Below are 144,179 nucleotides of genomic sequence, written 5' to 3'. Positions count from 1 at the left end.
GAGAGTAACAGCGCTAGGCTGCGACTCTGAAGAAGTCTGAACTTACATGCGTACTTATACACACAGAGGTGAAGTGTTACTCAAAGGTGGGCAATGTGCATGAGATAAATACAATTATTACATGCTGGCTTAGCCACCTCAGTTGCCGTTGCTATCAGGAAACTTCACTTATAGAAATCATGTGTAAATCATGTGAAAAATGTGATGAGGCACCCATTGTTTGTAAGACAGAGAAAAACAACACACAGCACATTCTTAAAGGAGAGGCAATACATTTTCCATCATATTGGTGTAGTGTCTTTGCTGACAGTCATACGGTTCTACCCAACCAAACCCCTCAAGTACACTACAGTGACTTTTATGCTTGTTTACACCAACATGACTGATGTGGCTGTTTCACAAAATATAGTAAAACTAATTATTTTCTGTTGTTATCTCAGTGTGCATAAACATAAAGGAAAAAGAAAGCAGCAACAATCAATAGATTATCTTTTGTGGCAATTTCAGGAGCTGCCACGACACTTTGCTGCACTTTGTTAGATAATCTGACACCCTCTTGGCCCAACTGTATGTCAGATTGTTAGCACACTCTGTAACTGAAATTATTAACTATCAAAAAGGAAAAACCCTCACTCTCCAACTTTTTAAGTCTTACATAATATGTCCATGTTAAACAAAATTATGCCAACTTGTACCAACTTATGTTACCCTTTTTTAACCAATGACTTTCTTGTGAGCTTTGAAATCCACTTCACCTCACAGCTGTTATGCTGTGTCTGTGTCTACTGTCTAAAGTTCAGTGGGTTTTATGACATTTAGTGTCCTGTTAAGTCATTTGCTTCCCAGACAGTTTAAGTCCTTTACATTATTCAATCTGCCTAATTTGTGCACCGCACGCTCATGAATATGCCACAGTGTATGTCTTGTTACTTATTTAAAGCCTGCTAAACAGATCAGCTGGCAGGTTTGTTCATGTAACTTTTGCAGTGGATCCTTCCAGGCAAATGCAGAAAAAGAGTTTGGATAACAGAAGACTTTAGGACATACAAACCAGTAAATTCTCTAACTGTAGCTCAATTTAACTTAAAATGCAAATAATCATGCTGATTGTCAGCAATAAAATCCAGTGAAGTTAATCTTTAAAAGTTCTCAGTTTGGCTTTATAGGTCTAGAAAGTTAGAAGAAAATATTTTCAGTTTATAATTCTTTCTCAGGTATTTGATTTTTACTTTTCATTCCGTTTTCAAATTTGAACAACAAATTTAGGTACCCCCCCACCCCCCAAAAAAATACTACATGGCAAATTTAAGTACTCCTCTTTTATTTCCAGCTAAACAATGCCTCATAAAACAAAAAAGGTACCATGGGGGGGACTCTATAAAAAGGCTCTAAAATTAATGAAAAATGACAGAATCGTTAACGAGATTCATAAAAAAAGTCAATAAATAATGCAGCAGGTAACCCATTCTTCGGGTCCACTCCTTCCTGGGACATGTGCATGTCATGGGTGAAAATCACCCAACGTTAGAGTTCGAGGGTTAAACATTCACATTTTGCCCATATTTCACAGGGACTGGCAGAATAACAAAAACATTAGACTATTTCATGAAAAATACGAACTCATCATTAAATTGATAGTCAACATGTCTCAAGAAAAGATGGTATGGGGACAACAAAAAGACTGGAAAAGTAAGTGCTACTAAAAAGAAACAAGTTGCAACTAATTTGGTTACTTGGCGACAGGTCAGTGCCATGGTTGGGTATAAAAAGAGCACCCAAGAGAGGCAAAGTCTCCCAGAGGTAAAGATGAGCAGAGGTTCAACAAACTGCAAAAATCTGCATCTGAAAATTGTAGAGCTATTTCAGCATATTGTTCCTCTGCGTAAAATAAGACTCTGAAAATTCCATCATTTGAGGTATACAAAATCATCAAAGATTTCTTACAATCTGCAGACATTCCCATGTGCAAGTGAAGTTTTGGATGTCCGTGATCTCAGAGCCCTCAAGTGGCACCGCACTGAAAACAAACATAATTCTGCCATGGAAATCACTGCATAGGCTCAGGAACATTCAGCTTCATACAATGCAACATGAAATGTCTGAGGGTGGTTGTTGCTGCTGCTGAAGGAGGTTCTAAAAGCCTGACACTTATATTTTCCAGCCAGAACTATGAGTCATCACTTAATAAAGGCATGAAAAGTAGTAACAGATTGTATTTGACAATCACTGTATCTTGTATCATATCAAGAAGACCTTATTTTTATGGAGATTTAGTCCAGAAATCCTGGTCGCTTCAGAGGGTTTACAAACTTTCTCTTGCAACATCGGATATAAACAGGAACAGTCTTGCTGCGGCACAACTGTATTTTTGGAACCCTTATGAAGACAAACTGAGCCCTTTAATAAGTTTGTTCGATGCTCTCTGTCAAGTTAATGTAAAGTTTAATTTCAATTCAATTCAGTTTGAGATCTCAAGGCACTTAAATAATATAATCCAATTCAAGCCAATTGGAATTCAATTTATTGTAATCATAATCCAATGAAATCCAATTAATTAATTTCAAAATAATCCAATTCATTCATATAGAGCCAATTCAAAAAACAATATCCTAGCTAAGGAGACCAAACGATTGCACCAAAGGTCTTCGGTTAAGGTCAGCATGCTATTCTGTTCAAGACATCAGTCAAATTATCCTGTTTGCCACTAGAGATAAGTTTGCTGATGGATGATCTCAAGAAGAGAATAAAAAAGAACAAAAGGGAACATGTAACACAAGATACCTTATCTCCATGTTTTCTTAAAGGATAGTATACCGACTGACAGTTTTTACTGAATATATTTCTTAAGCCTCAGACTTTTTACTTAGCATCTATACTTATCAACATACGAAACCATAATTACTTTTAATCAAGTTAAACCTGCAATGATGGCCTTAAAAATGGCCTTGTGGTTTACTTCTTTTTTTAAAATTCTATATTCTAGATAAACGGTGCATTTTTTCTGTTGCTCTTATTCACTTTCATTGAAGTAATTACCATCAACCCATTTGGGAAGTTTGACCATGGAAGGTTTTAATATTTCTTCTGTACATGGGTACTGGGCAGTAAGAGTTCCATACTGCCTGCTTCAGGCTAAATGTGTGGTGGAAATAATGGGTTATTAGCAGCACAGCTGGGGAGTGTAATCATGACAAACTTCTACACAAACAACGGGCTACAAATGATTAACAGGCCATCCAAATTTATTGTCATTCTTTTATTTATCCAACCTGAAAGTAATGTATAATGTTTATATAGTATGACTCAAAAGGTTTAGATTCGTACTCATTACGTATACATTTTCTGACCTCTTTTACACATCCCCAACGACCGTAGACACAGCGCTGATGAGAATTAATTATTTTCAGTGACACCAAAAAGAAGATCTGGAGCAGATGAGATGGTTCCCATGGATCTGAACTCATGGAGTCAACGGGGACTAATGTTCTTCAGCCACTTGTGATCTGTAATATATAGGCAACTGTAAAACAGAAAAGAAAATATACAAATCTCTCTTTAAGGAATAACGGCTCCCCTGTCCAGCTAGAATATTAAAAAGTGCTGCAAGAGCACATCGTTTCAGAACATCTGGACAAAAATATGCTGTGCAGCAATAAAATTTAAGGAATATATATTTTAGATGGCAAGACATACATTAGGTTAAAACATGAGCGCTTCACACTCACACCTGAAACTATTATTGATTATGCTTCACTGTCACATATGAGCAGTTTGCCATTATTCTTGCTGGATTTCTGTGTCAATTACTGGCCAAGATTTGGTTTTAATTGTTTAATATATTCAGGAGTTAGGCGTCATTTGTCAAACAGGGAATCCAGTCTTTTTCAGACGATTCCCTATTTGTTTAAATGTCGTAAGGGCTGAGCGCCAGGATTAAGACTGGAGAAGACATATTTCCTTTATTCCGGAAATTGAGATAAATTGAGCTGTCAAGAGTCAACACTGAAGAAGAAACAACAACCCATAAATGATTGTGGAGTGGTGCCATTGTAAAAAAAAAAAAATGAAAAAAAGGAGAAAAAAAATCTCCCATTTTTCTTTGGCCTGTGACGGATTCTTTTCCACAAAAGCTAGAGACATGAAGTGAGCTCCTATAAACGGGTCCCATGTGAGTTCTCTCAGTTATTTATTTTTTTGCTCAGAGTGCACTGCTCCTTCTTTAGGTCGGAGGGATGGAGCTGAAAATATACCTCCGTGAACGCAAAGCCACTAAGAGTCAACGCTTTAAAAAACGGTCGTTTTTCCTTCTTCTTTTAGGGTTGATATTATTATCTGAAGAGAGCAGAGACACGCAGCCAATACCAAAGAGCAGCTTAAATCATCGAGAAATATAGTCAGTCTGTATTTTCCATAGAACATTAAATAGTGTATTATAAATTAATTGCAATTGTCAGCAAAAAAAAAAAAAAACCTTAAAGAGTTACCACAAAACATTTAAAACTCCAGAAAAAAACTTGCATATATCATTTAGAAACAAGCCTATTAGCATGTTAAGCTAACGTCGGTTTGGCTAGCTTAGCTCGCAGCGCTACATGGAGACGGTGCCGTTGCAGGGTTTTCCCAAATTGAGGTATTTTGTCCAGGGAAGTTCCCTTAGCTGACATTCCCTGAGCAGGGAGCACATGGGGTGTGGGGGACAGTTGGAATTGAACATATCTCTAAAATAAGGGAAAGCAAGGAAACAGGAAGCAGGGAGATGTGATCAATAGTTCACACTGTGTTTAATTGTGTGTGAATTAAATATCTCTTTCTGATAAACATCTTTGCTATAGCATGTGTAATAGTGTACAGTAAATATTTCAGACCCGACTATTCAGTGACTTATCCCTTTAAAATCTGAAGCAATTATAAGTGACACCAAAAGTTACGTCATATATGGGTTTTTTTTATGGTGCAGCTATAAGTGTATATCTGGTCTAAGACTCCATTCGTAATATTACAAAAAACATGTCATCTTCACTCTATTCCAAGCAACAACATATACATAGGAGTGTTAATTAAAACATTATTTCCATCTGAGGGACATTGTGGATATGTTTCATGTCCAACACAAATATATAAAGCTATTCAAACACATCAAAAGAAAAGCTAAGAAAAAAAAAACCCTCAAGGCACTTAATTATGCAAGAGACTAATTTACAGTTAAGCACAGAACATGATCAAAAGTCAAATAATAACATATTAGATCCAGTTAGGAATCAAAACACACTCATGGATCAAAAAAAGTAGTAAAAACGACATCCTAGCAAGCATTACGTGTTGCCATTCATCCATAAAGTGCTTTACATGACCTGTTCTGGCTCAAGTATGAGATAATTCAACATCAGCGGTGGTTATTATACCCCTCATCAACTGATCATCAAAGAGGGAAAACAACAGCTGGTCAGCACATAGTTCCACCATGTGAAACATCTGTCTCTCAAGTGTTTAGGTACAAAATATGGCTTATGTGGCTGATTTGTTAACTGTGAACAGTCTTGATAAAGATACAGCGCCAGTGGTGCCCACTTCTTCTCGGAAATGCCAGTTGGATGGTTTAACATCTGATCTTTTGTGGCCTCGACTTTAATCAGACCAAAGATGTGCTAATAAAAGGAACTCATGAGTCTCTCAGGTTTGGAGTTTTTCAAGTAAATTAGCACCACTGTGATATAATGAGAGGCTTCTTGCTGTATTGCTCAACTGAAGTTCATAAATGATTCCACATTTCACCCAAATTGCAAAGCTTCCCGTTAATGCTCTCACTTTGTGTGCACTTGAAGTTGTACCTGTTAGAATTCCGGAACCAGACTGTGAAACTTCTTCATGCGGGGGAATCAAGGTGATCAAACATTTTTGCTCTCGACTTACTTTGAAGACAATATCCAAATAAGACCCATCAACAAGAAGGTGTGTGAATCACAATATGTTGAAATTTTTTTTTGTTTCTGTTTGATTCTCAAAAGTTATTTAAAACACACCTGTTAATCTAAATCGAATTAATGTGGTATCCAAAATAGTAGAAGTGCACATCTTATTGTTAATATTTTGGCAGATAAAAACTAAACCTGCATGTTTACTGATGTGGAAAGATTTTTTTTTTTTTGCAAACTGGGTGAAATGGTCCTTTAAAGATGCCTTTGTCATCAAACCACAGTAGACCTTGAGTTGAGGAAATGACACCGGTCCAGAATCAATCTCCTCCTTATTAACAGGAACCGCACCGAAGGTTGTTGTACTTCTGTTTGCACGCATCTATAGGTGTTGGAGTATGATGGCAAAGTGACATGACCTGTGCAGAAATCGGCCACTGGATAACTTTTTCCTTTTCTTTTTAAAAATCACACTTGGCACTCAAAACATCGGGGAATTTGGGCTTTTAGATGCAAACTGTTTGTGAGGTGAAAACAAGTTTCTTGAGAAAAGTTCGTCAATACCAATAACAGTCAAATGCCAGCACAAAGTCACCGCAAACAGGATGCTACGATCCTCTGATTTAGCCACCCGATGACCAGCGCTGATCCTGAGTGAAACTTATTCCAATAGCCACACGGAGGCGCTGTTCCTCTAGTGGGAGGCAACAAAACTGCAGAAACTCATGAGATGTGGATTCATTTTCTGTAGATTTGTCACAATCGTGAAAGTCCTCAAGCCGACGGACGAAGTCTTCAAGTTATCTCTTATTTATTTATTTATTTATTTATCTATCTTTTGGTCAAGAAGCCAAATTTTTGCTTTGTGACAGCACGATCAAACTGATCCAACCTGGCAACCGCAGTAGTAGGTTAAAAATATGGGAGGACTATCAACCTGCTCTGAGGTTCTCAAGTTTTTTTTTTAAGTCTTCTGTAGGTAACGGATGACCCTTTGCATGGTGAAATGGCCTGTTTTTAGTCCAAAAAAAGACAGTTTCCTCTTAACTTTATGCAAAAAAAAAAAAATCCTGACAGGAAATGCCGCATCAGATCAAACTCCAAGACTTTAAAGATGAGAATGCAGTTATAATCCAAACGCTGAAGACGGAGGAGATGTGAGGAAAAAAAACAAAACAACATGGAATGTAGTTGAGGGGGTAGGAGAGAAGATTGAGGAGGAGCAGAGTTCATTGTTACTGTTCTGGTTTCTTCTGATACAGCTGAGTGACCTGGATAACCGGCGGAGAGACGCTGAGCGACGGCCTGCACCAGCAGGCAGAGGAGCGCACCGGCTGGACTTCACATTTGCCACTGGAGAGAGGGAAGTCACAGCAGAGGACACACATTCAGTATTTATTCCAAACTATATAGAATCTGAAAACTTTCAAACTCGGGCGACACGAATCAAAGACGAAATGTAGAGAGAAGAGTAGCTGAAATCCAAGCATGAGTGTTTATTAGGAGAAGATGGCAGTAAAATAAATGAGATGGGGGGGGGGGGGGGGGGGGGCTGAAATCCAGCAGCTTTCTCTCTGGCCACATAGTGAGCGCACATCGTCGTGTGCGGCAGAGCCACTGGCAGCGTGTGTTAGTCATGTATAATGCAGGAATGCAGGGTGTTATGGCCAAAAGGTTCTCAATGAATAGACGGCACAGCTGGGGTCGAGTCATTTCCAGGTCGCTGCCCTGAAAGAGCACAAAGCGCAACGGAAACTCAATAGCTCACTTTACCTGAGCGTCTTTGACTTAGCCAGGCATTGGGACGCCTAGCTATCGGATTTATTTTTGTGACCTGCGGCAATGTTGTTACTCTAAATAAAAGCCGGCGAGCCTCTGGAGGCGTAACGCCCTTCTTTTTAAAGCCGCCACCAGGCCACCGCACATCAGAGACAGAGCCATGTGAGAAAGGAGATAACATCTCCTTCTTGTCCTGAACGCGGCGTACTGAAAGTGAAACCACCCCAGCTTTAACAAACATCCGAGTGCAAGCACTTAAAAGACAGCTTGGACTTTTTCTCCCCGAGTAAATCTCAACACAGCACCGACATGAACGACGCGCAGCCAGAACACACAGAGGAGACGCGACAATTAACTGCACATTGAAGCATGCGAGTGACGTATCAAGGCAGACGTGGACGGAGTCCGAGCCCATCCTTCAACAGTCTGACGGCACAAAACGGGACATCTTGACAGCACAGTTACAGGGAAGGAGAATATAAGAAGACAGTTTGCAAATTTTAGCCCACCGAGCTGGCAACCGAGGTACCTTACATGTTATGAGGCTCTGTATTTTCAGATTGGGGCAGCACTGCTGTAATATATGCAGGTAAAGAAAGAAAGAAAAAAAAAAAGAAAGGAGGGGAACACATTTTTAGAGGGTGAACCAAAGATGATGACAATAACTATAATAATTACTAGTCGGAACATTTTCAGAGCCTCACTCACCTTGATACAGATTCAGTTCAGTCTCTAAACTCCCCAAAGCTAAGATGTGTTTCGAAGTTTCCTTTTTAAGTTTTCACCCCGGATCACTTTACATTTTCTCTTTATCAATCGTTCCCTCAGTCTTGGCTAGTTTCCCAGCCCCTGTGACAGAAATTCACAGCTCAAGAACAATGTTACCACCCCCATGGCCATGTTTTTCCCACTGATGTACAACATCAACTGACAGATGCTAACGTAAAGTGTGTGCCTGCCTTAGTGATGTCCACTGGTAGACTACAAATATCAAATGTGTGCAAAGCTGTGTTTTTCTTGCTGGAAACTATACAACTATATGGGAACAGGACTTGAGCTTCGCGGGACATTAACATATGCTGAGATTTTAACGTTCTCCCACCAGCAAACCATCCTGTTTAATGGATTCAAACCAGCTGTGAGGAGATGTAAAACAATCCCGCATTTTCCATCGCTGCTTTCGCAGATTCCGTGGGAAGCACCGAAATGTATCATATATTGTTGTCGTACTAATGCCTTCGCTGTAGAATTTCAATGATGCTCCTAAATGCATTTAAACCCTGCTGGAAATCAATAGTTACTCCTTTGTAATTTAATTAGCAGGAAGAGACCAGAGTAAGGGAAGCCTGGACTGATTGAGACTCATCAGTCACCACTTCATGAACTCATTACTGTAGACTGTCAGAAGCCATGTTTTTGCTCCCCTTCAAATCTTAACTGTAGACATGCCTTTATTTCCATTTGATCGTCATCTTACTTAATTATTTCTTGTTAAAAACATGTTTGTTTATGCTGTAGCCAAACCTTGGAGTACCCACTATATTCTATAAACTCATACATTTTTGCTAATGTTTGGAGTGTGTGTTTTACCCAGTTTCTTCAGGCATGTCCTGATCGGCCTCTGCAGCAGAGGACTCCACATCAGCATCTGCGCTGCTCTCACTGCCCTGAGCTGACAGACCACACGGAGACTCCGGGCTCACGCACTCCCCACTGCGACAGAGACACACACACGTTGCAACTGAAACAACAAGAACTCATCACAAACATTGCTGCAATGCGTGTGTCTTTGCGTCTTTATGCGTGCACGTTTGCGCCCGCGTACGAACTTTATATGTTTCTCCAACAGCATGACGGCCCGTTCTCGCTCCTCCAGCCTCCTCTTCAGGGAGGCGATCTCCTTCTGCTTCTCCAGAAGCTCCCTCTGCAGGCGATAGTTACTTTCCTCAAGAGTCTCACAGAATGCCTGAAAGGAGGGAAAAGCCAAGAAAACGACACCGTTCAGAGCAACATCTCCACCCTGCTGACATCTTTTAGCAGTCAAAAGTAGAGAAAGCAGAAATAAAATCCTCGGATGTAAAAACCTTCAAAAGCAAAATCTGAAATACAGACACTACATTTACATTTAGCTGTCTGTTAAATTGATGGCAGCCTCGTTTATCTCTACATATGTAAGGCATATGGTGTTTTAAGAGGACAACACAAGCTGTGACACATTTACTGCCTGGAGCAGCAGTGCACTGGGAATGAAACCCGCCCTGGAAACTTGTTTACATAGGTACTGTTTGTAAAGCACACCCTGAATGAATGGGAACACAGAAAGGGTCAGTAAGGAGAAAGCCAGAGTTCCTGTTGTAGAAAATGGTCAATAGGCTGCTGTCCTGGTGAGATGAGATGAGTCAATAACATCAATAAAGACTTCTCCAATCTGGAAAATGTAGGATTAGCCATTTAAAAATTCTAAACAGTGTCAATATGATGCCTGAATCTGACTTAGAATACCTAATGTCATAGTTTTAATATGACCTTAACATATATACTGTATATATAAACTCCATTTGTGCTTAATGTCTTGGCACCACATGCGGATCAGCTGAGTGCTATGACAACTCCTATACCACCATCTATTTCATCATATATGTGTCCACTTTAATGCCGAAGCCCCGTTTACATTAGATGTTGCCATGAGTCTTTACTGATTCCAGGAGTGAAATGCTCCCAGAACACAGTGAGATCCAACCCTTCAGAGGTGGTCTGGAACCCATATGGCCACATTATGTAAACAGCGTGAATGCAAATGCATCCGAAGCCAGGTTCCCGGGTCACATTCTGAACTTAGCATCCTTTGCATAAGCGGCAGGGTTTCTGCTGGGACTTCTGTCCAGAACGAGCAGATGTATATCTTTAATCGGTAGGGAGGCTCTCTCACAGAGTTCCCATTTCATGTGTTGCGCCTCGTTTAATTTCCTCACGTCGCTTCTTAGAATTTCTCTCAAATTACATAACGCTATTAACCCATTCTGACCCGATGCAACATATGTATGATTTTAGCTTGGAGAGACGTACAAGTGCATCAATATTTTCAGGACAGATCGCCTAAGACACATGTAAATATATAAGACACACAAATATATGCTTGGCAAAAGAGTACCCAAAGTTTGCTATACGTGTTTGTGCATACATACCCGGCTTTCCTCGAGACTATCAAAAGGCCCAGGTGGGTCATCGAGGCACAGAAACTCTCTCACTGCCAGGCTGAAACACAAGTGTGTGTGTGCATGATTGTCGTTTCCAACAGATTAGTGAACTCAGTAACAATAAAGAATACTCGACTGTTTAAAAGAGCCTGATTCTGGAGGCATTCTATGTATTTTACATAGAACTGGCACGACCAACACAGTGAAAAATGCAACTTTTATCAGTAAAAAAAAAAAAAAAGAAAAAAAAATATCACTTTTTACGTACCAGTTCGCTATGTCCTTGTGTGCCACCAAATTCTGCAAAAACGCCTGAAGTCCCAGCTGTCTGTCTTCCAGGAAGTCGGTGTCATAGTTGTCTTTAAACCACCTCTTAGGAGGCAATGAGAGGCGGAAGCCGGGAAACATTTCCTTTAGCTGGGGAGAACAGACACACCCCGTATCACATGATCGCTCCTGCATGAAGCTACAGCAGCTGCAGCAAAAATAAAAAACAAACTGAATGTGTTCAGTGTTTTAGACAATGAAATGTTAAGAACTTCTGTGGAAATAATGAAGAGACAAAGGTAGTTAAGTTTAGTGCACAGAGCCTGCGGCTACCTCTCCAATCCTTTGAAAAAAACTTTTCAAACCAGACAGACGTATCTGGATATGTATCAAAGAAAAGATTCAACTTAAAAAGGTATATTCCGCTGCACCAAAACCCTGATTAAAAATAACAGGTGTGCAAAAAGCATTAATGGCACAACACTCCCTGTCTCTCACAGCAGCGCGAGTTGGGAACAAAACTTACAGGCTGAACCAGGTAACATCTGAAATTTCACCCAAGGTCCCCATAGATGCTCAGCAAGGGCTTTAGAGCTTAGTCTCACGGTGTTTGTATCAAAACATAATCCTGAGGGTGTGAATGCAAGGTGCCTGCAGAGACAGTCTCAGAGCATGGGAGGTTCCATAAACTTACACTTAGCTACATTTAAATACGGCAGGACATCAAATTACAAAGAATAATCTAAATATTGGTGTTGAACCACAGAGCAGGTTCTTTTTCCACATATATTATGCCTGTAGTGCTTTGACTTTTTTCCCCCCAAAACCCACAAGAGAACTGTTCACCTAGTTGGCTCGGGCCTTCCGGCGGTTTGGGAACAGTGGGCTCCTTTGTGTGGCTCTAATCGTTTCCACCGTGTGCACAAGAACAAAAGACATCACGCTGGGAGCAAATGGCAGACAACAAAGTGTCTGCAGATATCCGAGGATGATTACAAAATAAATAAATGGAGCTTCTTACAGCCTTGGGATCTGTCTCTGCCTGAACAGTCACATCTGCACACAAGACACCCCCACGCACCTTGTCGTTGAGTCTGGAGAAGTCTGTGTACCTTCTAAAAACCACCCAGCTCTCATCCGGGGTCTTCTTCACCAAGATCTTATAAACCTTTTGGAAGAAAAACAGAGTTACAGGTTCAAAAGTTTAGAAGTGTTACATCTCAGCAAGTTTTTTGTTCCTCCAATGACTTGATGAGCCAAATGTCACAGAAAAACTACTTTGCTCGGACCAAACCGAAGGAGAGCGTCTCACTGCCTTCATACTGATATCGGCTCTCGCAGATGCTGTGATGCAGGTTGAACGTAAAGAAATCCGGTCTTTCAAGATCAGTGGCACAGCCCACATTTATAACCACAATTCAAACTGGTGTCAACAAAAGCTCAACATGTCTTTTCATGTTTTTCAGTGCAACTGTTGTGCTGTCTCTCTTAAACTGCTTAATCAACAGACTAAATATTGCCTTATTTTATTTTTATTTTTTAATCAGCATGTTGATTGGGTGAGGTTGCCATGGTAAAATGAGAAATCTTTTCCCTTGGTTCATACCGTGAACTTGGCCCTTTCCTCCATGACCTCGTAACCCAGCAACGTTGGGGTGATCGGCCTCTCCTCTTCCTGCTGGCTCCCTTCTGGGTCCGATGCTGTATGAGGGCAGCTCGAGTACTCCACAGAGGGCTCCAGCGTCCCGTTCACCCGGGCCCGAGTCACAGGGGTCTGGAGGGGTGGCGGGGTCCGGCTGCGGTTGGTTCCGTCCATGCAGCGGGACTGGCGCCGAGAACCTGATCCTCCACATCCTCTTTCGTGTTCCTCGCCAGTCGCCCTGGCGACAGGGGACGAGGACTCCGAGCTACTGGACACGCTTCCAAGAGACGCAGCTCGCTGTGGCCGTCGCAGCTTGTTGCTACCACCTGACAAAGTCCTGTCCATGGGGACTGGGACAGGCACAAAGGGTGACGCCATCTTCCTGAGACGCGTGGTCCTGCCCCTCCACAGCAGCTGTTGATAAGGCTTTTCACACCAAACACTGACCTTGCAGTGTTGTGTGGTGATAAGGTCTAGCAGTAACGTGTGACTTGAATGGCTGACATTGACTCTGAAGGCCCTGTAAAAAAAAAATTCCAAATATGAAATTGGATGTGTTGAAAATGTGGCATCATCTTATCACAAACATTAAAGCCTGGCATAAAGGTCTGATAAATTATTCACTACTTTCAGCCAGACATCATTCATGTTTTATGGGTTTGTATATCATGTCGAATCGAATGTGAAATAAGCCTTTAAGGAAGTGAAGATAACTACTATGTTATCTGATTAGCTTAAAGGCCCGACCTGTCCTAATGAAAGCTCCAAAGGGAATGAGCCACGATGTTTCAGATTAAGATAAACGAGGAAGCTGCAAGTTAGTTTGCACGTGAACAACGGGGTCCCCAAATCGATTTCAGCTCTCAGTCTGAGAAATCGGTCAACCGTCTTCACTAATTCATCAGCTGTGCCCCCTGTGAAGCTGCATTTGACAACCATTATAGGTTGACACATATTTAGAAAAATGAATGCGTAGAAAAACAAAACAGAAGTACACAGAGGTAAACAAACACGTCCCTTTTGGCTCGAGCTGCTAAATCCCACTTGACCGACTCGTGCACTTATTTTAGTCAGTCATGGCGAGTAAAATGGGACAGGAGCCAACGTGTCAACATAAAAACACCCTGCTCGTTATTGTCCCACTTTAACGTCGCATTTTCATTTGAACAAGTTACGTTGGCAAGCAAATCAATGAAGCGGCAATATAGGACTTTTTAAAAAATGAGCTTTAAGAACGTTGCCTTGACATTTCACTCAGATAACTGCTTGTTACAACAACACGCCAACAGAAATTATGTTGCTTTTTCCTGGTGGCTATACATGTAGAAATGTACAGCTGTCACAGCAACAGCTACTACTAACGATAGTTAGTTATAGTCGGTTAACATTTACAACATCCCAAACAAAGTAAGCTAACTAATTGAAATAAGAGCCGCTTAAAATATTAGCTTCGTGCCGAATCGGGTAGAATTTCCAAGTATTTTGTTTAAAAAAATGTTTTTATTCTCCTGACGCATTTTTGCACAACAACTAACAAGACAATCGTAAGCTACCCCTTTTTGAACGTTGTTCGGCGTGTCCATCATCCCGCAAACAACGCTAAAATATAATGCTGTCACATTACGCTCACGTTAGCTAGCAAGCTAGAGCGAACAGCGTGTGTGGAAAAAGCAGAGATGAGTCGAGGTGAAAGGGAACGTTTTGCTTACCGTTAGAGTTCCCGTATCTTTGCCTTTTCTGAGTTTTGTTTTAGCGTGCACATAAAGCCGGATGCCTGATTGTCCTCTTGCTGTTTACCCAACGCATTCCTTCCTTGCCCTTCTCTGTTAGCTTGTTTGAACTCCGACATCAGCTACTTCAATGCTTAACAACATACACCAGAGGGCGCTGTTTGACACATGGGAAACAGAAACCAATTCTACCTGTAGTGGTTACCGGTGCATCCAACCTCTGGTTACAAGCATCACAAAAGAAAAGTTTTGCAAACCATATGTGAAGCCTAAGTTTACAGCATGTCTGACATTGACCCTTAAATGATGTCTGTTGCTTAGAATTTCTGCATCTTCGCTGCTATTGCCATATATTTTTATTTTTATATTAAAGAGATAGGCGTACAGCCTGGATATTTTGTGCATTCTACACCAGCTTCATGTGTGCACGTTCAACTTTAGAGAAATGCAAAAACCAAAACCAGTGGTTTTCTGGGTAAACGCGCGAACCATTCCACAATCTTTAAGCAATGATGGTGATCATAATCACTATTATGTTGACTCCAACAGAGTTTTAGTGAACTAAAAACAGTCCTAATCACTTGACTTTAAGAAGAGTGACTGTCGGTAAGAATAGAGTTTGCCCTGTTGTCACTGTAAATGATGCCATATACAGATAACAGTTATATTTATGGAAAATATGACTTCCAAATATTAAAGTGAATTGTTGTAATTATCAGGAAACTGGAATGATAAACGGAAAGAGGAAAACAGAGTTAAATTCTTTATTTCTGCTATATATGACGGATTGGTTTTCTTTTTTTTTAGGCATATGAACTGAACTTCTCAGGTTGTCATGGCCAATTTTCGTCGTTTTCTTTTATTATTTTCCAGTCAGATTCAGATCAGGACTGTTTCCTGACCATGCCATTAATAAGAAATAACATTTTCCTCCACCTATTCTTCAAAAAAAGAACCAGAAAGCAAATCATCACTAGTTACAACAATTTAAATTGACATTCTTATTTAATTAAATAATTAAATACTTTGTACTTATGTTCTTTTTTTATTTCCTTCCACAAAACATAACATTACATTGAGTTAAATTATGTTAAATGTGTCAGTTGTGACTGATTTAAGAATAGTTAGTTCATCTATTTTATTGCTCTTTGGCTGGAGGAGGCTACAGTTGTGGGATGTAACATCACTGTCATAAGAAAAATCTCTGCGTAAGCCCTGCATGAACAGGCACAGCCCTACACATGAATTTGTTGCTACGTTGAAGAGGAAACAAAGACATCATCAAAAGCCCACAGAAATGTCAAGCAGCTGTAAAGCAAAACAGTGCAATGCAGGACCCAAAGCTTTGGACTGTGGTATTTCAGCCTCCAGGCACTCAAGGGCAGTTTCAGGCCAGGGGATGTGCAAGTAAAGTAAAGTAAATCAAATAAATATTGATGTACGCTGGTGCTTGTCCATGCAGAGCTCTAAAAGTCAAAGCCAATATCTTAAAGTGGAGAAATTTGATGGGGAGTCAGAGCAGCTTAATTTGCAACGTCATGACATGTGAGCACTTTGAGGTCTTGATTAAAAGAAAAATATGTTTCAAAAGGAGTCAGACACATAGTTAAAAGGTTCACAAACTTCCAAGAGTAGCTTTAAAACTAAACCAGATAAATGCCAGACAGGATATTTGAACTATTTGGATTTGCAATTTAGTACTATACCTAATAGGTACTCACTACTTTTGAAATAAATTTGTAATTTCCCTCTCCTGTCCACTACATCTCAAAGCTCTTTGGTCTTTGGTTATTGAACAGCCTTAAATTTGATCTAAAAACAGAATGTGGGTAACCCTTTTCTTATGGTTAGTCTTTTAAGTATTTTACCTTCACATCTGTTGTTTGCTGACTAAAACTGTTGTTCAACAAATTTTTAAAAATGGGTGCAAGCTATATGTTTCTGATGTTATTCTCGATCAAATAAATCATTGGACACTGGCACCTTCCTGGCTCCTCAGCCTTCTCATTAAACCGAACTACACGTTAAACTCAAACCTGGATTCAAGTGATGTTTTTTCCGACTTTATGGATGAACCTGAACGCACTGATCTCGAAAAAGATGGAATGGGGAGCCTCACCCTTCGTGAGCAAGTTAGTAGGAGAAATGACTCACTCAGCTTACCCTGGAAGGCTTGAATACTGCAAGACTGTCAGTAAGTAGAGTTTATAGAGTGATTCAGATTGTAAAAATATGATTTGTTTATAGCAGGGCTCTCAAGGCATTTTAACAAGTTTCCACGCTCCACACATGGCATTTCTCACGCTGAAAAAAAAAAGATAATATAATGTATAATACCTCTTTTTGTATCAGACACGATGGCATCGTCCACACTTCTTTCCAAGGCCAACGCCTCCTTCTCTCTGGCGATGCTCAGAAAGCTGACTGAGGAGGACAACGCCGCAAATATCATCTTCTCTCCTTACAGCATCTCTTCAGCCCTGGCTATGGTGATGCTGGGAGCCAGAGGCAACACAGCCGCTCAAATAGCAGAAGTTCAGTTCACACGCACACTTGTTGTGTCTCAATCTATCAGAAAGTCCGAATAATTTCTGGAAAATCTGGTGTACAGAACATGTTTCTAAAGTCAGTTATATTTCCATCAGTGTGTTATTCTGCAGCACCACTCATCTATTCTTTGTTCACAGTGCTTACAGACCCAGGACTGCCAAGATGATGTTCATTCTCTGTTTGCCCAGCAGCTGCGTAAACTCAGCAAGCCCCGTGCTCCATTTGTTCTCAGTGTTGCCAACAAACTGTACAGCGAGCAGACCAACCAGTTTCTTCAGGTGAGTTTGTTTCTGCATGAGTTTCTTTTTTACCCACATGAGTGTATTGGTTTGTTTTTATTTTGCATTAGGCTGGAATAAATGTGAAACGCAAACAGGGACATTTAAACCGGCTGTGGGGCTCAGTGAAGAAGCAGAAAAAAACTACTGGCTTACCTGTGCCTTACTTGCTTAGGACTTCCTAACACACACCAGGAAACTGTACAAAGCAGAGCCGGAGTCTGTAGACTTCAGAACCAGCTCTGAGGAAGCCCGGGTCAAGATCAACAGCTGGGTGGAGAAGCAGACGCAAGGTCTGTGACACACACTAACACACACACACCATGTTTTTATCACAGGACTTTGATGAAGTAATAAATTTCTGAATAAGCAGGATTTCCAAGAACTTCGGTGATAAACAGTCACATCTGTGCTGTGCTGAACGGTCTTAGTCAAAGTGTCATTACATTTTTAAATCTTGTGGGCTTCGATCGAACAGAGTGACTTTGATTTAGAAACATTTTGTGATGATAAATCATGTCTTCAGCATTTACTTTTAGAAAATAGATGGACTCTTTTCTTTTTAAACCTGCTTAAATGTCTGTTAAGTTTCAACAGCCTCTTTATGTTGGAACTGTGAGTGTCTAAGTTTGTTACTTTTTTCTCATTTAAACTCTCCTCTGCACCTGTGTAATAAAATATGTGTTGAAAAGTTCTTGAAATGCACTTTTTATTTTTATTTTAGTTTGGTCTGAAATTACTGAAAGTGTTGGGAACATTCAAAACAATTGGTCCATATGTCAGTTGATCTCAATGTTAGTTTACATCCTGGAACTGCAGAGGGCTACTATTACTTCTTCACCTGGTGCTTGTATTATGGCAGGTGATTTTAATTGCACCCTAGATCCACGGAAGGACACAAATTCAGGAGTGGACAAGTCCCATTCAAGAAGCAGGGGATTAATTCATTATTTTCTAAAAAGAAATGAGCCTAATTGATGTTTGGAGGGACGATAACCCTGAGGGGAAAAAGTATACATGTTACTCCGGTACACACCGATCTTGGGCCATTAGGGGGCTGAGAAAAATAGGGGGCAACTCTGCAACTTTGCAACTCTTAAAAGGTGCTGATGACATTTGAAGAAATGGTTGATAAATTGAATATATTCCGTACTTGTTTTTTTTTAAATACTTAAAAGATGATAAATTTTATCAGAACATACCAAAATCAAACACTATGTATCCCAAAAATGTCTACCATAGAAAAATGAATGAACATGAATTGTTTTGGGAGAGGTTTAATGTCCAAAATAAACGTGTAGCAGAGGGAAGTAGAGAAACCTCTGCAGGACGGCTGGGGGTATGGAGAGAGGACCTGCAGCAGGCCATCCCAATAGAAAAGTGGGAGGAGGCATGCTCTAAAGCCCAGTCTGGCACTAGTAATACTCGCCTGAAATTACTACAATACAACTGGCTGATGCGAACGTATATATCACTCCAGACAAACTTAACAGATATAACAGCGCTATACCTTATATTCATATTAAATGTGAGAAGGAAAAAGGTCCTTTTTTTACACTGTTTAGCAATGTACAGAAATAAAACAGCGCATTCAAAATATTCTACAAATGCAAATACCCTTAGTCCCACAGTGGTTTATATTAGGTCTACATCCCGATAACTTGAAGATTAAAAAATATCAACGAGCATTTGTAGATTTGAGTATGTTAATGGAAAAGAGAGTAATAGCCCTCTCAAGGGAAAAACACCAGAAGCCCAAATATAAGCAGGAGGCTGTCTGAGTTATCTACAACTCTCCCCTTCGAGAAAATGACATGCACAATAAAACATCAACAACATCATTTCCACCAGATCTGGGACCCCTTCATTTGCTATGTATTGAGAACAGATTTGTCATATGTGGTGGAAGAGCCTGGGGACGTGTAAACTGTGGCACTATGCGGTGCCAGAGATTGTAGAAATATGTCAGCTTTGTTTTTCTCTTTCTTTTTTTTTTTTACAATGAACTAAAATGGACAAATTCATTGACCTGTTCCCCAAACAAGATATGGAGTAAATTGAAAGGGTGGAGGGTGGGGGGATAACATATGTGTTTGAGTCATGGAATTGTGATGTTTTTACTTTTCTTTTCTGTTTGTCTTTTTCTTGCGATGTTGAAATAATAAAAAGAATGTTTGGGTAAAAAAGAAATGCACGACCTTTTATTCTTTTTTCTTTCTGATGTTTTATGGGATTACACTTTGTGTTTGGAAAGCTAAGTGAGACTTTATTTTTCACATCCCTTTTTGGATGGACACATTGCTGCAGTCCTTGTGTTGTTGCTTCTCATTGGTTCCATGTTGGGTGAACACCGTCTCCAGGTAAAATCAGAGATGTGGTGGCTGAAGGCGTGTTGGACGGGATGACCAGGCTGGTGCTGGTCAATGCCATCTACTTCAAAGACGTTTCACACTTATCTGTCTAAATTCAAACTGAACAAGGTAAAACTGCTCATTAAAACACTGAGGCTGTGACATAGTCTCTAATGCTTTACCTGCATAAACCAAGATGCAATAACCTGTAAGTGACAGCCTCTGGTGCAATGCAGGATATGTGGCTTATTACCTCATAATGGACATTTTCAGTGATGTACTGTGTCTCATTGCAGCCACTTGGAGTCGTTCAGTCAGGAGGGATGTGCTAAACATTGTCTAGCTCGGCTAAAACATGCAGCAGACCGTATGTATTTTATCTGTTACAAAGGAGTTCTGTTGTCTTCAGAATGACACAAGGCCAGTGCAGATGATGAAACAGACAACCTACCTCCCCCTCGCCTTCATTCCTGAAGTCAACTGCCAGGTAATCATGCACACAATCAATAATCTGACATATCAATCAATGCATCAATCGGATCATACTCAGAGACTAACTGTGTCTACAGCATATTATACCGTATTACTGCCAGTGTATTTCTTTGCTGAAATGTTTTGAAATCTTCCCCGGACAGATCCTGGAGATGCCTTACAAAGGGAAGAAGGTGAGCATGCTCATCCTTTTACCCGAAGAGATAGAAGATGACACAACAGGCCTGGAGAAGGTAGAATTCTTACACACACACACACATATATGCAGACTTATTAAAAGCATTGCTGTCAAAGTTAACCCACGAGCAAAGCATTTTTCACACAATCTTACTTTGTGAGCTTTTAGAGTAGTTGAGAGAGACGAGAAATCAGGTAATTTATTTCAAACTGCATTCCCTGCACTCGGCACATTATTCAGTCACAGGACAGCTTCAGTTTCATTCGAACACTGGCAAGAAGAAAAAAAAAAAGCTGCTTTAAGGGTCAACTACTGGTCAGCTGGATTTATTTAACAGAATTTATCGACAGCCACAGTGCAAAATGAGAGGAGTTGAGTTTTCACCCAAATATATCCAGTCGATGATAGTCAGTCAGGTCTCCGGGAAAATATGTCGCCTTTTTGCGTTTCCAGAAACCACATCAAATCATATGTACTACCCCAGTTCCAAAAAAAGTGGGGATGCTGTGCAAAATGTTAATAAAAACAGAAAGCAATGATTTAAAAGAGTGTCAAAAACCAATATTTCCTTTGAATCTGACTTGAATCTGATGACAGAAAAATGTCTCAAAAAAGTTGGGAAGGGATCACCAAAAGGCTGGAAAAGTAAATAATACGAGGCACGTGAGGGGATAAAATGCATTTCAAGTGCCTGACAGTCTTATTAAAAATATACCGTATGTGCACACTGACACATCTTAAAGGTTGTTATGTTATGTGTCCAGCTTGAGAAACATCTGACCTATGAGAAATGTATGGAGTGGACTCATTCAGAGAAGATGACTCTGGTTAACGTTGAGGTGCACCTGCCTCAATTCAAGATGGAGGAGACGTTTGAGTTGAACGAAGTCCTGACCAGCATGGGCATGGGGGATGCTTTCGATGTGACAAAGTGCAACTTCTCCGGTGAGACATGCAGAAGCTCCTCGCCAGATAAGTAAATGGTTTAGACCTGACAGCAGAAATACATTTTCGAAACAACTCGTGGCTTCGTTGTATCAGATTGTTATCTCTTCTGCTGATGATACTTCTGTGATTTTTCTTTTCCTGTGTTTCCTGTTTCCTGAGACAGCTCAATGTCTTACGTTAAGTCTATGAGAGACCAAAGGATGGTTTAGATTTCAGGAGCAGGCCTCGGGGTTGTTGATGTTCTTCTAGCATTTTTGTAAAAGCGCCATCCACATGAAACGCTATTTGTGTGGTATCTCACTGTTGGAGTGACTGTAACTCTCTGTTTTTCACAAACGTTTTGTGATATCATATCTTAACACGTGTAATGCTGAATCCTCTTTTTTCTCCTCTGTGACAGGCATGTCTGGGAACAAAGAGCTGGTGCTGACAAAAGTCTCCCAGAAGGCTTTTTTGGAAGTGAATGAGAAGGGAACTGAGGCTGCTGCTGCCTCGGCTGATTTAGTCACTGAACTTAGCTATGTCAAATTAGCCTGCTTCTCTGCAGACCACCCTTTCCTCTTCTTCATCCGACACAACGCCACCATGAGCATTCTCTTTGCTGGTCGCTTCTGCTCCCCTGTGTGATTCGATTTTAATGCAGGTACAGCAAAAGTTTTCAGGCTCAGATGAACTTGAGAATCACTTCTCTAAATAGCAAAGTAGAGTCCCAGATTCTTCTAAATGTACTATCATTTCTATCTAAATCGTTGTTCATGCAAACAGTATGAGGTGCTTCCAACCCCTGCACCCTCAAAGCAGCTAAAGAAAATTGTTTGGATGGACATCTTTCATTTGTTTTTAGTACCTGAAACTTTTTTAAGTCACCAAATATGTTTGCAAAATGGATCAAAATAGTAAAGTCTTTGCTATTCTACCTTCTGTTGATGCTATTTTTTGCTGTCCTTTTTCAACAGGGGTAACTAAATACTAACTTTGTAAGTATTTGCTCATGACACACTTTATATTTCACGAATGTACAAAGAACCTGAACACTCTTGTTTTAAGGTCTGGTTCTGTAAGTGTATTCACTTCCATTTATGTTGAAAACCTTTTTATTTCACCTTTTCCAAACTTGTCAGGTATTTGCAGACTGGCTTACATGACTGATGCCTGCTGTCGGGTCTGCTGTCCCGTGGAAAACACCTGATCCAGTGAAAGGCCTCGAGACAGCACAGTATAGCAATCTTAACGTGGTTTTAGTATTTGTGATGATTCATATGTTATACTGAATATGATGACCTGCTTAACAGTAAAACTGAATAAAACATGCCAGCTTCATCTTTCCTGTGCAAAAACCTTTGACTGATTTTCAATTTCTGTGCCATTTTAGTCAAATTCCATCAAAAGATTTTTAGTCGTTCTCACATGCAGCAATCCATGAAAGATCCTTGAAACCAGCTTCAGTTGCATGCTGACGGTTCACTTAGTAATACTGCCGGTTCACTGCAGTACAACGCATATATATCAATTGTTTGTGTGTCTACTTATAAGAAATTTGATTTTTAACACTTTATGGTCTTCATTGGGACAAAAGCAATGACAAAAGCAATGGAAAAAAAATAGTTTCTTTATGTTTTCATCATCTTAGAATCAATGTTTTTCCACAGATGATTTGGGTGATACTTTGTTGTAAAAGTATCAGAGTTTACATTCACTTTTAGCTTCAACCGAGAGGTAGAGATGGCTCAGGCAGGTTTACTTTTTGACTGACGCATTTTTTGTAAGATGCAGCATAGAGACTCAAAATGTCATCGTCCAAATGTATGAGTAGGACATGAAAGGGTTTAATGTTGTCTGCTCACCTGTGTTACCCACCGACGCTGTGTGTAACATCACCATCAGCTAAGTTACTGCTAAGCCACAAAACCAACATCCACACCCACTGATGGCTATCTCAGAAGATTTCCACCACACCTCTGTCTACTGCACTTCAACTTTTTTTACTGTTTGTCAGCTGATTTTATTTGTCTCCCACTGTTCAGAAACATGCATGTTAGGTTAACTGGTGACTCTAAATAGACCCTAGGATTGAGCATGTTTCTGTCTGGCCCTGAGATGCACTGGCACCCTGTCTTGCACCATGACAGCTGGAGTATAATTCACAGCTGTTGGAGCTATCTAATTGTTGTAGATAGATAACAAAATAAGAAAAAATAATCAGCTGACAAACACTTCAAAAAGTAAACTGTATCAGAGAAAGGTGTGGTAGGAATCTTCAGGATTGGGGTGTTGTTTTTGTAACTTTGCAAAAACTTAGTTGATGATGTCAGACACACAGTCTGCAGATAACACATGATTACACGGTCTGTTGTGAAGAAGCACTCTAATCCCTTCTCCCTCATTGTCACCTCTCTGTCTATGTCTGCCCACATGATCTTAAAGCTGAGTACAAAAGTTTTAGAGTTGTTCCTGCAGCCAGGTCTCGGTGAAACAAATAGCACTGCCCTCCTGAGGTCATTGTTTTATTGTCATTTCCCATGATGATTAAGGGAAAGAATGGTTTAAACTTCCTCCTCCTTTCTTTCGATTTTGTTGTTTAACTTTTCGATTAACATTTAGTCACAGGTGGTGGTACTGAGAGGAAAAGGATCCAAAGTGCGAACTCAGAAGGAAGAGGTTGAGGGAAAACTAAACTTTTAAAGAGGTTTATTAAAACATTAACAAAAAGCACAGAGTAATCTGTTAAAAAGAAACAGAGAAACAAACCGAAGGACCACAAGAAAACTGAGAACAGAGAAATTCGACTGAGAATAAAACCTGAACACGAATGACAGAGAGTTGCATGAGGACATATGGTCAGCATCTGGCAACAACTGAAAGAAACCAAAGGGAATATGTGCTGAGGCAGGCCACCAGTAAGTGACTGCAGCTGTGAGTAGTTAACAGGGAGACAGGTGTGGAAATGGAGCTGAGAACCAGACCAGAACTGAGGAATCTAAGAATAATGACCAGAATAAACACAGGACAGAAAAACATGGAACAAAAGCAAACTGAGAACACAGAATTAAATGATCAAACCAAGACAACACTAGAAAAACCCAAAAAACACAGAGCAGAACACAAAACTTCAGACCATCTCCCATTTTCAGAGATGTGTGTGTCTGAAACACCCCTACTCTACTTTGTCCACAGTGAATTGTCAGGATGATGTTCACCCTCTGTTTGCCCATCTGCTCAGCGAGCTCAACAAGCTCTCAGTGTTGCCAATAGACTGTACAGAGAGCAGACCTACCTGTTTCTTTGTGTGTGTGTTTCAATGTTTGTGGTAATGTGCATCCTCACATGCATATGTATGTGTGTATTTACACTACTTTAGGCTTAGATGAATGAGAAACCCAAAACGGAATCATTTCATTTTTATAGGGGTGCTCAGACATGCCTAAAATGACTCTAAGCATCCCTAAAATAAGTAGATCTGTTACTATTGTTTATTGTAACATAATAAACATATGCCGATTTGTTTTAAACCCTCTGCTGGACAGATCTATCAAACATGAAAAAAAAACTATGAAAAGTCACGCAATTCAAGTACTTTTCATCACATATTTTACAGTGATGTCTTAGGTGCACAGGAGAGTTTAAATGAGGAAAAGTAACAGGCTCCCACACCATAAGAAGGCCATTGAGACCTAACAGACATTTTAGCAAGTGTTGTGCTAAAACATGAGACTGATACAACACTGATTACACAACAGTACAGTAACACTCATCACCACCTCTGCATTTTCCCAATACTGTGTAGGATGGAGGAGATCATGTGATAAACAGATGGCGTGCGTTGGTGTGTGTGACCCATCATGTGTCTGTTACTCCACCCAGCTGTTGATCTTGACCTGGGCTTTCTTATGGCTGGTTTGTAATGTGTAATTGTGTTTGTCGGACATCTGGAAATATTGAATTAACTCCATCTGGGTGAATCAGAGGACAAGTTTTTCTGCAGGCTGCAGGGTGTTGTGGTGGTTTGCACTGTGGAATCTCGACTGGGGCGTTTCTATGTCTTCCTTGTAAATGTGAGCGTTCTCCTGGTACTGCAGTATTACCCTTGGAGAGAGAGTGTCCATGCGAATTGCATTTAACTGAACATCTTGCTGTCTTTAAATAGCATAAGCTGAAGTTGTTACATTTATTGTTGACCATTAATTTTGTCCAACATGTAACATATCTTACCCACAAGCTCATCTTGTTTGTGGACCAGTGTTTAAGATCACAAGTTGATCATTTAACTACTATTAGTGCCACAAAACTGCATAAATCTGTAAAACAATAAGAAAAGTTCAATGAATTAATGAAATAATCAATATTCCAATAAGAGATTGTGGAAATAAGAAAAAAATGAATAAATGTGGAAATAATATTCCTGTTAATTTTCTTCTAATGGAGCTCATTTATTTAAATCATTATGTTTTTTTTCCACATTGCCCTTGTTTTTAATTGTTTTGCATTTGCTTTTGCTAATCATCAGTTCCAGTTGCACAGTTGTTTTTTTCCTCCATTGCTTTTGCCATTGCTTTCCTTCTCAGTAGCTTTGGCTATTACTATCTCTGTATTGCTCATGCTTTTACTGCATTGCATTTTCCATGTCAAATTTGTTTAGCTATTTCTGTGTGTCAGTCACTTTTGCTATTACTTTAGCCATTGATATTTGCAAGATGTACATTTTTCCTTTTCTGAATTGCTTCTGCTTTTTCCATGCTTGCTGTGCTACTCTGGGCAGTGGATAACAACAATGGAATGTTGTTATCAGGTTGTAGCATTGAACTTGTGACTTCAAGTCTACAAGCCGATTAAGCTAACTGTTAGACTATTCCCACCACAAGAACATATTTGCCGAGTATTAAAACCACGTCCAAATAAGTCCTTACATCATCTGACAGAAATTTTGTGCCCAGCATAAGAAATAAGATTCAACATAGTCTTATACAGTACACTCAGTTTAAGTAAATGGTGGCTGTCCTTAAGGAGCAGAATTAACTCTCCTAATTTGTAAGCGTGTAGCAGGGCTTTTGCAGGAACTTCTAGCTTCTAGCTTGAAATTGCCGGTTAAAGACCGGGTCTTAGAAACTACATTTTAATATTTCAGTGTCGAACACTATTTGGGGAAATAGAAAATCAATTTGGAGAAGGGAAAAACTAAAATTAGCGATGAACAAAATAAACAGAGATTTAACAGAAGCATCACCAACACAAAATTTAAAATGCTCCTTTTTTCCCTCATTTGTGACACTTTTATCATTCCATCATGAACTGCAATTCCCAGAAACTGGGATATATTGAAAACAGAAACTGGGAAAGAATGATAAATTAAAGAATGATGTATTATATAGAAATAAGGGGATTGGTGACGAGATATCAGAGGGGGTTTAGAAGAGGTCGGACCACTATGGATCCAGTAGTATGCATTGAAGATGATATAAGAAAAGCACAAGTGAATAAAGAAACGGTGGCAGCAGTGTTTTTTGATGTGGAAAAGGCATATGACATGTTGTGGAGAGAGGGATTGTTAATTAAAACGCTTCGAATAGGAATTGAGGGAAACATGTTTAACTGGACTATGGATTTTTAAGGGAAAGGGTTATACAAGTTAAAATAGGGTCGGAGGTGTCATAGAGCTATATGGTAGAGAATGGTATGCCGCAGGGGAGTGTGATAAGTCCAACATTATTTACAATAATGATAAATGGTATATTCGACAGTATACCAGCAGGAATGGGAAGCTCTTTGTATGCAGATGATGGGGCATTATGGCAGAGGGGGGGGCAACATAGGTCACATAGTTAAGAAACTACAGGAAGGGATAGATGAAGTGGAGAAATGGGGAGAAGAGTGGGGTTTTAAATTTTCAGTGGAGAAAAGTAAATTAATGTTCTTCTCAAAAAAGAAAATTAGTGAAAATAAAAAGTTAAACGTGTATAGGAAGAACTTAGAGAGAGTAAACAGCTTTCGATTTTTAGGAATGATAATGGATTCTAGATTAACATGGAAGGAGCATGTGAAGGGAATGGTGGAGAGAAGTAAGAGAGTATTGAATATTATGAGGTGTTTGGCTGGGTTAGAGTGGGGTGCTGATTTTACATAATTATAATATATATACATAGCATTAATAAGGTCTAGAATAGATTACGGCAGTGTGGGATATGGATCGGCAGCAAAATCCGTACTCTCGCAAAAGCGTCTGCTAAATACATAAACATAAACATGTGTTGATGGCATGTCCCAGATATGGAAGGGAGAGGGAAATAATGAAGATAGGGCTGCAGAGGGCAGGAATAACAGAAAGTAATTTGAAAAATATAGTAGAATCTGCTAAGTCTAAAGGAGGGAGGAGAATAACAATAGGATTCCTGGTAACTACTGGAATAACAAAGAATATAGAAAAGAAGAAACAGAAAAAAGAAATCTAGTCCAGTAGATGGCGGCAGTAGATCTAAAGCTCTGGCCACCCTCAGAGAACAGCAAGAGAGAGCTGATGAGCTGGGCAGGGGGAGGAGCTAATATTGAGCTCCCTCACGACACTGACATCTGACAGCTTTATCTCGTGGTAATCATCGAGATAAAGCTTTTTCAACCACTTTGGCTTCCGTAGACAACTAAAAAAAATCCTGTAAATTTTTTGGGGTGTGTCATCTTGTCAAAAACATATAAAATGAGCCTTCTGCGTTTATTTTTCATGTGATGCGCAAAACGACTCCAGAAGACCGCAAAAAAACAAACCATCTGTCAGTAAGTAAAACTCAACTCAGTCTGCGAATAAAGTTTTATTTTATGGATAGTTGGTATTAGTGCTGGAATTAAGCGGCGCTTAGCAATCATTTCCACAGAAGTCGTACGGAACAGGTGTGACGGGACAGGTTTAGTGTTAAAGGTGAAAAGTCCTGTTGAACCTGTAACAGTGTTGCACATGTAAATCTGCATGGAACCCAAAGCGTGGTGCAATGTTACATTATGGGCTGCTTAATTGTGCTGTCAAAGAGCAATTTGAACGCAGTTTGACTGTAATCCAGTATATAACATTCGGTTGTGTACACACCAACAAAGACGTGATTTTTGTATTGAAATCCATACTAATCCTTTTAAAGATGACGTGAGCTTCAGTTAAACAGTTAAACTGAGGTGTACCTGCTTGGTGTATGCAAAGTTTACTACAGTTCTACATCAGTCTAAAATCTGTTACAGCTTTGTTGTATGTGAGCTACTCCTGGCTGATGGGTGGAATGGTCATTTCAGCATCTTTTCAGTGGAGTTTGATCCATCAAGTGATCGGTGATTAATGTTCTGTCCTAACTCGTTTCCACAGCAGGCACAATGGCATCACCTACCCCCCTGTCCAAGGCCAACACCAGCTTCTCTCTGGCTTTGCTCAAAACGCTGGGCGATAATGACAAGTCTGCAAACATCTTCTACTCCCCTTTCAGCATCTCCTCAGCCCTGGCTATGGTGATGCTGGGGGCCAGAGGCAACACGGCCACACAGATGTCAGAGGTACAGTTTAACGTCATTTAAACGCCAACTGTCCATCTTTGCGATCCCGCATTAAACGCAGTGTACGTTCTGTTTGATTTGATTTAAATCGATCACACTTATAGTAACATGGAGCCACTTATGTCCCATTTGACTGAGGTCACTGAGGTGACTATATTTCCCCAAGACGCGATCACGCACCGCTGAACAGGAAAGCTCCATGAAGAAGACCGCGTTGAATTTGATAGGAGAGAAAGTTCACGAATCACTCTGACCAGCCCTGCGTTCTGTTGCTATGGGAACGTGGTAAGTAATATGGACGTGTAAGGACAATAAAGATCTGTTTAAATTGGCCTAAGCTGTGCATACTGGCAGAATAACTGTCTGGCTATCAAGGTTCTTTAGTCAATGAATGGAGACCTTCATGATGAACATTTGCTGTACCTTTTTTGATTAAACTCACAGTAATTGCATTTAGAAAATAATTTGTAATTACCTCAACCACAGTTTTCATGCTTACAATGTACACATTACATGTATATTGCTGATGGATTCAGTGGTTATAGATCTGCTTCCTACATTAAGTTGCAAAGATGTAGGAGTCAGCTTTGGGAAAAGCATTACTCAAAGCTCCTTTTCTATTTAGTGTCTCTGAGGCTTAACAGAACAATAAAGAGGCATTTTTTAAATCTTAGTGGAAGTTGACACGATAAGACAAGCATATCTAAGATTTTGATAAAGTGATGCTACACCCAGTTGAGTCAAGTCAGTGGGTGTGAGTACCTGGGAAGGGAAAGGCCTCACCCATAATCTCCCCTGACCCTGGATTTAAAGTAATAACTCCAGTCATTAGAAATGACAAAGTCTCACACAAATGGCACATTTATTATACCATAATTACAAGATGCCACTTCAGTATTCATCTGCTAACATGTTGAACGTTCTAAAAATAGCAGATATGACTCTCTTTTCTGTCGTCTCTGTGCCTTTGTGTTATCTGACTCTGGGACAGCAGGGTTATTACCTGCCTGTTCAGCTGGGTCAGGGACAAAAAATAAGAGTTAATTGTTCAGAGTAAGGAGGCAGCCTGTATAAAACTGATTGTGTCTTGAGGACGAAGGTTCAGCTTGTTTGAGCAAATTAACCAAGGAATCTCTCATTGAGGCATTATGTTAGCTGAACTTATGTTAGCTGAACTTATGTTAGCTAACAGCATCTGTTAAAATTGCTCTTTTGGATACCATGTTGTCTCAGCCTGTTTGACAAGCTGTTGCACAAAAACTAGGTGGGCATTTATGACCGTGAATAAGTTGGAAAGGTTTATAGGATTGTGTATGCATGGCAGAGAGCACCAATAAAAGTAATTTCATTATGTCCTGGCTTCTTCTAACTTATTCATTGACTCTTGAAGGGAGGAAGTGTCAATAAAAGGATTTAGTTCAGTTTAGAAATCGGCTGACACATGCAAAAACTCATCAGTCTCCGTCAGTGTGCAACTGTCATACAGATTGCCTACTAGTAGTCACGTAGGCCAATATATAGTTAAACAATCTGCAACCAAATGAGACACTTTTTTGATTAAATTATGGATACAAGTTTATAATTAAAACGTCTTGTTGAAATAGGCCACTCACTTATGTCCAGCATTTTTTTCAGCTGTTCATCACTGATGATATATCTTATTACAACTGTAAATTGAAACCATTTCAACTAATTATCCATTAATTTTACCAAATCTGAGACTGTCTTCAACTTTTACAGCTGACTTGATATATAGATGTTCATAATTTCACAATCAGGCTGTATTTTCTATAATGCGATCTTTGTAGAGCTACTCTTTATAACACCCTGCACCATTAAACACACACACACGCACACACACACACGCCCTGATGCACAAGTTTGCATTCATTGCAGGTCACTTTTAAATGGTCCTTAAAAAGTCTTCTCATAATACATTCTGTTATTTATTTATTTATTTATTTTTTTTTTCACGAGCAAATCCGTAAATAATTGCATTTGTCATTGTCATGCAGTAATGCAGATTTAAACCAGTATTAGCTGATATATAGTTTTATTAATAAATTTTTTTGTGGGGTTCTTGTCGCTTTTATTTTGCAAAGAAGTGGGATCACATGCAATAAAGGCTATGAGCTCTGGAGCCAAACCCCTTACCTGCTGTTACAGAACTCCCAGGCTCTGTAAAAGGGCCACAGCTTAACCAGTTGAGCTGTGTGGTGCCCTGCCAGGACCTTTTTGGAGATTTTCTATCCACGATTCAACCTGTGCTGGCTGCTGACAGTTTTTTTTCAAATACTTATGTGGTGGAAAGTCGCCCTCTGTCACTGACCTTAACAGCCTGGAGTTCAAACGATCCTCCTTAAACACAGTCTGCCTGTAAAAAGTTAATCCTGACGACATGATAGGGGATGGCTACTCTTTGAGCCTTCTCTCACCATCACAGAGCTGTGGCTCAGCATGTGCCACAAAAATAATTCTGCAAATATAGGTTAACCTTTCAGCTTTCAGTGTCCAAATGAATTTGAGGGGTGATGAAGTGTGCAGTGGCAGCAGAATGCAACTCGGTCCACACACCACTGACTAAGATGACATAACTCACTGTACACAAATGGATGAATGATGTCTAACTTAACTGCAATTGCTACTAATTGCACCCGTAGGTTCTCTGCTTCACAAAGGCAGAGCAGCAGCACGCAGGAGTGCAGCAGGAGCGCAGCAGATGAAAATGCAGATGCAACAGCAGGTTCAGTCCTGTCTGCCAAACGTGCTGAAGGTGGTAACAAAGCCAGTAGTACAGGGGCTGTACGCTATTGGGGGAACATATTACTAACAGATGGTCTGGGTGGTGGCATATGGTGACGGGAGTTGACTTCATGGTTGTTTCTTCTACTCTCTTTTTTGTTGTTGTTGTTGTCTTGAACCATCAGCAAAGAAAAACTGCAGCACAACGGAGCATCCTGTGTTATATGCTGTGAACTGAAGCTTTAAGTGTGTGTCCAACAACCTCCAGCCTCCCATATGTAACACCGGAATGTAGGATTGTCCTTTCATGGCTGCTTTTTGGAGTGCTTTTTATCTCTTAGTAGCAGCCAATAAGAGTGACGCTTAGCTCTCAAAACACTTGGTTAGTTTTTATTGCTCTACCAAATTTGGCAAACATTGTTATGACAGGCTGGAGGATGTTTTATAGTGTGGTGTTGATTTGGATGCACACCATTTCTAAAAGAAAATGCTGAATTCTGAGGAGGTTTTTGTATAACATGGTGGAAGGATTCATATTTTGTTAATGTTTATGGGAACTCTGATCAGCCTTTGGGATGTGAGTTCTTTTATTTAAGGTGTAAAGATGTCAGAATATTTTCCGTTTTTCTCTGTGTCCTGCTTTTTAGTCAATGTGTTCCTATTTAATCCCACTGTTATGCAGCACATGATGTGTTAAGTGATTAGGAAAAACAGATTTATTCAGATTTATTTCTAAAAAGGTTGGGATGCTGTTTACAATGTAAATGGAAAAAGAATTCAGGGATTTGCAGATCTCATAAATCAATTTTATTAACAGTAAAGCACTGGAAACATATCAAAATGTAGAAAGTGAGTGTCAAGTAGCGTGGTGCAAAGGGAGGACCCAGATGCAGAACTTCATAGCAAGACAATGTTTATTCCAAAAAAAGGGCAAGAACAAAAGACGACAAGACTATGGAACTATGAGGCAAAAAACATGACAAGACTGTGAACAATGTGGCATGAGAGGTAAGGTGAGGATTCTGCTATGAGTTGAGGGAACCTGGAAACCTGGAAAGACCAGTATTGTGGGGAGGAGCAGCTATGGAACAGAAACAGGTGACTTGAGTGAAACTTAACGTGACAGGGGAAAAAACATGACAAGAAATTAACCTAGAACCTGAAAACAAGACAAAACAAAACGTGAACATGACAGTGAGACTTTACTATGTGATTGAAAAGTCTCAAAAAGACTGAGGGGGAAAAAGAAATGAAGCAGCTGGAGGAACATGTTGCGACGAATTAAGTCAGTTAGTTCAGTACCATGATTGGGGGAAAAAAGAGAACCTAAGAGAGGTAGAGTCTACAAGAAGTAAAGATTAGAGGTTCAGCAATCTGCTAAAATCTTCTCCCACAAATTATGCAGCAATTTCAGAATAATGTTTCTCAGTGTGAAACTGCAAACAATATGAATTGCAAACTATTTCCTACAGAAGCTGGAGACATCTCTGTATGCAAAGGACATGGCTAAAAATGGCTAAAATCTTCAGACCTTCAAGCAGCATTGCAATAAAAAGGGACCCGATTCCATTATGGAAATCACTTCATGCAGTCAGTTCAAAAGCCTTCATCTCTGACGGTATGGGGGTGCATTAGTGCCTGTGGACCTGGCAACTTGCACATATGGGAAGGTTCCATCATCCTGAAAGGGACCTACTGGTTTTACATCAATACTTCCATCTAGCTTATGCATTTTTCAGGGAAGGCCTTGTATATTTCAGCAAGACAATGCTAAACCACATACTGCATCTGTTACCAAAGGACGTCCAGGTGATGCATTTACAGTTTACACAGCATCCCAACTCTTTTTTTATGTGGGTTTGTAGATCTTTGTTGACAATCCAAACATTATGCTATGTTGTTCTATGCAGTATGGCAGTTTTCATTTGAATACCCACATTTTAGATGCCTTACAATTCAGAATTTTCACATCATGACAAACTAATACAAATGGAGTAACGTACAAGTAAATAAATCGGTGTTTAAATGTAAACATATTTCAGCTCATCGAGCATTACTGATGTACTATTTGTAGTTCCTTATGGCTCTTTATTTTGTCCACAGTGCCTGAAGACACAGGATCGTCAGGATGAGATCCACACCAGCTTTGCCCTGCTGCTGAGTGAGCTCAACAAGTCAGACGCTCCGTATGCTTTGAGTGTCGCCAACAGATTGTACGGAGAGCAGTCTTACCAGTTTGTTGAGGTGTGTGTGTGTGTGTTCTTTTTCACTATGTGTTCATGGAGTTTCTCGGGTGTGGTTGTTTGTGAATGAGAGGGGCTGAGAGGGATGATAAAGCTCTGTAAGATTTAATGCTAATGAGGGACAAGTAGTGAATGACAAACTACAGTTATGGCTGTAAAGAGGTTTTGCTTGAACAACCAATTTCTGTAAATGTTTGGTTTACTGGTTTCAGGATTTCCTAGGAAAGACCAAAAAGTACTACGATGCTGAGCTGGAGTCTGTGGACTTCGCCAAGAGCTCTGAAGCAGTTAGGGTTCACATCAATAGCTGGGTGGAGACACAGACACAAGGTGGATGCCACACACAAGCCCAAAGACTAACTCAGTTTCTCGCTGAGGCTGAAAAAAGTCGCCGTAACATAGAAAGCATGCGTTCAATGGTGTAGGAAATGCATGACTGCCTTAGTTTTGCATGTGAATTTGCTTCATGTTTTTATCAATGTTGCTCATTAGGTAAAATTAAGGATTTGTTACCCAGTGGTGCGGTGGATAACATGACCAGGCTGGTGCTAGTCAACGCCATCTACTTCAAAGGCAACTGGAACAAGCAGTTTCAGAAGAGAGCCACACGTGACGCTCAGTTCAGGCTCAGCAAGGTAATTTTCTTTGAGAAGCAGAAAAAAAGCTTTTATGACGAACTCGTCAGCAAACCTATGACAATAGGCACGCCAGAGGAAGTGGGATACTGTTGCCAAATTCATGTTAGTCAAAATTTCTCTTTCCTTACAGAATAACACTAAGCCGGTGAAAATGATGCACCAGAAGAGCAAGTTCCCTCTGACCTACATCCCTAAAGTCAGCTGCCAGGTAATTTGGTTCATATGAGGTTAAACCTGCAGTACAAGGTCTGTAGATATCAAACTTTTATTAAAAGTACTTAAACTGTAATATTTCTACCATCTGTTTGACAGATTCTAGAACTGCCTTACAAAGGAAAGGAGCTGAGCATGATCATCTTTCTGCCCAATGACATAGAGGACAGTACGACAGGTCTGGAGAAGGTAGGACATGAGCATGTTTGAACACATAAAGAAACCTGCGAGGTGCACACAAAGTAGGGACTGATTTTATATGCATCCTCAGCTGGAGAAAGAGCTGACGTATGAGAACTTTGTGGAGTGGACTCGTCCAGACATGATGAATGATGTCGAGGTCAAGGTGGGCCTGCCCCGGTTCAAGATGGAGGAGAAATACAACATGAAGGAGGTCCTGGTCAGCATGGGCATGCAGGATGCCTTTGACAAGGGAAAGAGTGATTTCTCTGGTAGGAAATGTTCCTGGATGATACCAGATATATTTATAACCCTGTAAGGAACAGGTACCCCAGAAGCTGAGCTGGCTGCTGAGGTTTTCATCAGTGTGCTCCTCAGTAAATACTTGTCATGGGTTGTAAGATCTTCCGTCCTTCTCCTTTGTGACAGGCATGTCTCCCGGCAATGACCTGGTGCTGTCAGAAGTCTTCCACAAGGCTTTCGTGGAAGTCAACGAGGAGGGAACCGAGGCTGCAGCCGCCACTGGTGGTGTTATCATGGCTAACAGCATACCACCCAGTTTCGTTGCAGATCACCCTTTTCTCTTCTTCATCAGACACAACCCTTCCATGAGCGTCCTCTTTGCTGGCCGTTACTGCTCCCCCGAGTGAGCGCTGCATCACTTAGATCAGCGTGTCTCAGCTGGAGGGAGGTTACAATACAACTAAACAGCTTTAGTGTCACATTTTATTTTGGATCAGTTGGAAAGTGTTGTGAAACTGGAGCTTTGTGTTTACATCACGTCTCGCACGAGTGGTTCAGAGTTTATCTTCTGCCTCGCTGGAGGTTCAATTCTTAACTTAATCTCCTCCTTAGTTTTTATTCAAGACCTTATGGCCCTGTTTGCTGCAGCCTAATTTCTTCCGTGCCTTTGTCAGCTGGCAGCACAGATATCAGCTTTGCACTTTATGATACGCAACATTCAATTTAATCTTTTTACACTTTTGCTGAACCAAAGAGAAGATTGTAACTAAGTGACAGTGACAGACACATATGTCTTTGGTAATTATGTAATGTGCAGTTATATGTAAGCATTAATATAGACTGAAAAGAACAAGAACTTACATGAAGGTTTGTTGGCATTGGGTCTGTGTCATTTACATGCATCCCTACGCTTATACACTTGGAATTAAAGTGTGTGGTTTGAAAACATTTTGTCTGTTTATTTTCCTTAAGTGTGAGAAGATGGACGTCAGTGAGAAACATGTCATTCAGTCATTAGGTTGTTCCATTGTTATTTACATGTAGAGCTAAATCTAATACTTTAATCCGTCTGGTATTTGAGAGAATTACAGTAACTACTTTATAGATTCCTATTTCCACAGGATGTGGAAATAAATAGCTCCTGTATATAATATTCCAAATGGAAATAGATGTCCTCCCAGATAGCTCAAGAGGAAATGGGGGGGAAAAAAGAAAAATTATCATAATAATGCAGGCTTCCTAAAGGGTTCGGTGCCTTTTTGTTGTATTCTCTGTTGAGATGATCTAACTCTGCTTCAATAAGGTGGAAATCTCAGAAGGATTCAGCACTCCATCACATTTTCAGTCCAGTTCTTCTTTCTTAGCCATACCTCAGCATTTTCATTCCTGTTTTCCACTATTCAGGTGAGACCATTTCTGACGAGGCTTTATTAGAAAACAGCAGATGGATCAGCCAGAGGACCCACTGCATCTCTCAGTGTCAGATCTTTGTTAACATCACCTTAAATTAATGTTCCTTTGTTGTAGACAGTTTTTATTTTTGGCTTGCCACTTCTCTTATCCTCCACTTGTCCAATTTCCTCAAATTTCTTCAGGGAATTCCCTTGTTTGTCCAAAAAATACAATTTTATGCCTGTTAAACTGTTATCTTCTGCATTTCAACAAATGATGGGTCTTTGCAACAGGCTGCTGGTAGCAAGGTGTGAATACCCAGACTTTCTTTGCTAAGTTGTCTTGTTTGACACAAAACTGGTTCACCGTATTGAGTCAGGTGACTTAGTATAAAAAAAAGTATTTTATGTCTTTAGTTTGGAGATATGATGACTGCACTCTGCAAAACTATGAAAGACCTTCAGAGCATTCTTCATTGTGGTTGTAATGAATCGTAGGTGATATTTGATCAGCCTCTACAAGCCGTGAGAACAGCACAGAGGAAAACATTGTGGACGCTGTGGTAGGTAACTAACATCAGAGGATGGCGACGGTGACACACTTAGAATGCAGGCTGTCTTTCAACTTGTGATGACAAAATGAAGCGTCACGAAGCACTGAAGCTTTCCATCCGAGCAGTTCCAAAATGGGCCGAAGCTTCATGGCGCTTAATTTGCTCGACTTCGCCATTAAGTGGACAATAAATTGGTGATTGAAATGACAATGCGGCTTCACCATGTCGTCCACCATAATAATAATCATGAAAACAATAATATTTATTATTTTATTTATTATATCTAATATATATGCTATTCATTCTGTGTTTTTGTAGCTATGCTACAATAATTTCCCTGTGGGGTTAATTAAGCATTTCTATTCTGTTTCACACAATTATTATTGTGTGCCTGCCTTATTAGGAGAGATCAACATGTATATATCTATGGATGGATGGATGGACCCATCACTACTTTCAACCCCAGTCACGAAGAAGAAGAAGAAAACTGAAGAAAAATTACTTCCATGTTGATGTTTTCGAACATAGTAATTCATCAACGGTTATGAACAACTTATACTGGTCATTTTGCTTTATAATTTCACACGTTCAAGGAAAGCAGAATGACCCCAGAGAAACGAGCAGCCCGAAAAATTTGCACCAACGCGAGACACTAGAGAAAAGCTAACCTTCTTTTGGTCTTACCTGCTTTCCTGATTCATCTTGCATGGTTGGAGATGGAGAGGCTTCTTTCCAACCTCACAGAAAAGCACATCCTTTAAGAAGTATAAGCTTTTGTTATGTAAATCTACCCCATTACATATGCCCTGCCCATTGCTCTGGTCCTGCACACAGCAGAGAGGAGAACAGATGAAACCAAAAATACCTCCATGTGGAGGAGGCCTGTTGTATTTATTGGAAGTTTCCTCAGTCTTGTCCAGACCAGTACACTAACTGTACATGGAAATGAAAAAATGACGCGACCCTTCTGCTGTAAATCCAGGTATGGTTGGCAGTTTCTTCATGAGACATACCTGTACCATCTGACCCGAAGGGACATCAGACACAACTTCTCTCCGTACTTCTACATGCTCTACCTTACTGCAGGTATTTTTTTCCTCTCATTCAATGAGACTCGAACAAAGACCAGCACAGAACACTAGACCGCGTGCAGATGTTACTTTGCTGATCATCCACTTGCAGTGAAGTTCATGTTAAATCCGTTACATAGCAGGAAGTATGTTTTCTTTTCCCTCAAACAGACAGTAAAGACACGGGATTTGATTCAGTTCTCTGAGCTTGACGCACCTCTTTTGTTCTTTCAGACAGCAGGTGGAACCAGGGCCTCGGCCTGGCAGCATTCCTGCCTCAGCTCATCCTGCTGTTGGTGGCATCGTGGGCTTTTCACCGGGACCTGACCTTCGCCTGCTTCCTACATACAGCTATATTTGTCTCCTTCAACAAAGTCTGCACCTCACAGGTACACAAACCACCACCAAGGGGCAGTCTTGTACAAACTACTTGAAAGCGATACTTGAGTAAAAGTACAAGTATCTTACCAGAAAATGACTTTGGTAGAAGTTAAAGTCACCTTTTAAAATATTACTTGAGTAAAAGTCTTAAGTAAATGACATTTAGTGTACTTAAGTATCAAAAGTAATTGTCTGATATAAAATGTACTTAAGTATTAACAGTAAATGTATTTAAAAGAAGTCAGTGGTTAGAATTTTTATTATGAAATTTATTGTGGCTTCCTTACAGTATATAATATATACACAATATACATAAAATATATACATAATATTCAGGCACAGGAGAAAGTCCATTCAGCAAGTCCATGGGATCTGCGGAACAGGCCAAGTATCCATCCAGATGTCCGGCACCATCTTGTGCTTGAGACGACTGCAGGGCAAGAAAAAGTCATCGTCATCAGACGAACTGGACCGGTTGGCATCTGCATTCTTCGATCTGCTGTCTGATGTAGTCAATTCCTGAAATAGCGACAATGAAAATATAGATTATAGATCTAATTCAACACTCTAACATGTTATGACCCCAAATTTAAGTTTTGATTCTAGGTTTGTTATTTTAATTGTGTGTACTATCCATGCTTCAAGATATACTTATTTTTTCACTGTCCCCATGATGTCTTATCTGTTTTGATTGTGGATTCGTCCTTTGTCCACGTTGTACGGCTGCAGCTGCGATCAACTCAGGGTCTCCTGACATGTGGCCAAAACGCTTCCTGATTCCCACCTGCAAGGCAAGTTTATTTGTATAGCACATTTCAGCAACAATTACTGTCACAAAGTGCCAAAGTAACACATTTTGAAAAAACATTTGAATATAATTTAAATTAATTCATTAAAGTTAGAGTCAAGACAATATAGAATAAATACAAGAATAACGATGACCTGGAAAGTATCCACCAGAGGCTTGCAGTACTTAAGTGACAACTTGACTCTGTCAAGTTTGATGGTCAGCAGGTTGATGGTTGGAAGCAGCCATCCCATCATGGCATTTGCTTCTGCTTGCAAGATGTTGGTCGCCTGGGCAACCATGCTCATGGCAGCAGCATGTTCAGTGAGGAAGGCCAGTTCAGCTGGATTGAACCTGTGATTGAAAAAAAAAGACACAACACCATTGTTTAAAATAACACTAAAACTATTGAATTGGATACAACAAGATAATTGCTGAGAAATTGAGTAACTAAGTAAAACTGATCAATAATAAGTGGAAGTTGGGATACAACGTCAAACTAATGTAGTTTCCATACAGGGCCCAGTTTAGGCAGAATACAAAAAAATGCAGTAAAATGGCCCTATTCTGCATTTTGACAAATCAGAAAAAAGTTTCAAAAATCCCAAACAAGGTATTAATGAATCTACAGCCTCTTTAGAATAATTCCATCCAGATTTGAGCAGTCTAACTAATGTAGTTTCCATACAGGCCCTAGTTTAGGCTGATCAGAATGCAAAGAAATGCAGTAAAATGGTCCTTCATACCCATCCCAGACTTCAGGGTCGTGCACATTGGCTAATCATAAAAGTTAACTAGCAAACGTTAGCTAGATATCTGAAAGGCTTATGATAACTAATTCATGTTTAATAACGTTGACATTATGGCTTAATTGAATGAAAATAAATTTAACCTACCTCGATGTGCTTCTTCAGGTTGGACGGGCAGTTTTTGAATGCGAATATTTCAGTTACTCTCAGTAGGCATGACAGGCACTTAATCCGGTAGGAAGAATCTTTCAGTCCAACGTACGAAAATATTTCTTGCAAATACGGCCACGGGTGTGCAACGTTATCTTCATCACCACCACGGAGTTCACCAAGTTCTCCATTGTTGTCGAGATGCTGCTGGAGCGGTGACATTAGCCACAGAGCCTGCAGCAAGTACTTCCATGACGGCATCAAAAATGTGACATGCCCGGACAAGCGGGACTTCTTCTTCGCCCTTGGCGGTTGACATGACAACAAACTTTTACCGCATTACGTCCCCAACTCAAATTTCTTCTGATTTTCATTTGTATTAACAAGGAACGAAGATGGTTAGGAGAAATGTATCGGAGTAAAATTACACATTTTATTTTGGAAATGTAGTGGAGCAAAAGCGAAAGTTGCCATAAATGTAAATAACAAAGTAAAGTACAGATATGTGAAAAATCTACTCAAGTACAGTAACAAAGTATTTGTACTTCGTTACATTACAACACTGGATAAAATTAGAATATATGTCATAATGATGAATTAAAATGTATTGATTATCAGAACATGATTATTGTCAGAAAAAGTCATTAGTTAATCAATTGTTCCAAATCTTGGGCATCGAGGGCAAGTACAACGCTACAATATTTCTACTATTATTTTCCTTTTAGCATAAACATTGGTAAATATTAGGCTAATTAATGTGGATGGCATTGCTATTAGTAGTCTATGTCAACACTGTGGAGACATCTCATCTATGAGATTGTTGAAGCAGAAGTCCCAGCCTGACCTGCTGGCAATTGTTCTGCATTTTAAAGTGCATCAGTTGGCATAAACTTGTTTTTATACCACATTTCTTTACAACTGCAAAGTGCTTGACTACAAGGAGTAAGATCAAATGAGAATTGGCAAAGAGAAAATGGGGACAACTGATCTGTTTCACATGTACGGGAGTTCTGTTGTAGCAGTATTCTCACACTGTTCCCCTTAAAAAGCTAATGATTAACCACCCCGGCCTTTCCCTGTGTCCTAATGTTAGCTGTCAGTAACGTCAAAGTTACAGAAAACAACCACCAAGAAACGTTTTTGCTGTTGATTCTTTTATCAGTAAAGGAAGAAGGGGGTGATAGGGAAATTATTCTGAGTCTTGAAAAATGTGCTGTTGAAGATAGCAACCACAGCAGGACAAGTTATTTTAAAAGTAAATGTGGATAATTAGAAAAAAACAAAAACAAAGAGGAGGTACAGGGATGGAGAGTAATTTTATGTATATTCTACGATGGGTGTTGTCCGAGAGCTAATATGTATGGCATCTGACGTGATCCCACAAGATGGCTCTTGGTTTGATTTTGTTTGTGACTGAGGAACATTTAAAAAAATACAGACATCATGCCTGACACCTCCTTTGATGTCAGAGAGATTTAGGACGACATGGAAGGAGACTTAAAGTATAACAGACATTAAAATGTTAGAATTAATATTATTATAGTTCATTGGGATTCTTTATCTCCCAATGTTCACACTGAACTCTAAACCTTTCGAGTTCTGTTTCCTGCACACACTGTTGTATGCATCCTAATTTCATGGTTTACTATGAGACCAGCTTGTCATTTAGATTACTCATCTTAAGAGCGCCTTGGATCTTCACCACACCACTTAATTATTTGTCAAGAAATCAAGAGTCACATTAAATGCTTTCTCCACCATGAGAAATTATGGCCCAAATATGCACAATATTAACTTAACAACAACAATTCAGACGGGTCAGGGACAAAATATCAAAGACTTCATTTTTCAGAGTAAGGAGACAGCCTGTATAAAACTGATTGTGTCCTGAGCACGAAGGTTGAGCTTGTTCGAGCAAATGAACCAAGGAATCTCTCAGTGGAGGCGTTATGTTAGCTGAACTTATGTTAGCTAACAAGCATCTGTTAAAATTGCTCTTTTGGATACCATGTTGTTTCAGCCTGTTTCACAAGCTGTTGCACAAAAACTAGGTGGACATTTATGTATAAGTGGCAAAGGTTTGTGGGATTGTGTATCCATGACAAAGAGCACCAGTAAAAGTAATTTCATTATGTCCTGGCTTCTTCTGACTTACTCATTGACTCTTGAAGGGAGGAAGTGTCAATAAAAGGTTGCAGTTTAGAAATAGGCTGACACATGCAAAAACTCATCAGTCTCCGTCAGTGTGCAACTGTATTACAGATTGCCTACTAGTATTCATGTAGGCCAACATGTAGTCAGAACATTTGGAACCAATTTGGACTTTTTGCACATTTTTTGATTAAATTTGTCAGGATTATGGATTATAATTCAGGTTTATAATTATGACCTCCCTTTGAATTAACCCAGTCACTTATGTCCAGCATTTTGTCCAACTATTCACCACTGATTATAGATCTCATTACAACTGTAAATTTAATCATTAGTTGGCATTCATTGCAGGCCACTTTTAAATGGTCATTGAAAAGTCAGCTCATAATACATTCTGTGATTTATTTGTTTTAATGAGCAAATCTGTAAATGATTGTATTTGTCATTGTCAATTCAACTGGGTAGTTACAACCCAATAATTAATTGGGATTCTTTATCTCCCAATTTTCACACTAAACTCTAAACCTTCCGAGTTCTCTCTCCTGCAGTCACAATCGTACAAAAAACAGAATCAGATTATCGGCCATGTTTATTTGTACTAACATGGAATTTGACTCCAGCATTTCATTTTCTTATTTTTGCTTTCATTGCACAATAAAGTCATACATGCAGACACATGAAATGTGTGCAAACATAAATGGAAATACAGTATATACAGCAAAAAAACACAAACAGATTTTGTACAATTGTAACAAGATTGCGATTAAATTTTTGTCATTGGCAAACTTTATTCTTTAACATAACCTGAACCGTCTTCAACAAGATTTCATTTGATTTCTTTAATTTGTCCTCAGGAATAGTTTTCCAGACATCTTGAAGCACATTCCATTTGGCATTTTTCATATTTTTAGTGAATGCAGTATGTGCAATGTGAATACAAAGTGACTGTACATATCTGTACATTTCCATTATGTATAGACACAACGCTGACTCATCCCTTGAGATAGATGCCTCGAATGATTCATAGATCAGTTTCATGTAGCTTAAAGAAAAAACAACACAAAACAAAAAATATATACTCCTCTGAAAATGGTCCACAAAAGACCACATTTACAGGATTCATGCTGCTTGGAACAAAAAAAAGAAGAAAAGAGGGATGACCCAAGACTTTTGCACACCTGTATGTGCAAGTAGATCGATCAGTATGTGCAACCTTAATTAAAAGAAGTGATTATTCATGTAATCTATAGCTATATTATTACTTATGCAAATTCCATATTAAAAGTGTCAAAGAATGGAATAGATTGAAGACAAGGAGAAAAAAAGATATCAGAATATTCAAGTTAAATTCATTATAATTACGTTTAAAACGAGGTATAGCCCTTGGTGTCTTGTTTTTTTACATTTTAAATTTGAAAGTAACATGCTGATACATATTTGTTTGACAGCAAGATATGTGCGTATTTCTAGTGACAGTGACGTTCTGGGGTTTTTCCACGTTACTTACCTCACATGCGTAGCGGTTGCTGCGTTAATAGTCGAGATAAAGCTTTTTCAACCACTTCGGCTTCCGTAGATTGACAACTGAAAATGCGGAAGCCTTCTTTTTTTTGCCTGTCAATTTTTGGGGCGTGTCGGCTTGTCTAAAACATATATAAACCGAGGCTTCTGCGTTTCTTTTTCACGTGATGCTAAAAACGACTCCAGAGGACCACAAGAAAACAAACCATCTGTCAGTAAGTAAAACTCAACTCAGTCTGCGAGTAAAGTTTTATGGATAGTTGGTATTAGTGCTGGAATTAAGCGGCGCTTAGCAATCATTTCCACAGAAGTCGTACGGAACAGGTGTGACGGGACAGGTTTAGTGTTAAAGGGGAAAAGTCCTGTTGAACCTGTAACAGTGTTGCACATGTAAATCTGCATGAAACCAAAAGCGTGGTGCAATGTTACATTATGGGCTGCTTAATTGTGCTGTCAAAGAGCAATTTGAACGCAGTTTGACTGTAATCCAGTGTATAACATTCGGTTGTGTACACACCAACAAAGGCATGATTTTTGTATAGAACTCCATACTAAGCTATATCTCAGTTAAACTGAGGTGTACCTGCTTGGTGTATGCAAAGTTTACTACAGTTCTACATCAGTCTAAAATCTGTTATAGCTTTGTTGTCTGTGAGCTCCAGATACTCCTGGCTGATCTGTGGAATGGTAATTTCAGCATCTTTTCAGTGGAGTTTGATCCATCAAGTGATCGGTGATTAATGTTCTGTCCTAACTCGTTTCCACAGCAGGCACAATGGCATCACCTACCCCCCTGTCCAAGGCCAACACCAGCTTCTCTCTGGCTTTGCTCAAAACGCTGGGCGATAATGACAAGTCTGCAAACATCTTCTACTCCCCTTTCAGCATCTCCTCAGCCCTGGCTATGGTGATGCTGGGGGCCAGAGGCAACACGGCCACACAGATGTCAGAGGTACAGTTTAATGTCATTTAAATGCCAACTGTCCATCTTTGCGATCCCGCATTAAACGCGGTGTACGTTCTGTTTGATTTGATTTAAATCGATCACACTTATAGTAACATGGAGCCACTTATGTCCCATTTGACTGAGGTCACTGAGGTGACTATATTTCCCCAAGACGCGATCACGCACCGCTGAACAGGAAAGCTCCATGAAGAAGACTGCGTTGAATTTGATAGGAGAGAAAGTTCACGAATCACTTGTCTCGTCTTCTGCCGTCAGCAGAAATTGTGTGTCATGCTCAGACTCTGACCAGCCCTGTGCTGTGTTGCTATGGGAACGTGATCAGTAATATGGACGTGTAAGGGCAATAAAGATCTGTTTGAATTGGCCTAAGCTGTGCATACTGGCAGAATAACTGTGGCTCTGGCTCTGCCTCTTTTAACTCTGGCTATCAAGGTTCTTTAGTCAATGAATGGAGACCTTCATGATGAACATTTTCTGTACCTTTTTTGATTAAACTCACAGTAATTGCATTTAGAAAATAATTTGTAATTACCTCAACCACAGTTTTCATGCTTACAATGTACACATTACATGTACATTTCTGATGGTTTCAATGGTTATAGATCTGCTTCCTACATTAAGTTGCAAAGATGTAGGAGTCAGCTTTGGGAAAAGCATTACTCAAAGCTCCTTTTCTATTTAGTTTCTCTGAGGCTTAACAGAACAATACAGAGGCATTTTTTAAATATTTGTGGAAGTTGACACTATAAGACAAGCATGTCTAAGCTTTTGATAAAGTCATGCCACACCCAGTTGAGTCAAGTCAGTGGGTGTGAGTACATGGGAAGGGAAAGGCCTCACCCATAATCTGCCCTGACCCTGGATTTAAAGTAACAACTCCAGTCATTAGAAATGACAAAGTCTCACACAAATGGCACATTTATTATACCATAATTACAAGATGCCACTTCAGTATTCATCTGCTAACATGTTGAACGTTCTAAAAATAGCAGATATGACTCTCTTTTCTGTCGTCTCTGTGCCTTTGTGTTATCTGACTCTGGGACAGCAGGGTTATTACCTGCCTGTTCAGCTGGGTCAGGGACAAAATATCAAAGAGTTCATTGTTCAGAGTAAGGAGGCAGCCTGTATAAAACTGATTGTGTCTTGAGGACGAAGGTTCAGCTTGTTTGAGCAAATGAACCAAGGAATCTCTCATTGAGGCGTTATGTTAGCTGAACTTATGTTAGCTAAGAGCATCTGTTAAAATTGCTGTTTTGGATACCATGTTACGGTGCCTGTATGTCTTTCAGCAAAATGGGTGATTCAGACTGTTGCACAAGCTGTTGCGCAAAAAACTAAGTGGACATTTGGTACAGTTTAGAAATGGGCTGACACATGTAAAAACTCATCAGTCTCTGTCAGTGTGCAACTGTAATACAGATTGTCTGCTTGTCGTCATGTAGGCCGACAGATAGTTGGAAAATTTGCTGCCAAATTAAACTTTTTGCGCACTTTTTAAAATTAAATTCAGGATCATGGATACAAGTTTATAATTAAGACATCTTGTTGAATTAGGCCAGTCACTTATTTCCAGCATTTTTCCAACTGTTCATCACTGATTATAGATATTATTACAACTGTAAATTTAACCATTTCAACTAATTATTAGTTGAAGTTATTCTCATTAGTTATTGCGTTAATTGCGATAAGATTAATTAAAAAAAAAAATAACGCATTAATTTCTTTTGATCATGGTTAATTGCAGCCTTAGCAAATTGGCCATGTGTCTAATGACTGCAGTTCTTCATTCATTTAACTGTCATTAGGCCTGTTCTGTTTGTCGTTTGTTGTCTACGACCTCTTCAGTTTTAAGACCTCATTGTTGTGGCATTTTATGTGCTGTGTTTTTGAAATGGACATGTCAAGTGGGTCTACAGTGCACTTTTTTATTTGAAAGAAGAAATAAAAGATGCATTGCATTTTTTCTTTGTGTTTATTTGATTCTAACTCTATATTTTTAATATAGAGATTAATCGTGAGTTAACTGTGGAAAAAATGTGATTAATCGTTTGACAGCCCTACTAGTTATCCATTATTTTTCCCAAATCTGAGACTGTCTTCAGCTGAGGCCTGCTGATGAACTATACTTGGATGTGCCTAAATGCAGGCTAAAAACTAAAGGCGATCGAGCTTTTGCAGTGGCTGCCTGTCCCGAAGCTGTGGACAGCTAGTAGAACTGTGGACAGTTAGCGCTGCATATCAGAAACTCTGGACATTTTTAAATCCTCTCTTAAAACTCACCTTTTCTCCCAGGCTTTCAGACCTGGGGGAAACAAATGTTGTCTTTGTTTCGATTGCATGTCTTTGTTAAATTCATTTTTTGGATTTTATTGTTATTTATTTTATTTGTTATAAGGTGCTCTATAAATAAACATGACCTTTTACAGCTGACTTGATACATAGATGTTCATAATTTGACAATCAGGCTGTATTTCAAATTGTTTGATCTTAGTAGAGCTACAGTCTTTTTAACACCACTGCACCATTTAACGCACACACACACACACACACACACTCCCCGATGCACAGGTTTGCATTCATGGCAGGTCACTTTTAAATGGTCATTAAAAAGTCAGCTCATGATACATTCTGTGATTTAAACGATGTATCTGTCATTGTCATGCAGTAATGCTACTCAGATTTAAACCAGTATTAACTGATATATAGTTTTATTAATTCATTTATTTTTGTGGGGTTCTTGTCACTTTTATTTTGCAAAGAAGTGGGATCACATGCAATAAAGGCTATGAGCTCTGGAGCCAAACCCCTTACCTGCTGTTACAGAACTCCCAGGCTCTGTAAAAGGGCCACAGCTTAACCAGTTGAGCTGTGTGGTGCCCTGCCAGGACCTTTTTGGAGATTTTCTCTCCACGATTCAACCTGTGCTGGCTGCTGAAAGTTTTTTTTTCAAATACTTATGTGGTGGAAAGTCGCCCTCTGTCACTGACCTTAACAGCCTGGAGTTCAAACGATCCTCCTTAAACACAGTCTGCCTGTAAAAAGTTAATCCTGACGACATGATAGGGGATGGCTACTCTTTGAGCCTTCTCTCACCATCACAGAGCTGTGGCTCAGCATGTGCCACAAAAATAATTCTGCAAATATAGGTTAACCTTTCAGCTAAAGTTAGAGAAAGAACCCTGTGTCCAAATGAATTTGAGTGTGCAGAGGCAGCAGAATGCAACTCAGTCCACACACCACTGACTAAGATGACATAACTCACTGTACACAAATGGATGAATGATGTCTAACTTAACTGCGATTGCTACTAATTGCACCCGTAGGTTCTCTGCTTCACAAAGGCAGAGCAGCAGCACGCAGGAGCGCAGCAGATGAAAATGCAGATGCAACAGCAGGTTCAGTCCTGTCTGCCAAACGTGCTGAAGGTGGTAACAAAGCCAGTAGTACAGGGGCTGTACGCTATTGGGGGAACATATTACTAACAGATGGTCTGGGTGGTGGCATATGGTGACTGGAGTTGACTTCATGGTTGTTTCTTCTACTCTCTTTTTGTTGTTGTTGTTAAATTATTTTGCCTTGAACCATCAGCAAAGAAAAATTGAATTCTGAGGAGGTTTTTGTATAACATGGTGGAAGGATTCATATTTTGTTAATGTTTATGGGAACTCTGATCAGCCTTTGGGATGTGGGTCCTTTTATTTAAGGTGTAAAGATGTCAGAATATTTTCCGTTTCTCTCTGTGTCCTGCTTTTTAGTCAATGTGTTCCTGTTTAATCCCACTGTTATGCAGCACATGATGTGTTTAGTGATGAGGAAAACCTCAAGTTTCAGATTGATTCAGATTCATTTCTAAAAAGGTTGGGATGCTGTTTACAATGTAAATGGAAAAAGAATTCAGGGATTTGCAGATCTCATAAATCATTATTTTATTAACAGTAAAGCATAGGAAACAAAAAAAAATCAAAATGTTGTTGAAAAATCTCAAAAAGACTGGGGGGGTGAAAAGTAAAGTATACTGAAATGAAGTAGCTGGAGGAACATGTTGCCATTAATTAAGTTTGTTTGTTCAGTAGCATGATTGGGGAAAAAAAAAGAGAACCTAAGAGAGGTAGAGTCTACAGGAAGTAAAGAAAAGACCTTCTACCACAAAATATGCAACAATTTCAGAATAATGTTCCTCAGTGTGAAATTGCAAAAATGAATATTTTATCCTCTATAGTAGATAATGTCATCAAAAGATTCTGAGAAGCTGGAGACATCTCTGTATGCAAAGGACATGGCTAAAAATGGCTAAAATCTTCAGACCTTCAAGCAGCATTGCAATAAAAAGGGACCCGATTCCATTATGGAAATCACTTCATGGGTTCAGGAACTGTCCCAGAAATCATTGTCTGTAAACACAGTTCACCGTGCCATCCAGAAATGCAGCTTAAAGCTATCATCCAAAGAAAAGCCATATACAGTATGTCCATAATCCAGGAATACGGCCATCTTCTCTGGAACAAATCTATTTTAAAATGGACAGAGGCAAAGTGGAAGTCCTCTTTTAACTATGTTCTATTGTAAATAGGTTAATGAGATTTTGTCATTTACAATTTACACAGCATCCCAACTCTTTTTTGACAATCCAAACATTATGCTGTGTTGTTCTATGCAGTATGGCAGTTCTATTTGAATACCCACATTTTAGATGTCTTACAAATGGAGTAACGTAGAAGTAAATAAATCGGCGTTTAAATGTAAACCTATTTCAGCTCATCGAGCATTACTGATGTACTATTTGTAGTTCTTTATGGCTCTTTATTTTGTCCACAGTGCCTGAAGACACAGGATTGTCAGGATGAGATCCACACCAGCTTCGCCCAGCTGCTGAGTGAGCTCAACAAGTCAGACGCTCCGTATGCTTTGAGTGTCGCCAACAGATTGTACGGAGAGCAGTCTTACCAGTTTGTTGAGGTGTGTTCTTTTTCACTATGTGTTCATGGAGTTTCTCAGGTGTGGTTGTTTGTGAATGAGAGGGGCTGAGAGGGATGATAAAGCTCTGTAAGATTTAATGCTAATGAGGGACAAGTAGTGAATGACAAACTACAGTTATGGCTGTGAAAAGGTTTTGCTTGAACAACCAATTTCTGTAAATGTTTGGTTTACTGGTTTCAGGATTTCCTAGGAAAGACCAAAAAGCACTACGATGCCGAGCTGGAGTCTGTGGATTTCGTCAAGAGCTCCGAAGCAGTTAGGGTTCACATCAACAGCTGGGTGGAGACACAGACACAAGGTGGATGCCACACACAAGCCCAAAGACTAACTCAGTTTCTCACTGAGGCTGAAAAAAGTCGCCGTAACATAGAAAGCATGCGTTCAATGGTGTAGGAAATGCATGACTGCCTTAGTTTTGCATGTGAATTTGCTTCATGTTTGTATCAATGTTGCTAATTAGGTAAAATTAAGGATGTGCTGCCCAGCGGTGTGGTGAATAACATGACCAGGCTGGTGCTGGTCAACGCCATCTACTTCAAAGGCAACTGGAACAAGCAGTTTCAGGAGAGTGCCACACGTGACGCTCAGTTCAGGCTCAGCAAGGTAATTTTCTTTGAGAAGCAGAAAAAAAGCTTTTATGACGAACTTGTCAGCAAACATATGACAATAGGCACGCTAGAGGAAGTGGGATACTGTTGCCAAATTCATGTTAGTCAAAATTTGAGAATTCTTTTTCACTTCTTTGTCGATTGTTGGACAATCTCTGAAGATTGAGGAGAAAAAAAAGATTTATCATGTTGCATTTCTCTTTCCTTACAGAATAACACTAAGCCGGTGAAAATGATGCACCAGAAGAGCAAGTTCCCTTTGACCTACATCCCTGAAGCCAACTGCCAGGTAATTTGGTTCATATGAGGTTAAACCTGCAGTACAAGGTCTGTAGATATCAAACTTTCATTAAAAGTACTTAAACTGTAATATTTCTACCACCTGTTTGACAGATTCTAGAACTGCCTTACAAAGGAAAGGAGCTGAGCATGATCATCTTTCTGCCCAATGACATAGAGGACAGTACGACAGGTCTGGAGAAGGTAGGACATGAGCATGTTTGAACACATAAAGAAACCTGCGAGGTGCACACAAAGTAGGGACTGATTTTATATGCATCCTCAGCTGGAGAAAGAGCTGACGTATGAGAACTTTGTGGAGTGGACTCGTCCAGACATGATGAATGATGTCGAGGTCCAGGTGGGCCTGCCCCGGTTCAAGATGGAGGAGAAATACGACATGAAGGAGGTCCTGGTCAGCATGGGCATGCAGGATGCCTTCGACATGGGAAAGAGTGATTTCTCTGGTAGGAAATGTTCCTGGATGATACCAGATATATTCATAACCCTGTAAGGAACAGGTACCCCAAAAGCTGAGCTGGCAGCTGAGGTTTTCATCAGTGTGCTCCTCAATAAATACTTGTCATGGGTTGTAAGATCTTCCGTCCTTCTCCTTTGTGACAGGCATGTCTCCCGGCAATGACCTGGTGCTGTCAGAAGTCTTCCACAAGGCTTTCGTGGAAGTCAACGAGGAGGGAACCGAGGCTGCAGCCGCCACTGCTGCTATCATGATGCTGCGCTGTGGCTTACGTCCAGCCAGTTTCGTTGCAGATCACCCTTTCCTCTTCTTCATCAGACACAACCCTTCCATGAGCGTCCTCTTTGCTGGCCGTTACTGCTCCCCCGAGTGAGCGCTGCATCACTTAGATCAGCGTGTCTCAGCTGGAGGGAGGTTACAATACAACTAAACAGCTTTAGTGTCACATTTTATTTTGGATCAGTTGGAAAGTGTTTAGAATAATCGCTATAGAACACGTCGAGTTCCCATCCTTTGTTTTCAGCACCAACTGGAGCTTCGTGTTTACATCACGTCTCACACGAGTGGTTCAGAGTTTATCTTCTGCCTCGCTGAAGGTTCAATTCTTGCACTGTTTTAACTTAATCTCCTCCTTAGTTTTTATTCATGACCTTATGGCCCTGTTTGCTGCAGCCTAATTTCTTCCGTGCCTTTGTCAGCTGGCAGCACAGACATCAGCTTTGCACTTTATGATACGCAACATTCAATTTAATCTTTTTACACTTTTGCTGAACCAAAGAGAAGATTGTAACTAAGTGACAGACACATATGTCTTTGGTAATTATGTAAAGTGCAGTTATGTAAGTCTGCATTAATATAGACCGAAAAGAACAAGAACTTACATGAAGGTTTGTTGGCATTGGGTCTGTGTCATTTACATGCATCCCTACACTTATACACGTGGAATTAAAGTGTGTGGTTTGAAAACATTTTGTCTGTTTATTTTCCTTAAGTGTGAGAAGATGGACGTCAGTGAGAAACATGTCATTCAGTCATTAGGTTGTTCCATTGTTATTTACATGTAGAGCTAAATCTAATACTTTAATCCGTCTGGTATTTGAGAGAATTACAGTAACTACTTTATAGATTCCTATTTCCACAGGAAATAAAATGAAAGGGGGGGGGGGGGGGGGGAAATGATCATAATAATGCAGGCTTCCTACAAGGTTCGGTGCCCTTTCTCTGTTGAGATGATCTAACTGCTTCAATAAGGTGGAAGTCTCAGAAGGATTCAGCACTCCATCACATTTTCAGTCCAGTTCTTCTTACTTAGCCATACCTCAGAAACGTGGCATTAGAGACACCAGCGACCATAGTCAAATGCATTCCAGGGGCCAGAGCGGGCGACATAGAATCCTATTTAAAACTGCTGGCTAAGGATAAGCGTAAATACGGTAAAATAGTTATTCACGTCGGCGGTAATGACACCCGGTTACGCCAATCGGAGGTCACTAAAATTAATGTTGCATCGGTGTGTAATTTTGCCAAAACAATGTCGGACTCCGTAGTTTTCTCTGGACCCCTGCCAAATCTGACCAGTGATGACATGTTTAGCCGCATGTCCTCATTCAATCGCTGGTTGTCTAGATGGTGTCCAGCAAACAACGTGGGCTACATAGATAATTGGCAATCTTTCTGGAGAAAACCTGGTCTGATGAGGAGAGACGGCATCCATCCCACTTTGGAAGGAGCTCTTCTAGTTTCTAGAAATATGGACGAATTTATTAGTCATCCAAAAACATGACAACCCAGGGTTGAGACCAGGATGCAGAGTTGTAGTCTTACACACTTCTCTGCGGCTGCCCCCCCCCTCAATCAAAAAACACAAAAGGAGCAAATCCTCTTGTGCAAAAAAAATGTAAAACAAAAACTTTAACTGAACAAAAACATCAAACTATTAAATGTGGTTTGCTGAATATTAGATCTCTCCCTTCGAAGTCTCTGTTAGTGAATGATTTGATTCGTGATCATCATATTGATATATTTTGTTTTACAGAAACCTGGCTGCAGCAGGAGGATCATGTTATTATTAATTAATCAACTCCCTCTGACTATTTAAATGTTCATGTTCCTCGAACCACAGGTAGAGGAGGAGGAGTGGCAGCTATCTTCAGATCAGGGTTACTAATCAGTCCTAGACCCAAGATTAGTTTTAGCTCTCTTGAATCTCTGATTCTCAGTTTTTCCCACCCAAAGTGGAAATCACAAAAACCTCTTGTGTTTGTTGTTGTGTATCGTCCACCTGGCCCTTATTCTGAGTTTCTCTCTGAATTCTCAGAGTTTTTATCCCAGTTAGTGCTGAGTACAGATAAAGTCATTGTAGTGGGTGACTTTAATATTCATGTAGATGTTGAAAATGACAGCCTAAATATTAACTTTAATTCTATATTAGACTCTATTGGATTTTCTCAAAGTGTTCACAGACCTACTCACTGCCTTAATCATACCCTTGACCTTGTGCTGACTTATGGCATTGAGAGTGAACAGTTAACAGTGTTCCCTCATAACCCTGTCTTGTCTGACCATTTTTTAATAACTTTTGAATTTACATTACTTGACTACACGGTTTCTGAGAAGAATTCTACATATAGAAGGTGTCTGTCAGAGAATGCTGTAACCAGATTTAAAGAGTTGATTTCATCATCCTTTTCTTCACTGCCATGTGCTGATATGACAGAGGACGGCTACCTAAATTTTACTCCAGTAGAACTTGACTCTCTTGTTGACAGCACTACAGCTTCAATGCGTACAACACTGGACAATGTTGCCCCTCTGAAAAGGAAGGTAATCAGTCAGAAGAGGTTGGCTCCTTGGTATAATTCACAGCTGCGTGCGTTAAAGCAGACTGCAAGAAAGCTGGAGAGACAGTGGCGTTCCTCTAATTTAGAAGAGTCTCAATTAGTCTGGAAAGATAGTTTAATAACGTATAAGAAAGCACTTCGTAAAGCTAGAACTGCTTATTATTCATTATTGATAGAAGAGAATAAGAATAATCCCAGGTTTCTTTTCAGCACTGTTGCCAGGCTGACAAAGAGTCCGAGCTCTGTTGAGCCATGTATTCCTTTAACTCTCAGCAGTGATGATTTCAAGAGATTCTTCATCAATAAAATTGTTTCTATCAGAGAGAAGATTAATGGAATCCTTCCCATTATTATCACTGATGTATCATCAAGTAGAGCAGCTTTAGAAGTATCTTTCGAACCTGAATTGTATTTAGACAGCTTCTGTCCAGTTGATCTTTCTGAGCTAACAACAGCAATAGTCTCTTCTAAACCATCAACTTGTATGTTAGACCCAATCCCAACCAGACTGTTCAAGGAGGTTTTCCCCTTAATTGACACTTCCATATTGGATTTGATCAATCGGTCTTTGTTGATAGGAAATGTACCTCAGACTTTTAAGGTTGCTGTAATTAAACCTTTACTTAAAAAACCTACTCTTGATTCAGAAGTGTTGGCTAATTATCGACCTATATCCAATCTCCCTTTTTTGTCCAAAGTTCTTGAAAAAATAGTTGCAGTTCAACTTTGTGATCATTTACATAGAAATAATCTGTTTGAAGAGTTTCAGTCAGGATTCAGAGTGCATCATAGCACAGAAACAGCACTGGTAAAAGTTACCAATGATCTCCTGTTAGCTTCTGATAGCGGACTTGTTTCTGTGCTTGTCCTGTTGGATCTCAGTGCTGCATTTGATACGATCGATCACAGCATTCTGTTACAGAGACTTGAACATGTTATTGGGATTAAAGGAACTGCATTAGGCTGGTTTAAGTCATATTTATCTGATAGATTCCAGTTTGTTCTTGTAAATGAAGAATCTTCCTCACACGTTGGAGTAAGTCATGGAGTTCCTCAGGGTTCTGTGCTTGGACCGATTCTTTTTACTTTATACATGCTTCCATTAGGTAACATTATCAGACAGCATGGCATAAATTTCCATTGTTATGCTGATGATACTCAGCTGTACTTATCTATGAAACCAGATGAAACCTACAGGTTGGTCAGACTACAAGCCTGTCTTAAAGACATAAAGACCTGGATGACTCAGAACTGTCTGCTTTTAAATTCAGACAAAACTGAAGTTGTTCTCTTTGGACCTGAGCGCTTCAGGGAGAAATTGTCTAGTTATATAGTTACTCTAGATGGTATTTCCTTGGCTTCTAGTTCTACAGTGAGGAACCTTGGAGTTATTTTTGACCAGAATTTATCATTTGACGCACATATAAAACTGGTTTCTAGGACTGCCTTCTTTCACCTTCGTAATATTGCTAAAATCAGGAACATCCTGTCTCAGGGTGATGCAGAGAAACTAGTTCATGCATTTGTTACTTCAAGATTGGACTACTGTAATTCCTTATTATTGGGCTGTCCCACATATTCTCTGAAAAGCCTCCAGCTGATCCAAAATGCTGCAGCCAGAGTTCTGATGAGAACTAACAGGAGAGATCATGTTTCTCCAGTTTTAGCTTCTCTTCATTGGCTCCCTGTTAAATTCAGAATAGAATTTAAGATTCTTCTTCTCACATATAAAGTTCTTAATGACCGAGCTCCATCATATCTTAAAGATTTAATTGTAAGATATTTTCCTAACAGAGCACTTCGCTCCCAAACTGCAGGTTTACTTGTTGTTCCCAGAGTTTCTAAAAGTAGAATGGGAGGTAGAGCCTTCAGTTATCAGGCCTCTCTCTTGTGGAATAAGCTGCCAGTAAATGTCCAGGAAGCAGACACCCTTTCCACTTTTAAGATTAGGCTTAAAACTTTCCTTTTTGATAAAGCTTATAGTTAGGGATGGCTCAGGTAATCCTGAAACATCCCATAGTTAAGCTGCTATAGGCTTAGACTGCTGGGGGACCTCATCTGTCACGCCTTTCCTCACTTTGCTCTCTTTTTCCCCCTGTTTAATTTCAAAATTGATTTTATGTACATGTGACATTATTGTGATTATTAACCTATGTTTCCCTGTTCCAACAGATATCCTTTGAATGGCGTTATGGTGTTTTTCCCCCCTCTTTTCCCTCTTTTCTGTCTTCTCAAACCCCAGCTGGTCGAGGCGGATGGCCACCCTTCCTGAGTCTGGTTCTGCCAGAGGTTTCTTCCTGTTAAAAGGGAGTCGTTCCTTTCCACAGTTGCCACAGGCACGCTCAGGACGGGAGATTGGACTGAAGACACATTTCGGTGCAATCTGTTGGTTTCCTTAGCTAGGATATTAATTTTTTGAATTGGCTCTATATGAATTAATTGGATTATGATTACAATGAATTGAATTCCAATTGGCTTGAATTGGACTATATTACTTAAGTGCCTTGAGATGACAATTGTTGTAATCTGGCGCTATATAAATAAAATTGAATTGAATTGAATTGAATCAGCATTTTCATCCTGTTTTCCACTATTCAGTTGAGACCATTTCTGATAAGGCTTTATTAGAAAACAGCAGATGAATCAGCCACTTCTTTTGTCGTCCACTTGTCCTATTTTCTCAAGGGAAACATTTCTTCAGGGAATCCCCTTGTTGGTCCAACAAATGCCGTTTTATGCCTGTCAAACTGTTATCTTCTGCATCGGCAACCTATCAAAGTGGGAACAAATTATGGGTCTTTGCAACAGGCTGCTGGTAGCAAGGTGCAATTACTTAGAATTGGTTCTTTGCTAAGTTGTCTTGGTTGACATAAAACTGGTCACCTTATTGAGTCAGGTGACTTAGTATAAAATAAATGTCTTAAATTGTGAGATACGATGACTGCATAGCACAAAACAAGTGGGAAAAAAAACTGTAAAGAGAAAAACTTTCAAACACTTTCAGAAAACATTGAGAACTAACAAGTTTTAGACTCTCAAAAATGAGAAGAGAAGGAGTTGTAAGTTAAGAATTAATGAATGAGCAGCAGTATTTGGGTCCAAAAGACATCTCCATTCAAAACAGTGGTTGTATGTGGATGTAAGCAAGGAAGGAGGAAGGAGGAGGCACTGTCAGCATAAGAAACAGTCCTTAAAGTTGGAACATTGTAGGTCAGGACAAACAGCAACAGGAGTGTTGAAGAACATTCTTGATTGGGGTTGTAATGAATGAGGAAGGCGATATTTGATCAGTTTCTACAAGCCGTGAGAAAAGCACAGAGGAAAACATTCTGGACGCTGTGGTAGGTAACTAACACCAGAAGATGGCGACGGTGACACACTTAAGGATGCAGGCCGTCTTTCAACCCCAGTCACGAAGAAGAAGTTCACTTCCGGACGACTTCCGTGTTGATATTTTCGAAGTCTGCTAATTCATTAACGGTTATAAACAACACATACTGGTCATTTTGCTTGATAACTTCACACGTTTAAGGAAAGCGGAGTTACCCCAGATAAACGAGCAGCCCGACAAATGTGTACCAACGCGACAAATTAGAGAAAACCTAACTTTCAGTTGGTCTTACCTGCTTTTCTGGTTAATCTCGCATTGTTTGGAGATGGAGAGGCTTATTTCCAAGCTCACAGAAAAGCACGTCCTTTTTACGGCTTCTTTTGCTATACGACTGGCTTTGGTCGGTTATGGGGACTATCAGGACAGGACCATGTCAGTGAAGTACACTGACATTGACTACCATGTGTTCACAGATGCAGCGAGGTTTATAACGGAGGTAACACGAGAGCTAACTGTCCCTGCTAATATATAGAGAAATGTATTAAAACGTTAAGAGGGAGGAAGTATAAGCCTTTTGTTAAGAACATATTTGAGTTATTTATGTGGTAAGCTATTAGTAGTGAGTGGTATGAGTATCATTGCAAGTCTTAGAACTTTTGTTTCTGCTTCGCCTTGTTAACATAATGGCGTTTCCAAACTATCCAACTAAAACAGCATCGATTACGGTTGGATATAGAAGAGATACTAGATGGATACTAGAAGAGTAAGGTTTATGAACAGACCTGCTCTAAACAGTAGTACAGACCATGTGGGTGAGCAGTACCTTGCAATATTTTTGTTGGATGTCTTATGTAGGCTTCTTCACCCTGATATCACCTTGATTTCTTGAATGTTGGACATTTCTGAATAGGGTGAGTCTCCATACAACAGGTCAACCTACCGCTACACTCCTCTTCTGGCCTGGCTTCTCACCCCAAACATCTATCTCGGCCTGGTGTTTGGCAAGATCCTGTTCATCATCTGCGATGTGCTGTCAGGGCTGCTCATCTACAGAATCCTCTGCCTCCGAGGCCTAAGCTGCGAGGTTTGTCCATCCGATCGAGATCTGTTTATTTATTATTCTTATGACAAGAGTCATAGTCTGGAACTCGGAAGCTTTATGCTCATGCATGTGTGAACAGATTTTGGCTTTTGTTTTCATTTATGTTCAGACAGCACGCCGTGTTTGTTCTCTGTGGCTTCTCAACCCGCTGCCCATGGGAGTGTCAAGCCGAGGGAATGCTGAGTCGATCCTGGCAGCTTTGGTACTGGGGACATTACTCTGTATGGAAGGTCAGAGTGGCTTGTGTCTGTGGAACTATGAGTTCAATACATGCCAATTCTATCATGACATGTAGATGTATAGCTTCTGTGCAATTCCATTTTTTAATTGTATTGATTTCTCTTCTAGCCGGGCATCTGATGTGGGCAGCTGTGCTCTATGGCTTGTCTGTTCATATGAAAATCTACCCCATTACATATGCCCTGCCCATTGCTCTGGTCCTGCGCACAGCAGAGATGAGAACAGATGAAACCAAAAATACCTCCATGTGGAGGAAGCCTGTTGTATTTCTTGGAAGTTTCCTCAGCCGGAAGCTGATTCTCTTTGCAAGTGTGTCTGGAGGAGTTTTTATTACTCTCACAGCAATTTTCTATTACACGTAAGATGAATTCACAAACCACATTATGTAATATGTCTTGTCCAGACCAGTACACTAACTGTACATGGAAATTAAAAAATGACGCGACCCCTCTGCTGTAAATCCAGGTATGGTTGGCAGTTTCTTCATGAGACATACCTGTACCATCTGACCCGAAGGGACATCAGACACAACTTCTCTCCGTACTTCTACATGCTCTACCTTACTGCAGGTATTTCTTTCCTCTCATTCAATGAGACTCGAACAAAGACCAGCACAGAACACTAGACCGCGTGCAGATGTTACTTTGCTGATGATCCACTTGCAGTGAAGTTCATGTTAAATCCGTTACATAGCAGGAAGTATGTTTTCTTTTCCCTCAAACAGACAGTAAAGACACGGGATTTGATTCAGTTCTCTGAGCTTGACGCACCTCTTTTGTTCTTTCAGACAGCAGGTGGAACCAGGGCCTCGGCCTGGCAGCATTCCTGCCTCAGCTCATCCTGCTGTTGGTGGCATCGTGGGCTTTTCACCGGGACCTGACCTTCGCCTGCTTCCTACATACAGCTATATTTGTCTCCTTCAACAAAGTCTGCACCTCACAGGTACACAAACCACCACCAAGGAGGAGTCTCAAGCCCTTTTCACACACGTCTGTTAAAGTGAAGACACAAAGAGCCACAGTGAACATGCAATATCTGCACATGGTTGGACAGTGCATGAACTGCGTAGGCTGTGGCTATACCAAAACATTTGTTTGACAATTGTTAACATTACATACTGAGAGGTTGTGTGAAACAAAGCGATGATGAATGAAAACAGCTGCAAATATGACTCTCCCATTAGTTTAAGCCTGTCGAGCAGTCAGTATCACGCTTGTTAGGGTTACATAGCACTACAGTAACCATGTAGCTGTTATCAGCTCGAGGAAAACGGAATGTTTTCAACTGAGGACCCCTCGTCCATGGTGTTACAGCAGGTTGTCAGAAGGAAGGCTGCATCGTCACATACATCTCTGTAAGTCCTTCTGTAGTTACAGTGTTACTTTCGCCTTAAGAATTCATACAAAGCCTCATATTAAACAAGAGAGTGTTGGGTGGAAGTTGAAATATCGATAGAGGGTCAGATAGAAGGATTTAGATTTGTCTTAGATGATGAGAAAAACAACTTTGCTGCAGCTTCTCACTGTGTATAAAACCACAGTGGGGGAAGGAGTGAATAGTGCTGAAATTTATTTAATATCACAACCTATTGGCTCCCTCTGAACAGCTGATCGTGTGTAAAATAACCCACCGCTGTTTGTGTGCCTCTCCGTTAATGTGACTTAGCAGTTCACGCTCGTGCCATGTTGTGATATGCATATGTTACTATGTCCGACCCAGTGAGACTCCCATCTCAAAATGTGATGGAAAAGCACCAAGAGTGTTATTAACACATGACACGACACATCTTTTTGCCACCAGATAAAAAGGAAAGTAGTGCCTGCGTGAAAGAGGCTTAAGTAGAGATCATATGGCGCCTTGTCTCGTTAGATAAAGTTCTAACGAGCATTAATTGCCCATATTTCATTCTTTTGTGTTTCACTCTTGCTTTTGAGTCATCCAAAATTGATCTTAGAACTGAGACGAGCTGTGAAAGGAGAGGAGACTTTTTTTTTTTTCTTAATATGCTGCAAGAGAAAGATGCAGATGAAAGGAAGAGACAGAAACTAATGACCTGCTGTGTTGAGTCCTGACATGACCAACTGAAAGAAGAAGTGGAAAAAAGAAAGAAGTGGTAGTTAGATTTAACAATGTTGCTTGTTTTCTTTTTGTAGTACTTCCTGTGGTACCTGTGCTTACTTCCTCTGGTCATCCCACACCTCAGTCTTTCAGTAAAACAGGGCCTGGGCCTGCTGCTCCTCTGGTTTGCTGGGCAGGTGAGTCACTTTCACACAACATCAGTTGCTCCTGGGTATTCCTTCTTAACTCAGTGAGGGGTACCTCACGCTGAAAATGTTGTTTGAAAATATTAGAGGAAAAAAACTACATTTTATCAGAGTCTGTAACAGGGCAGGCATGGTGCTGGTCACCTCACAGCAAAAGGGTTCCTTTGAATCCCAGCTGGGGCCTTTCTGTGTAGAGTTTGTTTGTTCTCTGAGTGCATGCATGGTTCTCTCCTACCAATCGGAAGGTCGGTGGTTCGACACCTGCTTCCTCGGGCCATATGCGTCCATGGAAAAGACACTGAACCCCACGCTGCCTACCGATGCATCTGTGTGTGAATGGATAGGAAGCACGTAGTTATGCACAGACTAAGATGTGCTGTATGAGTGTGTGAATGCCAACTGTCCCTTGAAAAATGGATTCTGTTTTTCAAGGGATGGTTGGCAACCCTAATGTAGCATGTAGTGTTAGAAGCGCTTTGAGAAGTCAGTTGCAAGTACAGTGTTTTTACTATTACTCCAGCTTCCTCCCACTGTCCAAAAAAAAAAGCATTTTAGCTGAATTGATGATTCTAAATTGACCCTAGAAGTGTGAGCGTGCATGGTTGTTTGTTTATAGCCCTGCAATGGATTGGTGGCCCACCCGGGGGCCCCGCCTCTCGCCCAATGGCAGCTGGGATAGGCTCCAGCCCTCTGCCACAACCCTGAATTGGATTAAGCGGGTCTAGAAATTGGATGGCTGTGCCTGTATTATCTAGGATATCTCTGTCATACACTGTAAATTGATTTTGGACTAGAAAAAAAATAAACAAAATGAAATAAAGAAGGTTTTCAACAATTGGTTGAATAAACCCAGAATAGTTCTGTTAGCGTTGGCTTCTGATGGGCACCCTGTTGTGCACAGTTATTGGGGCTCTCTGACGGTTACTGGGGCTCTTCATGGACTTTTTGGTACACTGAAGTGATGTAAAAACAAGCCAGTGTTGGTAAACTAATCAAAATGACAGTAAATGGATGATAGATAGACTGCATTTATTTAATGTTTCTCAGTAAATCCTGAGCTTTGTTGTCGGTCCATTTCCTCATGTTCAGTTTCCATTTTTCAAGGCTAATAATGGGATTAATTGGATAATTTGTTGGCAGCGTTTTAGTGTGTGTGCGTTCGCTGAGAAGTAGTTTTTGAGGTGTGTTGGGCACATGGTTCTGCTTAGCAAGACAGCTGCTAGAGTTCAGTAGACATGTTTGGGGTTGAAAGCATATGAATCTAAAGCGAGATTTAACTACTTTTCTTGTTAGTGGTTTTAAAATTGTGGCTCACCAGTGTGCATATCATTACATAATCTCTTTAGTTACCCAACTGGGAAATTAAACATCTCAAGCAGATTTTGAATTTTTTTTAGACCATTTTATGCAGCCTGTTTTCTTCATTCACAGGGCATCTGGTTGGCTCCAGCCTACTTCCTGGAGTTTGAAGGCCACAACACCTTCTTGCTGATTTGGCTTGCTGGATTGCTCTTCTTGGTCATCAACTGTTTAATCTTGATTCAGATCATAACCCATTACAAACCAACGCAAACTCCTCTGAGACGGAAGGCAGCGTGACTCTCCAGTAACTTCAGCGTTATTCGATGGAAGGATGTTCCTCTAAATCAGTCACTGTGGTTGCATCGACAGAAAGAAAAAGTTCACGTTTATCTCAATTTCAGTTTTTAAAAAACTTTCTCTAATCTAAATCACTTTACCACAGATGAGTCATATTTGTGAGCAACAAAGCCTCCGTTGGATTATCAGAAATCCCGGGTTAAACCCATGGATTTAATGTTTGCCGTTGCGGGTCGAAGCACTTAAATCCACAGAGGCCCACGTGGTGAACAAAACTACTATCACAAGGCTCTCTCCAGATTGAAACTTGGTGCACCTGTGGAGGAGCCGCTCAACAAAGCAGATGTTCCCAATTAGCCATCCAGAAAATACCTGCTGCCCCACAGTCTGAGCTAAAGTATGACATCCTTTAGTTTTTTTTTTTCAATGACGTTTTCATCTCGAAGGGAATCACTTTTCTTGCTCCGTGGTGGAAGGAATCATGGAGCTCAAGAGCAGGCTTTAAGATCCACAAAGCAGAGAAATCTACTCTAAGTCACGTCATGCTTGTGACTTGAACTTCATGCTAGAAGTGGCGTGTGGCTTGCACATTAGTCTAATGAGATTGAGATGTTTTCTTGGCTTGTGGGAAGGAACTGATGCCACCATCTGTGCTACAAAAGCAAATTTTCGAACCGTGGTGATAAATCTAGTGTTGTCTGACATGGGGTGGTGGTGGTGGGGGGGGCATCAGCATCGCTGTTTCATCACTGTAATAAAAAAATATCTTTCATAGATGTAATGAAAGAATAAAGAGATTTCTGAAATTCTTTCAATCGCAATCTTAGTCAAGTTAGAATAATTTTTTTGAAGCTGCTCACTGCAATGAAATAATTTTGTTTGCCAAGTCTGATCTGGGTGTCTGGTCTTCAGCTGCAGTTCGCTGTTGTCACCAGCAGACTGAAGCATTTACCAACCGAAGAGTCAGCTCAAGCATCTGTCTTCGGGTTACCCTGCAGATTAATCAGTCAACTGGAGCGTGAATGCAGCCCAAAACAAACAGAGCTGCCAGTGGTTCCCATATTTCACTGTGCTTTTATTATAGGAATTATTAGAGCGTACACTTCAGTCCTGTAGATTCTGAGCATGTTTTCTGGTCCTGCAGCATGGGACACACACTGGGAGTGCTCATTATCTTGAATATGCTGTATTTTCATATTCAAATCCCTTAATGTTTGGGGCTGAATCAGTGGCTAAACATAAGACATTCATCCAAATCACTTGTTTTTTCTAAGTGAAACCCCTTGCTTGTGTGTTCCATATGTTAGTGCACATGAGCATGACTCACGGTCAGCTGTGGCCTAAATATCCGGTTCATGAGTCACCAGGTTGCACTCGGTAACCTTAGAGCTGGCTTGTTGCTCTCGGGCACATAGAACAACCATTTCATTTCAGTCCTGCATCCCAGCGAATGAAAGCACATTCAGAAGTATAATTTGAAAATGTCTTTACTGAGAAATGGCAAGAAATCTGGTGCTGCTTTTTTTTTTTTTTTTTAGAGCAGCCACTCCAACCCAGGAGTATTTGGCTGTACCCTAAAGCTTACTTTAGCAAGAAGCATTGTGAAACAATTTGAATTTGACAAACTGCTACACTAAAAAGGACAAAAAAAACACAAAAACATTCATGCAAGATGTGATTACCTACATGTTACATGTTTCTACTCTGATTTTTTTTTTTGACAAATGATGTGAAGGTGAGCGGAGAAGTGCAAATGAGATGCATAAATATTTCTAGTAGTAAGGAAAATGTGTTAATTGGACAAAACTGATCGAAAACATAAGTAAGTGTCAGAGATGGATGGTGAGCTAAAGCAACTGATGAACAATTTCATTTTCTGGTTTAAAGCTGAAATAGCTGAAAGTGTTGGGAAAATAATAGATCAATCTATAAGTATTTGATAGAAAAGTAAAAATGCCCACACTTGGTCGTTGTTCATCATTTAATTGTTACGCATGTTGGTTTAATTTTTATATATTTATTACGTTTGTCAAACTTGATTTTATCTGTATCGACAGTTTTGTTTTGTATTTGTCTTTTGACTCAGGGAGTGTCCTGCACTGCTGTGTAATGACAATAAAGCTTGTAATCTCATCCTATTATGTGACTTTTTTTTTCCATATGCATGGTAGGACATTTGTATATCAGCATAATGTGTCTGGGACTTACCCTCAAGGTTTCCTTCCCTTGTCACTGAGGAGAGAACATGCTAGCATTGTTTGTGTGTTGCATCACTGGCGGATCAGCCTATTTGAGTGTGAGCGAAGGGGTGTTAATTAGGGGCAAAGAATGGGGGTATAAATGGCCAAGCAACCTCGCATTGTTTATTACAGACACACACACACACACACACCCTCACACTGTCCTGTCACTGTGTTGACAGCCACACTGTCAACACAAATCAAACGCATTGCTTCTACTACAGAAGCCCAAAGCAGACACTTAGGAGTTTCTTTTCCCTACTTTTAGATTTTGTCTCGCTTCACCTGTCTCCCTGTCTTTGTCACCCTCTCCCCTTCCTGTACCGAACAAGTGTCACGCAGTTGGCAAGATGGCAGGTTGTAATGTACACTGACAAATATGAAACACTAGGAGTCGGCCTTGGTGGCATCTATTCTCCCACATTACAAGGAACTGCCGCACAAACAGTTAGAAATGGTTCATTCTCAGGTAATAAAAATATAATGGTCATTTTAGCATCTAAATCGATACATGCTAATAGACATAGTTTTTCCACAATACAAATGTGTTTTTGTTGCAGCTTGTAACTTTAACAGACAGCTTGCTGTAAAGAGAGGGTTTTTAAGCCCTTTGCACTTACTTGAATTCTCATTTGTTGCCCTACAAATCCGAGTGGATTACAAGACCTGCTTCATGGCAACTGTAAATTGAATGAATCTAATTGATTTTATGGCAGTTTTAATCTGACCTGGCACTAACAGCCCTGCAGAAATGTGAGAGGCTGGAATGAAGGAGTAGAACGACTCTGTTTGTCTGAAAACATTAGTACCTGACACAATTATAGTTCCTTGATAAACTAGCAAAGTACCATCCCCTAGAGAGGGGTTGGTGGGAGGTGGAGTTTAAAACTGAGACCAACTTTAAATGTACCAACAATTATGGTATATTTTGATATTTGACATTGACGTGGGTTGAGACTAAATTCAACACACTGACACATACCTTAGAGCAACAAAGGCCTCCATTTAAGATAATGTGCAGACTGTAAATCTAAAGTGCTAAATCCATTATTGGAGGACATTGTTTTAATCGTAGACAGTTCATCATCACCAAAAGTCCCATATATGAGTTCAGGTCACTTTTTATCCCATTTTGTTAGTTCTGTTACCACCTACAAACAAACTCATGCAATTTATTTTGGTGTCTCCACAAACGAGATCTATCTGGCGTTTACTTGACACACGAGCACACAAGCACGAATCCACATAAACACTCACAATCATCCTAATTAGTAAAATCCCCGCACTAACTGATCCTTACACAGCCCGTAATTCCCTGTAAGCTATACGGTAAGCGCAGAGAAACAAACACAGGCTTCTGGAAGGGATTAGAGGAAGGAGTGATGAGTGTAGCTGGTGGTCAGTGACGGACTCGGGGAAAGACTTATTCTTCTCAGGCTGTTTAAAGTATAGAACGATTCCTCTGTTTAAGTTACGAACTCTGTCAGCAACAACCTGAGTGTCCAAGTCAGACTTTTACCCACAGAGTTCTGGCTGAGGTCAGAGATCAGCTGTAACTGGTCGAATGAGTGATGGAAATAACATCGTCGAAGATAGATAAGACCAGGGGTGTTGCTAGACATAAAGTTCTCCAGGGGCGCAGCCATCAACTCATATATAATACTGTATGCAAAATTGTTTTTAATACGCCACTTCGCTATCTGAAATGATGGGATGATGGAGTGTGGGCAAAATGGAAGCTGCCTTAGTATTTGAGTTACTTTAACAAAAACCTCATACTTTTTGTCCGTATTATTTCCAAATAGTTGAGGGTGAGATCCAGTGCTTCACCTCACTTATTGTTAATGAAATAAGCTAAAACAATAAATCCCAATTCAGTCAGAAGAAGAAACATTGCGATAACTGTACTTAAACTATAGCGTGCATCAGTTACCTTATCTGGCAAGTGTGCATGTAACTGAGGCCAGAAAGTTAGATTGTCTTTAGAGTTAGACACTCAGTGTGTGGTTCCTGCTGAGCAGTGCATCAGGTTCACTGGACTGCTGCATGCACAGCAGGGTACAAGGAGGCTGTACATTCCCTAACAGCTTGCTTTTAGCGTTCACTTCAACTTGCATTTTGGAATAAACTGCAAAAACTCATACTGAGGAAAAGTTTTGGTCTCTGTTACTTTTATTTCATATAATTCCACACTATCTGCTTTTTCAAACTCGTGTGAGACATTTTCCAGAGGCACAGATGATTAATACTGGGATATGTGCATCAGTTAAAAGGGTCTGGTGACGACTATGGTTAAATCCTTCAAAAGTGCAAAGACAGGTGAAATGGGATTTTTTTTTTTTTTTTTTAACTAATAGTTTTAGAAGTGCATGCGGTAAAAAGTCTGATGCCAAATAACATGCCGTTTTGACTTTGGTCAGTATTCCAAATGATCAAAAGCTGTATTCATGGTGCCAGTGCCTTTCAATTCTTTTCTTTCTCTCAAGTAATAGTTTCCATCGTTATTGTTTGTCTTTCACTGTCATTTCATCTGCAGCCAACTGGACTATGAACTGAAGTTGGCATCCAAGCTGCTGATCATTTACTATCATCAAAGATGATTTTTTTTTGTTTTGGATGATCTTGACAACTGTTGCACCCTGTGCATCCAGAGTTCAGAGGATGAGACACTGAATACAGACCTATCATTACTAGAGTGTATGATGTGAGAGTTTAGGGATAGCCTCAGTTTAAAACGTGTAAAGTAAATGGAGTTGAGTGCCAGGCAGGAGTTAGGTCCAGTTCTCCTGAGAATCCTGGGACCAGGATGTAACCACAGCTTTTAAGTTACATGTCTGTCCGCTGCCTCCTCTCTGTCCTCCGACATTCCCTGGGCTCTATGCCTCGGCCCAGACGGTGGCGAGGGATGTGTGTCAAGTTGCCCAGATCGTGTGAAGGAGCTGTCATGCCAGCTTTGCAGCACATTAATCATACAGGGGATGTGGCTAGAGATACTCTGTATCCTGTTATTCTGCATTTCTATTATTAATAGGTGAAAGGATGAAACCACATTCGGTAAATGTGAAAAATTTAAAAGCTACCAAAGAGACGAAGACGTAAACCGAGCAATAGCATATGGCTGTTGTTTACTCAGGAGAGCAGGAGACCGTTGGATCAGAGTTGTGCATGACTCAACCCTTTACCATCCTGCCCGACCATTTGGTAGAGCACACTTCTCATTGACTATACTGTCAACCTACCGAAACCATCTCTAAAACTTGGTTTAGGTATGTAGTGCTAAAAGAACGTGTTGTGTATGTGCTGTGGCCTTACTTTTTCAAAATGTCATACTTTTACCATAAAGGGGAGGGGTGGGGGGGTGGGGGGTGTGGTGACACTCATTCTCATTATTATTGCTCTCAAGGAAATGAAAAAATGCAAAGAAACATTTTTAGTTAAACACAAGGTTAAAAGGTTGATTGGTTAAATTAACAGAGGATTAAGTGGGGTTTTGTGACGATGGTCTAGAAACCACAGAGCTGCTTGTTTGTTAGTCTTTATTTTTTCAAAGATCCAGACTGTACCAAGATTTTCAATATAAAGAAAGACCTTTAATAGTTAAGTCCCATTTGCAAAAACATGTAGAAACATTGCAACACGCTGCATATATGTATAATATATGTATATATATATATATATATATACATATATTATACATATATATATATACTGTGTTTGCTACTTGCGGCTACCTCCTCCATGAGATAAACACAACGATCCTTAGCAATTATGAAAGAGAGAGCAAGAAAAAAAAAAGCCGGATTTATTTACGTTAGTAAAACAGAGAGGCATTCAAAACTGTACGTTTCTTAAATGGTAGACTTTTGCTTCTTACAATAAATACAAATCATCAAACATTTACTGACATGAGCACACACAAAGAGAAAAAGACAAATCCGTAACAGTGACACTGTGTACAGTTGTGCGTGTCGAGTGGAAAACCTGTCTGGGTAGGCTGAAGCTTCAACTGAACTAATCCCAGTAGTGCAATTTAGAAACCACAAGAGTAGCTTCACAGAACTGAGACTTACATTGAATCGATTTGGTGCTTTTTAATTAATTTGTGCAAAAAAATAAAATAAAAAAAATACTGATGTGAAGAAAAAGTCTGATGTTTTTGGACAGAAAAAAAATAACATGAAAAGTGAATATCCATTTCAAAGGAAATGAGTCATGTCTGCACTGAGACTGAAATGATAATCTTGTCGAAAGCACTAATTATAAAGTGTACAATATTAGCTCCGACATAAATAAAAACGATCTCTATGTTCAAAAGGAGTTTCATCTTCGAAATCAGGAATCTACTGTATTCTTCCTCAAAGGAAAAAAGACGCAGAGTTGAACTTCTTAACAATAAAATCTTCAAAGGTAGAGTTTTATCTTGCTCTGAGCAAACCTTCAACTGATGAACATCTGCCTAAGTGCCGAGTTCATATTAGGTCCTGCAGCTTTATACGGCGAATCTATCGCATTTAGAATTGCTCGCACTTTTCATGCCAGCTGACAAATGTTTGTCCCGATAAGACCTGATGCAACATATGGGCAGACGTGGCCCCATTTATAGAGGGTGCTCTGGGTCTTAATGGGTTAAGTTAGCAATGTCCTCAAACTTTTATACCGCACAGACTGAAATTCACAACCTTCATTGCTTCCACAAGGAGATGAAAGCCAAGGAGCATGTGGAGGGCAGCTTGTGCACAAATGATCAACTAGTGCCTTGCTCATTGGTACTTCAATAGGACACACACCACAGATCTATAGTTGTTCCTTTGAGTCCGAATAAAGGCAGCTAGACTTTGTTCTGGGCATAATGAATCTTTTTCTAATAAAGTAAACAATATGTATGTTAGCCTTGACAATTGTTCGCATGTTTTGGCGATTAACTGCAGATTTTCTGTGCCATATTTTGCTGCCAGGCATCACACAGGATAATGCTGAGAGCAGAAATTATTTTAAAATCTGTCTGTAGAGCTGTAATAAAAGACGCCCAGACAAAAGCATTGGGATGAAAGCTGTGTTGCTGGAAAATCAAATTCAAAACACAATCACTAAGAAACTGACAGGCTGTGAAAGAGAAGGAAATGTGAATTAACTTGTGTTATGCATGAAAAGTGTGCTTGAATGCACAAAGAATTGCAGTTTACGTGTTGCAAATGTTATTACAAATGTCAACTTTCTACTGAAATAACGAGTATGTTTCAAGTCTTTGCAAGTTCATTTGATTAAATTCTAAAATGCATAGAGACCAGCAGTTTCCGTTCATACATCACTGGAGGCAGTGTTTTTCATATGACCCTATTTAAAAAACAGTGACACCATGTAAAATGTAACTGTGAACAGAATGCAATTATTTCCCAAATTATTTCAACGCTGTACGTGTTTGAAAACAGGATAAGGACAACAGATGAAATGTCAAAACTGAATTAGGTATTTACTTATCTACTTGAAAAACAAATGCAAACTTTGATGCCAGCAGTACACGCAGTTTGCCACAGTGTTTTATCGCCCCTGCTTTTAAGCATTTGGGAACTAAAGAGACCAACTGTTGCCGTTCTGTAAGCAGCTATTGAACAGTTCGGTTCCTCCTATTCCTCTGTTGTAGTTTCCACTTATTTGAAGTGGGTGACAGGTTTGGATTAGGGGCAGGCGAACTGCGCAGCCGGACTTTTACTATGGAGCCATGCTGTTGTAACACGTGCAGAATGTCATTTGGCATCGGCACTCCGTGATGAACCTTTACTTCTTCTTCCTTCTCACTGAGATTCTCTTCTTAAACCTAATCATGTTATTAGCCAGATTTCAAGTGCCATTCGAGACGATGAGAATAAGAAAAGATGAATGGAAATTGTAAAAATTTTAAAAACTTCCAATGGGGGGGAGGTCAACTTTATGAATTTTCCTTTTGATGAGGTCTGATAACAACTTCTTTTATTGAATTACCACCTCTTAACACATAGCCTATACTGTCACCCTATGGCGACACTACACAGTGTAGTTCATGTAAAAATATAATTTATGTTTCTCGTTTCCTTTTTACAACTTTTAAAACGATCACGTCAGATTTGCTTCACGAGTGAACGGAAGACTGACTGACTGATCTGTTACCAGTGACCCCGTTAAGTGTTACATGTTCCATTCGCTGTTCTTTTGAGCATTGTAGAACTTTTTGGTCTTCTGTTGCCCCTAATACATTCTCTTTGTACAGTTTTAAGTCAAATTTTGGGTTCAAATTGCTTGTGAATCATTACATTCTGTTATTTACATTTTACACAGCATTCAAAGTTTTTTAAAGTGCGCAACAACTATTCCTTAAGTTGTCATCTCTGAATTTTGTGCATATTCTTGTAATTATTCATCCCACTTGCTGTGCGTCATCTCCCATGTACATACTAAAAAAAACAAAAAAACCAGAAAAAAAAAACTCATCTTTTTACAACAAAATTCTTTGTTTCTCCCAAAAAAAAAAAATTGTGTGGACAACATACAAAACTAAATAAATTTGTGTTTCTAGTAATAGATTGTCTCTTTGTTACTAAATCCAAAAGTGCTTGGAACCAACCACAAAATATGTACCTTAAAAACAAAATCTTCTATCCACGAGCTGGACTGAAAGTATTATTTTTGATTGTCACAGCGCTGATGCTTGAACCTGAGCCTTGGTTGAGACCTTTTCAGTAAAACAGAAGACATCCTGGAAATCCTCATCATCAGAAACTCTTAATGCTGGTGCATGTATATGAAAATGATAGAACAAAGCATTTTAATGCACACAGATTGTGTTTGTGTGAATATGTGCATGTGGAGTGATGCTGGGTGGGATGTGGGGGGGTTGTGAGTATCTGCTGCTGTGTGTATGTGTGGGTAATGCATCGATCACTCTTACGGCATATAAATGTAGGGATTGGACTTGTGGTGCCCTGTGCTCATCACACAGGGCATAACGTTTCTATGGCCAACCACCATGGGTTGGTTCATGTCATGGCCACCCTCAGACCAGGGGGGAGAGTCCATGGGCTCCCGCTTGATCGAATGGATGAGGCCATGGCCTTTGAACTCGTAAGTGCCATGCTTGTTGAAGTCCTGGTGCATGTAGGCCTTGTGCGGGTTCTGTGGATAGACCTGTGAGTCCATGAGGTTGACGGATTGATTGCTGCATAGAGAATCTGTATGGGAGAGTCTTTGAGGACTGAACTGGCTGGAGTCACTGTTATTGCTTAAGTCTTTGTCACATTTTAACAGTCGTGCATTGGTGCCCCCGTTGTTGTTGACTGGATAGTTTGGATAGGTGCCGTTGTTGTACGGTGGGCTGATTCCTGCTTTTCCTCGCTGACAGGGCGAGTATTGTGGATCATAATAATCTGTCTCCGATTTGAGTTGCAAGCCAGTGTTCGGGTCATATACCCCATTACCGTAGCGACGGTCAATGGCCACTGATTCTCGACAAGCCCAAGTTCCTCCGTATGCGTCGCATCCATTCTCCGAGTCGGAGTCATGCTCTATCTTGATGGGTGGCATCTCAGGCATCAGATGGCCATCGTAGCATTCTCCGTATCCATTCTCGCTCTTCACCAAGTCCACACAGTAAGCATCTGGGTCTGTAGAAATCTGAGCATTCCCATAGAGCTTGGAAATAAACACTTCACCGCCTCGGCCATTCTGATAGCTCGGGGAGAGGCGGTAAGGCTTCCCATACTGGCCGGTCCTGTTCAGGCGGTTTGAGGGGATGTAACCGACTCCCTGGCCCGATCTGAGTGGACCTGAGTTCTGACGCGGAGGCCAGCCACCACCCAGGCCAGCGCTGAGACCTTTGTGGGGAGCCATGGAAGACTTGCAGTAGTTGAGAGGCTCCTCCTGGTTATAGTAGCCATCAGCGTGGTACTTGAGGTTGTCTTTGCAGAGTGGGGTCCAGGGAGTGTGGTGACCTCGCTGGGTAGCGCCTGGCGTAGAACAGGACAGGAGGAGAGGGTCTGCAACGTCACTCATTCCTCCACTGAAGGAGTGCCTTCGTAGGTGTTCTCCATGCTCACTGCAAGGGACATAGATAGAGAGAGACAGAGAAAAAGAAAATCAAGCTTTATCCCAAATACAAGGAGAAAAATGGAATAAAGTGTCTGTGTTCCTTGATAACATTAATATGAGGTACAATTTGGCTAATATCAGGCAATGAAAGAATGATTTCCACCTTTTGTCTGACATTACCTTCCCTCTAACTGATTTATGTGAGGAAGGAGATTCAATTTTCCCTAATCAGTTACAGGAGGCCAACATATCATACACACAGCTTGATAAAACTTCGACAAATTGTAAGCCCTCGCATAGCGTTCACTGGGGCTTTGCTTACGAAACTGATAAACCTCTGCAGCTATGCTTTGTGTCACAATGGCTGATGGGTCAGTCAAGTCAACGGAACAGATGTAAGAAATCTCTTGGACTAAGGCTGGCATTCTTCTAAAATATCACTGGTCCCCCAATATATTCATATAGGATGTCCACAAAAAGTGTTTGGTTTTTTTTCCCACTGAATGATGGATGACTCAGAGCCTAAATATCTAGGTTTTATTTGCTTTAGTTCACAAGAGAATTACTCCAAAAGTGACTCATCTTTTCCGGGATGTGTCCCATCTGAAAATTGAGAACAGAATTTATATCCAGAACTCAAAGATCAATGACAGCCCGCACAACAAGTTTGTAAGCAGTACAGTGCAGTGGTTACTTTTCAGCCCCATAGTCTTTAACCCTCTGAGGTCTAAGATCACGCAGACGTGATCAGATCGCATGACGTCACTACGGCTCAGACCCCAGAGGGTTAAAGTGTATTTTCTGATCTTCTCAAATGTTTAATTTAACACCAAAAATGGACTTTGACTGTCATGATTTATCACCAGGGATCCCTCGGTTATAAAGACAACTCAGAATTGATAAATAAAACTTTCAGCTCCAGGAAAAGCTCACATTTCCTAATTATGATGTAGACCATACTTTGGTGGCGCAAAGAGACATGTTTCCATGGTAACAATGAGGGGCATTTGCTGACTGGTCAAGAAAAAGTAGCGAGGGGAGTGTTGCTTCCATAGTTATACTAAGAGTTCCTCTGTCATTTGTGCTTTTCATTTGACATTTTTTCTGACATTTTAGCATATTAGACTAAATTTTGGCACATCAATAACCAGAGAACTTTGTTCAGACAGTGAATTTAGCTGGCGATCTAAAGTCTAACTATTACTGTGATCTAAGAGGAAGTCAAAGTTTGTCGATTTGGACTCTGATGAAGATGCCCGGTACAAGTTTACATAGCACTTTTCAATCACTTGAAGCAATGCTTATGTAGTGGCAAAAACGTAGACTGCAACCACTTGAGCATCAACATTACCTCACCTTTTCCTTCCAAGTGTGTAGAAGACTAAAAATTCTAATAAATAAATCTCTAGAGCCAAAGTTTGGATTAGCATTTTTGAGGTTGTCCTAAGGTATCGTAAACATAATCATTATTTTCAGTTAATTCTGCACTAATGAAAACAAAGTAATGAATAGTGGATGTCTGCCAATAGATTCCTGTAAATGTTTTACACCGTAATTTAATGCTGAGCCTCAACACAAAGACGGGCTTTCCAATCCAACCTGCTGTCTACTTATAAGTGATGGGCAGTTTGTAATGTTATCGTCTGTGCTGCCCTGGATGATGTAGGGAAAGAGTGAAGAGCAGAGATGGTGGTAGGGCTCTGCCTCCTGACCACAGCCCAGATCCTGGCCTCTCAGTCTTCCAAAAGTGTTAATAAAGCATGAAGGGCCTTTTTGTAGGCTGAGGCACGTATGAGCTGCTAATTGGTGTGCTGCCCCAGCCTGATGGGTAAGGAAAGGGCATATGTTTTTAAAAGTAACTGGGCGTTAGGGTAAATGCTTCTGTGAGGCTGTTGTTAATTTGTTGGGCACACCCATACTGGTTACACATATTTTAGACTTAGACAGACTTTATTGTCATTCAAAAACACATTTGCAATGCACATTTGAACGAGATTCTGTTGCAAGGTATATTGCCCTTGCCTTTGTATCATCACTCTTAGTCAAGGCAGGCTGTAGGTAAATGATAAAGTAAAGGAAAAACATATCAACTGTAGAATAACAAAGTAAACATGTCATTGCTTATATATCATGAGCTCCTTAAACACAAGTTGTATTTACTGTGGCCTTTCAAACGCTGACATTCAGACCTTTACTTCTAGATCCCCCTTCAGGCAAAAGTGTAGGTTTCAAGAAATGTATTCTACTACAGCTTCAGCTTGACCTTTATGTACTTTATAGCTCCCCCGTTACAAGAGTGTACACCATCTCACTGTATCAAATTTCAGTCTTTCTTACCCATGCTCCATTGCAGAGATTATCCCTCCTCCCTTGTTCTTCCCCCGCATTAAAATGTTCTTCACTTTCATCTCTGTGATGGAGGGCAGTAAGAGAGGTACAGCTACGCAGAACAGAGCCAACTGGGGGGGCATTAGTGCCCCAGAGGATAACTTCTTTTTCTGCCCATGGAGAAACTTTAACTGACCCTGGAACTGCATAGTCTGGAACAGAAGAGAAGAATGATTTACTGGGTTTGGACAAATTCAAATATTTATTTTTTGTGTTTTTCATTTTTATTTTCAATCTGATCTTAACCTTTAGGTACTGAAAACATGGTGTAGATGGGTCCATACAATCATCGTTGACCCAACTGAATACATAACTGTATGAGGAAGATTAAAGCCCCCTTCTGATCAAAAACAGGAAAACTTCTGCTATCATTTGACTTTTGAATGCAATGGAAAAGGCAGCTCACTTCAGCTGAAGTTGCTGAAACTTATGAAGTCACTTATGATTTGCATTGATGGAAAAACAACACTAGTGTTTTAGCTCTCATGGCCACAAAGGCAGAACCACCTTACGTTTTTCTTTTATTAACACGTTTGACAACCTCAATGTCCGCTCTAAAACTGAAAGTAATAACACAGGGACAAAATGATTGATTCTGCAGGACAACTGAGAGCTCACTCTAAGTCCTGCTGTGAGGGCTGACTTTTGCTCTTCAGTGAAAAAAAGTTTAACTAGTCTAATTATTTCAAAGAGTCACTCAGAAATGCCGGTTCAACACAGCCTTCATCCATAAAGGGCAATGCCGACCCTTCCTGTTGTAGCTTACATGCTTGTCGTCGGCCTGGTGGCCCGTAAAGCTCTTTAAGGCTGATTCATTTCATAGCATTGCTTTGAGCTAAATGCTAAATAATGCACAAAGTTGCAATGCTAACATATAATTTAACTGTAAACTGTAAGTGGCAGTTTGTCAGGTTTAGCATCTTGGTTCAACCTGTTAGCATGCTAACATTTGCTGTTATTTAGCACTACAGTTGAGATTAGTGGGAATCTTTAAAGCTCAATGATGACTTTTGATCAATATGGTGATCTGACTGACATTATCATCCATAAACATACTGCTACTGCATGAGAAGATGCTAACTCTACTGACCAATTTCAACTACGAGCAGAATGAGGACTGTGCATGACACTACAAATGTTTGGGTTCGAACTTTTTTATGCTGATTGAATAGCATCTTACCAATATTAACTAACTAAATAGCAATCAGTACTTTCAGCATATCACAGAAAATTTCCAGCTAGAATTTCTGCAGTGTAGCTAACATCAGTGCAACCACTTTATTAACATGGACGTGGCTGACCCTGATGGAACTGTCCAAACCCATATTCTTGTTCCTCCATGATGAGTGCCTCTAGTATTTCCACTGGTCTCAGCACCATACCATTCACAGCCATAATGAATTATCTAAGCTCCCATACTACTGATGTGTCCTTGTACCCAATTACATTACAATTCCTTGCAGTACAACTAAAAATATATGTACACACTACAATCTTTTTGCTGTACCAAAATGGTCATAATACTTGTGATTTGCTTGGGTCCTTTCCCAGAGAATTGGCAAACATTTTGTCTGTGTTCTGTTTGGACATTCTGCATAGACTTTTATATGTAAAAGAATTCAAGTTAGCGTTTTGATCTAGCTGGTCCGGGCCACTCACCAAAAATCCAGAGGTGCTATCCAGAAGACATCTAACTCTGGTTATGAAACATCTGTTGAGAAAGCAGGAAAGCTCGGCAGGAATTTCCCCAGCCTCCGGAGAATTAAAAAGGCTGCTCACTACAAACTCCTCACCTGCAATATAGCAGAAAGAGATGGTGGAAGATTGGCGTTATTATATTTGAACATGAATATGTTATCTACAAATAACCTCACAGTGAGGAAAAGGGAAAAAAACTAATTAAAACAAAAGCAAAAGTGATATGACAATTAAAACTAAACAAGATGCATCATGTCTGTTAAAAAAAGGGAATTCATTGTGCTGTTTTTTTAACAGCCATCTCACAGTATTTTACTAATAAAAAGGATTTGTGTCTCTTTAATATGAAAAGATTAACATTTGTCACAGGGTTCACTACACACCGGTTCCTACAGCTATCTGGTTATCCTGTTGTGCAGACGATCCCTGCCGCTGTGGAGGACACATGGCCCAGTGGAGCTGGCGTCGGAACTCCTGACGATCATCTATGTGGATGTAGTCAAACACATTTTGGTGCATCACATCAGTCTGTGGGAAGAAGATTTTGGAAAGTTACAGATGATTCATATAGATTTCTGATTAAAACACATGTTTAGATTTAGACCTGCTTTTTGTCAAGTTGTGACTAAGATAGACTTAATCCGTGTCTCTGGATTCCCATGGAAGATGCTCACTTCCCCCAGCACGTGCAACATATAAAAGGGACACACTGTGCACAAAATGAAAGCGGGTCATTTACATGCATACTGTATAGTCCTGTAAAAACACATGGGGAGGGAGATTTACTCAGCACAATAAGAGTTTAAGGCCAGCTGCAGGGCCAGTGAGGGCAGCTGTGTTTGTCAAACATCGCGTGACACCAGCTCCCGAACAGCAGTCCAGCTCACACTCCCATCCACGTGCACGCACGCACGCACACACACACACACACACACACACACACACACGGGTTGGGTTCAAGTCCGCTCTCATAATATTTCCCTCTCTTTTCCAGCAATAGCTTTGCTTTCTGTCATTCCCTGACAGATTCCTCACTGCAACGTTCAACCTTCTCCTCTTCCCTCTCTCCCTCCTCCCCACCCTTTCTCCATAATTTCCACACTGGTGGCACGCGAGGGTTTTTGATCGCCTGCCTCTGAAAACACAATCTGTTCCCACCGTCTTCGCAAACTCTTAGTCCTGCGGTTTGGTTCCCTACCGGCATTGAGGCAGACAGACGGATCGAGTGACTATCGTTTATATTTCTTGTAAAAAAAATTTAAAAAAGGAACAGAAGAAAAAAATTCCACTTGGAAAAATGGAGAACAAGTGATATTTTAACTGACCTTCAAAGGCTAACTGCCGCAGTGACAAATTGGATCAAAGACCAGTGGATGTTTTCTGCTCTTCTCCAGGGCTTTGTTGTGGTGTTGCTTAGTGAAACCGTCTCTTTTCTTTCTTTTTTCCCCCCTCTGGTATATTAAGGATAAGTGTCTTTCTGACTACAGTTGTGGGCTCAGGATTGTTCTACATTTTGCCAAGGCCTTTGTCAAAGCAAAGTATGTGACATAGAAATAAACCAGTGACTAATTAAGAAGAACTGACGTGAGAGAGGCTAAGAGAATGTTTTGATCACTTGAAATTATAATGACAATCTGCGGGTATGCTTTGCATGCCAGGAAGTTTTGGCTCATGTAAGAGTCTTAAATGTTTTAAAATTCTGCCCCATTTATGTAATGTTGCGTGTTTATTATTTGAAAAGGAAACATAACAGGATCTGTGGATCTGGGATCAGCTGTTTTTCTGTTTATGACAATCTGAATATGTACAACATGGATCTTCAAAGACAGACATTCACATTCCCCAGAGGATTGAATCTGATCTAAACTACTTAAACTCCAACCAGATTCAGCTGTGTGTTGCATTTAGTGGTTATTATCAAATGTTAGCAGCTCAACCCGAAATATGAGACAACATTGTAAATATTAACACCATAGTAAACCCATAGTTGTATTTACGCAAAGTTTTATTTGAAAAGTACTTGTTTACACCCAAAATTAAAGCAAATAGTATGAAATACAGACATGTGAAAGAAAGCACACCCTCTTTCCCTTTTACATATTCTAGTCCTCATTGGGTCCTAAAATTAGGTAAAGAAAATCTCTTTATTTATTGAACAAAAACTAGGCCAAAATGTAGAAGCAGGGTATGGAAATCTAAGTGCACCCTTACTACTTCCATAAGAACTAAAAAGATAATAGGAAATTGGTGTTTTTGCACGTCCACTTGGCCGCAAGGCCCAGATGATATAAATTTTGTAAACCTCAGCAAGTTTTCGTCCCAAATATTTCTGATGGTGGACTGAGCATACCAACTGCGTAGATTATGTGTCTGGATCTCCCTTCATTCAGAAAAACAATATGCCAGACTAAAAAGACAAGGATTGGAAGAACAAGATGTAAATTTTTTTTTAGGTATGACATCCTCACCTCCACAGTGTACTGTACTGATTACTAATGAGCAGATCACATGCCCTTGTATAAGAAGCGTTGGCACAGCTGACCCAAAAGGTATTATGTATAGGACCAGGTGCATGTCCGCAGAGCGCCAGCCGGCCTGCACACGTGGTCACAGAAGCCATGAATTCCCTCTTAAGCTTCAGCCAAGTGCTGCTAATCAAATGCAACTGATTTATTGATCATCAGCATGTGCGAGCACTTTAATAAGTGTTTTATTTGCTGTTTGCTGCCACATTTATATCAGTAAAATTAGAAAAAAAGCCAAACTGGTATGGCTTGTTTGGAAGGGTTGCCAGGAGAAAGCCTCTTCTTTTTAAAAAGAACATGGCAGCACAGCTTAGATTTGCAAAGTTGCATATGCACAAATCAGAAGACCTTTGGAACAATGTCCTTTAGACAGACGAGCTCAAAGTGGAGATGTGTGGTCATAATATACTGCACCACGTTTGGTGAAAATCAAACACAGCATATCTGCACAAACACCTCATGTGAACTGTCAAACGCGGTGGTGGAGGCCTGAGGATTTGGGCTCCACAGTCATTGAGTCGACAGAGAACTACTCTGTTTACCAAAGTATTCTAGAGTTAAATGTGAGACCACATGCCTGAAGTTAAATCAAAGAATCAAGGTGTTGCAATGGTGTACTTAGTTTTTCACGTATTGCTTCAGCATTTTGTCTTTATTTGTTATGAATTAATTATTTGTTGTTGTTCATCTGAGCTTGGATTTATTTCTATTTATTTATAGTTTTAAGACCTGGTAAGGACAAGATGATTTATTTGAATCATACTTTGAGACACAAAAACAGCAATGAAAGAAGGAATAGTTTCTTTTTCACATGATTATATATGAGACACGAGCTAACACAATTTCTTTTATATGTCCATACTTGAAAAAAATCTTCCCACACATAATCCATATCAAAAACCGTTGACTGGGCTGCTAACACAAAAACATACAGATATATGCCTTTTATCTTTAATTTCCACTGTCTCTCTTCACTGGATCCTATTCAACCCTGTACACACAGATAGACACCCCCCCACACACACACATATGCATTTACACATTCACACATACTCTAGCAGGGTTTCACACCACTTTGGTTTTCATGTCAATTTCATAGTGCCAGGTTACTGCGCTTGTCTGATTGTAAGCCAAGTCAGAGCACTGTAGCAGAAAGATTTCTGCCTCAATGTGTCGGTGCGCCTTGTTTGTGTGTGTGTGTGTGTGAGACAAGACATGGGGGCGAAGAAAGAAATTTAACACTGAAAAGCACTTTATTCATGGTTTTTAATTAGAGGGACAGTTTCAGCATCACAGGACAGCCAATGTCAGTATCATTTATAATTAATGACAGGGTATCGTCACTGTAAGGGAGGAACGTTAAATATGTGGTGACTTCTATCTGCGTGCACAGACACACGCACACACACACACACACACACACACACATACACAGACATGCGTAACCCACACAGGGTATCCCAGGTCTTCACCCCTCTGTAGCCCTAAGCTCTAACCCCGTGGGTTTCCTCTGCCCGTTGGGCAGCGGTCAGGAAGCAGGGAGGCAGGCCAAAAGAGACTACATTTACTCAAGCTCAATACTAGCTGGATGAAGAGAAAAAGTCTCCCGCGGGAGTTCTGTCGAACTACTGATGCCACTATGTTTACAGCTATGTCAAGATGAGCTTAAACTAGCTTAACATAAAGGCTCAATAAAAGAGGGAAAAAGCAAAACAAAACGAGGTAGTTTACAAGTAATGTACTATATTTTAATATTTCCTTTTTGTGACACTTTAAAATGACAAACCTTAACAATTACGGAAGGAAATATACCGCTTCTCACATTTATTGGACAGCTTTTGTTTTTGTTGCTTTGATGATGACAATGATGATAAATGTCTTTGATGAAGATCATCATTAAAGACCAAACCAGTTTGGAAGCTTGAACGCAGTAAAAAGCAGTGTGTAGTCAGTGTTACATTTTACGAGCCTGAATCAGGATTAAGTAATGATTTTTCCCTCTAAATGTTTCACACAATCCACCAAAGAACAACATTCACAGAGAAAGTCCAAAACCTGAAATCGGATCTGTCTACATGTTGTTCGTTCTTCTTTCCTCCCTCATTAATAACATCACAATTTGTCATAATTACAGCATCTGTTGTCTTTGTATATAAAACTGTCAGCTCCAGCTCCACCACAAGCAGCTACGATGGCAACAGCAGCTTACACACAGATGACTCTGTGTTAAAACTCTACTGATGTCATATATATTAATAGCCCAGTCAGAGGTACATATTCTTACTTAAAAACTAGAATTGGTATCAAATCTGGCCTTAAGAAAACCCCTTATCAGATTTTCCCTGTTCCAGAATGATGGGTGCATTAGGATAGAATGGTTACTACTGTACAAGCCTGAAGGAGCAACATCATGATCTGGAGTTGCTTCAGTTGGGAAGGTATAAGTTCAGCAAAGTTATGTTCTTGATGACAATGCCACGATTAAGCTGATTCAAATTGTGAAAGAGCGGCATAGAGAGCATGAACCTTCCTTCTCACACATCGATAGGCAACCGCAGAATCCAGACCCTAACCCTACTGAGTATCTGTGGAATGCGCTGGACAAGATTTTACACCGCGGTCCAACTCTCCCGGCGTCGATACAAGATGGCGAAAAAAAAAAATGCAACTCTAAATGGAAGAAGTGACTGTTTTGGCATTGCAAAGATTATCAAAACAGATCCATAGAGAATGCCTCTTCCAACAAAATATTTTTTTGTGTGTGTTTGAGCAAATTTACTTTTCTTAGGTAGGATTGTTTTGAATGGAGGCAATCTTATTCTTATTTATTTATCAATTTATTCAAGCGACAGTACAAATTCTCTTACCGTAGCTGAGGATCTCAATACTTTGTACACTTCTACCAATCTATAACATGCTTGGGGGGGGGTTTCTGTTATCGCTGAACATGGCAGGGCTACCTGTTTACCTCTGTCTCTAGTCTTTATGCTATCATACCTTTTGTATGTTTATGGATTGTACAAAATATTAACACTTTCACAGAAATAGAACTACAATATTGTCTAGTCCACAACACCATGTGTCACCTCTATGTCTTCAACAATGAACAAAGTAAAATTAGAACACTCAGACACGGAAGATGTAGAACTTTGTCCCAGTAAGTGAGATCAGTTGTATTGGATTGCATTTGATTTTGGGCTTGGTAAAGTGTCAGAGGGTAAACATTACACTTATGCTTAATAAACTATGCCCACAAAATGGTATTTAAGATTGAGACGTTCAACTCACCTGATGAAATCCCAGATAGTCGACAATGGTCGAGGAAGCATAAAACACCATCCCATCACTGCTCACCACCAAGGCAAAGCCTGTCAGAGACTAAACACACACACAGACACACAGAAAGAAGAACAAGAAATAAGTGGTGACTCAGGGCTGCTCATGCAGCAAATAATCTCTAAACAAACACAAACAACTCATTTTATTTAATCTGTCACTGCAAAGCCATCTTTAGATGTCAGCAGCGGCATCTGTGACAGAACTCTGCTCACGGTCATTAGTGTACGATTATTTTTCCTTTAAAGCCATAAATACAATGCAGTCAGAATTGGACTCCTGTCAAACTTTTATAGCTTTATGTTCAATTTATAAAATTCTTTCCACAATTCTCAGAACAGCAAATAACTGTAAAACTGTAACAAAAGACGGGACACGGTGGAGAGAATCAGAGACAGATGGTTCTGTTGCCGAGTGAGCCAAATAAAACCTAGTGATTTGTTATGCAATGTATTGCCTTTGAAAGACCGTTAAGAATATTTCAAGCGAAATTCAGATTTGTTGTATTTTTTTCAAAGCAGTTAAACCTGAAGCAAAACTTGAATAACAGAGTCTGTTCGAGATGTTTTGATTCATGGAAACCAGCGCATTGATCAAAAGCAGAGACACAGCCTCAGTCTCACGTTCCCTCCTTCTCCACACACTGGTGTCAAATGAGGAGAGATAGGCAGATGGAGAAGGGGGGAAAGAGTGTTAGAAGAAAAGTACAGGAAGGAGATGTGGAAGAGAGCGTCCAGCATGTGTGCACACACAGCTATGATAGCGTGACAACAGCAAGGCTCCTTGACTTGCGTGACTGCTGCTGCCAGAATCTGTCACCTCTATTTTGCTGCGAGACTACGCAGGTCTTTCCTGATGTGAGTGTCTGTGTGTTTATTGTACGTGGTGTACATCCCTGTGGCCTTCAAATGCACACTCACACCCACTTTTCTACTCTGTCTTCTTCTTTTTCTCTTTCACACACACCAGAGCAGCGATCTGATTGCCTCCCCAGGCAGATGTCAGGCACCGGCCACCGCTCACACTCCACCGTAACCCACACAATAGATAATTCTCTGTGAAAGGAGCGATTTGTGGCTGTAAAACCCAGAGCTACTGTACGAGAGTCGTACTGTGACAGAGCAACTTTGTGAGAGAAAGATATCTCAACTTTGATATGTTGATAAACAAAAATGGTGAGATGAGAGGAGGAAGGGAGGTGGAGCGGGTTCTCGGTAGCGTTGATGCAGATCAAGCTTGACAAGTTAAACTGGCACATGTCCCCCCACTGACCCCAAACACACACAAACCCTCTCATACTAAGACACACAGACGTTCATTTCTCAAGTAAGCACTCAAAAATACATAATTATCCAAGTTATTACCCACTAACGCCATACAATATTTCAGCATTGAAATAAGGACAAGCTCATAAGAAATGTTTAATTCATTAAGCATAAATTATGAATTATTTTTGCATTACTTAACACACAATTACAATAGGATCTGGTTACAACATGTCAACAGTTTATGAAAACACTGTCACCTATCCAAATTTGACACATCTGTGATCAAAATAGGAAATTGTGTCGTCAGACACAATCTTTGCTGCTTTTTCATACTACTGGACACAATAATAACTACATATAAGAACACACTGTCAACACAGTTTGTGATGTTGCCACTGAATGTGCTTTTTTATTATATTTAACAGGTGATAAAGTGTACACAGATCAGAGGTATTGGGCAGTGAAGCTACACCCACCACTATCAGATGGAAGTTTTAGAATATGATTGCTGTTTGACACCTTATAAATGAATAAGTTAAGGTTAGGCATTAAAAACTAGGTTTTGGTTGAGGGAAACATAATTGCCTGTGTTAAAACAGACACTAATAATGTATGGCATTGTGGTATCCTTTGTCATAGATCTCTGGCTCCCGAATTCCGCCCCCTTGGCTAAACATGCAAAAGGTATTGGACACACAAACCAGATGTCCCACTGAAATACATCCTTTTGAAAGTCGTGCTGAATTAACTTGAAAAAAAATTGTGTTTTGTTTTAAGACTGGAGTCCCCGACTGCTCATTTCTAAATGTGCCATAACAATGGCCATATGAACATATCCTGAATATTCTGGAATGATGATAGTTTTATGAGATCCTATGTGACGCCACAAAATAACCAGAAGTCATATGTCGGGTTCAAGTTAGTGTATTTCATGTAGTTCTATTTTCTAATTCCTCTTCCACATCACTGAGATGCCACTATAGACTTCTGAAATCCATTTTCTCTTTACAGCACAGTTTTGGTTCTCTGGAACAAACAGACCTCAGACTTTAGACCTGAATCAGTATGTACAGGCAGCAGATTCTGTGGGTTGATTACTTTAATGGGCTTTTCAAATTGAAATGCCTGGCAAATTTATAACAGATGAACACAGTGTGTTTGTTTTGAACATGTCCAAAAGCATTAGGAGGGGTCTTGTCGGTTATATTGCAACTGGGCGGCCCGTTTACAGTTGATTTTGCAGAAACTGAGGAGAGCAACTGTAAGAATTATGCATGATTATCATTCTGCTATCTGTTTCAAAACAGCAGAAGACACACCCAGATTGTTCTAAACTACGAAAAAAAAGGTTCAGAGACAAAAGATGAAATACTGTAATAATATTGGCTTCAATGTGCAGCACGTTGTTTTTGTAAGGTTTCCTCATCCGCATTTCCCTCAGTTCTGTGCATACTAAAGTCTTTAGGTAATGGAAACAGGCACCTGCTGCTGGCCTGCGCCACCAAATATCTGCAACTACAACACCCCCGGCTCTCATAACCACCCGTGGGAGACAGAAAGCTTTGACTTACAAATCTTACCAGGCGCCTTGCACGCCAAGCCCAAAATAAAATATATGTTCATGTTCACTGGATTTGGATGCAGGGGAGCGGAAGAGTAGGCAGGAGAGCAGTGGTGGTGGCGGGTGGGGGACTTTGGTCAAGTCTCATTGAAATAAATAAATAATTTTCTACTGAAGCTGACAGTAGCAATGATGAGGTCATGACCAACACGGGGAGCTTGTGTCACAGAGAACACCCCCACATAACAGGCACACATACTGTGGGATGCTTTCAGTGATAGCCAGCATAATATTCAACATTTTAAGCAACTTAAATAGATGGCTTAGTCCATCCACTGCTTTGAATCAGGCTACATTGCCTTGAAATTTGACCAAAAAAAAGAAAAAGATTAAAAAGTATAATCGTGCTTTGGATTTTCTTTAGCAGCTTTTGAAATTTGATACAGATATACATATCCATGGCAAAAAGAACCATCAAACCTGTAGTCAGCATTGGTCAGCTGTTCTTTAAATGAAGTGCTTATTTACAGTGAATCCCAAAGAGGATGTGATGGTCAATACGATAGACCATCACATGCAATATGATGATAGAAATATGCAAAGGTATTCAAAGAATATGTTGTGCCGACATAGAGCCACAGAACATGGACATTTACAATATGCAAATATATACAAAATGCAGTGTAAATATATTTTTATTGCAAAAATATATACTGCTCAAACACGTGTGCATAGAATACACATAAAATATTTACAAGAACACTTAAATGTACCCTGTCAAAATGGAGGATATATACGGTGCCTAAGCATGCATACCATAACTCACACAAACTGATGCACAATAAGCCCTTAAGACACAAGAAAACGTCCCTCTCTGCTCTCACTACAGTGAGAAACCTTGGAGTTATTTTTTGACCAGGATCTGTCCTTTGACTCACATATAAAACAGGTTTCTGCCTTATCTCACCTTCTTAATATTGCAGAAATTAGGATCATCCTGTCTCAAGAGTGATGCAGAAAAACTGTTCCATGCGTTTGTTACTTCAAGATCGAACAACTGAAATTCTTTATTATTTGGCTGTCCTGAGCTCTGATGAGAACTAGCAGGAGGGATCATGTTTCTCCACTTTTAGCTTCTCGTCAGTGACTCCCTGTTAAATTCTAAATAGAATTTTAAATTCTCAGCAGGTATCCCTGGTCTGGTGTTTGTTTTCCCCTCTTTTCAGTCCTCTCAAACCCCAGCTGGTCGACTCAGATGGCAACCCTTCCAGAGTCTGGTTCTGTGAGAGGTTTCTTCCTGTTAAAAGCCAGTTTTTTCTTTCCACTGTCACCTCGTGCACACTCAGGACGGGGGATTGGATCAAAGAGAAGTTTCAGTGAAATCTGTTGGTTTCCTTCGCTCGGCAACATTTTATTTTTAATTAAATTTGTAAGAATTGGAATAATTTGGAAATTTATGAATTGGAATTAATTGGATTACGACTGCGTTACAATTAATTGGATTTTAATTGGCTTGAACTGGGTTGTGTCTTTGAAGTGCCTTGAGATGACATTTGTTGTGATTTGGCACTGTTTAAACAAAACTGAATAGAAAATGGCTCTCCTTCAGGATCCCATCAATGCAACAACTGGTCCATAGTTTGCTATGAGACCCTGGTGCATGTTGAGTCACGCAACAGGAGGCGGCACATCATTACGGTCAATCAATTCTTTTGTTAACTGTCCCATTAGGACACAACACATTACCAGAAGCATCAGTGGATCAGCTCTGAATGGATGCTGGATGATGATCAGTTTTGGGATAACAAATATATATATATATATATATATATATATATATATATTACCATTAATGATCAAAGCTCTAAAAAGCTTTTAACATGCTGTTTGTTGTCCAACAGCAGGAGAGATAAAAAGCTCTCTGTGTGAATCTGTTGCTGAAATCTCATTAAAGTTCTTAAGTCAAGTGATTGCAAAACAAATCCGCTGTTTGCTCTGATCAGTGTTGACAGGCTCGGTGCAATCTTCTCACTCTCTTCCGTGGGCTTTCACACATGACCACATGCACTGAGATAGAGATGAACTCGCACTGACGCACACACACTTGGCCAGGCACGAGCAGTAAAACAGTTCCCGTCACTTCCGTCATCACTGAAACTCCCGCCCCGACCGTATGTCACGCAACACCAAAGCTCCACAAGGGAGGTCATTGCCTAAGGACAACTCACTCAGACAAATCTTCTTACAGTGGCGTATGCAATCTGGAGAGCTCTTGATTGGTGGTGGCAGAAAAGTACAACTGTAACCAACTAGGGTACCATTTGACATACATTGCACACATGGGCAAAATAGGGCCTTAGGGCTCGAAGTGCCCAATGTGCCATTTCAACCTGCTCTTTATCAGCTTCAAATGAAAATAAATCAAAACAAAAATCTATCAGTGAGTTTGTGTTGGACTAAAAACAGTCCTGCTATGTGCACATAGCTTCCAGCCATTTTGCAGATGGTAAATTTCACAAACTTAGTCTCTTACAGTCCGCAAGCTGCTTCTTACAGTTTCAAAGCCTTCATATGAGATGTTATAGTCAGTAAACGTGTGTTCACCTTTGCAGAGTGCAGCACCCTTAGTGAAAAATAGCATGTGCACCCTGGTGTTATGTTCCTGTTGATGCAGATTGGAGCTGATAGATACTCCAGACTACTGCAGAGACATTTTAGCTGGCAATTAAACACTTGCCAGCGCTCCTATTGCATTAAAGCGCTAGATGTTAGCCGTATTTATCAGGTTCTTTGACCAGTTCAAAAGGCACTATGTTTGATTGGAAAAGTGGCTATAGAGTATGGTGAAACTTTATGACAATTAAAATAAAGTATACATACATACATAGTAGATTATTTGAATACAGCCAGAGCTTTCTAATTAAAGTGATCATGAGTGAAGGTCTCACACACAGAAACACACACACAAATATGTCATGTGATTTCTTACTTCCAGGAGGAGGCTGCTTTCATTGACGGTGGTACCCAGTGGAAGGCTATCTTTCCGGGTTTCAGGATTAGATGACGCATTGCTGACAATGTGCTTCCTGGAGGTTTTTTCTTGATTTGCTATGAAAAAGAAAAAGAAAAAGAAAATGGGTTGACACATGTGCCTCATTTCAAAACAACCTTCTCCAGCTATTAGCCACGTGTGGGTTTCTGTATCTAATCTGTATGTAACATAATAACAGTTCAAAAGCAGTAGCAGAAGAAGAAGAATCACAGAAAAACACAATATGAGATCCTCAATTTATTCAGTCAACCTTATATATGCCCTTTTACCCTGCATTAATGGTCTGGAAAATAAATCAGTTATCGACCATGATACTACACCTGGTCCAAGCAGGAAGAACTGAGAATGATTATAACATGGATTCAAGGTCTTTCACAGCAGCTGATACGGAAAGCTAGACACTCAGACATGTGGTTGACTCATTAACCGAATCCGTTTCTTTTTCTTTTTTTTTGGACCACAGAAATGACAGGTACTAGTGTGTGTGGTGGGCCAGTCTTACTCAGCACGAAACTTTACTGGGTTCTTCGCACACGATAAAACTCACAGAATGCTCACGGTAAGTGAGGCAGAAACTAGTGCAAGCAAGTTGTCGTCCTGCAGGGGCATTAACACAGCAAAAACAACCTCTAAAATGAAGATTATATCCCTGAGTATCATTCTGCTTATGACAGATGAATTAATAGACTTAATGATTAAATGAGAAAAATTTGGTTCAAACAGAAATGGCTGCACTGCTCTTTGCTCATGCTTCTTTGTGGATTATTATGAATATCTACAACATACTGCAGTGGTCACAAACCATCAACTACTATAGAGTTGATGGTTTGTGATGGTTGATATAGAGTTGTAGAGCCAGAGTGTGTACACTTGCAAGTAGCCTGTAGGTCTGTGGAGTGTTTCATTTTCAGATGCTCTCTGGTGACGTGTGCGTCGCGTGTTGGAGGCATGTTTGTGTGTTTCTCCTATGGGTATGCTGTTAGAGATTAGCCCTTTACTCCATCACTCATAGTAGCAAAGCACAGATCAGTCACGCAACACGAGGACACACATGCGCAAAAACTATAGCTTCATTATGAAGAAAGGTTATGATCTATGTGAGCATATGTCTTCGTACAGCCCCTACCCCCACTGGATAACCTCATTACAGCTTCCACTCCCCACCCTTTGACCTTCTACTGTCTCCTGTCCTCTGTCTGTCTGTCCCTCCCCCTCCCACACTTCTTCAACCCTCCACCTCCTCCTCATCTCTCCACCCATTCTTTGTTCAGCTCTGCCTCACAGGCGATTGCCAACTGATTTTTTTGCGATGATGGAAATCCACTCTAAAGCACGTAAATTTAATGTGCCTATTTTTTGATTAGTTTCCCTAACATTCAATCATTTTTTTATTTCCATACTGCCGACAATCAAGTTAACTGCTGATGAGAGCTCTGACAGGCGGTTTTTCATAAAGTCTGAAAGCCAGTACTTATGTTAAGTATTTTGTCATCACCTCCACTAAGTGAGAGCACATACAAACAAACAGCCTCAGACAGCCACACACACATACACACACACACAAACACACAGACACACACACACAAAAAAACATTATGTTCAATCACCACAATATCGCCCAACCAGTGGAAACCATTGCAGAAGGGAAATGAATCTAATAACCGTCTTTATTTTCCTCCTTCAACGCCTGGTGTATTTTTGTTTTCTCTCTTACGGCAGCTTTTGGAGAGGATGCGGCGTCAGGAAAGACAAACACGAGGGATGATTAATTATCGGCACCAGCACTTCCTCCGCCAACAATACAGGCTTTATTCATTGCCATTCATTTCTTCGGGTTTGCTTTTCTTTGCCTCGATTTTCTCCATGTCTGGTCCAAAAGGGAAAACAAAGTAGGTAATGGTGAGGCGTTTATGTGCTCTGTGTGAGGACAGGGTGTTAAGTAAAAAGTGACAAGTAGTGGGATGTAGACACTGCCAAAGGGTGAGGCTGAAAGTGTCTAGCTCCTTTAGTCTGCCAGGACTGTCTTTCCACTTCCACTGAGTGCACAAAATATCAAGACCACCCGCTGCAGTGTGACTTCATTTTCACAATGTAAGATACTACTGATTCAGGACTTCAAATTGCTCCAAAAAAAAACAACTTTTTTTTTCAATACAAGGAAAGTTGCTGAATTAGTCTCTTTTACAAAACTTTCACGGAAGGTTCTCATCGATGCGGTATTAATTTCTACAGCCTCTAGGGGGTGAGGTGAGTGCAGCTGTGAGGTAAATTGATGTGTACAACACAGTCTGGGTGTGTTTGCCTGTTTCCCGCACTCCCTTCTCTAAAGCCACTTCCTCCTGTGATACAGAGAGCAGCTGACTACAACAACAAAAGAGAGAAACAGAGAGAAAAGAAATAAGAACAAGCCGTCTGCTATAAGAGATGAGAAAACGGGGACCACATACTACTGACATGCTTTTGTTGTGCTGTCGATAGAGATAAAAGACAAAATGTCAATAAAAAAATTTTATTGATGAAAACAAGCCAAGTTTAAATTAACTTAAATTTGACCTGAACTTGTAAAATAATACTTATATTTTAATAAATATATTCACTATACTTAATAATAATACTTTTCACATTTATGAGGCTTTAAGAGGCAGCAAGTTCTTGATAATCCACTATGGCTCATGTGACATATATGTCACAAATATAACACATATATATATATATATATATATATATATATTTATTCTTTTTTTTCTCAGTTGGAAGTTAGAAATTCCGATTTCCATTTGTCATTAAACAAACCATCAGCTGCTCCAGCACTGGTAAAAATAATGTTAACTTCAGTGAAAATTAGCCCGTAAAAGCAACAGCTGTTCATATTAGTCCCAGAAAGACTTAAACAAAACACAGACAAATGAGCCAAAAGAAAAGGCCAGGGTTTATGGAGCCATTGTATGGTTGAGGAATTACTACGTGAGTTTTGCCTGGATTATAAACCTGCCGGGTGGCATTTACATTCTGTGGCGTGGTGTTTTAACAGCCTGGGCCAGTTGTACACAACTTGCGGTGAGATTGTCCCTAAAAGAGGGATCAGAACCAACTGGCTGTGGTTGAGCTGCAGACGGGGATAATGTCAGTTTTTGTTTTTCTGACATTTTAGTTTTTAGTAGTCTGATTTCCTTTCTCATATTGGAAAAAAGTGGGAATTCATGCTGGAAAACGAAGCTGGTGTATCATTTTGCTGTGGTATTTTGACCAAAGCAGGTCACAGACATTTCATTAAGACCTCAGGAAGTTGTGTCAAGTTGTAAAAAAGGGCTTAATTCATGACAAATGCATAACTCATGCATGCATAAATGCATAAAAAAAATGTAAAAAAATAAATATATATATATATATATATATGTATGTATATATATGTCTAGACTGTATGTCAGCCTGATCTGAGGAGCATGGGTGCCATCTTTTGGCAGCCGATCCTCAGTTGTATGCTCAGCTTGTAATGAAGTGCTCCAGACCTGAACATGCAGCACAGCAGTCCCTCCCCTCCGACAAGGCTTGCGTGAGTAGAGAAAGGCGCGTGTGAGAGTGTGCATGTGAGTGCTGAGGTTTGGCTGGCTTGCTGCCACCTCCTTTGCCTAGTCCCGCCCCTTCCCTCAGCACTCCTCCTCAGTGTGTATATGTCTCTCGCTCTCTGGGCAGACACAGGAAATCCACAGTGCAGAGAGCAATACCAACACTGAGGGAGAGAGAGAGAGAAGCTGGCCGATCAAGGGCTGGTTGTCACGCGAGCAAGCCGTCTGTCAATCTCCCCCCTTTCCTCCTGACAGGCTGCTGGTGGACTGCCAAGGCCTTGCGTGCAAGCCGGCGAAGCACATTAACCCATAAAGAATTTCATAATAGCAACAGCTGTTAAATATTGATGACTCCTGGCAAGTTCTCAATGGTGCTCCGCAAAAAAGGTTAAGCCTGCGATGTAATGGAAGCTAATACTTCATTATGCCACAGATCAAATGTCCAGATCTCACCCTGTCCAAATCCAGCTCTTGCCACTTAAAAAATTATTCACCAAAAAAAGGAAAAAAATTACAGTAGAGAAGGTTTTTTGGCATTTAAATTTTTTCGTAACACAAACAGGGGCAGACTTTTCCACTAGTTTTGCAGGAGACTGCTTAAATCCTCAATCAGCCTACATACCAATATTAATGTTAAATTGGAATTTGTAATCTTTCCCATATTGTTTTGGAGGACAATGTTTTGTTTGCTTTGTGACATGATTACATGTCAAGGCATAAAACGATTTAGAGAAATTCTTTCTGTCTGTTGACAAAACAGCATCCACGTAAAGTACTTTTGTTGGAGGCAGGGCAGGAATTACAAAAATTCATCTGTCAAAGGAGATTACTTGAGTGAGTGATGTTTGTGGGTGAGCGCGTGCGAGGGGGAGGGGGGGTACGCGAGAGGAAGCCTAATCTCTGAAGCAGGACAAAAATTTGATTCCTGAACAGAACATAAACAAAGGCCTTGGTTGTGCGCCTAGATGCTGAGGTAAAAGGGAAGTGATATTATGACAAAGCAAATGGGATCACACAAAACGAAGGTCGATATGTAAACTAAATTGTTTCCACTTCTCTGTTTTAGTTGGCAAGCACACACAGCAGTCACCAGGATGTACAGCAGTAATATGTCTACATACATGAGGCCTTAGGCAAAACAGACTTATATGACAACTTCTCTACAGACTGCTACTGTATGTGGTTTGACTGAACGGTGCATCATAAAAACCTGGCGCCATGTTCTCTTCACATACACACTGCTGAACTATTACAGCCATCATAATTCTTCTAATTGCTTCTATAAATAGAGACCATGACTGATTGTAGCACCCGCATCTTATGTGTGCATGATGTTTGTCTGTGTGGAAAAAAGTGCTTTTCTGAACTCGCTGAAAGAGCGAAACACAAGCCGAGCCAGCTGAAAGGCTGTCTAAACACTCCTAAATTTGCCTTGTCAAGCTTTGGGAAAATTAACCACAGCATAAGTCCAAGATGGCGCAATGCTTACACAGACAATTAGAAAAACTAACAAAATGCAAATGACTGGAGGCTCTCCGCTCACACACACACACACACAAACACACACACAGGTTGCATCCAGGCAAGTATTGCGTGAGATGAGCTCGTTATGCAAGAAAACTTTTTTTTTTCTTATTTGGTTGAGGCCGAATGAAGAGTTTCTTGGCTTAATGAAGAACAAACAAGAAGCTCCAGTTTTACTACCACTGATGGGGATGTTCCACCAGCCAAAACCTTGACCTTGGCCCTCAGCTTACTCAGAGGGCTTCAACTCTGGATACAAATTCCCTCATGAGTCACATATATTCCAGCAAGAACCCTGCCTAGAGGCAAAAAAACAAAACATGTGTACACATTGCATTCACAGTGACAAACGCTCAGTGAAATATATTTCATAGGGGGGAAGGGGAAACTACTTTATAAACTCTACTGTCCATTCACTTTGACTTGACTCCTTTTCCTGCTATGTTTATGTCAAACTTTCTGAGATCAGTCCTGTGGTGTTCAGACATAATTTAATTTCGATAATGCAATTACAAAGGCCATCACTTCTTTTTAGACTATTTTTATCATGAATAACAGCTTCTTTTCTGATGCAACTCTCTGCAGCATGCATACAGAGGAATGCAAACGCCTCATCTCAGATCCACAACAGTACTTCAAGAGACATGCATGGATATGTTTGGATGGTAACTCTATAAATAGCTCTTCCTTCAATTCCTGTTTTGATGAGGATGGCTGCAGCCTGTTGCTCTCTCAAGGAGCTGGCGGTTAATAAAACTCGCATTCAGGAGCCCCACCTGGCCACAATAAACCACAGGCTTTCTATTTTTGCACTCACACAATCTCAGTTTTCACGAGCAGTCTGGGAGCCGAGAGATTGGAGGTACCATACAGTGCTCTCCTAAATTCTAAAGTTCATGTGAACATTTGCTGGTTGCTGTAAAGCCAAGCCATTTGCAGCGGGGGAAAAAAAGAAAAGAAGAACAAAAGTAACAAGAGAGGGATGATTAAGATAATTTGACAGAGGTCTTGGATCAAGTGATATCAGCTTGAGTAATTCAGTTTAATAAAATCTAAGCTTAAACATATGTTCTCAAGATCATCTGCGTTTTATTCGTGCAGAATTTCTACATGGAAAAGAAAAAAAAGGGGATGGATGCACATTTACAGCATGACCCACTACTCTTTAGCAAATTGGTGGTTCTTTGCACTGTGTGCCAGGTAGTGTCACCCACATTATTCATCATGACAGGTGGAAGGAGGCAGAACAAGTCTTCTATTAACCCTCTTCTTTTTTGGTCAGTCAAATTCAATCTTCGCTTGTGGTTACTGTAAATACTGTGTATCTCAGGTTTCCTGAAGAAGAACTATGACTTTTATGAAAATGTGATTCCCTCACTTTTTTCCCCCCATGAAGAGGTATTACAAGAGGTAATCTGTTTAAAAAAAAAAAACCTGGTGCTGTTTTGGCCCATTTAAGCAAATAATAATGGGCAGATAGTCTCTCAGGCTGGATCCATATGAGAAAGAAGCTGTGCTAATGCTGCTGTAGCACACAATGCTAAATAAATGCTAACCCCTCACATGAGGTGGAAAGAGTGCTTTACGACTTCAACAAATTGCGTTGATTTAACTCAAGGAGACATTATTTTTAGGGAGAAAGGGGTGAGTTAGGTAAAAAATGGCTCATTGAATGCACTAATGAGTGAAGTTCCATTGAGTTAAATCAGGGGCAATGTAAAATGCTGCCATGGCATGCAATGCTAACAAAGAGAAATGGATGGGAAGAGAACAGTATACATGTACTTTTATCGAACTTTACTTTCCCTTAAATATCTTACAAATGTTAACTACTAATTTGTGAGGAAATTAAGCTTTTTTTTTTTTTAATTGCTGCATCTTTTAAATTGTTCATTAAACCGAGAAGAATGATGAATTTTTCTTTATATATAAAACAACACCTTCAATTTTCAAATACTTTTTATACTGTATGTGTTTGCAGTGTGCATGCAGATGCAGAAGGGCAAACAAATGTGTAATTAAATGAGTGTGAGGTGGTTAATGTGTCCAAGTGATAGCCATGACGCTCATCATGTCTTATGCACGAAAGCTATTATCCTGTCAGTCAACAGAAAATAGCAGCGGTGTTATATATCTGCTGTGCGCATCTCCTGTGACTGTGTGTGTGTGTGTGTGTGTGTATATTTGCATTGGTTTTACCATGGGTACCTAAAAGCTATAGTTCTGTGGTTGAAAAGCTGTTTGAAGATCAAAACTTGGTTTAAGGATTCAAGGTTGTGCAGTTGTGATGGTTGGGTTTATGATAAGGGGATCAAAAGCATATAAAGTCATGTGTTAAGGTATGTGTATGTGCTTTTCTGTGTCACCAGGACCCAGTTGTGAAGCAGATAATCTGAATCAGAATGCAATGTTTACTGGTCACCTCATCATGGCTCTTCGGAGTAAAAATATTTGTATTATTTTTGTCGCTTCCATCAAATCTAATTCAATTTAGGGTAATGCAATTAACTGATTTTCTATGAAGAGTTGAGCTATGACGTGTTTACCTTCATAGTTTCAAGGAAAGCAAGATTTCGGTCATAAACATGAGACTGAATGACCGTTTGTAAAGCAGTCTTTTCTGTAAACAGTTCCAACCAGTGTTAATTTTACTTAACATCATCTGTTAGCTCAAATTTTACAGAAGTGGCTCATCTCATGCCTTGCTCACGGTAAACATCACACACATCAGTTAGGCCTTATTAACACCGTTAATTAATTAAGCAAAAATTCCAAAGTAGCAGTAATTTGATTATCTTTTTGAATGCTTATTGAAACATCCCAGATGTATCTCAGCTGCTTTGAGATCAAAACCCCAAACACAGCAAGAGGTAATAAGACTTGAATGAATAGAATTAAGGTAAAACTCTTGTCAAAATGAACATATATTTATACCAAGACAAAATATCACAATCACGAGTTTCACTATCTCGGTGAACAGCAAGATTCTAAATTACTTTACATGGATGTATATGTGAATTATAAATGCCTTTTTAACATCAATTACTCAATTAATCAATTACTTGTGTTTTATTTCATGTTTCTGTGGCTACTTACAGTTTGAACCCAATAGCAGTGATACTCACTCTCCCAAATTCTTTGGTAGAAGCTCTACAGGTGCACACTTACGGCTCACGCGAAAATGAGTGAGGTACAGCGACACAACCTTTTTTAGGTCAGGATATAATGCGGCTGTTCACTTCACATTCTACTGTCTGATGTCAGTCTCATGACTGTAGTTATAATAGAGCCTGTTTGTACTTGCACTTTTTTCTCCGATCACTTCATTTAGCAGAGGGAAGGGGCACACATAACCCCTGTGCTATTGCCCAGCAGGAAACGTGTGTTAGCACATGTGTAATATGTGTGTGCGAGGCCGCAGGACATAAGGGGGCAGAAGGCTTGTTGGAGAATGATGGTGGGATCGTGCAAGCATGCTAAAAGAGGTAAAGTAAGGAGACAGTCATGCATGGGAGGACTTCGCTGCAGATGTCACTCTGTTGCCACTACTCTTCCTGGCATCTGGTGTTAGCGTGATGCTCCGAGTGTATATGCTCTTGTGTGTGTTCTGTTTAATTCCCAACCAACTAAAGAGATTTTCTGAGGGTAAACAAACACTGACTTGTCTGCCCTCTCTAAACAGGCTGTCACTCTCGATAGGAAGATTATTTTTCTCACTGCAAAGCTGCCAACTGTAGCGCACTCACCCATACAGCGCCTTTAGAGAATTATGAGGACACTGCACGGAGGTAGGTTTTAAAGTGGAAATGCAAAACAGTGCAAGGTAAATAAAAGATAAAAGATGGGCAACAAATCTTTTTTAAAGAGGGGCACACTGCCTGCTTTACTTTTCTCAGTTTACAATATGAGTCCTGCCCAATGGAGTGCAGAAGAATTTTAGTAAACACTGAGGATAACCCTCATGATGTCATAGTGATGTCACCAGGGTTATCTAAGCAGGGATTTACATGTATGACATTTTTGCATATAAGAAAATGTGGATTTGATGAGAAAACAACGGCATTCTATAAGGCTTTTATCGTTTCTAAAGTAGACTCAAGAGTTTTCAAGCTAGATTGATAGTAAATACTGCTTTTGCTGTCTCTTTTTTTTTAGCATCTTGATAATATGGGACTGCAAAGCTTTATCACTGGAGCATCTTCTTAATCAAAAACAGAAATCATTTGTCTCTAACAGGCCTAAACATCTGTAACTTACCGTGACAAATCTTAACTTTCCTTTGCAAATCAGATGCACAAGACACAAGATTTTGGCTTAAGCTTATTGAATTCCTGTGCATAGGGAACAAGTTGTGGTCAAAACAAGCATTCTGCCGGCACGCAATAATTGATGACGTGAACAAAATCAGATGGTTTAAGGACACTGAAACAAACTCTGCATGCTTTTGAGCAGCAAGTTTGAAGGGTTAAAGTTTACAAAAACTGGGGTAAGTTCAACTGTGCAACAGAGCTGTGGTGTTAGTGTGTGTTATGTTTAGGGGTAAGTGAATTTCATTACAACCTCAACAAAACCCAAATACAGCAAAACCAAAACACGTCTGTGTCCGCATGTGTGTTTGTATTGCGACGCACTCTCTTCATGTGCGTGCATGGCATAATTATGATCTCATAGCTCATGTGGTTAAATCTCCTTCTCCTGAAAAATAACACCCTGCTTCTCACGAAAGCCAAGTCGGAAGCAGTGGTAAGTGCACGTGCATTTGAATCGGGGTGAAAAGAGGGATTGCTTTGGACGGCTATGCAGATTACAGGAGGGCGCAGTGGGGTTAGCAGACAGAGTCGAGAGTTGCCGTCCACTGACCCAAAAACGACCACAACCAGACGCAAAAGTTGAATTTTGTGTATCAGTGCCCTCAAACTTATTGTATAAGTCTCAGTCTAAAATTAATTTGACACAAGAAAGTGGAGATGAGCACACGTTTGTAAAAAGTGTCATCATTGTTTTAGTCAATTTTCATGCCAAATCAAATAGTTCTTTGGAACATTATTCCTCATGTTAAATGGGTTAGCGTGTTTGTAAGTATCTTGGACTAGATTTATACTTCGGACAGGGCAAAAGATAAGTCACAGATTAAATGAAATGCTAAATAGGGCCGTTATGTTTTTGCACTGCCTAGCAAACTGCAGATGATAAGGAGCAACTCTGCAATGCTAAGGCAACGGACAAATGTGGAAAAGAGCTTGAGGGGGAATATCGCAGGCTAATTCGATTTGGTTAAATAGTAGGTAAAATCCACTCTTTGTATAATTTGATTTGTTGAGATTTATTTTACTCATAAAGACAGCTGCTGGATATGATGCCAGATGAGATCATGTGCATCTGATACTTGTCTTGTAGCTGGAGGCTGAAATGTAATCACACAGACATGCATCTGTCAAACTCTTTAAAATCAACAACGGTTAGGGTCCACCGAGTCATGCAGTGTGGTTTCGGAAAGTTTCACATTCTAGAAAATATTGGGTTCAAGGAGCCAAAGAATTCAAAAGATGAAGGTTTCGAAAGGCTGAGAGCTTGAGAAGGGATTCTTCCACAAGCTTTATGGTGAACATCAGGACCTAATGTGCGGCACGCGTCTCAAAACAACCCCTTCAATTATCGCCTCCACACTAATGAACCTCACATTACACTCTGTGTCAGTAAACCACCGTTTTGGCTCTGCAGCTTATAAACTTCCACTTTGGCTCTTTGGTGGCGCCTCACAGCAGAGACCTGTGGGTAACGCCACTGGACGAGTGCCCGTATCTATCTGTAGCTACACTTGCAGCTTTTTCATGCTGCCTTTGAATCAAAGGGTTACTGTGCATCTCCTATCACTTCTTTATGGGGCGATAAACAGCATAAAAAGCTGAGTATGTCTGAAAATACAATAATGGTAACTATAACTCTGGTTATATTCAGTTGTCTCCTTCAGCCACCAAATAAGATGATTTTGACACCAAATTTCCACAAATTTTATCTCTTTTTTTCTTATCTCTTGCATTATTTGATGTTGCAACCTAATTTCCTGAGAACAGTCACAAAATTTCTGTCTATTTCTGTCTTTCTGTGAGTGAGACGTGAAATGGCAGGATTCCAGACAAATGATAAGAAATATGCAGAAGGGCTGTGGTTGAGTTATTGACAGTCTTACAGTCAGCTTCTCTTTATAGCTTGATTTAATCAAGAGTAGCCAACTCAGCTTCCGCATTTCAAAATCACTTCTATGGTATGACTGTCCATCTTTGCAGGGAGAAATCTTTACTTGTATAAAAACAACCAGATTCTATGATCAAAAATATATTTTGTTCTCGATATGACATTAGAGAGACAACACAACAAAGACACAAGTTACACTTTAAAGTTTCCAAAGCAGTTCAGAGCAGTGGAGCTGCAGTATTTTCTGCCTGACTTTTCAGCTGGTGTCTGATTTATGAGCGGGAATGGAGAAATTCCTGGGCAATAGCTTCAGGATGTGTCCAGAAAAAGAGCGGCATCTCTGACTTGGGAAAGAATCAGCAGCTAAACACAGTGGCGTCACTGCAAGCAACTCACGGGAGGCTATGCATGTCTCTTTCACATCTGAAGAAACGTTGAATTTGTGCTGTTTCTTTTCTTCGTCAGACGGGTTGTAAAATTCTTTCTCCACAACTATCAGCTGAACAAAATACACAATAACAGGCATTAGGCTGGTATGTTTGCTGATGGGGGGGGTAATCATTTTAATATTTTTTTTTCTAATACAACATGACGTGTGATTTTCTTCAAACTGAACATTTAAGCAAAATCGCAGTCGCTGGTATCCTTTTAAATCCACACATACTTAAGCAGGCGCACCAACTCACACAACAGGTTTCAATCGCTGTCCATTTAGGGGGCCGGTATCCCGCGATACACAGTCTGTCCTTAGTCACACACACACAAAATAAACACGCCAAAAACCCACATCCTCCTCACCCAACAACAGAGCTGCAACTGTTTCTCATGTGACAGAAGAAGGGGGGGGGGCACACGGCTGCTGAGCAGAGGGAGTGGCGGGGAATAGCGTGCGAAGACCTAATGCGATGTTTCAATCCCAGATGGGTCACATCAGCAGCCCGCAATCAACAAATTTGGCCCTGCCAAGTTTACACGCTTTACATGTCAAAAGGGACAGCTCCGAGGGAAAAAAAAGAACAGCCCCCCTGCCCCCAAAACAGGTTATAATTATAAATCACTGTGAATAAAGCGAAGAGAAGAGAAGAGAAGAGAAGAGAAGAGAAGAGAAGAGAAGAGAAGAGAAGAGAAGAGAAGAGAAGAGAAGAGAAGAGAAGAGAAGAGAAGAGAAGAGAAGAGAAGAGAAGAGAAGAGAGGAGAAAGGCTCCCTGTGGTCAGCCAGTCCATTTCCTCTCTGAAACCAGTACTTATAACCACAACCATTTAGAGTTGCCAAAAAAACCTCTTTATCAGTTCAGAAAGGTTGGAAAGAGCCAACAGAACACCTGGAAACTAACTTTAGATGGAGAGGAGAGTTTACTGCTGCGCTCACAGTGGGGATGTTTATATAAGGCTGATGGTATCTGTGTCACCAGAGAAATAAGGCATGAGATAACGAATGTTTCAGCATCCTCCTTCCAACTATCAGTGGCAAATCGCACACATGCATGCTTACATTCACACAAACACACGCCGATCTATAAGAGATCTCGCACACACAAAGACAGCTCTCCACCATTCCCTTCCTCTTAACGGTGTGTGGTCTTGTCAGTCATTTTTTTGTGTTTGTTTCCACTGTGGCCTCTCATCTTTAAATAGCCAGCTAAAATCGGACTGTTGAAGCGCAGACGCATCTAGTTCCAGGCCAAACTTTACGCTGCACCGTGCAGTTTAAAATCCACCAGTCAAACCAGACTCCGAGATCCGCTTTCAGGCTTGTGCACATTATTATTCATAAACCGAAAGTTCACTTGCTCTAACAGCGAAAGGAAGTCATGGATATTTTATAATGTTGAAGTAAATTTAAATGGCACAGGTCCCTAAAAGAATAACTGAAATTTACTGAAAGCTCACAGTATAATGGTGTCGGAGTGATAGCTGATAAAAAATGCAAAAGAAAAAAAAAAACTTCCTGACAGCTTCCAACCTATGTAATTCTGAGAAAATGATGCTTGGGTGCTGGCTAACCCTCATCGTAAACTTGTTTTCTCAAAAAGCTCTGGAATCTAAACTAAACGGAGGATGAATACTTTGTTTAAATTTAAGCATCAGATCCAGGGAACCTAATAAAGAGGAGTGGGGAGGACAGAAAAAGAATGGAAACCCTTTATGGGATTAAAATGACAGAAAAGGAGGAAGCAGTAAAGAGAACCCAGGGTGGGAACTGTCATTAAAAAGAACAGAGAATGAAGTCTTTTTCCCTCCGTCGGACAGTAAAACATGAAAAAGCACGTGTTAGAAAGAGGGAGAAAAGCTTTCCGGCTTCATCGTTCTGTGAGTGAGAGTCAGAGGGAGCTCCAGATGTGTCTCAAACATGCCTCAGGTTTCATTGTGATGCTTAGTGGGTCTTAGTGAAGCAGACCTGGGTTTTGCATTTAGCCCAGCCCGGTCTGGCTCGTTTCCATGCATAACCAGATGGCTACAGAAGCATATGAGCGATAAGTTTAGCCTTTACTGTGCGCTTATCTTTAAAAAAAATGTGCCCATCACCCATCAAATTACTCAGTTTAGATCTATTATGTAACTACAAGATGATGAACACCACTCACTCTACACATCATTCACCCACAGCTGTCAAGCCTGATTCATTTGCACATCATTCCTCCATTCTCAAAGGTACAGGCCACTTTCCGGTCAATCGTGCAGGCTTTGTTTAAAACTAAATATCAGATGGGAAATGCTTTTAATTGCAACATGGCAGTGCTTTTTATGTGCCCAGCTGAGTTTAGAATATCTATACAACCCTTCATATAGTAAATCAGCCATTAAGTATTCTGTATTCCTTCATGGATGACATCAGTTCTCTCCGCTGTCGGTGAGAGGTTAGTAGCGAATGTTACCCTCCGTTTTAAGTGTTTTTTTTAATTCCATGAAAATGCCCTGTGAACATAATACTCCTCAGTTGTCTCAACTGCCACTGGTACCACCAGTTCTCCCTGCTATAAATCCCCACAAGGCACCCTAGTAGACTTTACGGCTTCTTATAAATATCTGGGCATCCTAACTGATGACAGTCTCACTTCTAAGGCCCATATAGATCTTTTAAGGAAACTGATTAAAAAAATGTTTTTTTTTTTCTTTGGGAATTCAAAGCCAGGAAACGGCTTGTTGCTGCCACCTTATTACCTCACACTGATTATGGTGACATCATATAAATGAACGCCTTTGCCAGCTCTCTACAGATGTTGGACGCTGCATATAGCAGAGCAGGAAGGCTCATAACAGGCCGTAAACCCCTCACCCATCGTTGCACTCTGTACTCTCTGTTAACATGTGATCGTTATCACGGGCTTTTGTATTGGTAGAATTTCATTCACAAATCCATCCTTGGTCTGCTGCCAGCATATTTATCTGCCTACGTGTCAGAGCAGCCTTCGTTCACAGTCCTTTGTTACCTTTAGTGTTCCCTCAGTGCGTACAGAGTGTTTTCTCATTCTGCCTCTTTGACTTGGAACATGCTGCAACAGGACCTGAAGTGGTTTTGTTCGATCCTATTATGGAATTCTGAACTTTTTTTGAGGAAAACAGAAAAAGCACAACTAAAAACTTTTTCATGTGCTTTTGACTTGGTGCATTTCATTCAAACATTGTATGTGCTGTAATGATAATAACTATGTTCACTTGAGGCTGATTTGTTAAATCTCTCTCTTGAGAATGAGACTGTGTGTCTCAACGAGATTACCTGTATAAATAAAGGTTAAACAAAAATGAAGAAAAATGCAATTCAAGACCTTCATTGCTCAATCTAAACTAAACAGATTTTCAGTATATGTTTGGTGGCTTGACTTGTGAGATATAACAACCATGAAAGGGTGTTTTAAAACTTTAAAACATTTGAAAACTTCCCTGATGTGAAAGTCAGGACCTGACACCACCTCTCCCTTCCTCCCTTACATCAAAACCATGATGTTTTCATGCTCTAACCTAATTTTTTTGGTGCACAAACTGCACCAAACAATGAGTGAACATGTAAACCCTTTTATACTCTGCTCTGCTATTTGGTAGAACACATTTTTCAGTGACTATACTTTGTTTTATTGAAAATTTGAGGCAGTAAACCTACGTAAACCACCTATTCTGCGAGGTTCAGGTGTGCAATGCTAAAAAAAAAGTACACGGTTTTGATACTTTTACTATAGGGCATCACCCCAACCCATTTGTGGGGAAAGAAAACATCGATTAATTTCTCCACAGAAACACAAAAATGCACAGAAACATTATTTCTTTGCTTGATGAAGAACAATCGTCTCAAAATGGAGGCAAACTCAAGGGTCTCAGGTGAAAGGCTGCGGACATTTTAACTACCACACCTCCAGCCTCTGAATGTGAGCTTCTTTGCTGAGTTACGAAGAGTTATATTAGTATATATACAAGCCACAACGACAACTCTGATGATTGGGTTGCTTTTCAATCGAAGACACTCAACACATAATAAGAATGCCACTAAAAGCGAAGCAGTACGGAAATAATTCAGTCAAAGGCATTAATTACCAATGCTGTGTGAAAAAAAGGAACTCAGTTACATTCTTCTGTATTCTTTACTCTTTTTTTCATAGTATTTATGACATAAAAACAGAGCAACTGCTAATGATGCTGAAGACTTCAAAAATCTTCATGCAACAAAGAGTGTTTTATCAAATATCGGTACGACATGACATGACAAAAAACATAGATGCTTAGCTGTGTCTCAAATTCATATTTCCCCAACTCAAAGCCAAACAAGATGACTGATAAGCTGCCAACTGAAACACAGACTTTTATGCTTGAGGCATATATTTAGTTTCACTTAAATCATATCTGAGAGTGCATTTTTAATCTGGCACATAATCACACGGCATCATCCGCCTCAGAGTGAATGTTAAGAACACAATAAAGGGAGAAAGAAAGAAAGATAAGGAGGAGGAATTTCGTTTGCAATTGCCAGTGCCAGACACAGATGAAGAGTGTGTACAGACCACGTCTGTGTATGGGATCTTATCTGATCAGTGTCAGAAATTACACCTCCGCATCTTCAAGGCGTCTGAGGAGTGTGTGCATGCGATCGTGCGGCATGTGTGTTGCAATTACAGGGGTGGTTGCACCACATCGATGATTTGTATCCAAATGTGGCGTGTGCACACAGCCTCTGAGTCCCGATCAGTGTTAACAATGACAGCTCCACAACTTGGAGGTGTGTGCATGTGTTCGAACGTGTGCGCGTCAAGTTTGAAAGGGGGGGGGGTTAAGGTGGGATTCCCTAAAGCGTGATCAGTAAATCCTCACTGAGGCATCGCGTGCTGCAGGGCTGGAATCTTGAACTAACCATGCCTCCGCTCACATACAACAGAACAGCAGAACGGCTCATAACAGAGGCCAGTCTAACAGTTAGGTGCAAAGCTTAAGCTGGTGTCGTGGGAGGGTTAATGGATTCCAACCATTTATTCACTTGTCATCTCCATTAAATCCATAGCTGGTCCTTCCGTGACCAAATGAGACCTCTTATCGCTGTAACAGTCTTCGTCTGGTTAACCTCAACCCCACATTCTCCCCATGGTGTGTGTCAGTGGAAATGCATGTCCCCCCTATGCTCTTGGCAACACTTGTGGAAACACAGGATCTTACTTATCTCATGTACATATGAGATCCAACACCTGTGTTAACGGTGAAACCTTGAGATGAATCCACAATGTGCTTGCGATTTTGCCGAGGCTGAAACACCGGAAGAAGATAATGGGTTTTGGAAGCAAAAAAAAAAAAAGCAGGTTTGGCTGATGAGTCTTGCATGTTGAGGAAGTTCTGCTTGCAGAGAGCGTGGTCAGTTAGTAACTGTTCAGAGAATTGACTAGAAAACAATAGTAGGAACTGTTTTGTTGTGTGTGAGTGCAATTTTCTGCTAAACACCATAATTGTAAGTGACATACTGTGGAAGAACAAAAAAAAAACAAAGCTTGCTTCCTACTTTAATCACTAAAACCCAAACAGGTGCAATTGAATTCTAAATAAGAAAGTGAAGAGTACAAGTTTAGGGTCAGTTATTGCTAGAAATGCATCTCTGAAGCTATGTAGTAGCAGATTGCTGGAGTAATTTCCACACTGGGGTTCAGTTGGTATCAAAGTAACATCAGCTGTGTCTCCATAAGAAGACGATTAAACTGCATAATTTCCCTGTTTACTAAGTGAGGAGACCTACCAGCAGCTTGTGTGATGGTTCTTGTTGGGTCTGGTCGATTGTCTTTTTTTTCTTCATCGCTTATGAAGGTGAATGAAACAATCCGGAAGTATCTCAGCAGCAGCCTCAACAAGAGTTGTTTGAATTATTTGAATACAAATTACATATTATTGTCTCCTTTAGCACGGCAAACACTGAACCATCTTTTATGACATAAAGGAGATAACTCTGCCCCACAATTCTTTGCAGCCACAACTGTCAAAGTGACGCATTCACTCACACTAACTGGGATTCAAGTGGATGAACCTGTGACAGCAACATCTTTTCACTTCCGGGCCTGCTTTCCTTTTTAGAAAACCAACAAAGCGGATTGTTCTCTGTAGTTGCCTTTTTGCTTTTCCTATGACATTACTGATTGACATTGGATATTTTACCCTTGTTTTGCTCCTGTACTGTACTGCATTTGCTAACCCCTTATTTGTGAAATTAGCCACACTGACCCTCTGCCTGGTTTGACCCTTGCTCCGCCACTCGACTCGGCTGCTGGATGTTGCATTGAGCCTGCTTTGATCCATACATGCGAGCCTTTACCTGGTCCACCATCACAGCTCACAACATATTGGGCAGTTAGAAAGTTAGCTGAGGGAAATCTTGCTTTGCTCATTGTGGTCTGGCAAGCATTTTTGTTTTTTCTTTTTCTTTAAATGCACTGCACAGTAGACTATTGACAGCACTTTCTTGCACTCCCACATCTGGAAAAAGTCCTCTCATACCTGATTAGACCTATTCACCACTTTCCAGGCCAACGCTGGTCTCGGCTTCAGGTTGTAAATCTCGACAAACATGGCAGATGTTCTGGAAACCAGGCCTTAAATGTCAACATATTTCTTCATGTCATGTCTGAAATGTTGTCGTTGAGAACTTTATTTTGGGATGGGTTAGTTGGACCGGCTGGTGCCAGCACTCTGGGAAATGTAATGCCACATCTCAGTGCTTTCAATAAATCACACCACCACAGAGAAAAAATAAGCTCTACAATCTTTACAAGTAACACGGTAGATATACCTCAAACTTTGTTGCACTACACAGTGAAAGGTAGAGGAGATAAGACCCAGTGATAGAATCTCCAGACAGATTTACAACTCCTATGCAGGCAGTTGTTTTACTGTGGAAGCGGAGCATCTCTGAACTGTTTAGTTTATTGGCTTGATTGATTTGTTAAACAGTCCGTCCAACTGCTTCAAAATTAACACAATTAAGGAGAAAGAACAGATGCGAGTGGAAGCATGCGCTGTGCCTGATTTTAGCAGGAAAAGAAAACAAGTGTACAGTGCATAAGCACAGACGCATGTTCCTGTATGGAGCCTTGATGCGTAAACCTGACACCAGCGCAACATGTGATGCACACCACCTGTGCAAACAGGACTACAAAGACATCCCTGTTTTCTTGGACTGGCCCTTTAATTAGCCTTTAATTGGGGCGCAACTCTCACAGTTAGGACAGCGAGAGACAAGCAGCCAGCTGTGGAATGACCACAGGCAGAGAAAGGAGATGAATGACTTTTTCCCACACCAACCAATAAGTGATCGGCCTTTTTCTTTTTCTTACGGTACGAGTTATGAGCACAGCGTGTGTCTACTTGAAGGTGCACACGGGGGTAAACAAACCGACACTCACACACACCTCAACGCCCCAAAATATGACATGATTTACAAACCGCATCTGAGGAGTTATGCAATGATCAAACATGTGGCCAGCACTGAAAACAAACCGTGGCACGCAATGGGAGAGAGGTCATGTTATACGCTGCAGAGTCTGCTCTTGCATGTCTTCGCTCCCTCCATCCCTCTCTCTGTTTTTTTTTTTTATTCCCAAAGGAGCAGTTATGCCGTGCGCAGGGAAAGCGGTCAGACATTATTAGCTGGGCAACTTGCCACTGAGTTTTTCCTGACATAATTTGAGACCTTAAATAGACTTCACACTGAAGCAAGGGCACGCAATGTCTTCTACATTTAGAGCCACGGATGACCAGAAGAGGAATCCACCAGAAAGTCTGAATGGATGTTACAGGGGAAGAGAAATGATGGTGATGAAGTGATGATCCAACACAGAGGGAAGCAACTGAACTGAACTAATGTGTGTACTCACTATTTGATAAGAAACATGTGACTGCGTCTTTGAGGTACTCTACTCAGTGTAATTTCCATGTAATCACTTCCACATTAGAAGAGGGCAGGCAGCCAGACAGGGGGTTGTCTTGCAGAATTTATAGCTCACTCTAAAACACCTCACCTTCATTGGTGTCTGTTTGTTGAAAATCATCCTACTGACTGCTATGCAATATTTAGTACATAATGGCAAATAAACAGCTCCAAAGTTTAGCTCCTTCAGAGTGATGTACAAGAGCACTGTGTGGGAAAAAGAGCTGTTGGTACTGAAAATGCGTTTTCATTATTTTATCATACTTATCTTGGCAACTCTGTGTACTGTAGAGTTTAGTCACCGTTTTGGCCTGATATGCTATCACTTTTTATTGTGTGAAATATAAGGATTGCTAAATGAAGACCAGATGAAACTGTAGGACGTAGGAACATATTCTACAGATGATGGTACACAATAGTGGACCAAAAGAGGGTGAGACGGCTCTATAAAAATCTAACTCTGACTTGTTTTTCATCTCCTGTCCATTCTTTCTAAACTGCATTTGAAGGGAAATTTGAGAACCCATCCAGCAGGTGATCTGAATCTATAAACTAACTGTGAGGAGCCAACAGTAGTAAAATTAAATGAAAGCAACTTGTGCAGACCTATTGTGCTGGATTTGTTGTGTGTATGTGTTACACGTGTGTGCACATGTAGACAGCTTCCTGTGGAGGCCCAGAGGAAAACCATACCATTGTGTCAGTGTGTGTCAACACCTCCTTCCTCCCACCTGCCTAACCAACAATTCTGTTGAAAGCTTCTTTTTTTCCTTCTCAATCTCTACATTAACCACTGCTGGTACGTGCTTTGTAATGATGGTAGATGTGTATCCATGGTTTGCAAAAAAAAACACGTTTTGATAAAAAAGCAAACTCATTACCTTCCTTTCTTCTTGCCTTCACTTTTGGTTACCATAAACAAACATTCAGCCTCAAAAGAATGAACTGTTTACATGAAAAAATAATATTAATGATAATTTATTCACAGTTTTTGCTGGGTTTTGTCCTTTCCAGGTCTTTACGAACAAAAAAGACTTCCAACCAGAGGGACTTGCACACCTAAGGCATTTCTGCAGTTGCTGACTACAATATACATTTCTCACTAAGTCTGCAGCAACGTCTCAGAACAACAGAGAACGGCGGCCGTGGCTCAGTGGTAAAAGTGGGTCGTCCAACAACCAGAAGGTTGGCGATTCGATTCCCACTCTCACTTCTCAAAGATTGGTGAACTGACAGCTGGTGGGGTGGCAGTCCACCTCCTTGCCACAGCCGAGGTGCCCTTGAGCAAGGCACCATCCGTACCACCCCCCCAACATCTGCTCCCCAGGCACTGTGAATGGCTGCCCACTGTTCCAGTGAATATGGCATCCGTCTCTATGAGTGTGTGACCCTGTGCATGTGTGTGTTCAACAGGTGCCAACCTGGATGGGTTAAATGCAGAGGAGATGCATGACAATAAAGTTTCAACTGAACTATAAGTAGGAGCAAATACGTTTTACCTAAAGTAATGGACATGAATATAGCCAACAGAAGAGAGTGAAAGGCTCTAACATGTTTGACAGTTTGTGTAGTTCTATACATATGGGATAAATTAGTTAAGAATTACTAAAGCTATGTGATGAGGGTTGAAATAGGCAAATGCATTAATGGTCAACTAGGCTGGTTGGAGATGGATAAAACAGTGATATTAGAATGATTCACATAATTTGTTTGATCAGTTAGGTGCAAAAGAAATGGTAGGCAGATCCAAAACCGCCAACAGAATTAAGGTCTATTTAGCCAAAACTGGCAAGACTGATCACCAAAATGATTTGCAAGGAAGACAGTGAACATCTTTATGCTAAATGGATAGAAGTTCATAAATTAGAGTTTGGATCAACTGGCACAAGCATGAACTTGACCAAAAAATATAAAAAAATAAAACCACACTGAAGTTTTAATTTGGAAGGAAACATTTTTACAACCATATCTGCCTTCATGTTGCCAACAGCTTTGAATCTTAGATTTAAAAAAAAAAAAAAGTCCATGTCAATGGTTTATCTGAAAAAGGCTTTTGAGAGTACATCAGACAAAACAGGTCTTAGAACCTCTGATTTAAATAATATCAAAAACACCAAAGATTTACTCCAAGTGGCAAAACACAATCTCTGAGAATGGAGAACACTTGCACACACTCACTTGAAGGGATCAAAAGACCCCAAATTTGTCTTGTGTGATTAAAACATGTCCGTATTTTTCTGCGCCTCCCAAAAAGCTAATTAACTAAATATTTAATTAATTTAACACAATTAGGTCTGGTCACCAGATCCACTTGATCTCTGCAAGACTTCCCTTTAACGAAGCTCGAGTGAGGTACAGAACATCCTCTTGTGTGCCTCAATACAACACAGAAATGCTTCTATGAACATCATGATTCACTCACAACCCAACTAGATGCAACAACTATGAGGAGAATGAAATTCTACAAGAAGTGTTAGCAAAGAAACAAAAGGCAAATTAAAAGAAAAAATGCACACATGGACTGGCGAAAGAGAGTAGCCAGTAATGCATTACTTCCACAGGGTGACCGTGCACACTCATAAGAAGCCGTAATAGGCCACGATCCCGCTCAGCCATCAAGACATACAGTAAATGTGACAAGCAGCACAGAGACAGGAGGAGTGGGCGGGGGGAGGGGTTGGGGGGCAGGGAGAGACACTGAGGCGCTGTGACAGAGTGATTTTGCAGAAGAGGATGAACTGTAAATATTGACCCTAGCGAGGAGGGTAAAACGGTCATGCTACACCAGCGGAGAAATGATATCTCTCGCACACACAGACACATACACACACACAGAAACAGTGCGGGTCCTTTATTGTCTGGTGAAATGAATGAGGTGGTGGATCTCAATGGGAAAGGATGATCGTGTCAAATGTCATAGCAGCTTTTAAGAATTTCCACAGAGCTTTTAAGGCATGACATTTCCTATGAATATTTCATTATTTTTAGAAACATTTGCCTCAACAGAAACAAATAAAATGTGTAACGTTCTGCAAAACGTCTATTTTTAGATAAGCACTGGATAAGTCAAGCTTCGTTATTAGTGACCAGGCTGAGGCGCTACAATCCGCCTCCTCTTTATCTCTTGTAAGATTCTCAGATCAGTTACTTTGACATGCTCCTCCTGACCCAACAGTGTAAACAGTGTAAACAGCAGGACTACCCTCCAAAGCCCAAACCCTCACATCAGATAACTTCTTGACCCTTTGCGCCCCGTGACTAATCCTCAGACTCTGCAAAAACGGGCCTTCGACTGAACGAACCCCCGAGCTGGAATGCATTTCAGTCTAAAGTTTTAGAGACCTTTGAGACATGGAAGAGTTTGTAAAGGCATTAACTTTGTCATTCATTTTCAGGCCAACTCGGTTTATGTTGCCCTGTAATAAAACCTTTTTTCTTCTGGAAGATTTTCATCTTCTACTGCCTGTTTTTTCGCAGCTGTTGAAAATTAAAGATGTTTCAATTGTGGCTTTGACTAACATCACTTATTTTTTGACGTAAGAATGACAACTGTTATTACAATCAAGATTACGTTACATAGAAAGGTTTCCTATCTTTTGGCAGTGGGCTATTTTTAACATAGCTGTCCTGGAATTAACAGTCACTAAGCTACTTTTCACCTCCTCTCACCTTATTATAGATCACTTTCGCACTAATGCAGATTCCCCGTGGCGCGGAACAGCCAAATTTAGCCTTAACTGTGCTTCACTTTTCTGCGAAAACAAATGTGGGTAAGATCAGCTGCTTATAATCATGCAGGTGGGTGAAGCTGCGGCGGCACAGAGATGTGACAAAAAAAAAAACCCTCCTGTGAATGTTTACAGCTGTTGTTGCATTGTGACTGCGACCGGTTATGTTTACAGGAATTGTTTGACATCTTTCGAGAGCGAGGAACTGTGTGCTACAGATCTCACGTGCTCTTGGATTTGTGATTTGTGCACGTGGGTATTCAATCCCTGCAGGCAGATGAGATATCAGTGTCTTATGTTTTTGCAATCTGTGCCCACTGATCTGTACAGTGCTCTGAGCATGGATTTCCAGATAACTTTGTCATTTGGAGAACGAGGAAATAGTCTGATATGTGTGTAGGGACTGCTGCAGAGATGCTGCCGTTACCCCCACAAGTGAGTATTCCTTCTGACCAATGACTGAACTGTTTAGTATCAGCGTCACTATTTAGTATCAGCGTCACTGTTTAGTATCAGCTAAGCCTGCCTGGAAAAGATTAAGGCAGTACTTAAAAGAGTAGCTGGAATTTGAGAACCAAAAATAAATAAATAAATATGCAAGTCGAGTAGTATCATGTTGGGCTGCTTCTATCCAGAATTAAAAAGTTTAAACCCCAGTTTTATTGAAGACAGTCCATTTTGTCTGACATCTATTGAATTTCCTTTTAAATGAATACATACAGAGGTATTTACGGGTCATATACGACTTAACATAACAATACTGACGTTGTAATGTTAACAAAGTTCCCATCGAGCTGCAAAGAGTACTCAGTTTGGCTTTGTTTTTGTGATTCCTCTTTCTTCGGCACAAGACCCATATGCTGACCGCAGGACAGAGCTTCAGACTGTGCATCTCACGCAAAAAGCGTGAGAGTTGGCAACCTCATTCAAAACAAAGATCGTGATTGTCACGATACAAACTCATTCACCCTTCTTTTCCCTACTCTCTTCCTCCTTCAGCCCCCTGTCCTTGTAAGCCCCCGCCACTCCGTCCGTCCCGCCGCTGTCCCTGTTGAGCGGCTCATGCGTGGATACAATGTGCTCCACTGTGCTCTTTGAAGGCCAGAATTACTGTTCACACGCAATCTTCCCCAAAACGCTTCAATGTTTCTCCCCCTCTCCCGCTCCTTCCAACCATCCCTCTTTCATCTTTTGCCAACTTTGCTTGTTCTTTTAATAAGATTTTACCACTTTACAAAAACATGTCGGGTAGAAGATTCCCTGTTTTAACCAAAAAACATTAACTCCGTAAAACAACATCTATAGCTCATTGCTTACACATTTTTATGAAGTCATAAAAGAAGCCAGCACCACTCGCAGAAGCACACTTGCTCAGGCACATTAAGTCCACTGTCTCCTCACAAAGTATGCAGCGTTTGCCGTGCCTAAGAAAATTAAAAGCTTACATCTTCCTTTAATTACACAGAGGAGCTTCACAGGAATGAGCTGGTCTCGCCACAGTCGCAGTGTGGAAACAAAGTGGATGTTCTTTAAATCATTTTAACGCACCGTAAATCTAAAACAGGAAATACTTTATTTTTTACAAGGAGAACTTTCGATAAGGGTGGTTTGATGATTTTTACCGAGAGAAAATTTCAAACCTGAACAAAATAAAACTATTATCTTTATTTTTAAGAGGACTTAATGCAAACGTAACAATGTGTGATGTCACGATTATGCCATTTTAGTTTACAATTTCTCTTTTTGTTTTATTGCTTTCTTTTCAACCTAAAAAATAGAGTCATTTATTGACAATGAGCACAACAGCAGAAGAATGGAATTGGCCTTTAAAAAAAAAAAAAAGCACAGATATAATACATTAAAAACAACTCTCAGCATAAAGCCGCCTTTTTTTTAAGCGGTTTGTGAAAATCCCGAAAACAATGACTGAGCTCAAAGAGACACCAGCATAATGAAACAACATCCAAAAACTCTAAATTATACAACTTACCGGGAAGAAAGAACAAATAAAAAATGTAAACATTTAAAAATCTGGAATTTTTGGTGTGTTTTGGCACTACTTTTTTACAGTAGCTTAAGCTCTAAATGAATTGTGTTCAGTGTGTGTGAAAGACAAAATAAATTTGTCTCATTTGTCTCAGAATGCAGATGATCCTGTGGTCACCTCAATCAATCACGATTCGGTAATAATCACGATGGGCCTAAGAGTGTAGTTCTTCCCGTCCTCTGTCCTCTCAGCCTCAGGAACGTCTCCCAAAAAAGCTATCGCCACAGTAGAAAAGTGGTACCTGTGTGTCCCCCCCAATCATTTCTCTCACGAGTGTCACTGACAAAAATATTCCCACGCCATTAAAAAAAAAAAAAGTAAAATTTGATTTGATTTGATTTTTTTTTTCGTATTACTTCTGTGCAAACACACTATCTGCTCCCCGGTGTGAACTCTACTCCAGCGCTGACCCTTCGTGGCTCTATTGAAATGCTGTGAGTGCAGAGCAGAGCAAGAGTGTGTGTGACAGTTTACTGTATATATTCAGGCAGTGAATACCTGAAGGAAGATGAATGTGACTACTTCCAACCGAGTTTCAAGACAGTGTATAGAAAGCAAACAGACTCTGATATGCAGAACTGAACTTTCTTTCTCGCTCTCTCCTTCTCCTTCTCTATGTTGCCCGCTCCCTGCGTTTCTCTTTCACTCCCTCCCTCCCTCAGTCTTTCTCTCTCCGCTCACTTCCACAGATCGTTTTCATAACCACTTTTCTGAGGTCACAGCTTCGTCTGCAGTAGTCACGCAAACCCCTTGCCTGCTCAGTCAGCTGTACACACACACACACACACACATGCACACACATGCACGCACACACTGCTCCAAAGCAATACTATGCTACGCTGCAGAGAACCTTGTCTTAAAGAGACAGTGTGCGTCTTTTCTCCCTGCAGCCACAACACGTTACAGACTCCACTTTTTAGGGTCGGCATGTCTATTTTTGGCTTTGTACTCAGAGCATTCCGCCACTGGTGGAAAACACACATGCAACCTGTGGCTGAAGTGTGGAAACATAACATCAGTCTGATTTAACCTCTGACTGTACTCATTTTCAACAACGTGACTTTACGATGCCAAGGCAAATATGCCATGGCTTCAGTTGTTCTATGTGTGCAAAAAGAAGTAAAAAAAGGTACTCAGTAGCTAATTACAGAGTTGATGCGCCTGTTCTGATGAGAATCTGCTTTAGGGAATTCATTAAAAAAGTTCACTCACTTTCTTTTGCCTTTCCCACGTAAAACGTATTTGAATCAATGGCGCCTACTGTTACTGCAGGTGAGAATCAATTCTTCTACAAATATATGCAAAGATCAGTCAGAGGAAGTTTTATGTGCTCTGGATTTGTGCGAGTGTGTAACACAGCGATAGGCATCAGCATCCAAAAGACAGAGCCTCACATTGTCCGGTCCTCACCAGGACTCATGTTTTTCTCCCTGTACAGTCATCTCTGTCTCGTTGCCACCCCAAACATCTCTCCATGCATTAGGAGGAATATACATTAACAGGGGATGACAAGGAGCCAGAGGAGGAGACAGTGGGCAGAGAGAGTGGGTGCCAGTGATTTTGAAAGGCCTTAGAAAGAAAGAGAAACAAAGGAATCATTCACATTGCTGGCTTTGTAAATTACAGTCCTACCTTTACAAAGGCCTGCTGTGTGACAAATGTGTCTGTGAACTGATAAGTATAATGACAATGGTGAAAAATAAAATAAAAACTACTACAAAAAAATGTGTTGCTCCTACAATTTAACTGTTAAGCTTTTACGCTATAAATGGCATCCCAAAACACTCATTAAGATGCATTTTCATTGTTCCAATGCGCAGTAATTGTTTTTCTCTCACTCACCAAAAGAAATTCTGAATTTAGCATCTTTAATTAAACCTTTAACTTAACGAACTCCTGCTAAATGAAAAAAAAACAGCTAAAGTTAGCAATCTAGGATCGGTTTTGAGAAATTGGTGAAAAATGTGTCGAATCTGTCCGAATCTACGCCATCCTCTTTCTCAGCTTATTTTGCCAAAGCTTGCAGCCTTGCTCAGAAACACACAGGGTGTTGTCTGTGTGACGGTGCGAGCCAATTTTCGTGCCAGTAGCATTAAGAATAGGCCACAAAATAAGTGCTGAAATTAAGGAAGGCTGTGGGGATCTGTTGTCTGAACGTGATAAGATCATTGAAGCTGTCATTTCCACCAGTCAAACGGAAAGCACGGCAGTCCGCAGAGTGAGAGGCGAAGGGCCGCAGCTGCAGGGAGTCATTTTTACAAATGAGCTGGGAAAGAAAACACGGTGGTCAGTGAACAACAGACCTTGACTGTTCACGTGAGAAGATACTTTTCTCACACAGCGTTCTCTGTTGAGCTGAGATAACCACTAACAAAACAAGTTGACCTAACAGCAGCATTGGATACACGCAGAAACGTCCCCATCTATTGAGCTCGACAGTGCCTGTACACACCTTCCCATCACAGAACGAAAAGGAATATTTCCTTTCGCTTTTTGAAGAGGGGTTGTTGGAAGTATATGTGATTATTCAGCAGACAGCGCTCGAAATGCTTTCAGTTTGGAGAATTTAATCCTGATGGGCCATTTCGCTGAGCTGATTCTCCTGCAGTCTGACCTCTGTCTACTACAGGTGAGACACTTCAGACAGCCCCACTTAAAGCAAATTTTGAAAAAATCCCTCGACAAGGCTGCAGCGTGTGTGACACGTTAAGAGCGACATCAGCCTTCCTTCCAGTCGCTGGTGTAGTGTTGCCCAGAAAAGTGAGCATCCGCTCAAATAATTTTTTTGAGCAACTTTTTTTTGGGCATAAGATAAACACATTGTGTTAGAAACAGAACATGAAAGAACACAATGCTGGTAGCATTTGCATATTGTCATAGATCTTCTACTTCTTGACATCAGTATATGCCAGTCAGAAACAGAGAAAGGCCGATTTTATCTTTGCCCTCCGATGAAAAGTAAAAACCGACTCACAACACACTGCTGAAGTGGGTATACTCTGAGTAGACCTGTTTCTTTTTCTTATTACCCACTACACCACAGGTCTCCAACAAAAGAATTGAAAATATCCCCAGCATTGAGGTAACTTTATGTTATTCTACCTCTAGTAAGTCATTTGCAACTTATATAAGAGCAGACGGACAAAACACATTTAATCCATACCTTTTTCTCGAGAAAATAGAAATTAGTGCATCCAAACAACACAAAATAAACAGAGCGCTCTTACCACAACCAAAGACACACTGCTTCAAAATGCTGAACCCAAACCCGTGCAGCCCTGTCATTTGTACAAGCTGGGATTTGGTTAACAGTCTTAGCCTCATTAGAGCATGTGCCCCGCTCATGAGCATGAGCAGTGTACAAGCATATATATATATATGCATAAATACACACAAATCCTGTTAAATTCAAATGTTATTACCTGTACTCTGGCTCTTTAATTAACGCTGACATTTTGACACTTACACTACACAAAGTGGACAATAATTCTTTACGAGCTGGAATGAGATTTTCCAGCTCATCAAATCTCAGTTTGTGTGTTTTGTCATGACTTCACCAGCAAAGGAGCAGAGGCCACAAAACAGCCTCAATATGGCCTGGAAATTGACAGAGAATTTGGCCAGGAGAGGTTGCATGAGAAGGAGCGGGACTTAAAGTAGCAGGGAGGCGAGGCTTGCCAAAAGTGAAGGCTCGGGCCTGAAGGCTTTTGGCAGGTGTTTTGTCTCTGCTATCCATCCAGCTGCTGACTGAAAACATGGGAGGTGTTAGAAGAAAATCTATTAGCTGCACAGACAAGCTGTAATCTGACTAATCTTCTGCTCTTGCTGCTTTTTAGCGATTTCTAGAGTGACAGCAAATCATTTTTTCAATAGTGCGACATCTTCTTTGAAGGAAAAAAAAAGGGGGGACGCAATCATCTGTCCAGACAGCTCAGAACATAGCAGGAGAAATATTTTAAGATCTTATATTCCTTTTTCCTGAGACTAGTCTGAGAGGCGTGGCCGATGCCTAAAACTTTACAAGAAGGGCCGCAATATAAGAATAAGTGTTAAAGTGTTAAATATTTGGGATAAATAAACAAATAGATGCAATCTCTCAACAAAAGACCTCGACAGAAAATCTGGAACATAGTTAATTGTCTACTTCAGTACCCTGAGTCTCATCAGCGATCATATGGCTCTGCCAATTAGGTCAAGCCTGAGTGTTTTCTACATGAATTGGTCCATCTGACATTTCTATAACGATGTTGGGCCAACGATGGGTGACTGGAGACTTGGTGTTGTGATGGTCTGATGAATTATGCAAGACAGTTTCTCGCACTAGCTCACCCTCCTTTTTATTCTAAACCGCCTCTCTTAAGCTTGCAACCCCCATCGCCCTTTCCAAACTCACACTGCCGCGCTCAAATCACTCACGGCGTTAGCCGTGTCGTGACATAGTGACCTCGCCGCAGGGGTTGTCCCGTGCGAGAGTTGTGACGGTCAAGAGATATCTAATGAAACATGCAGGATACCAAGAAGAGAGGTGAGTGAAAAAAAAGGTCTGCGGCTTAAGACGGTGGGATAAACATGGATCGAGTAACGAGGAGATTGGGAAGCAGGCTGAAGCAATTCCAGTAGGCATTCAAGTTGAGGCTGTCCAGGCCTCGAGGCAAAGGTGTGGCGGCTCCACATGACAAAAGGGATTAAATGAGAGATTAGGAAGCTGATAGACAGCAAAAAAAGGTGAAAACAAAACCAAACAAAAAGTCTTTGGTACTATTCAGCAAGATACCAAGATAAAATACAATTTATAAGCAGATCATGAATTAGTTTTATGTGCTCGATTGTGTTTAGTCCATGATGCAAATACAATATGATGAAAAATAATAATAATGACAATCCATGCAGTTATTCATATTTCTGTGATTATTTCCCATTTTTGTATTTTGTATAGTTTTACTTCTGTCCCCCTCTGTCTGTGTTCTGAGGGACTTATAAAGGATTATTCCTCTCTGTTCTATTTTACCCTTTTCCAAATACAAATCTTCTATTTAGGTCCTGAACTTGTACTCCACAAGAGGCCACTGATAACTCTTTCAATTTCGGCCTACATAAATAAAAAAAAAAAAAAAAAGGAGAGAAAGAAAAGAAAAACAACAAAGAACTCGTATTTGGACAGATGGTGAGGATGATCTGTTAAGCGCTCCACAGAAATCCTAACGGCAACGTCAGCTCAAGCAAGAAACCCCCGACAGACACAAGACTATCGGCATTCGCTGCTTCTGTGTGTGAGGCTTTCTAAAACTATCACCACATTATCATGCCTGAGACATGTGAGCGGGCGCGGCATCTTCACCCTTAACTCGTTTAGGGACATATTGAGGTCATTTTCTCCGGGTTTACACAACATTGCGTGAGAAGGGAAGGGTATCTGGTGGATCCAATTGCCCTCTGTGAGGGCGGCAGCGCCTCCATGAATGTGGCCTTTGAGTGGCGAGAGGCCAGCAGACATGCAGACAGCCTGTACTTACTGTATGTGGGAAATGGGCCTGATGCGACTTCAAACAGCCACAATGATGTTATTATGGTCCCCCCGCTTCTACTCCTCCTCCTCTTTGCCAACCAAAAGCCTGTTTTTTTTTTCGTCTGAGAAATCGTTGCTCATGAGTCACAAGAAAGGAGTCTCAACTGATCTGCTGTTTACTCTGATATCACTCATGGGTGAACCTGTGCATTCTTCCTTCACTCTTTGTTTGATAAGATCATTTTTGTTAAAAATCTTTCACCAAAAGATGGAAATCCATTTCTTTGCCAAACTGCTTTTATAGTATTTCTTTTCTTTTTTTTTTTAGCAAAAGAATGTTCAGAACATCGGCCATCATAAGCATGTGGTTTTCAGATGAGGGAAACTGAGAAATTGCCCTTGTTTTGAGAGGTAAAATGAGTACAATTTGGAAGGCGTGAAATGGAAAGAAAAAAAACCAAAACCCTCACCCTACACTGACTCAGCTCTTCACCGTGAGCAAACAAGCATTTCACACTTCTTCATCCTGAACTGGGTTGTTTTTTCCCCTCCATATGTAATAAGGCTTCTAAGCAAACGTTTGACAGGTGACAATGTGTAAGTGGTAGCAAAGTTCAGCGTCAGGTTTTTACAATATGATGCACTAGAGAGTAAAAACTACATGTACCAAAAAAAAAAGTAACAAATGCTTTTCTGAGCTCTTATTAGACAGATTGGAGCTGAGTTCATGTTTCACAAAATAACGCAGGTGGCAGCTCTGGACGACGAGCGCATTGTGATTAAGCTTTGATTTCCGCTGCTATATTTACACAGGCGTTCACTGCGGGCTGTCATATCAACACCTCTTCGTTGTCAGAATTTCTGCTGCGCCAGGGAAAAGTCTGACAGGCAGAAACTGGGTTACACCTCAGAATGACAATTTCATCACATTTAATTTGTCAAACAGCACAGCGACATTCAGAAAACCACTTACGGTCTCGTGAGTTTGAGGGCTTAACAAAGCAAATCGAGTTCATGATACTTTTGCTCTGCTCCACATTAACACCTTCCCGCTGTGCTCACGCCTCTGGTTCTTCTTTCTGAGTATAGGCTCCCGCTCATCCCACTGTGAGAGTCTCGTCGATCAATTGTAACTGAAATTAATAATTAAAAATAATCTGAGAAGCTACATTTTTGGTTTTACAGTCATTACACAAACAAGACGACACAGGCCTCCCATTAATCTTCTAGCGCTCAGACTAACTGCTATCCGACACTGCATGTGTTAATTTGAATACACAACCATGGTAAGCGCTTATATCTATTACCTTGTGTGAGGAATCAGGAATGAATGAAAATGAATAGATCAGCATATGAAAAACAAACAGGGGTGGAAGCCACTTTCTGCATGTGAAAGATGACACTGTATGAAAACAAGGATTAGAGCCTCAGCGCTCTGCCTGGATGGTTGTGTGCGCATGTGATGCATATTTAAAACACTTGCAGTTTGATGATGCAAACAAATCCTGGCACATTAGCGCGGAGAATTTCTCCGCTTCGCACGCAAACTTGGAGCAGGGGAGGGCCTCGGCGTGTGTGTGTGTGCGTGTGTGTCTGTGGGGGAAGCCGGCAGCTGTTTAAATTCAGTCTAACAGCGCTGTCTCTGCAACATGCCAATTTGAACACCATCCTTAGGGACAGAAACAGTTTGACAACTCTCTTCACCACCTTTATCATTTTCTTTTTCTCCTCGCTGCTCTTTTTTTCGTGTCATCAAAAACATTTGCCATTGCCACCGTGCTCTTGCCTTTAAAAACTCAGAAAGCTCCCTTATTTTGTTGCAGAAGCCATGATGAATTCATGCACCTGATATGATGATCTCACTTAATCCCTTTGCTCTCTGCCATGTACCATCTGTCAGAGGTCATGACACAGCGCCTGATGAATTAGATCAGCGCTGTGTGAGTTGGAAAGTTCCAGGGGCTTGCTGCTTACGACTCCATTTCTAATAAGGTCACAAGCACTGCAAAACCTCTGTGGCAAGAAACAGCTCTGCCATGGTCCTTGATTACAATTAAGTTGCAGTTAAGTTAGAGAGGAGTCAGGGGAGGTGAAAGTTTGCAGTGATCTCGAGCATGTGAGTCAAAAAACGGTGACAGCCAAGGTGTGGGCTGAAGTGTGAGCACCGGGAGCACTTGTGGTAAACGGTGTACGAAGAAAGGCCGAAAAAGCTGAAGAGGGTTTGTTTAGGCTCAGATGTTAAGATCTGACAACTGAAGGGATTAATGTGTCAGCGCGAGCACACGCAATGAAAGCGGCTGAATTAGAGTTTAAAAAGAGAGCAGAGGACAGTCCATCAACGGCTCTCACTACAAACATTTAGACTGACATTAGCGGAGTGTGTAAAAGTGTCAGCGTTTAAAAGTGTGTGTGCGTGAGTGGGTGGTTTCTGCACGATCAGTTAGGGCTCCAAGAAAAGAGAAAAAAAACGTTTTGTTTTGTCTGATCAAGTTAAATAAACCTTTGGGTCGATCACTCACGGCAGATACAAAATGCTATTTCCACTTTTACAGTAAATAGTGTGGCCATATATTATTATTTCTTTCATAACTGAATGAATAATGGCATGATTTAACTAAAAGTGCTTTCAACTGAAGATGACACTAACAGACATGACGACAACAACTGATCTCAAGACAGGACTGGAACAGGACTTTAAAAAGAATCCCGCATCTCTCTCCTCTATTATTAAACTTGTTTGGCCTTTTTTCTCTTCTTCTTCTTCCCTTTTTTCACTTGAACTGCAGTTTGAGGAGACTCCCCTAGTGGGCCTTTGTTTGATGGGGAATGTTAGTGAAGTGGGGGCTTGGGATCAAACGTGCACACACACACACACACACACTCACTCACTCACAGACACCATAAAAAAAGAGAAAGACTGGCTACACAACCAGACATTTCTTCCAAGGAATTTTTATCTTAAAATCTGTGGTGGATTCAAGCTTTTCAGGGGAATTAACTAGTCTCCACACATTTATAAATAAAGGAAGCACTTGTTTGAGTTTCTTGAGTTAATAGCATCTCGCCAAACTTCCTGCTGTATGTGTGTTGGCATGTGTGGTGTAGTCATCCTTCCCTCTTGAGGTTTTCTTTAAAAGTGTGATAAAATATCAAGCGAGGTTGATACATGAGGGTTAAAAGAGGAAATTGCCCCGCTGATCTTTTTCTTTTGAGCGTGCGCACACACACGCATGCGCACACACCCATGCGCACACACCCATGCACACATACAGAGTTGTTCGTCCCGTATAATTTATAGTGAGCATCAGGGCTTCACATCGGCTCTGTTTACTGTGTAACACTTACACTATACCATCCTTTCTGCTGACTTACAACAAATGCCTGCAGGGCTGAATGACTAAGACTAGAACAAGTCACGCAACTGCTTCTCTATCTCTCTTTCAGTCACTCCTTCGACTGCCAGCACACAAAGACGCACACGTTCTTTCCCTGACTTTTTACCTGTCTGTCTGGGTGAGACATTTGTCCCCGCAGAGACATTCCTCTTTAACAATGACTGAGCTCTGTCAGCTCAGAGCCGATCCTTCTCCTATTAACCTCACTAGATCTCTCTTTAGTACATTTGCGTGTGTATGTGTTGACGCGCGATGAGGCAGGTTTGTCATTTCCCTTTTCTCCTCATGCCATACCGTCTGCTCGCGTCTCTTCACCCTAAAAATATTTTGTCAGGCCCAGTCATTCGATCATAATTCGGCAGAGAGTAGGAGTTCACTCAGAGTTCAGATTGCTCCGGGTGCGCAGAGTGCAGCAAAGGCCCGCCAGCCAACAAAAAACACACAAAACCTTTTTGAACACATTCTCTTGCCCTGTTTATTTACTGTGCTTGTATCTGCCTATGAAGATGCGCTAGTATTCATTCAATTAGAACCATGAATCTACATTACACTGAAATCTGAGTCTGAAATAAAGAATGCCCCCTGAGCTTTTCTAGATAACCCTAACTTTATATGACATGCTCTGGGGAACTATTTTTACTTGGGCCAATTACATGCTGCTGTTTTGCCATATCAAATACTGATGAAAGGGGAGCTCATCTGGCTAACAGTAGTTAGTGTATCGAGCTGTATCGGGTCAGATGCCATCTTTGGTTAGCAATGTTTCCAACCGCATGGAAACATATCGATTTACACTAGGAAACAACGGCAGGGGCTGGGTCCGGTTGATGTGGCACACTGAGACATGCTTCAATTAAAATAAATGGAGGTGACAGACAGCACAAACAGCACGATGCACAACACACTGAGGCAACCAGCCTGCAGACACAGTCTGATGACATGTACCACATGTGGTACATGTGGTATTTACGCCACGCGAGGGGCTCTCTTCAAATAACCACCACGATCATTTTCAGTGAAACTGCTCATCAAGGGCATGTGCTTCAGATGCTTTGACTTCATTCCACCGCTCATTACCTCTGCTGCATGAGGGGGATCTTAATTCTTTTCATGTGGATAGTTGACAGAGACCATAATTAGGTGCTTACAGGTCAGCTTGTACACAACATTTCCTAAAAAGTTACATTAAATTTATGTCCAAGATCTGAGGCGACGAATTCAATTGCAGCATGTTAACTGAGCTTGATGAAAAGCTCGTCTTTACTGCGATGATTCCTCCTCTTCCCCTGTTACTATTTCAGATGTTTCAGTGATCAGAACCGCCTCTCCGTTCGCTTGGCTTAGCCATAAACAGAGCGCATCCCTGACACAATGGCGAGCGTTTATGCTGATGACCATTAATTTGAATGTGTTGTTGCTAAAAGACCACAGCGGTTTGGCAGGTCAGATCTCTGGACCTTTGCAAACAGAATGATTTGGTTGTAGACGATGTAGAATGAAAGTAAGAACTGGATTTCTGGACTTAACAGCTGATAATTAACTTGTCGATGGCTCCTATGCATCCAGGGATTGTTACAAAGTTCATTCGGTGTTTTGAAATTCAGCAAAACCACAAGAAATAAACACAATAAAACTACATAACTTTTCTTTAAGTTCAGGAGGCTGTTTCTGTTTTGGACCATCCACATGTCACAATAAATAGATAAAATGGCTGCTCTGGGGCTTAATGACTTATCAAGCGGGCTTTCAACATATGGCTTTGGGCAGTATTAAATCTGTAAGCCACACTGTGTGTTTCCGTGGGGACCAACAAAGTCTGTTTGTTTGTTTGTTGTAAGGAGGGGAGTGAACATAAATTCCCTTTGTGAAATTTTTCAAGCTAATCCAAAAGGGTTGTTGCTTGGTTTGAGCATGGTGAGTGGTGCATGTGTGAAAACTGAACAAGCGCTCGTAATAGGGAATATGTTTGCAATTAACATCACCATTCAGTTACTGTCAATCAGCTGCAGTCTGCACACCCAATCCACATCAAACTAGCACACATGCCTTCAGAGCGGCATAGAAGATTTCTGGTCGTGCTGACATGATATTATGAACAATTTAAAACAACAGCTGGAAAATGTCAGCTTGTTGCTAATATAGTGTGTTTCTGTAATATAATTATCAACTTAATCTCCAGGGGACTTTGGTGTGCTTGTTGCTTCCCTCCTTATCCCCTCTGTGCTCCCCCTGCACAGGCAGAGTGCTGCATTGAGCGGTAGCAGTGACAGTAATTACACAAGACAGCTTCCAACAATAGTGTTGGGCCAACAAAGGCTTCTGCTCCCTCTGCATGAGTCCTGGCTGTCTATTCATACTCACTCAAACTCAAGCGCACACACCACGAGACTGTTTGCACACAAACACATCACCCACTGCTCCATGGTCGCCACTAGCTGTAACAGTTAGCGTTAAATGGGAGCCCCTCTTAGCAAAGATTTGGGTAATTCACTTCTGGCCTTTGTGATCCTGAGGGGCTCCCTTGGACACCCCACAATCCACCCCCCCTAGGCCTACAGTCCAACTCCACTCAAGCGAGTTCAGTGTCTGTGGCACGAGAGGACAGCCAGGAACAAAGCCAGTGTCGTGTGTTGATTCAAGCATCTAATGAGCGAACTGTGAGGATCCTAAACGCATAGGGCGTCTACTCCTCTCATGCTTCTCAATATATACAAGGGATTAGCATGGCTTGTCTGTTGCACTAGTTAACAACTATTGTGCTGCTGATTACTGAGGGGGGGCAAACATGCATAGAAGAAGGTGGGAGAGTTAGCCTATATGCAACTAATGTCAATGTCAAATCATTCACTAACAAAGCAAATTTGAAGGGATCTTTTCAAAAGCCTTGAAAAAAAAATTGGTTTTTAATTTTTTTTAATCCTTACAGTTTTCAGTCTTTTTCTTACTAACATATTCTAAATGTGTTGTGGAAAAAAGCAACAGAAACCTGAATTGGCCATGCCTACAACTTGAATTGTGTCATTTTGATGGTGATCTTAAAATTCTACCTCCTTATTCTAAATGTACATACACATATTCACTGTGTAAAGAGTCAAAATGAAACCTACAGATAGGCTAAATGTATCAACTCTTGTTTAACTTCAGACAGCAATCAATCACAGGATAATGATGACTAAAGATGATGGTTCGTTTCAAGATGGTCACAAGGTTAATAATAGATGTAAAAGAACAAAAAATAAACATTAATACTGCATGAAAAAAGTTGTTATCTTGGGTTTTTGTAAAAAAAAAAAAAAAAGAAAAAAAGATAGCTCAAATGAACAGCAACAGTCTTCATATTGCATTTATTATTGGAGTGAACTGAGGTTTCTGCATATGTTAAAAAAAAAAAAGTCAAGGAATGACCAGACCCTAAGCCGTGGTATTAGGTCTGTCATAACAGGGAGTTTATATTAACATTTACACTGGAAATGTATAAAGCGGCCATACATCTACCTTTGTATACAGAGCTGGTTGCATGGAATTACAGACATTGCATGCAGAGGAAAGAGGAACAAGAAAAGCCTGAGTAGTGGCATTTAGGCCTGATCACGCACTCTTCATGAAGCGAATGGAAGCGAGAGGTGATTTTCCTCTCCAGAGGTCAGGGAAACAAACAGAAGGGTTTGAACCCCATGGGCTGGAGGAGGGGGGAAAAGAGGAGGGGGGAGACAGAAATGTTGGACATGGTCAGAGTAAGAAGAGAGCTTTCAAACGACTAGACGATGTTGATATTGAGAGCAGACTAGAAAAAGGAGGATCATGTGGATCTATATCCTCATATGAAGAAGATAATAACAAAAAAATGCTTTGACGTGTGACATTTAACTGATCTGACTCAAAATCCTACAGTAGCCCAACACAGTTCTACATTTCTGGATCCACAGCTTGTCAAGTTGGCACTCACTTCCCAGGATGTTTCACTAATTCTAAGCGATTGTTATCTCCTTGACCCTCTAACACTGTAATTGGATCAAACAGCAGGCACAAATGAGAAGGTCAAAGGATATTGCTTTCAGAAGGTTTAAGCATTCACTCTGAAAGAAAGGTATGGACATGTAACAAATGGCTTAACGAGCTGCGCGGCCACATTCTCAGTGTTTAGTCACAGCCTGGGAGGATATGATACTAGTGGCCCAGATCAAATTCAATAGATTCATTGATACAGCAACATTTATACTGAACAAGATTAACACTTTACAGCCATGCTAGCCGCTCTGGGAGATGACACAGTTGTGCTCTGAACTGTAATAAATGTTAAAAGTAAGGAAGCTACATGATAATGTTAACATTCTGTGGTTAGCGACAAGGTTAGTCATCTTTTAGAGGCTGATAACACTGTACTTATGCAACAGTGCAGCCTCTTCAGTGCTTATCTACATGATAATATGTTAAAAACCCATACTGTTTTTGACAACCTACTCGTTTCTTCCTCTAAATAAGTATATACTTTGTGGTGGTATCTATAAATACGTTTATGTATATGTTTATGGTAGATATTGTCTCTAAATTTGAGCTGAGTTAAATATTCAATTGTAGATTATACAGCATGTATGCTTGTATTTCAACGTTCAAATTGTTGAATTATATGGATAAAAGTTGGCTGTTTCAGGTGGAGTCAGTAGATTTTTGGTGTAGGGTGATGGACCTGTTGAGGTGTTTTCCTGCTATGCAGTCGATGCATTTCAGGCCAGCGTAACAGAGATGTAAGTCAGAAAGATAAATTAAGAAAGGAGATGCATCTTTGGTGCTAGCATCAATAAATCTTGGGTAAAAGCCAAAATAAATAAGCCTTCAATTCAATCAAAATGCAGTATTTAAGAATACGAACCGCAATGGGACCTCAAACGTAAAGACGGTTTGTTTCGAAAACAACAAATAAACCTCGCTGTGACCTTTCAATTGCTTAACTTATACACTACATTTAGAATCCTGCTGATATGTGACGGCCCCCGCCTGACCATCTTGTACGTATATTAGGGAAGGAAAAAGTGTGGGGTCACTGAGAGTTTAGCAAACACAAAAGTCTGTCTATGATCTGACCTAATACATATTTTCACCCCCGAGCAAAGAGATTCCATTCAGAATCAGCTGTCACGCTACAGAACTTCCCGCTTGAGGAAATCAAATGGTCTGCACTTGTGTGGTCTCAATTTGATACAGACTTGAATACACCCAAATAGCAGAAGAGGAAGCTTACCTCCATGAAATTATCCTAAATTAGTGGTTGATAAAATAAGGATCTAAACTGATTACTTTGCCTTGAATCATCCTTCCTCTATTGGTCGGTTAGTTACAAAACTGTCTCCTGTCTGCTTGCTGACGTCACGAATCGTGTTTGCCTGGCGTGAGTTTGTGGTCTTTCTCTTCCTCTTTTATTATAGCTCAGCCAGCAGTTAAGAGTCCGATGACACACATATTGAAACTGGACTTCACACTTTTGGTAACAGCGGGACGATCGACACGCTGACAGCCACTGAATGAAAATCATTAAGGTGACCATTAAGCCACCAAACTTTGCACTGTGGGACACAACTGCACTGCAGCCTTGAGCTGGGCCTGCGTGTGCCTTTCTATACCCTGTCAACACCTCGACTAGCCCGACAGCTATGACGGAGGATGGGGTTTTGAATGAGCACTCCCAGACTCTTTTAAAAATATACCTCACTGCGATGTGGATACGTTTACACCGCAGGCATTTATATTTGGACACGAGATTTGTTTTGGTGGCAACACTAATGGCTCTTATGATTCACTGCAAAACGCTGATAAATCTCAGAGCAGATGAGTGAGGTCATCGAGATGGTTTTCAGGGTGTTTAAGTTGTTTAATATCCTCATGCAAGGGTAAGTACAAAATAGGGAGAAGGATTCCAAAGTGCAAGGTTTTGTTCTCTGTGTCAAAAAGAGATTCTTCAGTTGTTCAAACTTCAAAATCTTTTCAGTGCAGGACATCAACTTCTGACTTGAAAACAATTACATAGATGTCATATATCGCGACAGGAGGCAAAAACTCTCCCAGCTAACAGACATTAGTGACAGCCATTGTTTGGGCTGAGAAAGCGTTCCAAAATGATTGCAGACCGGGGAAAGAATATGCCTCAAACTTCTGCCTCATCAACCAGTAATGTGTCAGACAAACAAACATTTAAAGCCACTTATTGTTCTAAAAATCAAGCAAAAGTTGCTTTTCATGAGCTGTTACAAATGTGGAGATTTTTATGAACCCATATGTGAAGCAGGAACACTGAAACTTAATGTCGGTTACGCCGTTTCCCTTTACTGCTGCAAATAAAACATAACTTCTGCCTGCTATTTCTGTCAGACAGTTTTACTGTAAATCCACCGCTCAAGTCTTAAAGTCCGACATGTAGAAACAAAAGACACAACCCTAACCCAAACTCTCAAAGACAATATGGGAAATAAGGCAATAAGGAATGTTCATGGATTGATACCAAAGCTGGGGGTGTGACAGAGAACCTGATCACAGACACGAAGGTCAAACTCTAAGATGGGGGCAGGTGCCGTCAGAATAAGCTTCTGTTGCACCTCATCAAACAAACAACAAAAGACACACACTCCATCATGCATAGGCTTAAATTGTATTACTGTGACAATAAGGGTTAAATGTTTATATGAAGACATATTAGCACAATGTCACGCTCCTTCACCAGATTAGCCTTCCTTTTGTTGGTTGCTGAGTCACTGTGGTGGTCCAGTGCCTTGCTCAGGGGCTAATTAACGCTCGCCTTTCCCAAGGGGGAGTGTGGGTGCCGGCTGAAGCAGCTCCAGAGGATGTGAAGTCTGCATCAATGATTGAAAACGTTGTGCTTCATCAGAGACACAAAGCGACGCAGGAAGCATGGCTGCAACAGACAACGAACCACAAGCTGCACTCCGACGTGCAAGTGTGGCCACATTATAAGCAGAAGAAGCCCACAAAAAAAGCAACACGATGACGCCTGACATTTTCTGTGATACAAGCCGTGCCAACAGAAGATATTAAGGCATTAGCATGAATTGCATCAACTGATCTCAAGCCCATCTCATTAGCCTCATCTATCCACGGCAGGCTGTGCATTAAGGAAGAGGATCTGTCCTTTATTATGTGGTCTCCAGGTCTCTTAACCTTAAAACTCTCTTCTGATTCTTATCTCGCTATCTGTCTCGATCTTGTTAGAGCCTGTTGGAATTCATCTCTGCTCAAAAGAACTAAGGACAAGCAAGAAAAGAGGAGAGAAAAAAGAGAGAGGAACAGTGACTGAAAGCATCATCCGGCTGCTTTCTTTTTTTTCAAAAGGTTCCAGGATTGCTTTTATGTCAGTGACGCACATAAAATAACCCCCCCCCAATCCCCATCCCCCATCCCGACCACCACCACCAACTCCACAATAACAAAAAACGAAATTCAACCAGGAATCGTTCCCTTTAAGGTTTGCCTTTAATTGCCCAGTCTCTTCCAAATGTACGGCAGCTGCCTAATTAAGATTTGGAGACAACTGCATATTCTTCTTTCCGAGAATTAGATAAAAGCAGTGAAACACAATCATACAATCATACAATAGACACAGTCTGTAAGAACACACACACCCCGGAGGAGAAATACACAGGCGATCAGAGCGGAGAGGCAAACAAGGAGGGATAGTTAATCTTGATGGTAAATATTTAACAAGCTCAGCAATTACAAAGAGGGCAGAGACCTAACATGGCAGAGCAGGGAATTACAGCCTGCTGACTGTCAACACACACACGCACACACACCTGATTAGGCGTCTGCTTAAAACTTGTTGAAAAAGTAGAAACCCTAACCAGCACAGAGACTGGAGGCGAGGAGATTATTTTAGTTCTCTCTCCAGTTTCTTTTTTTCTCTATTTATTTATTTTGATCTCTTCTTCGAAGGAGAGCTTTGAGAGGCCCGATTCCACAGAATCAAAAAAAAAAAGAACCTTTTCTACACCCAAAGTTTGTACAGGCACTGTGTATGCGTTTCTACTTTTTCTACTTTGGAAAAAAAAATAAAAATAAAAGAATGAAGCCAAACTGTACAGTTCATTTAAGATTAGGCAATAAATTACACGTTCACACTTGTATTTTCTTCCACAAAGTTGGGAAGAAAAAGCTTTAACTATATATATATATAAAACAAATGTTTGTCCAGTGTGTCCATAAAGAAAAATTCCAGATAAACTGAAACACTTAAGTTTAACACTTTATTCATTTGATTGATTGTTTTATATACAAGCATATTTACATGGGCATGAAAACATGGATTTTATTTGTACACACATCTGCAGAATAAAAACTTTTGTTTTCTTTGAAATTATTATGGTATATTTATATATATATTTATTTATGCGAAATAGCACTTAAGGGATTATCTCAATCGTGAGATTAAACTGTCTGTTGATGGGTTTTGTTTACACATCCACATATATGTAGCCGCACACAGCCTGAGGGAATATTTGCATGAAGTGCATGGGTACACAATGTTCAGTGCTCCACCTTTGAGGAATCACGGAACGGAGACGAGAGCCAGAATTTCAGGGAACTTCCAGAAACACCTGCTCCATCATTTCTATCTCCCTCTGGCTAACTCACCCTTTAAACACACCCTGCATGACAAACCTGAGAAGGTCTCATATCAGGTCAATAAATCAATGTTTTATTCACAAACAAAACAAATAATACAGTCCAAACTGTAATGTGTGATCACAACTAACTGAGGTGTGTATCAGTTAGAAACGACAGGCCACCTGGTGGACAAAATGGGTAACTGCATCTAAGAGAACCCTAAGTCTTCCTCTTTCTAACCCTTCATAAAAGCAAATGAAACTTAAAGCTGTAGGTTTCATGATTGCATGTCATATTTTTTGTCACTGACTCACTGACTATTCTGACTGTTCATAGGACAAATCACAGGAAGGATGTGGACATGTACTTGTTGCTCATCTTAGATTTATCTCGAAAAGATCCGGCCTCGTTTCCGTGTTTAAATATCAGGGGGAAAATGCCGTGATGTGGGTCAAGAGGGTTGACCAAATGGAGGGAGGACAGAGATTACAGACATGTACATGACCAAATCTCCTCATGTTCCAGCCCAATTAGTCTCATTTGTAGAGCATGAAAAGACAAATAAGCTAGTCGCTGCTGCCACTCGTAACGAGGTGCCCAGCAGAGGAGGAGCAAAGAGAAGCTCTGGATTGAAGCAACATTCAAAGAGCCTATAACTTTTCCACAGAAAACGCCAGCTTTACTGTTAACAATGATGACAACTTTGAGCTAAGAGAAATAGATTCATGCATCAAAATATTCCCGATAATGTCCTGGCAATACACAAGCAAAACCACCTCTCAATTTCTTGACTTTCATCCCTCCCCAGCTCGTGCTTGGCGCTGACAATCCCCAGCATGACCTTCCACCAAGGCAGCGGTCACAGCCTTTATCTCAACCTGAGCCTTTACCTGTCAGCAGCACCGATGCTTACTTTAAATACCACCTGTACTCTAAGTTTGCGTTTTTGACTAAGCTAAATTAGCAGGGTTCAACGAACATATGTGATGGTATTGGCGTGCGTGTGCACAAGTTGCACGACGGCAGCCAACAGGACACCAGTTGTTGGGTTCAATGCCAAACTAGGGCAGCGGATGGTGGAGATTAAGGTTACTGTAGAGATCAGAGGGTAAGGTGAAAGAGAAGAGCCACATGTGCCATGTGTGGACTTCTCCGAAACAGCGTCTCCCAATGAGAGTTGTCTTTCAGCCCCCAGGACCAGGAAGGCAGCGCTTCCTCTCCACTGCCTCCGCCCCCATCCTCCTCATGCTTTATCACATGAATTATCCCTTGCAAAACAGAGTGAAGATGCTCATTCTTGTTTTTCATGTTTTAAATGACAAAAGCATGTCTTGTTTTTAGATTTCTCTCATCCAGCTGTGCTGGTAGCCTCTGTGTTGCCACAGCAGCTGTCAAGGCCACTGGCAACAAAATATGTTCTTAAGAGGCACATGAATATTTGAAGAGGATTGTGGGGCAACAGAGGAAAGGAGGCGTTCATGGGAAAGCCGAAGGGTGGGAAAACAAGACTCAATCTTTTACTTACATATGAGCACAAGACAGAAAGGGATGGGGGCAATTTTGGGCGGACAAACAGGCAACAACCCCCCCCCCCCCCCCCCCCCCCCTCCCCCCCTCCCCACTGGCCGAATAAAACTTTCTGTTTCGTCCAAAAGCAAGTCACTGAAAAAAAAAGATCTTAGACTTTAATAATGGAGTCTTCCTCGAGAGGTTTTAAAAGTTCAACCAGCATTCTAAGAAGTGGTGTAAAAAAAAGGAAATATTGGTTCATATTTCTGAATGACATTGAACATCTCTTGTGGATATTTCCATGCTGAAGCACAGAAAAAACAGTGTAGTTTTACACTTTAGTAAGACCATTATTAGAAGATCATTAGTACTACAACTTATAGCATTATAACACACTTGTGTTTGCATACTTATTGAATGTTTGTTCAGAATCAACAACTTCTAATGAATCTGTAATCCAGTAAACTATGTTATCTTCTCTTCTTGTTCTATAGCTGGACAACAGCTACTTTGCCATGGAATTAAAGCTATTCATGGCTCAGCGGCCTCTTGCAAATTCAGAGGCATGGACACGCCTGCACACAAACAATCAAAACGCGCCCAAACGCCACCTTCTATAAGTGTGACTTTTTGACCTCCTTTACCTTGGAAGAAACTCTTGACTCGGAGGTAGGAAACTGCAAGGCGTAGCACTGACAGCTTGTCGAGTTTAGAGATGACGTCCGGGGGGAATGGCAGCAGGCTGGCCAGCCTGTCCAGTTCCGCGTTCAGCCTGTCCCGGTGCCGCTTGGATGGGTTGGTTTTCTCATTGGCAGAGGACGGCTTCCTGGTCATAAGATGGTTACAGGGCAGAGAGGTATGGTTAAGAAGGACGTCCCTGTGTGTGTGTGAGCATGTGGGTTTACATGTGACAGTATCATATCATAAAGTAATACTTCCCTGGGCTAAACTCTCACATACTTTGGTGAAGTGAGAACAACCTAAATATGCAAGCTCAAGAACAGAAGAATCAGCTTTTTTATAAGCTTACATGGTCGATGAATTTTAGGGAAAACAATGACGTTAATAATCTTTGATAAACTCTCTGAGCTCCAGACTGTGGCAGGTCTTAGTTTTCACTCGGCAAAAATGTCCAACGCTCCGCTGTCAGTTCAGTTTCCGAGGTGAAAGAGGAGCAATGAGCGACTCGTAAGACTGTTTAAAAAATATCAGAATTAATAAGTTTTTTAGAAAAGCTTTGGAAGTGTATCTGTCGTGACTCCTCACCCTTACGGTATGAATTGTGTTTTTTTATTTTATGACTGTGGTATGTGTATGGCGAGCACAGAAAGTTACAAACACATGACCAAATAAGCCACACAAGCCAGTCTATCTTTTAACCATATTTCCTTTTTGGCCCTGCCTTCTACAATAAACCGATTTCTGCCTGCTGCAACGAGCCCAAAAGGAGATCTAAGAGTTTTGCTCATGTGAGTTTTCTACAACACCACCTTTACTGCCTGACATGACTCCCATAGATTTAAGAGAAATCTGCTGGGCTCGTTGCTGCTCTTCGAAGCGACTCCCTACATGAGAGGTGGTGGACAGACGGCAGACCGTTCCCAGTGCGGCGGGATCGTAAAGCACTCCGTAAGCACAGAGTTGTTTTAGTGTTGTAGGATGGTGTGCCACAGCTTTACCAGCTGAACAAAACACGAGCCACATATGTTACGGTCACAGCTGTGAGGTTTTTTTTCCCCTCATTTCCTCAGAGACGGTTGTTTCTGTCCTGAACATCCAACCAATAATCCTATTTTACACTTCTTACTATAGAAAAACAAAGAAATACAAGTTCATATCAATGTGTGAGCTCGTTATTTGACTAAGCTGAGGTTTTCTGTGTATGAGAAACTTTAGCTGACAAAATAGCATCACAGTTTGAATTCTATTCCTCAACGAAATGTCTTTTAAAGCCCCAAAAAGTTCAGTAGCACGACTCGCTGGGTAAGAGCTACGTTTCACTCTGGACTCGACTGCGGTTTGATGTGGCAAGGATTTCCTCTCAGATCAGCAGCAGAGGCGGCACAAATCATGAAAACTTTATAAATGCCACAGGCCTTGTTAAATTACCACTTCCCTCTTCAATATCTTATACAACCTCCTCGTCATCATTCATTACATCAGCGGAGAAGATACATATATAAAAAAATAATTCTCATCAAAAAGCCACGGGCACTTAAAACAACATTAAAAACTTGCATAATGTGACCCTGACAGTGGCAATAAGACAAGTACATGCAGAGATACTCCGCTAAAGGTTTTACTGATGATAAGTAGGGACTAAAAATGTGCATATAAACTTAGTTTACCCATCATTCAGCCCTACTTCTGGGGTATGAATATATAATAGGTGAAATAACTCTGAATATTTCTTCAAAGTTCTGTCTTAACAATAGTGTGCGCCAGTAAGCCCAGGGATGTGATAGCAACGCATTCAGTGCTCTGTTTCTACTGAAACTGGTAAATCAGTACCAACTTCATCTTATTTTCACACCACTCGAAAAAGAAAAAAAAACTTCCTGTGATTAACTGAAAATGCACTCTTTTGCGAATCAAAACGAAACGATGCAAAACAACAATAATTTAAAAAAAAACCTCGTTCTTAACTGCTTTTGGATGGGCTTCCTCCTCTTTCTGCCCGCATACATGCAGTCTCCCGGAGGGATCATGATCTTGCGCTCCGTGGAGGTAACAGGTGCGCTGCGGATAAAACACAGCAACGTTAGCGACTCCGCGCGAGGCTGGAGAAAACTCACTTCCAAAAAAATATATATGTGCACGACAGAAGTGACATGTCCAAGTTGGCTGATGCACATTATGTCACAAAAGATCGCTCCTCGGGGGGGTCAAATGTAAAGCAAATCTTTGCATTCCTAAAAATACAGAGAGCTGAAACAACCACATTAATATATATTACCAATATCTAAATAGTTGAATATTGAGTGAATTAGCGAAGGTGAATTTGCAAAGATACTGTTCGGCTAATAAATGCCACAAATCAATAAATCAATACTGGTGGTTGGATTCTACAGAATAAACAATCAAAATAACACATTACAAGCAGATCTTAACATGTAAAAGAATAATCAATGAAAGCACCAACCTAGAATATCTGCGGTTTTCTGTTAATTCCAGTGTATTGTTGGCTGGGCAGTCTCATTCACTTTAAGTGTGGCAAAGAGATGCGTCTCCCACAAATTCCCGCGGTAGATCCAAGGTAAATAAAAATAAATCTGAAAGGTCCTGCATGAGCTCCGAGCTGATGTTTTCATCAGCTTTGCACTGCTCGAGGCAGATGTTGTTGGCTGATTCTTTATACCCAATTGAGTCGCCTTCACTTCCTCGCGTTTCAGGTGGCGGATTCCTCTGAATGACATGTCGAGCTCTTCGCACGCAACTCTGCCTCACAAACACAGAGCGAGCGCACACACACGCTCACACACGCACACACATGCAAGAGAGGCTTATGTTACTTTCAAGGATTGCCTGTATTTTAGAATGATTTGTTTGATTTTTACACAACGTTCACATTGATATTTTACTTTCTGTAGCACGTACGAGACACTGAGCTACAACAAATCTTCCGTTATCAATACATTTTGAACACTTTCAGTAGACGTGGAAAAGTTGTGTTTCTTCAAGCATTTTTCTTTTTTTTTCTTTGCTTATGTTTTTGTGTATACAGCTCACATTTGCTGTCGGCCAAAAAATGCCAGCAAATGCAGCTGAACTCTACACCGAGTTAGCGTGCAACCAGAGTTGAGATTCGTGTTACATTGTCAAAATTATTTGAAAGTTTTGACTAGCTTATGTATTTTCGAGGAGTACTTGAAAGCAACATATCAAACGGCTTGAGCGTGCAGCCGCGCGCAGCAATAGACACACTTTTTTTTTGTTGCGCGAGGGGAGGAACCAAATGCTCAAAGCAGCAGTGGCACAGTTCGACAGTCGGTACATTTAAACCGAAAGGGCACTTCGGCTGTCTTCTCTCGCAGTCCGTTTGGGAGAAAAGAAAAGATGTTTCACACGGAAACGTGCTCCGTGTCGAATGTATTTGATCGTTGGACTAAACGGAAGTTTGCGTAACTTATTCACTGGCTGTAGCTTACAGAAACGGACCGGTTCGGTTGGACCGACTTTGCGGCTGCGTGAAACTCTGTTTACGCCGGAAATCTTATAATTTCGTTTTCAAAACAAAAGCCTAACGACGTGAGGATGTGTCTGTAACCACGTTATGCTGTCAAAAAAGGAGTAATCTTTAAGAATTTATAACGAGTTGCTGAGAGTTTTCCATTTTGAATTCTGTAACCGGAAAAGATCCGGTAATGAGGTTAACTTGACGAACCTGGGCTCTGATTTAGTTTCTGGATTTTTTTTGTGTTCGACGCGCAATAATTGTGAATAATTACTGAAAAGTTCTTTCAATAACGCAATTAAAAAGTGTTGGATAACATTACTGAAGGTTGACGTCATGGGTGGGACGGAGCTGGGACGGAGATATTCAGTGTCGAGCCTTTATTATAGTAAAATAATTTGTTCTTTGATGAGGATAAAGACTGTTGAATGCTGAAAACAGCCTTTGTCGAGTCACTGCAGTGTAACTCTTCCCATGCTGCTATCCAATGTGATCAAGATGTCCTGTACGTTTCATGAAAACTAAGTTTAAGCAGATCCCAGTGTTATACTTTTGGTTTTTGAATGAAATAATTGAGGTTGCTTGAAAAATGTCCATAAATAATTGTTGCAATCCTTTTGCCCTGTTGGTGAAACAGATCAAATAAAGCCATTAAAGCTGCAGTCACCTGAAAACACATGCACTCCATGCAGCTTTTATGCTGGTGTACTCTACTGCAACCTAGTGTTCAAATACATGAACTACAAGTGCACACCGTGGGTGTGTTTTTAATGCAGTAAAACATGCAGGCTGCTAAGAAAGCCCCAAATAAGCCTTTCTTGTTTGCTTAAAGATAACAAAGCACACTATGCAGACTATGCGATGTGTAGCTCCATATGTCTTTCAGTCCTTTGTTGATCGACTTACATTGAGGTCGTTTATGGCATCTATGTATGATTAAAAAAAGAAGGAAAAGGGGAAAAGTTGCACATGGAATTATTACTGTTGGTTTTGATAACGATAGCAAACTATAAAGATGAGCCATGTGGACAGAGTGCAGAGTTATGTGGCTCAACCTACTAACGTTCATATCAATCACTGGTGTTGTTTCTAAGAAGCTCTAAACAATGTTAATCTAACTTTAATCTGTGAGATAATGACACCTGCAGAGAAGCAGTAAACAGTCGCTGCACATTTTGGCAGCATGAAAGCAGAGTATGGTCCTCAGGAATAGAACTCTGGCATGCAGTGTATGATGTAACATGCGCAACAATAGCCTTGTGCTTGAGGTTAATGTGACAAAGAAACCCGACACATTTGTTATTCCAGCTCATTTTCCTACTCCCCTGTCTGGGCTGACATTGTTAGCATTAGCATCCAACAGTCAGATTGCAATACCGACAGAGCACATGGCAGTTTAGCAGGGGAGATGTTTTATTTGTTGTGACAGGTGGAGTTGGAGATCTGTGGAGGTCTCGTTAAGACTGTCAGCGGCTGCCATTAAAGCTACAGGAAGCTTTGGTATCAATGCAAATCCACTGGCAACATTATCCAAGCTGCCTTCCAGATTAGCCTAGGCTTAAAGCTCTTTTAACTCTGCTTGGGCTGACCTTCTCACGCAACTGTGTATATGTGCATACAATACGCGTATGTGGCTACAAAATGCATTTAAGAATACATTCCATAGAGGCTAAGGGGACTTGCTGAAAGCCAACTGCCACATTTAATATTGTGTCTTTTATTGATTAAGATTTCTCTGTTAGTATCACAGTGGGATTCCACGAGACATGAAAAATGTGACATGACAAGTCCGATTGTAATGGACATTCATAATTGATAGGAGAGTGAATATTGGAAAGTGCCAAACACACACTCGCTGCACCTTTGTCACTGTCATTTAGAGCAAGCTCCTTTCCATTAAGTGCCACATGACTGCTTGGTGAGAAGCAAAGCAAACATAAAGCACAACTGACCCACAGTATTGACTTTAGATGTCGTTGAATTTTCACCAAAGTCCCTCAAGTGTGGTCATAAAATATTCTCTCTCAGTCTTCATTCTAAGGTTCCGTATCAGGACATTAAAAACATATGGTTCTACAGGGTCTTAAAATGATATTATAACTTTGGCAGTTTGCTGGTCTGGAGCATTCAGGTGTGTGTTAATGATACGCCAAGGAGGAAAGACATCAGCAATGATCTTACAAGTTGTTGCTGCCCATCATTCTGGGAATGGTTGTACAGCCATTTAAAAAACAATTTGGAGTCCATCATCCTACAGTTAGCAAGGCTATTCACAAGTGGAAGACATGCAAGACAGCTGTCAGTCATCCCAGGAGTGGACGTCCCAGCAAGTTGACCCCAAGGTCAGACCGTGCAATAATCTTAAAGCTAAAACTCTGAACCTACAGGACTCAGACAGTATGTTTAACGTTAAAGTTCATGACTGTACAATTTGAAAAAGACTGAAACAGTTCATTTGGAGAGGTTGCCAGGGGAAAGCCTCTTCTCACAAAGTTCTGTCTGAACAAACCATAGAACTTCTGGAGAAAAGTCCTTTGGACAGACGAGACCGGCAGAGATGTTTGGTCATAATGCACTACGCTGTGCGTGGTGAAAACCAAACAGCACAGCCGCACAAACACCTCACATCAACTGTCAAGCACGATGGTGGAGGGGTCATGATTTGGGCTTGTTTCGCAGCCACAGGACTTGAAAATCTTGCAGTCATTGAGTCGACCATGAACTCTGTGTACCGAGGTATTCAAGAGTCAAATGTGAGGCCCTCTGTCTGACAACTAAAGTTTGGTGAAAACCAGGGTCACGCAACATGACAGTGATCTCAAGCCTATCAGCAAATCTACAACAGAACAACTGAAAAAGAAATGCAATGGCTCGATCAAGTGGCTCAATCAAACCTCAACCTAAAGAAAATGCAATAATATTCTACTTAGTGCTATGTTTACAGAGGGAAATGATTCACCATTTGGTATCTGTGTGTGACATTACTGCAAGACTTATTGGTACCCCTGAACTTAGAGCTCTGAAATTTGAATATCTTGAAGAATAAATGAAGAAAAACTCATATGTATGACAAAACAAGGTCCTCCATGTAATGGGATATAAATATAGACATAGATGCTATCATAAAACACACACTGAGCCTAGAATAGGCCATATAAGACAGAATTTTTTAAATAAGGGCATAAAAAGGTCCACAAACTTTAATAAGCTCATTTCCCACAGTTGAGCTCTTTGGGAATCAGTTCAATAATTGGTGACTAAATTAAGTCAGTTAGAAAAAGAACAACCTACATACAGTAAAACAGAGTGGTGGTCCTATCATGATGTGGGGCTGCTTTGAGGCCTCTGGCACTGGAGGCACTGGATGTTTCAATGGAATGTTGAAATCTGAAAATTACCAGCATTATAGAGTGAAACATGTGGCCCAGTGTTTCAATATTATCTGCCTAAAGGACACATCCAACAACAGAAAAGATTAGTTTAAAGGGAGGAGATGATGCTGGTGACATATGGACGGTAACACTGGCCAATGTCAGCGAGCCTTAAGTCACTGGGAAGCTCCTTTGGATTCCTTTGTGACATTACAGACTATAACACACCTTCAAGGCCAACAGTTGTCTTAGATCTTATTTGTACACAATATATCCAACAGTGGATTAGTGGAGTCTAAACTTTTTGTAATCTTTTCCAGCATGATTAGCATCAACTACTCTTTTTTCGAAATCCTTTCATAAACGTGTGCCTTGAAGATTAGACTTCGATGGATCCTAAAAACAAAGGCGGCATCTGCTCACATCTGGATTGTCATCTCATTGATTGCAAACAACTTTTACCCTAAGCATTATTCCAGAGCTTTCTCTGCTCATGTGGGTGTATGTGCTCCCTTTATTTAGGAATGCTTTGTAAATGTGAGAAAAAGTATTGGAGAAAACTAATGAAATTGAAACGGTTGGCCTTTATATTAATCAAATCTAATGAGAGTGGTGTCAGTAGAGGTGGTGACCTCACTTACTGAGGAACTTGACCTCATGGAGCACGAGGAGAGTTCGTAGTCTAACAGGCATTGTTGTAAAGCAGCATTTTGTGGAGTTTGTGGAGCCACTGTACACTGTAGTCTGATGAGAGCCTCCTGTCTCATTTACACTCCCAATGACGGTAACGGTAACAAACCAAAGAGAAATTTTATCTGCAGCCCAACAACACTTTCCAAGTTGTGCTTTGCTGCTTTTTTTCCGTCAGCGACTGGATCAAAAATCTGCGTCAGCTGCTTTGAAAGGGAAAGTGGTGTTTTAAGAAGGAGGGAATAATCTTTTAATGGTGTTCGGCTTTTTTTTTCCTTTTCGGGGGTCATTTTATAGTCCTATAATGGGTCAAACGGAGAGGTTTGTCCCCTTCTTCTGCCTCGCTCAATCTTCCTGAAATCTGCTCCGTTCCATGAATGCGGCTTTGCTTTTACCACCGAGTAGGTCACAGTGTTGTGCGGCAACCAGGAGGCAAGCAACGGAGTGCCTTTTGCAAGGAGTAATATCGACGCAGGAACACAAGTGAAATCAGACAACCGCTGTGTATTTGGATGTAGATTGCATAAATGATATTCATGTACGCTTTTTCATTGGATGCATTTCCCCCTTTTTTTTTTCAAAACCGACAATTCTTCAGAGGAGAAGAAAGAAAGTTAGTAAAAGTTAGGCGAGAAAGAAAATGCAAAATGAGGCTGAATGCAAAATTGTGCTGAGAATCCCTGCTCTTTACGACATGGCAGAGGTATAAGACACACACACACACACACACGGAGTGTAGTAAAGCCATTGCCTGAGGTGATTCTCAACTGAAAGCCACAGTGGCTTGTACAGCCAGAGGCCGATGGCTGCACAGTGAATTTCTGTGGTGATGACAGTAAACTTTGTGAGAAAAGACATGATCCTTTAAATGTGTCAAATTGGAGAAAATGTGTCACCATTGGCTCCAATCTCAAATATTTCCGCACACACGCAAGCTTGCGCAGCTTACCTAATAAGGACATTACGATGACATCTAGTCTTTGCGTACAGCCAAACACAAACCCTGACTAATCCAAATCACACCTTATCCCTTAAGCTCTGGCCTCAGAAATGGCATTTTTGCCTCATTTAGACTGGGCTCTTGTCCACATGAGGACCACTGATTCTCACAAGCAAGGAGATAAAACAATGAAACACCCCCAAAAGGGTGGAAAGAAAACAGATTTCTCTTGTTGTATTGTTTTGACTGTACATGTAAATTTGGAGAGATTCTCCCTTGTTTCCATTTCTACAGACCAATGAAAGAACCAATAAATTGGCTGCCCACACGAACTGACGAAGCACTTCTGACCTTGGGTAAACGATCCAAAGCTTCCTGGCTTGTCAGGATGCAGCTGCACGTTTGTGTAAGTGACTTTCGCAAAATATTCCTCTTTCTTCCATCGGTCTCTGCCAAAAGCTTCTGCTAAGGAACCGCATTATGTAATGCTATAGCGGTGCATCGGGAGTGGAAATCAGAAAAGCTGCCACTGGGGTGAAAAATCGATCTCTATTGGCCTTATTGTCTGAATCTTTAACGCAGACAAACTCTTTCAACTTCTTTCAACCAGCCTGTTGCACCACAGAAAGGGGACCACTTGAGGCCCACGAGGCAGACAACTTACCAGTAACAGGGGTATTTATAAATCCAATCACAAGTTCATTTCAGTTCTTTAAATGTGGAAAAACAGAAAAGGAAAAAGACGGTTTCTGTTTTGCAAGTCATCAAAGGAACAATCTTTTCCAATCCTTGTCAGTTTATGGTTGTAACAGCATGTAACTGTGATGTATGTTCATCTGTTGTCCCAAACCACGGCACGACTACTGTACTGACAAATAATATCATTTCATGTTATTCAGTCCAAACAAAACCGTATGTGAGTGAAAACAATTACAAGGAAATTGAATGAGTCACTCCATTTGCGGCCCACATGCCACAGATATGGTAATCTATTCCAAATGGACCCTTCTTTCTCCTCCAGATTCCTGACTCACATATGACCGTACATCTGAGGACTCCCTCTGCCCCAGTCAGAGGAGGGGAGAGCTTTCCTGCTCTGAGCGATGCTTTTCATTAAACTCCACAGGAACCCTGTCGCCTGCCTGTCGGGCCAGTCTCTATCCAGGTCATCAAAAATTATTTAAATGGGGCCAGTGCGTTGCTTTTTGCTGGCGTTTGGGAATGCCGTGTTCTCCGACTTCAGAGGAAGCGGTTTGAGACGATAATCCTTTTAGACCTTCACATCTTTAAGCTGATCTGTCTCACATGGTGATGGAAGATTCAAAGGCACCAATATCTTATATTCTGGATTTTTATGGTAATGAGGACACAGCTTCCCATTGTGCACTCCAGTCAAAATGGACATGGTGTACATAACAAACCGAGAAAGATTTTAGTGTAGCGCACGATATTAAAGAGGAGTTTTCACATCAAAAAATGAGATTTCTCAAATTTGAAACGTCCTTTCCACATGGATTAAGGAAGTCATTATTTATCCACAAGAATAACTTTGGAAACATTCTGAGGCATTTTCATCGATTGGAGACATATTCTAGGGACAGGAAAGAGATAGATTCTCCTTTATCAAACTTTATTTTCACTTTTCGCAGTTGTGTAAATGCTGTATCGCACAAATAATCATTCAATGTGGTTACGTGAATCCATTGTGTCCTGGGTTTTACTTCTGAACTTTTTCTCTCCCATACTTAATGAAAGGGTTTGAATTGCCTTTCGGTGTAAAACCACCGCCGATTCAACAAATTTCTCAAACTTCCCATTTCCGATAGTTTACTTTCCTGAACGTTTTGCTGGTGGAAAATGTAACTA

At 40.6% G+C, this 144,179-nt stretch overlaps 6 protein-coding genes and 1 pseudogene across 12 annotated transcripts; 5 read left to right on the top strand and 2 right to left on the bottom strand.

The window, feature by feature from the left end:
- Nucleotides 1-4,762: 4,762 nt before the first annotated feature.
- On the bottom strand, nt 4,763-14,666 carry snx16 (sorting nexin 16). 5 transcript variants are annotated; one of them, XM_072378183.1, is made up of 9 exons: nt 14,507-14,666; nt 12,762-13,317; nt 12,237-12,323; nt 11,157-11,305; nt 10,877-10,946; nt 9,521-9,657; nt 9,282-9,404; nt 8,226-8,265; nt 4,763-7,265 (listed from the first exon to the last, which is right to left on the bottom strand). In XM_072378183.1, exons 2-8 carry the CDS (start codon nt 13,173-13,175, stop codon nt 8,247-8,249), a joined length of 999 nt encoding a protein of 332 aa, XP_072234284.1. In that variant the 5' UTR covers nt 13,176-13,317; nt 14,507-14,666; the 3' UTR covers nt 4,763-7,265; nt 8,226-8,246. The 5 variants fall into 5 exon arrangements, with proteins under 5 accessions (XP_072234284.1, XP_072234282.1, XP_072234283.1 ...); XM_072378181.1 differs by lacking the exon at nt 8,226-8,265; XM_072378182.1 differs by lacking the exons at nt 8,226-8,265; nt 14,507-14,666 and adding an exon at nt 14,351-14,451.
- Nucleotides 14,667-16,688: 2,022 nt separating this feature from the next.
- On the top strand, nt 16,689-21,992 carry LOC140284305 (leukocyte elastase inhibitor-like). Its single transcript, XM_072378148.1, has 9 exons — nt 16,689-16,721; nt 16,880-17,061; nt 17,215-17,355; nt 17,531-17,648; nt 19,716-19,813; nt 20,071-20,193; nt 20,342-20,431; nt 21,141-21,321; nt 21,725-21,992. The coding sequence occupies exons 2-9, from the start codon at nt 16,885-16,887 to the stop codon at nt 21,949-21,951; spliced, it is 1,155 nt and encodes a 384-aa protein (XP_072234249.1). The 5' UTR covers nt 16,689-16,721; nt 16,880-16,884; the 3' UTR covers nt 21,952-21,992.
- A 2,089-nt stretch (nt 21,993-24,081) lies between these two features.
- LOC140284304 (leukocyte elastase inhibitor-like) lies at nt 24,082-36,052 on the top strand (annotated as a pseudogene).
- Nucleotides 36,053-37,977: 1,925 nt separating this feature from the next.
- Nucleotides 37,978-38,553, top strand: LOC140284426 (GPI mannosyltransferase 1-like). The gene is made up of 2 exons (XM_072378296.1): nt 37,978-38,135; nt 38,354-38,553. The coding sequence occupies exons 1-2, from the start codon at nt 38,003-38,005 to the stop codon at nt 38,551-38,553; spliced, it is 333 nt and encodes a 110-aa protein (XP_072234397.1). The 5' UTR covers nt 37,978-38,002.
- Nucleotides 38,554-44,631: 6,078 nt separating this feature from the next.
- On the top strand, nt 44,632-52,138 carry LOC140284260 (leukocyte elastase inhibitor-like). Of its 2 annotated transcripts, XM_072378093.1 has the most exons (9): nt 44,632-44,810; nt 48,152-48,253; nt 49,644-49,784; nt 49,986-50,103; nt 50,266-50,408; nt 50,625-50,702; nt 50,807-50,896; nt 50,979-51,159; nt 51,317-52,138. In XM_072378093.1, exons 1-9 carry the CDS (start codon nt 44,634-44,636, stop codon nt 51,541-51,543), a joined length of 1,257 nt encoding a protein of 418 aa, XP_072234194.1. In that variant the 5' UTR covers nt 44,632-44,633; the 3' UTR covers nt 51,544-52,138. The 2 variants fall into 2 exon arrangements, with proteins under 2 accessions (XP_072234194.1, XP_072234195.1); XM_072378094.1 differs by lacking the exon at nt 48,152-48,253.
- Nucleotides 52,139-57,429: 5,291 nt separating this feature from the next.
- pigm (phosphatidylinositol glycan anchor biosynthesis, class M) lies at nt 57,430-63,219 on the top strand. The gene is made up of 8 exons (XM_072378853.1): nt 57,430-57,837; nt 58,252-58,425; nt 58,553-58,673; nt 58,792-59,041; nt 59,149-59,252; nt 59,471-59,625; nt 60,837-60,938; nt 62,379-63,219. The coding sequence occupies exons 1-8, from the start codon at nt 57,667-57,669 to the stop codon at nt 62,544-62,546; spliced, it is 1,245 nt and encodes a 414-aa protein (XP_072234954.1). The 5' UTR covers nt 57,430-57,666; the 3' UTR covers nt 62,547-63,219.
- An 8,433-nt stretch (nt 63,220-71,652) lies between these two features.
- LOC140284756 (uncharacterized) lies at nt 71,653-136,647 on the bottom strand. Of its 2 annotated transcripts, none has more exons than XM_072378742.1 (9): nt 136,281-136,647; nt 135,785-135,877; nt 133,774-133,964; nt 88,610-88,728; nt 82,744-82,833; nt 77,314-77,458; nt 76,892-77,025; nt 75,182-75,384; nt 71,653-72,851 (listed from the first exon to the last, which is right to left on the bottom strand). In XM_072378742.1, the coding sequence occupies exons 2-9, from the start codon at nt 135,844-135,846 to the stop codon at nt 71,705-71,707; spliced, it is 2,091 nt and encodes a 696-aa protein (XP_072234843.1). In that variant the 5' UTR covers nt 135,847-135,877; nt 136,281-136,647; the 3' UTR covers nt 71,653-71,704. The 2 variants fall into 2 exon arrangements, with proteins under 2 accessions (XP_072234843.1, XP_072234844.1); XM_072378743.1 differs by having other exon boundaries at nt 133,783-133,964; nt 136,281-136,646.
- Between the last annotated feature and the right edge of the window lie 7,532 nt (nt 136,648-144,179).

The sequence above is a fragment of the Leuresthes tenuis genome, unplaced genomic scaffold (assembly GCF_036924035.1).
Source record: "Leuresthes tenuis unplaced genomic scaffold, fLeuTen1.0.hap1 SCAF_24, whole genome shotgun sequence".
NCBI classification, from domain to species: domain Eukaryota; kingdom Metazoa; phylum Chordata; class Actinopteri; order Atheriniformes; family Atherinopsidae; genus Leuresthes; species Leuresthes tenuis.
The sequence above is the reverse complement of the archived record's forward strand: the minus strand, read 5'-3'. Positions and strand labels throughout refer to the sequence as shown.

What these genes read in the sequence shown, in the direction of transcription:
- snx16 (XM_072378181.1), bottom strand. Translation starts at nt 13,175, where the DNA reads ATGGCGTCACCCTTTGTGCCTGTCCCAGTCCCCATGGACAGGACTTTG. An exon ending in TCTCCAGACTCAACGACAAG is followed by an intron (nt 11,306 to 12,236) that starts GTGCGTGGGGGT and finishes TGTTCTCCCCAG; the next exon opens with CTAAAGGAAATGTTTCCCGG. An exon ending in GACATGCCTGAAGAAACTGG is followed by an intron (nt 7,266 to 9,281) that starts GTAAAACACACA and finishes CCCTCTCTCCAG; the next exon opens with TGGCAAATGTGAAGTCCAGC.
- LOC140284305 (XM_072378148.1), top strand. Translation starts at nt 16,885, where the DNA reads ATGGCATCGTCCACACTTCTTTCCAAGGCCAACGCCTCCTTCTCTCTG. An exon ending in AGACCAACCAGTTTCTTCAG is followed by an intron (nt 17,356 to 17,530) that starts GTGAGTTTGTTT and finishes TTACTTGCTTAG; the next exon opens with GACTTCCTAACACACACCAG. An exon ending in AAGACGTTTCACACTTATCT is followed by an intron (nt 19,814 to 20,070) that starts GTCTAAATTCAA and finishes AACATGCAGCAG; the next exon opens with ACCGTATGTATTTTATCTGT.
- LOC140284426 (XM_072378296.1), top strand. Translation starts at nt 38,003, where the DNA reads ATGACGCGACCCTTCTGCTGTAAATCCAGGTATGGTTGGCAGTTTCTT. An exon ending in CATGCTCTACCTTACTGCAG is followed by an intron (nt 38,136 to 38,353) that starts GTATTTTTTTCC and finishes TTGTTCTTTCAG; the next exon opens with ACAGCAGGTGGAACCAGGGC.
- LOC140284260 (XM_072378093.1), top strand. Translation starts at nt 44,634, where the DNA reads ATGGCATCACCTACCCCCCTGTCCAAGGCCAACACCAGCTTCTCTCTG. An exon ending in CGGCCACACAGATGTCAGAG is followed by an intron (nt 44,811 to 48,151) that starts GTACAGTTTAAT and finishes TTGCACCCGTAG; the next exon opens with GTTCTCTGCTTCACAAAGGC. An exon ending in GTCTGCCAAACGTGCTGAAG is followed by an intron (nt 48,254 to 49,643) that starts GTGGTAACAAAG and finishes TTTTGTCCACAG; the next exon opens with TGCCTGAAGACACAGGATTG.
- pigm (XM_072378853.1), top strand. Translation starts at nt 57,667, where the DNA reads ATGGAGAGGCTTATTTCCAAGCTCACAGAAAAGCACGTCCTTTTTACG. An exon ending in GACATTACTCTGTATGGAAG is followed by an intron (nt 58,674 to 58,791) that starts GTCAGAGTGGCT and finishes TTTCTCTTCTAG; the next exon opens with CCGGGCATCTGATGTGGGCA. An exon ending in ACAAAGTCTGCACCTCACAG is followed by an intron (nt 59,626 to 60,836) that starts GTACACAAACCA and finishes TTCTTTTTGTAG; the next exon opens with TACTTCCTGTGGTACCTGTG.
- LOC140284756 (XM_072378742.1), bottom strand. Translation starts at nt 135,846, where the DNA reads ATGATCCCTCCGGGAGACTGCATGTATGCGGGCAGAAAGAGGAGGAAG. An exon ending in AGGAAGCCCATCCAAAAGCA is followed by an intron (nt 133,965 to 135,784) that starts GTTAAGAACGAG and finishes TCTTATGACCAG; the next exon opens with GAAGCCGTCCTCTGCCAATG. An exon ending in ACTATCTGGGATTTCATCAG is followed by an intron (nt 77,459 to 82,743) that starts GTGAGTTGAACG and finishes TTCTTCCCACAG; the next exon opens with ACTGATGTGATGCACCAAAA.